Here is a 144,179-nt window from a genome sequence, read left to right as displayed (position 1 = left end):
ACTCTTTTTTAACTATTATTATGATTGTTTAATAAAGATTTGTAAGTTTTAGGTAAATTTTGTTTCTGGGGCTACCTATAAAGTTCATAGTGATATTGCATAGTATTCGTCCTAGATATTAGAATGTGGCGCCCCCTTTTTTCTATCCAATTGGGTCTCTTTGCTGCCACCCAGTAGAGATCCACCTTAGATGCTGTTCAATATTGGAGAACTGTTTTTAATTCTCAAACACCTTTTTTTTTTTTCCATTCACAGATAGTGCACATGTGACATGCAGGATTAATACATGTGCTATAGAAAATAAACATTCTTTTTTTTTTTTTTTTTTTGGAGTGAAAAGAAACAGAAATGCCTACGTTTTTTATGTGTGTATATTTAGTGATGCAAAGGAGATTGTGTCAGCTGTTCCTAAGGAGTAAACATTGATTTCTGGTTCTTCCTTTTTTGGGTCTATACGACAGCTTGATCTGGCTGCTCAAGATTTTGAAGAGGGCTATTAACTGTTGGAATTGAAATTGCAATAGGTGATTGCTATGTAAGTAGAGGGGTGATTGCGGATGTTAAACTTTTGCTTTTTTTTTGTTTTTTTCTAGATGTAATCTTGGTCTGGAACGCTCAGTTTTTTAAATACAGCAAAAAAATGAAGGGACTTGTAAGTCACAAATGCCCTGTGCCGATTTATGTTCCGAGATCCCCTGCTGATCAAACCGAGTGTCACCTGTGTGAAAGGGGCTTTGAGCCCCTCGAAAAATTTGCTTGAATTTGAGTTGGAGATGCAGCAGAGACGCACTTGTTGTTTAGTAAAGACGAACTGGTCCAAAATGTCGACAACCAATGCATCGTGTTGCCTAGTTTAACTAATAAAATTACAGTGGCTCCAGCTGCAGTAAAACAGACACATGTCTACAGCTCTGTGCTTCTATCAGGATGATGTCCAAAGGATCACTGTACTTAAATATATTAATACATACAGTATCTCACAAAAGTGAGTACACCCCTCACATATTTGTAAATATTTTATTATATCTTTTCACGTGACAACAGAAGAAATTACACTTTGCTACAATGTAAAGTAGTAAGTGTACAGCTTGTATAACAGTGTACATTTTCTGTCCCCTCAAAATAACTTAACACACACCCATTAATGTCTAAACCGCTGGCAACAAAAGTGAGTACACCCCTAAGTGAAAATGTCCAAATTGGGCCCAAAGTGTCAATATTTTGTGTGGCCACCTTTATTTTCCAGCACTGCCTTAACCCTCTTGGGTATGGAGTTCACTAGAGCTTCACAGGTTGCCACTGAAGTCCTCTTCTACTCCTCCACGATGACATCTCAGAGCTGGTGGATGTTAGAGACCTTGTGCTCCTCCACCTTCCGTTTGAAGATGCCCCACAGATGCTCAATAGGGTTTGGGTCTGGAGACATGCTTGGCCAGTCCATCACCTTTACCCTCAGCTTCTTTAGCAAGGCAATGGTCACCTTGGAGGTGTTTTTGGGGTCGTTATGTTGGAATACTGCCCTGGTGCCCAGTCTCTGAAGGGAGGGGATCATGCTCTGCTTCTGTATGTCACAGTACATGTTGGCATTCAGGGTTCCCTCAATGAACTGTAGCTCCCCAGTGCCAGCAGTACTCACGAGGCCCCAGACACTCCCACCACCATGCTTGACTGTAGGCAAGACACACTTGTCACTACTTCACATTGTAGCAAAGTGTAATTTCTTCAGTGTTGTCACACGAAAAGATATAATAAAATATTTACAAAAATGTGAGGGATGTACTCACTTTTGTGAGATTCTGTACATATATGTTAATATATAGATTTATATATGTGCCCATTATTAAAAATACCTGTTAATAGTAATTTTCAACCTTTCAAAAGTTCAACATAATGTTAGGTAAATATAAAAATATCTAGGGCTATTCCAGTTAGGAATAAAGAGTTGATTCTATGGAGTTGCTAGCAATCTAGCAATAAGGTGCCACTGCCCTCTCACCTCCAAGATTGAAGGGGCACATACACTTTGGCTAGGTGGGCATGGTTGCAGATAAGGGAGCAGAAGATGTGTTGCTGATTGAACCCGAGTTGATGCAGTAAACATAAAAAATGCATTTGGACAGGACATGTTTTTTTTTTCTGGGTAACAGGCCTCAGGCCAGGAATATGTAAGAAGGTGGACCTCAGGTCATCGGAGTGAATGACAAGGGCAGAGTATCTCCCTTAAAAGCAGGTATGTGAGTGTTCTATCCAACAAAGCAGGGCAGGATCTGAACGAGTTTGACAGGAACCGCTGTCCAATCCAGGTTCCTTACAGGCAGGCTGCATGGGACCCCAGGATTTCTAATGACAGCCCTGCAGGTGGGTAACCCACAGAGACTTCTGAATTTTAAAAGCTGCAAGCAGTTTAAATTCTGGCAAAGAGAAAGGACTCAAAGCTTATATGGTACTAAATAAGAGGATAGGAGCACAGCTACTGGAGATGTTTTACACCTGATGAACACATAAGAATGCATGGCATGTAGCAAAAGATAGAAAAATAACACACATATTTTGTCCTTTAAGGGCAGCTGTTTCCATGAACACAACAAATCAATCTAATCAAAATGCATTCCAGCCTGGTACACAGAAAACATACATTCTATGCGTCAGGCTTCTAAAGCTTTATCATGCTTTTATCTGCACCCTTATGCTGGCTTTAAACTCCTAATATTGGGCGGTTTATATACCTGTTATACACCTTATTTATAGCTCTTTGATTTTCATGTGGTGCAGACAGAAGGAATGCACAGTAGGGGTTAAATCACTCAGTAGGATAAAGATAAAAACTGTCTGTGTAGTTTAGCTGTCAGAATCAACATATAGGAGAATTCAGTATGACATAGGCTGATGGTGGAGTGGTTAATATATTTATGTAGAAGATAAGATCTTCTGTGACTAGAAGGAATATTAAGCAGTAACAGATAGGCTTCCACCAATAATGGAGGATTATGAGGCGTTCATTAACGGAGAACAGTCTTAACAACTAACAGGGTCTATGAGAGCTGGATCAATAACGAATCTACTAATTGTAATGGGCTAATGCCGCTTTATAATCGGAGGCTGACTGTACAGATGCTACCCAGGGAAAAGCCTTCACTAGTTACTGAGCTTTAAGAGGGGTAGGTGCAGGTACATTGTTTGGAAGCACAAGAAAAATATAGGTGAACAGGGCTTCAAACACATTATATAAAAATATAGCTATTCCTTGTTAAAACAGTTAACTTACTTAGAATGGGTCAAACATGGGCTGATATGCGCAAAAGGTGCAAAGAATTCAACAGGTCTGGGTGAAAAATGTTAGACATGGACAAAGGTCACAGTAATACATTAACAGTTTAAGAAGAAATGCCAAAATGATGATATTAACTCTTTAAAATGTAACGCTGTACCAAGATTCTTTTGGGCACAAGAATTTGGAGAGTGAGACCTCTGGAGTGGAGTTGTTTGGCTATGCAGAGAAGATCTTGGAGGAACAGGGACAGGGAAGTATAACGCTTTGGAGGGGGTGAACATAGGGGAGTGATGGCGAACCTTGGTACCCCAGATGTTTTGAAACTACATTTCCCATGATGCTCAATTACATTGTAGAGTGCATGAGCATCATGGGAAATGTAGTTTCAAAACATCTGGGGTGCCAAGGTTCACCATCACTGACATAGGGCAACTGGACTAAAAATACCCTTATGCTTCGCCCCCGTTCACAGTAGGTCGCTCGGACTTCGGGGGCGACCTGTGAAGTCGCGTGCAGCGCGACTTGCACGGACTTCATAACATGAATGTCTATGCAAGTCGCCTCCAGGTCGCCCCGAAGTAGTACAGGACCCTTTTTCTAAGTCGGAGCGACTTGTGTCACTCCTATTAGAACGGCATCTGTACTACACTATGGGAGCGATGGTGCACGACTTGTCAGGCTGACCAAGTCGGCTGACAAGTCGTACCAGTGTGAATGGACACTTCAACTTCAAATATTTAGGACACAGGGTTATTTTGAAGAAACAATATTTCAAAGAAAACACATGATATGACAACAGACGACATCTGCTCTCTCAGATGGTGTAACCCACAGGTAGTGAAGTGGTCCCCTGGGGCATGGAATCTAGGGCATGTGGTTTTAACCAGGGACACCCCATGCAGAAGTATTGCACTTAGATGTGTGAAGCTCCTAGGTCAAAACTGTCTGGATTGCACCATTAGTGGCAGGTCCGCTTGGATGGATTAGAGAGAGGAAACACTAAATTTATCAACCCAATAGATGGAGCTAAGCAACAAAATGAAAAAATCTGAGATAGATAGATACTCCTAAAATCAAGAAGAGCAGGCAAAGGGAAAAGCAGCTAGTATTCAGGAAAGACAAGCAAAGATGGGTTAGCCAAAAGCCTTGGAACCAAGAGTACAATGCAAACTTAAGTCCAGAGAGGGACTCGAAGGCAAGACTGATGACTATCAATAAAAGGAATAGAATGTCAAATGTCAGGGATCCAGTCAACACTTCAGATCTTCTTATATCAGGACAGTGTAGTAGGCAACCTTATATCCATATTGTACATGCAACTGTGTGGACTATATGACGCCGTACACACATTGCAGAATATTCAGAATACAGCATCGTAAGCCTCAAAAATAAGAACAGTGGATTTGATTTTCCTAAAAAACAATCTTTCCCAGTTCCATAACATTATTACATTGAAAGGAAATAGCAGCTTATGAATTGAAGCATACCACATTATCTCTGAAGCATGGTGGAAGGCAGTGTTATGGCAAAGACATGTATGGCTGTTGGTGGAACTGGGTCACTCATATTTATTGATGATATGACTGCTGACAGAAGCAGCAGGATGAATTCTAATGTATATAGGGCTATACTATATGCTCAGATTTAACCAAATGCTGATAGGATGGCACTTCACAGTACATAGGAAAAGTGACCCAAAATATAATACATAAGCAAACTCAAGTGCTTATAAAGACAAAGAAATTAAATATTCTTCAATGGCTGCTGAGTCTGCCTTCCCACCTCAACTCAAAACGTCACTTCCTGAAGACAAACCTGAAGGCAGAAAGACAAAAAAGTACAAGTAACAACTGAAGATAGGTGAAGGTCTGGCAAAACATCACTTAGGAGGAAACCCAGGATTTGGTGATGTTCATGGATTCCAGACTGCAGGCAGTCATTGACTACAAGAGATTTTAAAAAAAAGTAAAAAAAAAAAGACAATAATATTTAGAATTGTTAGTTTGTCCAATTACTGTGAACCCCTGGAAATGGGGAGCAATGTATAAAAGCAGAACATAATCCCTAAAAAGCTTCTACAATTTTTTTGTTAAGCCCCTTAAAATATATCTGAAGATCTACATTTTAATCACATCATGTGGTTATGTATGGAGCCAAAATGATAAAAATTGTGGATCAAACTGTGTTTTAGTTAAAGCTGAATTCAGGTTTAAGCAAATACTGTCAAAATACAAATGGCATTTGTATTCTTACTTGAATCCTGGCTTTGTGTATACAATCTTGTGTATATGTGCAGTAATCCAGTGTGAAACTTTTCCTCAATGCAGAAGCTTCCTGTAATAAAGACCGGTCACTGCTGCAATCTTCTTGTGCAGGGTGACTGGTCTTGTCTCCACCCCCTCCTGTAGTTTTTTGCAGGCATCCAGTAGTGGGTGGAGGCTGCTGTGCCCCTCCCACAGCTCTGCTCTCTGTACAGGCTATTTGCAGCACAGGGATGATGTCACTGCTACTTTTACAAGGTGCTACCTGGGTTAGTAAAGGCATTTAGTAACTACAAATTGGATTTATATCCTTTGTGGATATTACTGAATATATTTAAAAGAAAGTCTTTGTGCTCAGAATTCAGCTTTAAAAACATTACATCTTCTGTAAAGAATAGGCCTATGCTTTCCTGATGGTGCCTAAGGGGGTACCCATTGCACAGACTTCTTTAAAGTTGAGGTGAGAAAGCTTGTGGTACTGAATCTTTTTAATCATGAATTACCACTCTCATTACAGCTTTTTTTCTCTAAAACATTCTGAAATATGATCAGTGGAAATGGTGCCAGATGAACATGTTGGCAGATCTTTTGTAAAAATAGCTGCAGGCAGTGTTTGTGGGTAATGTATTGCTAGTAAAATAAATGAAAATCTCAGTGGCCCTGTAAAATCTGCTAACACAATACGATGTGACATCTCCATACAGGAACACTGATCTCTTGTTGGTGAAAGAATACCGCAGGTTTCCTTTTTTTTTTTTTTTTCTTAATGCCAGGCTAGACACAAAAAGAGTCTGTCTGACTTAAGCCGTAGGCCACTTTCACACGGGCTTTCCGATCAGGTCCGCCTGTCAGTTTTTCAGGCGGACCTGATTGGATGCTCCATGCACCCTTATGGAGCAGCACATGTTAGCGGAGACATGTCTGCTGACACCCACTGCTATCCGATCCTGTCCGTGAAATCAGATGGATGGAAACCCTATTTTCCATCCGTCTGGGGGATCAGATCAGATCGGATTGGATGAAAATGGACAGACGGTCCGTTTTCATCCGATCTCCCATAGAGGAGAGTCTGACGGCTCAGTTTCTGCAAAGTAGGCGGAGACGGAGCTGTCACCCGCGACCGCCTGCTCAGCAGGGATCGGTGGATCGATCACTGCTGACAAAACAGAGTTCGCCGGGCAGAAAGCCCATGTGATAGGACCCTTAGGAGTTTACAATATTCAGGTCGAACTTTCCTGAACTTTATTACGGTTAGAAGTTTGCAGTATTATAGAGCCTGTCCACACTTTGCTAGTAAGATTTAAAGGAGAAGTATAGCCAAAGCTCGCTTGGCTGTACATCTCCTTTGGATCACAGGAGTACAGTTCATTTTGCACTTCTGTGGCAAGTTTTCAGCAGAGAGCGGGCTGAAGTCTGCTCTCTGCTGACCTCACAGAAGTCAGTCCAGGCATCGCGTCATTGCAACAATGGAATTCAGGATCCACCAGGTGCCTGGACCGACACCCGGCTCAGCCTCACATCAAGCCACTGAGAACCTGAGCCGACCGCACCCTGCCCCTCCACAGTCCAGTGCTCCAGTGAGCGAGGAGGGGGCAGAGTAGAGAACAGTGACTGACAGACAGCAGCTCTCTGCTCGGGGAGCTGTCAGAATCGAGAGATTGGCATTGTTCACATGTGACAGGGTGTCTTTGGCGGGAAGCAGAGTCCCAGGAGGAGGGAAACGGCTGTCTCCTAATGTCAGAAAGGAAGTGGTCACAGGCAGTCGGCCTAGTGGACCAGAGGTGTGGGGCTGAGATGTAAGGTCCTGTGGAACTGACAGTGGAGCAGTGGCAGAGATTCCTGTGAAAACCAGTGTCCGTGAGTATCAGGGAGCTTGCCAGGGGTGTGCCCAGGAAGGGGACCACTCCAGGGAGAGTCAGTGGACAAAGGCCAGCACACACAGTGGGTCAGAAAGGCGGTGCCAAGATAGACCCTGAAGAGAAACTTAAAGTTCTGTTCATCATTTAAAACCTTCACCTCAGTGTCAAAGTGAAGCAGCGGCTTTGCCGCACACACCACAGATAGATGTCCTCAAGTTGTGCATAGTTGCTAGTTGGAGTATCCCACTCATCCCTTCTCCCATCCCAGTTCCAAAATAAAATACAAAAAAAAAAAACAAATCCCCTGGACCATTTATTGACTGAGCTGAGGACTTAAAGCTATAAGTTCAATTTAGAAAAGGAAAATGGATGGGCCAGGGGGACTTTTAAAGGGATACTGTCATCAAGACAAATAGCAGAGAATCCACATATATGTAAAAATACACAAATTTTATTGATACAACACCAAAAATAAAGAAGAAGAAGAACATTTAAAAGTAACTATTATCGTGTTGACAAAACACTAATAATATTACAGCATACAGAGCAATTGGGTAGTACATACAATATACAGGCTTTGGGAGAGCCAAATATCCACGGAGGGTGGGTGTAGATCACGCTGTCCACTGCAGACCTTTGCCAGAGATGGTAAGACTGGTGGGTCTGGTGTGATGGACCTGGGTGTCTAAACCCAAACCCAGCCCGACATGTTTCGCGGGTGACCGCTTCCTCAGGGGCAAATAACGTGGGTATGTATATCAACAATGCTACTAGAATTATTAAGAGAAAGTAAAGTCAGTGCATATCTATTTGGGAAACATGTCACATAATACATCTCATAACGGTAGGTCAAAACAGAGGTAAGCGCCAGCCAACATATAACCCACCTGTATAGCCGGTTCTAAAAGCAACTGGAGACCTAGGGGATCACGACTGGGACTAGTACCCCCCCGGCGGACATGGGAGCAGTCCACAACAAATAGGGGTCCAAATCACAACATGTGAGGCAACTGTATTCTGGATAATGAAAAGTGTATAATCAAAATGGGATAATTGCGTACATGCTTGTATATGTCAGCTCCATAGTAGGAGGAGAACTTACCAAATACAGTATACTTGTATATGTCCCCTGTAGTGTCTCATGACAGGGCTAAGGGGTGGCTGCTGGAGTAGCCAGGACTGGTGAACGGAAGATTGGGTCGATATCAGGACCAACAAACCTTATGTCCATAAGGAGACAGAAAAAACGCAATATTGAAGTGTTTGGTTCAAGCCAATGCGTGAACGCTACAGAGAAAAAGTGAAAAGAAGGATAGACCCATCTCAGTAGCTTGAGAGTAGCCTGTAGACACCACGTGCTATAGATAGACCAAAACTGAAACACAAGATCCTAAAACAAGTGTACGCATTACCAAAAGTGAGTGGATAAAGCCAAAGAGTGAGGGTGAAATGATCGCAAGAAACGTGGGGTGTGACAATAGTATACATAAAGGGATGGGGGTGTGAAGAAATCAGGACGGCAAGAAGGACCCATAAATGGGTGACAAGAGCCCAAGTATCTCAAAGAGTAATAGTGTTAGAATGATACGCAGCAGAGAGTCCAATGAGAAGGACAGCATAATAGAGCCATGTGCTGTATTTACCTAACGCTCCTCGCAGTCTGGTATCCCGTAGCCGAGTGAGTGTCTCAGTGGGGATGGCGCCTATAAGAGGAACCGCTCCACCCCAAACACAGCTGGGTCGGTAATCAGCCGGCCACATGATAGCTGTGTTCGGGGCAGACGCTCCGAATGCGCTTGTACACAAACCGGCTCATCAAGATGCGCCGGATGTGACGTACTGCGCATAGCCAATGGGTGTGTCTGCGGCGCCGACGTAGACGAGTCACCGGATATCCAGGGACTGTCAGCAGTGTCGTTACCCAGACACTACACCATGGCTCAGGGACACATACTGAGTGTGTACCCAGACGGGCGTCACATGCCCGCCATGGGGAACATCCAGCAGGATCCTCCCATCCATAGATGGTGATGGAAATGGGTCCAGGTTGCTGAACAAGGGATAATCAGGGGAGATGAATGCCAAGTGGCGCTATACCTCTGTGACCATAACCAAAAATAATTGATATACAATAACAAGATTTTACATGTATACATTAAATCATATGGAGAAATATTATTATTGAAAACAAATGAACAAAACAACATAGTTAACATAAGCATAATTTCAAATAATAGGGGGTTTGAGACAGTTGCATAACCTTCTGGGATAAGCTGCTTCCCAGGTATGGAGCCTGATATTTCCCAAATTGGGAATCAAGCTCATGAATATCATAGGATAATGGATCAATTGGAAGAACAGGGTGGGGACAGAAAGAAATGGGAAGATAAAGAAAGGGGGGGGGAAAGGGCCCCGGAGAGCCTAGTGCTACATCCATTGTCACACCTTCCCTACAATCTGTTCCTCCAATTTTTAAATCCAAATCCACGAAATTTCCTGATCTATCTATTTGTCCAAAGATCTGGGCATTTGTTTGCCAGGTGATCCGTGATCTCAAACGGAAACGTTGGCAACCAATGCCCCAGAATCTAACCACCAATTTAAAAGCAGCTCTAAAACAACTACAATCCAACCATGATATTATCATTAAACCCTCTGACAAAGGGGGAAACGTGGTAATCATGACACATCCACAATACCAGACGATGTGTTTAGATGTGCTTAACAATGAGTCGTGGTATCTCCCTATACAACCTGAACTAACAAATACTTTTCCAAACGAACTACAGAATTTATGTCTGAATGCCTATCTGGTAGGCACTATAGACAAAGACACATACGAGTATCTGCGTGTTCTACACCCCAGAACCCCAACTATGTACACACTTCCTAAAATCCATAAGAATTTATCTAGGCCTCCGGGGAGACCCATTGTCTCCGGCATTGGATCCATGTCAGAGCATGCCAGCCGATATGTGGACGCTTTTTTGCGCCCCTTTGTGCAGAGTTTACCATCTTACATTCAGGACACTCCCGATCTCCTACGCCACCTTGAGGACATCTATACACCCCCGGATGCCCTCCTCGTGGCAGTTGATATCGAGGCATTGTACTCGAGTATACCGCACGAGGAGGGCATCCGGTCGGTCAAGTCTTTTTTGTATGAGCAAGATCGTTCCACTTGGTCTCACAATGATTTCATTTTATCTTTATTAAGATTTATTTTGACTAGGAATTTCTTCACGTTCATGGACAAGACCTATTTGCAGATTCAAGGGGTCGCAATGGGGACCTGTTGCGCCCCCTCGTATGCGAATCTATTTCTTGGAAGTTGGGAAAGATACATTTTCGCCAATGAACAATATGCACAGTGGCTAAAATACCTACTGTGCTGGTTTCGTTATATTGACGACCTTCTAATTATATGGACGGGTACACGCAACGAACTAGACGCTATGTTATCTGCCATGAACGTGAACGAATTCAACCTCAAATTTACCCATAACATACATGACAGGCAAATTGTCTTTCTTGATGTTGAAATCAAAAGAGAAGATGATGGACACATCATCACTAATCTCTATAGGAAGCCAAGTGCAGGCAATATGCTACTGCATGCATCCAGTTTACATCCTGAATCCCTAAAGAATAGTATCCCCTACGCACAATATCTGCGAACCCGTCGCAACTGTACATTAGATGCAGACTTTTTGGTAGAGTCTAAAAAATTACGGGATAGACTCCTACAGCGAGGATACTCCCGTAAGACTCTACGAAAAGCCTTCAACCGAGCGCAAGCTCAATCCAGAGCTGACTTGCTATACCCCAAAAAAACACATGAGAATACTCAGACAGTGAGATTTATTACGCAATACTCCAGCAACTCAGTACAATTACGAAAAATTTTGGAGAGGAATTGGCATATACTGGATGAAGATCCTATCCTCTCCAGATATGTCAAGGACTCTCCTGAATTGGTATTCCGAAGAGCAACATCACTACGTGATCGGCTGATCACCAGTCACTATAGGGAACACACCACTCTAGTCCCACAAATTACGGGGACATATGCATGTGGACATTGTCCCAGATGTCCCTGGATCAGGGAAGGCATGGTCACCTCACTACCTAACGGTCAATCACACAGACTTAATCGATATGCTGACTGCTCCACACGGGGAGTAGTCTATTTGATGCAATGTCAATGCTCTGCTTTCTATGTAGGCAAAACCATCCGTGAACTAGGTCAAAGAATAGGGGACCATCTCTATTGTTCAGAGGGTGGCAAGATACTCACTCCTGTAACACGCCACATTGGCCTTAGACATAGATACAATAACACATGTATATCCTTTAGAGTTTTAGAAGTAATTCCCCCAGACCCCAGAGGGGGTAACTGGGATCGTCGCATTCTCCAACGAGAAACACTTTGGATTGAGAGGCTCAATGCCCTCTCATATCCTGGTTTAAACGAGGCACATTCCTACAAGTCATTTCTATAGATATATGGTTGGTAGTTTGACTGTCGGGTCTCTCTCCTGCTACATTCTCTTTCTTTTCCCCCCTCCCCCATCAGGGTTTCCCCTTCATTTTTTTTTTTTTCCCCTCCCCTACCCCCCTTCCTTTTCCTTCCCTCTTTTCCCTCTTCTTTCCCTTTCCCCCCTCCTATTTCTTTCCCACTCCTTTCCTTTTCCCCTTCCTTTTTCCTTTTCCCTCCCTCTTCCCTTTTTTTTCCCCCTCTTCCCCCCCCCCCCTTTCCCCCCCCTTTCTTTATCTTCCCATTTCTTTCTGTCCCCACCCTGTTCTTCCAATTGATCCATTATCCTATGATATTCATGAGCTTGATTCCCAATTTGGGAAATATCAGGCTCCATACCTGGGAAGCAGCTTATCCCAGAAGGTTATGCAACTGTCTCAAACCCCCTATTATTTGAAATTATGCTTATGTTAACTATGTTGTTTTGTTCATTTGTTTTCAATAATAATATTTCTCCATATGATTTAATGTATACATGTAAAATCTTGTTATTGTATATCAATTATTTTTGGTTATGGTCACAGAGGTATAGCGCCACTTGGCATTCATCTCCCCTGATTATCCCTTGTTCAGCAACCCGGACCCATTTCCATCACCATCTATGGATGGGAGGATCCTGCTGGATGTTCCCCATGGCGGGCATGTGACGCCCGTCTGGGTACACACTCAATATGTGTCCCTGAGCCATGGTGTTGTGTCTGGGTACCGACACTGCTGACAGTCCCTGGATATCCGGTGACTCGTCTACGTCGGCGCCGCAGACACACCCATTGGCTATGCGCAGTACGTCACATCCGGCGCATCTTGATGAGCCGGTTTGTGTACAAGCGCATTCGGAGCGTCTGCCCCGAACACAGCTATCATGTGGCCGGCTGATTACCGACCCAGCTGTGTTTGGGGTGGAGCGGTTCCTCTTATAGGCGCCATCCCCACTGAGACACTCACTCGGCTACGGGATACCGGACTGCGAGGAGCTTTAGGTAAATACAGCACATGGCTCTATTATGCTGTCCTTCTCATTGGACTCTCTGCTGCGTATCATTCTAACACTATTACTCTTTGAGATACTTGGGCTCTTGTCACCCATTTATGGGTCCTTCTTGCCGTCCTGATTTCTTCACACCCCCATCCCTTTATGTATACTATTGTCACACCCCACGTTTCTTGCGATCATTTCACCCTCACTCTTTGGCTTTATCCACTCACTTTTGGTAATGCGTACACTTGTTTTAGGATCTTGTGTTTCAGTTTTGGTCTATCTATAGCACGTGGTGTCTACAGGCTACTCTCAAGCTACTGAGATGGGTCTATCCTTCTTTTCACTTTTTCTCTGTAGCGTTCACGCATTGGCTTGAACCAAACACTTCAATATTGCGTTTTTTCTGTCTCCTTATGGACATAAGGTTTGTTGGTCCTGATATCGACCCAATCTTCCGTTCACCAGTCCTGGCTACTCCAGCAGCCACCCCTTAGCCCTGTCATGAGACACTACAGGGGACATATACAAGTATACTGTATTTGGTAAGTTCTCCTCCTACTATGGAGCTGACATATACAAGCATGTACGCAATTATCCCATTTTGATTATACACTTTTCATTATCCAGAATACAGTTGCCTCACATGTTGTGATTTGGACCCCTATTTGTTGTGGACTGCTCCCATGTCCGCCGGGGGGGTACTAGTCCCAGTCGTGATCCCCTAGGTCTCCAGTTGCTTTTAGAACCGGCTATACAGGTGGGTTATATGTTGGCTGGCGCTTACCTCTGTTTTGACCTACCGTTATGAGATGTATTATGTGACATGTTTCCCAAATAGATATGCACTGACTTTACTTTCTCTTAATAATTCTAGTAGCATTGTTGATATACATACCCACGTTATTTGCCCCTGAGGAAGCGGTCACCCGCGAAACATGTCGGGCTGGGTTTGGGTTTAGACACCCAGGTCCATCACACCAGACCCACCAGTCTTACCATCTCTGGCAAAGGTCTGCAGTGGACAGCGTGATCTACACCCACCCTCCGTGGATATTTGGCTCTCCCAAAGCCTGTATATTGTATGTACTACCCAATTGCTCTGTATGCTGTAATATTATTAGTGTTTTGTCAACACGATAATAGTTACTTTTAAATGTTCTTCTTCTTCTTTATTTTTGGTGTTGTATCAATAAAATTTGTGTATTTTTACATATATGTGGATTCTCTGCTATTTGTCTTGATGACAGTATCCCTTTAAAAGTCCCCCTGGCCCATCCATTTTCCTTTTCTACATTTAATTGGGACGTGGATACTTGTATTTCTACTAATTCTTTTGTTGGCTAGCTGTCCCCTTCTGTTTATACTATAAGTTCAATTTGCTGCCACTGGGATACATCATCTCTGGACGTTTTATGCCCTAGCCACTTTATAGTTATATTGTATCACTGTATACCTTTTTCACCTGTAGTTATATATATATATATATATATACATTTTTATTACACATCATTTTAATTGCACATCAATTTTCCCTCGGTCTATTGGCACTTATATATTTGTTCAACATCGTATAAATCTATTTGGTAGACTTATATCTATGGTTATATCAGCATATGTCACTTTAATTTGAGATGTTGCACTTGTCACTTTGATTCACCGATGCACCTGGATTTATTTGTACTTATTTATTGGTGTTAATATCATATATTATATGCATTTTGTTGAGTTTACAAGATGATCACATTTGCTCCCGTCAGGACTCACATATTTATTACATTGCTACCCAATACCAATACTCGCTCCTACATTGCTTCAATTTTATTATCATGATCACCCTTGCACTCGTCACTTTATAGAGACGTATATGCATATGTCACTTTGACTCATGCATCAATTTTTTATACATACATTTTTATATACAGTATACCATTTTACACACCATATTTATTACTGTCACCTACCAATTTATCTCATTTAACTATTTATTCATTGCCACCTCCACCTGGCACTCTACTATTTATCAACCTCACCAAATAGGCAGCGCCATCCCCTACCCCCCACTTCTTCACATTATATAGTCTTCTGACTATATTATAGGGAGGCTGCAGCCTAAACATTTCCATTTACATCCAATATTCCATAAGCGCGGAGTTTACTATTCTCTATAAGTTCAATTGTCTGTTGTTATGGGTTTTTGTTTAAATTTAGCACAGATACCAATTTATCTCCTTTTCTGACAAAAAAAATGTTTAGTGCTGGGTAACAGATATCTTATGATAGTTTTTATTCGATCAGCCAGTGGGCTGATCAAAGAAAAATAAATGGGTCCCCCCATCCACACAAGGGAAGTGTCTGGAGTAATCCTTCCCATTGTGCTACTGTATTCTGACCTGACAGTGAGGACTCCTCCATTGTCAGAATACACTGATCAGATTGAATGAAAATTTTCCAACATTCCCATTTAACAAAAGCCAATTGTTAGTTTGACTTCTTCCAAGCAGGAATGGCCTCACGGCAAAAGTGTATCTGGCCCTTGACTCATTTTAAGGGTTTTATCTGGAGGCAAGCGTATATTGAGCACGGGTGGTGACTGCATGCAGATAACGGGTGATTTATAGGTGGAAGATTTTTTGGAGCACGTGGACAACACTGGTGATCTGAAACACATTTGAGAATTAACTTTGTCTTAGCTTTTTTGGACTTTTATGTTGGAGCATTTAAGTTATATTACATGTGGTGTTAGTGAATAGAGGTTGCGTGACATCTTTTTTCTATATATTTCTTTTAAAGGGTGCAGTGAAACTACTTCACGGTGTAAGCTGCAATCAGTGGGATTGGTTTATTATTAGCACGGTATTAAGTTTGTTTTCTTTTGCTAAGAAGACTGCGTTAATTGCTATTTATTTTGATCACTAGAAGTAAAAATATATTTGGTGATTATACAAAACTTTAAGACCATTCAAACTTGATCTTTTTGTAGTTCAGAGTTCCAAAACCCTCAACATCCAAATTACCATGTATTTCAATGGTGGTTTTCACATATGAGCACTCAGATGCCTGTAGCTTGACGCCTGATGCTTCCAGAAGCTACATGAGTTACTTTTGAGGCAGAATTTAACATTTCTTTGTTATATCATGATATTGGTACTCTTATTGTGCTTTTTTGTTGTTGTTTTCATTTTATGTATGCAATCAGTTATCATGCCTTTGTGTGTTTGCACAGTCATGATAGTTTTGTATTGGATTCATATATTTTCCAATAAACAAAAGAAAATTTTACATGTATGCATTTTAACACAACACACATAAATACATGTAAATGCACATCAATGCAACAGAAGTATATTGGAAAAAAAAAAAACTTTTTATTTGTCTCTTACAATGACCCATACAGAAGTCATCTTAGGGGGAACTAGAGAGTGTACGATGAGAAGCTGACTAGTGAGGTGTCTCAATGGCAAGGCATATAGAAATAAAAGAATGACATTGTAAATCTTGGTATAAGGTCTAAAACTGCCCTTTACTCTCACATTGTGTGAGCAATAGATGCACTAAATGGCGCCATTTAGCTTGCCCCAATCTCCTCATCCACCTACTCCTCCTCAGTATAGCTAGCGCAATCACACTAATTAAGCCTTAAGCCCCGTACACACGTACCGATGGTCGGCATACAAATGTTCCTCTTTTCTCCCCGGGATGTCGGTGTCTGCTGAAAAGTGCAAAGACAGCACAAGGACAGCACAAGAATTTTGTCCGCCGACTGCAGAAGTGATGTCATGTAATGGTTAACTTTCCCTGTGTTTTCTATTTTCTGAGCATGCCCAGTCTTGCAAATCTGCGGTCTGTCGGCCGAATTGTGTACTGACAGGCGAACAATCGTCCGTTCTGGTGTCGGCATACAAAAATTTTCATGTTTGCAAGAAAGACTTTTGTCCGCGGATTGTGCGCAGACATCTGTCGGAGGCACCATACTAACACGCGTACAATCGGCAGATCCTTCGTCCACCGACGTTTGTATGCCGACGATCGGTACGTGTGTACGGGCCTTTATACTAGACATCTTGTTTGCCAATGGCTGTCCAAAAACAAAAGCGGAAAATTGTCCTTCATATTTACCACAATTTTCCTTTCCTGACAAACTCAATATCAGCCCACCTCTGGGGTATGTCTCGCCCACTCCTCCTGCTATCAGAACCTAAATTTCCTTGCCCAAGATGGCGTTAGATAACTAGGTCTTTGCACCTGGCTGAGATCTGTGCTGACATGGAGCTTGTCAGGAAAGGAAAATTGTGGTAACTACGAAGGACAATTTTCTGTTTTACCTGACATCTGCATGTTGGTCCATCTCCGGGAATTTTCTAGATAACCAGGATGGGATAATGCATGCTTTAATTTTAATAAAGGGCACTGGCCAAGGAGATTACAGTTCTCCCAAAATCAACATCATTATCACTGAGAGGTCAATATGATAATGAGACACAAAAGAGTGTTTCCGATGAAACTCTACACTCAGCTGCTCGTGAGGTTGGGGCGTCCCTTGCAGAGTGAGCTGTTATTCCCTCCCGAAATGCTAACCTTATCCTCCTTATATGCCAAGGATATATTCTTCACAAGCCAGGAAGCAATAACTCTACTTAAGACCCTGTTCCCCTTGCGTGACCCTCTGGGAATCACAAATACAGTGCCTTGCGAAAGTATTCGGCCCACTTGAACTTTGTGACCTTTGGCCACATTTCAGGCTTCAAACATAAAGATATAAAACTGTAATTTTTTGTGAAGAATCAACAACAAGTGGGACACAATCATGAAGTGGAACGAAATCTTTTGGATATTTCAAACTTTTTTAACAAATAAAAAACTGAAAAATTGGGCGTGCAAAATTATTCAGCCCCCTTAAGTTAATACTTTGTAGTGCCACCTTTTGCTGCGATTACAGCTGTAAGTCGCTTGGGGTATGTCTCTATCAGTTTTGCACATCAAGAGACTGAAATTTTTGCCCATTCCTCCTTGCAAAACAGCTCGAGCTCAGTGAGGTTGGATGAAGAGCGTTTGTGAACAGCAGTTTTCAGTTCTTTCCACAGATTCTCGATTGGATTCAGGTCTGGACTTTGACTTGGCCATTCTAACACCTGGATATGTTTATTTGTGAACCATTTTATTGTAGATTTTGCTTTATGTTTTGGATCATTGTCTTCTTGGAAGACAAATCTCCGTCCCAGTCTCCGGTCTTTTGCAGACTCCATCAGGTTTTCTTCCAGAATGGTCCTATATTTGGCTCCATCCATCTTCCCATCAATTTTAACCATCTTCCCTGTCCCTGCTGAAGAAAAGCAGGCCCAAACCATGATGCTGCCACCACCATGTTTGACAGTGGGGATGGTGGGTTCAGGGTGATGAGCTGTGTTGCTTTTACGCCAAACATAACGTTTTGCATTGATGCCAAAAAGTTAGATTTTGGTTTCATCTGACCAGAGCACCTTCTTCCACATGTTTGGTGTGTCTCCCAGGTGGCTTGTGGAAAACATTAAACGACACTTTTTATGGATATCTTTAAGAAATGGCTTCCTTCTTGCCACTCTTCCATAAAGGCCAGATTTCTGCAGTATATGACTGATTGTTGTCCTATGGACAGAGTCTCCCACCTCAGCTGTAGATCTCTGCAGTTCATCCAGAGTGATCATGGGCCTCTTGGCTGCATCTCTGATCAGTCTTCTCCTTGTATGAGCTGAAAGTAGATTTGCAGTGGTCTGATACTCCTTCCATTTCAATATTATCGCTTGCACAGTGCTCCTTGGGATGTTTAAAGCTTGGGAAATCTTTTTGTATCCAAATCCGGCTTTAAACTTCTCCACAACAGTATCTAGGACCTGCCTGGTGTGTTCCTTGTTCTTCACGATGCTCTCTGCGCTTTAAACGGACCTCTGAGACGATCACAGTGCAGGTGCATTTATACAGAGACTTGATTACACACAGGTGGATTCTATTTATCATCATTAGTCACTTAGGTCAACATTGGATCATTCAGAGATCCTCACTGAACTTCTGGAGAGAGTTTGCTGCACTGAAAGTAAAGGGGCTGAATAATTTTGCACGCCCAATTTTTCCGTTTTTTATTTGTTAACAAAGTTTGAAATATCCAATAAATTTCGTTCCACCTTATGATTGTGTCCCACTTGTTGTTAATTCTTCACAAAAAATTACAGTTTTATATCTTTATGTTTGAAGCCTGAAATGTGGCAAAAGGTCGCAAAGTTTAAGGGGGGCGAATACTTTCGCAAGGCACTGTAGGCAGTCCAAAGACCTGAAGCTAGAAGTAGTGTCAATACAGGCCCTCAGGGTTGTCCCAACATTTAATGAGCTAACTTCTTGACCGTCCTCTAGAAAAAAGTTGGGCAGTACTATTTCCTGATGGAATTTGGAAGCCACCTTAGGGATGAAATCAGCATTAGGACTAAGACAACCCTGTCCATCAGGAAGGAAGTATAAGGCTCCAAGACTCTTCTAGCAGGAAGCTATTTCCACCAGGAAGGTTCTCTTTAACGTTAAGTCCCACAGAGACACTTCTTGCCTGAGTCTAAGAGAAGACAGGAAACCCAAGACTATTGTAAGGTCCCATTTAGGAAACGTGGGGGCTCTGGGAGGCCTTAACTTTACTACAGCCTTAAATCATAAGTGTATGCATCTATTGAAATTGTGCTGCTACCCCAAAATAACCCTTAATGATAAACAGGATGAGATAAAGACTAATGTGCTTGGCTGTCCCCAGTACTCGGGCATCCAAATGTCCATAAAGAAAAAAAATCCAGCACCGCTATATCTCAAAAATAAAACATATACAATTATATTAAATCCATCCAATAAAAGAAATCAATGCCTGGAGTTATTGATGTGTTTTAGCCTCTTACATAAGCCTTAGTCATAATAAAATAACAACATGAAAGCAGGTTTTAAATGAGAACCTGAAATGTTCTCAAGCTTGGTTTTACCACACAATTAAATGTGAAATTTCAAGAAAATAGTCTGTTAAATGTTATCTTGCATCACTACAAGGCCAAATAAAAAAAATAAATAAAAAAAGTGGGCAGTTTTTAGATGCCCACCAGAAAAAGTCAATTTAAAAAAAATAGAAGTCCCATTCATTAGATTCTAAGTAGGGTTGAGCGGACACCTAGATGTCCGTGTTCGACGGGTTCGGCCGAACTTTAAAAAAAAGTCCGGGTCCGTGTCCCGGACTTTTACCGAACTTTTCCCGGACACCGAACCCCATTGAAGTCAATGGGGACCCGAACTTTAAGGCACTAAAATGGCTCTAAAACACCAAAGGAAAGGGCTAGAGTGCTGCAAATGGCAGCAAAACGTAATTAAGAGCACGGCAAGTGCTCTGCAAACAAATGTGGATAGGGAAATAACTTAAAACAACAAAAAAAAAACAGAAAAATAAAACAATGTTCTTCTTCATCTCTGAAGGACGAGGCCCATATGGAGTAGGAGGGAGGTTGAGGTGGTGGTGGATGTGGCGGTGACATAGGCGTGCGCACAGGGTGTGCTGGGTGTGCCTGGGCACACCCTAATCACCTAGGGCACATAGCATTGCCAGTGAGGAGATGGGAAAGATCTCCCTGGGACCTGCTCTGCTCTATTTCTCCTTGCCTACAGGTACATGGCCCCGATACATTACTCTCCCTGCTGGCAAACACATGCATGTGTATTTTAACTTTGGGGTGCACACCTTAATGCAATAGGCTGCGCACACCTATGGGCGGTGTAGGTGGAAGCGGCGGTGGAGGAGGACCAGGGCCGGATTAACAGCATCATGGGCTTGGTGCTGAGGATTTTGAAGGGCCTTAAGGGCCGTGCCTTGCCATGCACCCAGAGGAGGAAGGGTGCAGCCATGCATGCCTAATTCAACATGGGATGCTGTCTCTGAAGCCCATAAACACATCCATGCATCGCCAACTGTCCCTCCTTGTCCGGCCTTCACGCTGTGTGGGGAGGTTCTGAGGGTGCTGCCTGGGGAAGCGAGCATAGAAGCCAGACTTCTGTGTTTACAAGTGACAGAAGAGCGGTAACAGTGAATATGGCCAACCCGGGGCCTATATAAAAGGTAGGGGCCTGGAGCTGCAGCTCCAATAGCCCCTACATTAATCTGGCCCTGAGGAGGAGGACGAGGTAGCCAACACTGCTTCTTTTCAAAAATTTTAAATGAGGGTACACCCCAAAAGAGTGAGAAAGAGCAAAAATGGAACAATGGGTGGGTAAGGTCGGTATCCATTGCTATTCTGCATAAGGTACGGAAAAGTCCCGTGGGATCCATGCCTGGTTCATTTTAATGAACGTGAGCTTGTCCACATTGTCTCTGGACAGGCGGCTGCGCTTGTCTGTTATAACGCCCCCAGCCGTGCTAAATACCCGTTCAGATAATACACTGGCTGCAGGGCACGCCAGCACCTCCAAGGCGTAAAGGGCAAGCTCAGGCCATGTGCCCAATTTGGAGACCCAGAAGTTGAAGGGGGCAGACCCGTCATTCACTACATGTAGGCGTGTGCACACATACTGCTCCACCATGTTGGTAAAATGCTGCCTCCTGCTAAGACGTTCCATCTGAGCTGCTGGTGCTGCTGTTTGTTGTGGCGTGCTGACAAAGCTTTTCCACATTTCGGCCATGCTAACCCTGCCTTCTGAGGTGCTGGCGGTGCCCTGGTTGCGTTGGCGACCTCCTCCTCCTCCTCCTCTGCCTTGTGCTTCCACTGTGGCCCCGCTGTCAGATGGGAATGCCAGCAGCATGGCGTCTACCAGCGTGCGCTTGTACTCGCGCATCTTGCGATCGCGCTCCAGTGAGTGAATTAAGGACGGTACGTTGTCCTTGTAACGGGGATCCAGCAGCGTGGCCACCCAGTAATCAGCACAAGTTAGAATGTGGGCAACTCGGCGGTCGTTGTGGAGACACTGCAGCATGTAATCGCTCATGTGTGCCAGACTGCCCAGAGGCAACGAAAGGCTGTCCTCTGTGGGAGGTGTATCGTCCGTGTCCTCTGTATCCCCCCAGCCACGCACCAGTGATGGCCATGAGCTGGCCTGGGTGCCACCCTGCTGTGAACATGGTTCCATCTCCTCCTCCAGCTCCTCCTCCTCCTCATCCTCCTCATCCTCCAGAACTGTGCCCCTGCTGGACAATTGCGTCCCTGGCGTTTGCGTGTGCAGGAACCCACCCTCGGAGCCCCTTGCGAATGACTGCCCTGAAAGCCTTGGAAATGTTACCTCTTCATCCTCCTCCTCCTCCTCATCCTGTGCCACATCCTCTTCCATCATCGCCCGAATTGTTTTTTCAAGGAGGCATAGAAGTGGGATAGTTAAGCTGAGAACGGCGTCATTGCCACTGGCCATGTTGGTGGAGTACTCAAAACAGCGCAACAAGGCACACAGGTCTCGCATGGAGGCCCAGTTATTGGTGGTGAAGTGGTGCTGTTCCGCAGAGCGACTCACGTGTGCGTGCTGCAGCTGAAACTCCACTATGGCCTGCTGCTGCTCGCACAGTCTTTCCAGCATGTGCAAGGTGGAGTTCCACCTTGTGGGCACGTCACATATGAGGCGGTGAGCGGGAAGGCCGAAGTTACGCTGCAGCGCTGCCAGGCGAGCAGCAGCAGGGTGAGAACGCCGAAAGTGCGCACAAACGGCCCGCACTTTCTGCAGCAGCTCTGACATATCGGGGTAGTTTTTAAGGAACCTCTGCACCACCAAATTCAGCACATGCGCCAGGCAAGGGATGTGCGTCAAACCGGCTAGGCCCAGAGCTGCTATGAGATTTCGCCCGTTATCGCACACCACCAGGCCGGGCTTGAGGCTCGCTGGCAGCAACCACTCATTTGTCTGCTGTTCCATGCTCCTCCACAACTCCTGCGCGGTGTGTGGTTTGTCCCCCAAACAGGCAAGTTGTAAAACTGCCTGCTGTCGTTTACCCCTGGCCGTGCTGAAGTTGGTGGTGAAGGTGTTACGCTGTCCGGATGAGGAGGCGGTAGAGGATGAGGAAGCGGAGTAGGAGGAGTTAGGAACAGGAGGCAAACTGAAGCGCCCTGCAATCCTCGGTGGTGGAAGGACATGCGCCAAATTGCTATCCGCCTCAGGCCCATCCGCCACTGCATTTACCCAGTGTGCCGTTAGGGAGATATAACGCCCCTGACCGTGCTTACTGGTCCACGTATCCGTAGTTAGGTGGACCTTGGCACAGATGGCGTTGCGCAGTGCACACCTGATATTTTCCCCCACTTGGTTGTGCAGGGAAGGGATGGCTTGCCTGGAAAAGTAGTGGCGGCTGGGCACGACGTACTGTGGGACAGCCACCGACATAAGGTTTTTAAAACTGTGTGTCTCCACCAGACGGAATGACAGCATTTCAAAGGCCAATAATTTTGAAATGCTGGCATTCAGGGCCAGGGATCGCGGGTGGGTAGGGGGGTACTTCCTCTTCCTCTCAAGTGTTTGGGAGATGGAAAGCTGAACGCTTCCACGGGACATTGTGGAGATGGTTGTTGGTGACCCAGGTGGTGGTGTTGCTGACAGATCGTCTGTTTGCGGGGTGGCAGGTGCCGGTATCACTACAGATGTGGCTGGAGCGGCCGAGACTGCAGCAGAAGAGGAAGCAGGATGAGCCAGAGACGTTTCTTGGTTTTGAAGGTGTGTACTCCACTGCAGCTCGTGCTTTGCACTTAGATGCCTGATCATGCAGGTTGTGCTCAGGTTGAGAAGGTTTATGCCTCGCTTCAAGCTCTGATTGCACAGGGTGCAAACCACTCGTGTCCTGTCATCAGCACATTTTCTAAAGAACTTCCACGCTAGAGAACTCCTTTGAGCTGACTTTGGTGCGCTCGTTCCCTTGCTGCGTTGGGCAGTAGCGGGCGTAGTGTCTAGGGCACGGCCGCTCCGCTTCTGCACCCTGCTCCCTCTTCTGCTGTGCTGGTGGCTCTGTGCGACCACCGCCTCTTCCTCCAAACTACTCAGGTCACCTGCATGACGTTCATTCCATGTGGGGTCGAGGACCTCATCGTCCTCCACATCATCTTCCACCCAGTCTTCACCCCTGCCCTCCTTGTCGGTCTCCACAATGCTGAACGCCGCAGCAGTTGGCACCTGCGTTTCGTCATCATCGGAGACGTGCTGCGATGATCCTTGCATGTACTCATCTTGAGAAATAAGTGGTTGGGCATCGCTGCACTCAATCTCTTCCACTTCTGGGGCAGGGCTAGGTGGATGGCCCTGGGAAACCCTGCTGACAGAGTCCTCAAAAAGAATAAGAGACTGCTGTATGGCTTGGGGCTCAGACTGCTGGCCTGATTTGCAAGGGGGTGAGGTGAAAGACGGTTGGACATTGGCTGCAGGTGCCAACTCTGACCTTTCTGCAGTAGACTGGGTGGGAGACAATGTGAAGGAACTGGAGGCACTGTCAGCAGCAAACCAATCTACTATCGCCTCAACTTGTTCTGGCCTCATCACTTCTAGGGGCGTTTGATGCCCTACCAAATACTGATGCAGGTTCTGTCGCCTACTCACACTTGAGGAAGGTGTTTCACTTGTGCGTGTAGCTGGCACAGATCGACCACGTCCTCTCCTTGCAACAGGAGCTCTACCAGCAGCACCACGACCCAGGCCACGGCCCTTATTTGACGGTCTCCTCATATTTCTGTAATTTAAGATCTTGCCCTAGAAAGGTTTTTATTGAATAGCGGAATAGGAAATATGATCCAAAAAAGTGTATGTATCTCGCACGTACAAAACCACACTAGGCCCCAATTACTATTGTTTCTACCCCTAAAAGGATGGATGAGGAGTAGGAGGAGTATGGAACAGACAGCACCCTCAAATCTTCAGAAGTATGAGATGAACCCCAAAAACTTGGAAAGGTGGATCTCACACGTACCGACACAGACTATCCCGCAATTCAATTGATCCTCAAAGGTTTTTATTGAATAGCGGAATAGGAAATATGATCAAAAAAAGTGTATGTATCTCGCACGTACACAACCACACTAGGCCCCAATTACTATTGTTTGTACCCCTAAAAGGATGGATGAGGAGTAGGAGGAGGAGTATGGAACAGGCAGCACCCTCAAATCTTCAGAAGTATGAGATGAACCCCAAAAACTTGGAAAGGTGGATCTCACACGTACCGACACAGACTATCCCGCAATTCAATTGATCCTCAAAGGTTTTTATTGAATAGCGGAATAGGAAATATGATCAAAAAAAGTGTATGTATCTCGCACGTACACAACCACACTAGGCCCCAATTACTATTGTTTGTACCCCTAAAAGGATGGTTGAGCAGTAGGAGCAGGAGTATGGAACAGGCAGCACCCTCAAATCTTCAGAAGTATGAGATGAACCCCAACAACTTGGAAAGGTGGATCTCACACGTACCGACACAGACTATCTCGCAATTGAATTGATCCCCAAAGGTTTTAATTGAATAGCGGAATAGAAAATATGATCAAAAAGAAAGTGTATGTATCTCGCACGTACACCACCACACTAGGCCCCAACTACTATTGTTTGTACCCCTAAAAGGATGGTTGAGCAGTAGGAGGAGGAGTATGGAACAGGCAGCACCCTCAAATCTTCAGAAGTATGAGATGAACCCCAAAAACTTGGAAAGGTGGATCTCTCTCACACGTACCAACACAGACTATCCCCCAATTTAACTGATCCCCAAAGGTTTTTGATTAAATAGCGGAATAGAAAATATGATCCAAAAAAAGTGTATGTATATCACACGTACACAACCACACTGGGCCCCAATTACTATTGTTTGTACCCCTAAAAGGCTAGGAGTAGGGGGAGTATGGAACAGGCAGCACCCTCAAACCTTCAGAAGTATGAGATGAACCCCAACAACTTGGAAAGGTGGATCTCTCTCACACGTACCAACACAGACTATCCCCCAATTTAACTGATCCCCAAAGGTTTTTGATTAAATAGCGGAATAGAAAATATGATCCAAAAAAAGTGTATGTATATCACACGTACACAACCACACTGGGCCCCAATTACTATTGTTTGTACCCCTAAAAGGCTAGATGAGGAGTAGGGGGAGTATGGAACAGGCAGCACCCTCAAACCTTCAGAAGTATGAGATGAACCCCAACAACTTGGAAAGGTGGATCTCTCTCACACGTACCAACACAGACTATCCCCCAATTTAACTGATCCCCAAAGGTTTTTGATTAAATAGCGGAATAGAAAATATGATCCAAAAAAAGTGTATGTATATCACACGTACACAACCACACTAGGCCCCAATTACTATTGTTTGTACCCCTAAAAGGCTAGATGAGGAGTAGGGGGGGTATGGAACAGGCAGCACCCTCAAACCTTCAGAAGTATGAGATGAACCCCAACAACTTGGAAAGGTGGATCTCTCTCACACGTACCAACACAGACTATCCCCCAATTTAACTGATCCCCAAAGGTTTTTGATTAAATAGCGGAATAGAAAATATGATCCAAAAAAAGTGTATGTATATCACATGTACACAACCACACTGGGCCCCAATTACTATTGTTTGTACCCCTAAAAGGCTAGGAGTAGGGGGAGTATGGAACAGGCAGCACCCTCAAACCTTCAGAAGTATGAGATGAACCCCAACAACTTGGAAAGGTGGATCTCTCTCACACGTACCAACACAGACTATCCCCCAATTTAACTGATCCCCAAAGGTTTTTGATTAAATAGCGGAATAGAAAATATGATCCAAAAAAAGTGTATGTATATCACACGTACACAACCACACTAGGCCCCAATTACTATTGTTTGTACCCCTAAAAGGCTAGGAGTAGGGGGAGTATGGAACAGGCAGCACCCTCAAACCTTCAGAAGTATGAGATGAACCCCAACAACTTGGAAAGGTGGATCTCTCTCACACGTACCAACACAGACTATCCCCCAATTTAACTGATCCCCAAAGGTTTTTGATTAAATAGCGGAATAGAAAATATGATCCAAAAAAAGTGTATGTATATCACACGTACACAACCACACTAGGCCCCAATTACTATTGTTTGTACCCCTAAAAGGCTAGATGAGGAGTAGGGGGGGTATGGAACAGGCAGCACCCTCAAACCTTCAGAAGTATGAGATGAACCCCAACAACTTGGAAAGGTGGATCTCTCTCACACGTACCAACACAGACTATCCCCCAATTTAACTGATCCCCAAAGGTTTTTGATTAAATAGCGGAATAGAAAATATGATCCAAAAAAAGTGTATGTATATCACACGTACACAACCACACTAGGCCCCAATTACTATTGTTTGTACCCCTAAAAGGCTAGATGAGGAGTAGGGGGGTATGGAACAGGCAGCACCCTCAAATCTTCAGAAGTATGAGATGAACCCCAAAAACTTGGAAAGGTGGATCTCTCTCACACGTACCAACACAGACTATCCCCCAATTTAACTGATCCCCAAAGGTTTTTGATTAAATAGCGGAATAGAAAATATGATCCAAAAAAAGTGTATGTATATCACACGTACACAACCACACTAGGCCCCAATTACTATTGTTTGTACCCCTAAAAGGCTAGATGAGGAGTAGGGGGGGTATGGAACAGGCAGCACCCTCAAACCTTCAGAAGTATGAGATGAACCCCAACAACTTGGAAAGGTGGATCTCTCTCACACGTACCAACACAGACTATCCCCCAATTTAACTGATCCCCAAAGGTTTTTGATTAAATAGCGGAATAGAAAATATGATCCAAAAAAAGTGTATGTATATCACACGTACACAACCACACTAGGCCCCAATTACTATTGTTTGTACCCCTAAAAGGCTAGATGAGGAGTAGGGGGGGTATGGAACAGGCAGCACCCTCAAACCTTCAGAAGTATGAGATGAACCCCAACAACTTGGAAAGGTGGATCTCTCTCACACGTACCAACACAGACTATCCCCCAATTTAACTGATCCCCAAAGGTTTTTGATTAAATAGCGGAATAGAAAATATGATCCAAAAAAAGTGTATGTATATCACACGTACACAACCACACTGGGCCCCAATTACTATTGTTTGTACCCCTAAAAGGCTAGATGAGGAGTAGGGGGAGTATGGAACAGGCAGCACCCTCAAACCTTCAGAAGTATGAGATGAACCCCAACAACTTGGAAAGGTGGATCTCTCTCACACGTACCAACACAGACTATCCCCCAATTTAACTGATCCCCAAAGGTTTTTGATTAAATAGCGGAATAGAAAATATGATCCAAAAAAAGTGTATGTATATCACACGTACACAACCACACTAGGCCCCAATTACTATTGTTTGTACCCCTAAAAGGCTAGATGAGGAGTAGGGGGGGTATGGAACAGGCAGCACCCTCAAACCTTCAGAAGTATGAGATGAACCCCAACAACTTGGAAAGGTGGATCTCTCTCACACGTACCAACACAGACTATCCCCCAATTTAACTGATCCCCAAAGGTTTTTGATTAAATAGCGGAATAGAAAATATGATCCAAAAAAAGTGTATGTATATCACACGTACACAACCACACTAGGCCCCAATTACTATTGTTTGTACCCCTAAAAGGCTAGGAGTAGGGGGAGTATGGAACAGGCAGCACCCTCAAACCTTCAGAAGTATGAGATGAACCCCAACAACTTGGAAAGGTGGATCTCTCTCACACGTACCAACACAGACTATCCCCCAATTTAACTGATCCCCAAAGGTTTTTGATTAAATAGCGGAATAGAAAATATGATCCAAAAAAAGTGTATGTATATCACACGTACACAACCACACTAGGCCCCAATTACTATTGTTTGTACCCCTAAAAGGCTAGATGAGGAGTAGGGGGAGTATGGAACAGGCAGCACCCTCAAATCTTCAGAAGTATGAGATTGTGTTCACTATACCCCACAAAGATTGAGTTCACTGCACCCCACAATGATTGTGTTCACTGCACCCCACAAAGATTGTGTTCACTGCACCTCACAAAGATTGTGTTCACTGTACCCCCCAAAGATTGTGTTCACTGCACCCCACAAAGATTCTGTTCACTGTACCCCACAAAGATTGTGTTCACTGCACCCTAAAAGGATGTTGTTCACTGCACCCCACAAAGATTGTGTTCACTGCACCCTAAAAGGATGTTGTTCACTGCACCCCAAAAAGATTGTGTTCACTGTACCCCCCCAAAGATTGTGTTCACTGCACCCCACAAAGATTGTGTTCACTGCACCCCAAAAAGATTGTGTTCACTGTACCCCCCAAAGATTGTGTTCACTGCACCCCAAAAAGATTGTGTTCACTGTACCCCCCAAAGATTGTGTTCACTGCACCCCACAAAGATTCTGTTCACTGTACCCCACAAAGATTGTGTTCACTGCACCCCAAAAAGATTGTGTTCACTGTACCCCCCCAAAGATTGTGTTCACTGCACCCCACAAAGATTCTGTTCACTGCACCCCACAAAGGATTTTGTTCACTGCACCCCAAAAAGATTGTGTTCACTGCACCCCAAAAAGGATTTTGATCACTGCACCCCAAAAAGGATGTTGTTCACTGCACCCCAAAAATGATTTTGTTCACTCCACCCCAAAAAGATTGTGTTCACTGCACCCCACAAAGATTGTGTTCACTGCACCCCAAAAAGATTGTGTTCACTGTACCCCCCAAAGATTGTGTTCACTGCACCCCACAAAGATTCTGTTCACTGTACCCCACAAAGATTGTGTTCACTGCACCCCAAAAAGATTGTGTTCACTGCACCCCAAAAAGGATGTTGTTCACTGCACCCCAAAAAGGATGTTGTTCACTCCACCCCAAAAAGATTGTGTTCACTGCACCCCACAAAGATTGTGTTCACTGCACCCCAAAAAGATTGTGTTCACTGCACCCCAAAAATGATTTTGTTCACTGCACCCCAAAAAGGATTTTGTTCACTGCACCCCAAAAAGGATGTTGTTCACTCCACCCCAAAAAGATTGTGTTCACTGCACCCCAAAAAGATTGTGTTCACTGCACCCCACAAAGGATTTTGTTCACTGCACCCCAAAAAGATTGTGTTCACTGCACCCCAAAAAGGATGTTGTTCACTGCACCCCAAAAAGGATTTTGTTCACTGCACCCCAAAAAGATTGTGTTCACTGCACCCCACAAAGGATTTTGTTCACTGCACCCCACAAAGATTGTGTTCACTGCACACCAAAAAGGATTGTGTTCACTGCACCCCAAAAAGATTTTGTTCACTGCACCCCAAAAAGATTGTGTTCACTGCAGCCCAAAAAGATTGTGTTCACTGCAGCCCAAAAAGATTGTGTTCACTGCAGCCCAAAAAGATTGTGTTCACTGCAGCTCACACACAGAAAAATGGATGTGGATCACTGACACCTGCCTATCTCCAATCCCACACCACACAGCAATATCGATTGTAGTTTGTAGAACACAGTTTCCCTAAAATTCAGCAGACTCTGTCCCTAACAGGATTGAGAAGAGATCGTAGATCAGGATTGAGTGCAGATTCACCCCACCCCCCACACAGCAATATCGATTGTAGTTTGTAGAAGACACTGACCCTATAATTCAGCAGACTCTATCCCTAAAATGCCTACAACTCGCCCTGCCTAAACACTCCGACCTGTCCCTCAATTCTATCCGGACACAAATGGTTTTTTCCTGCCTATCTTTCCCTAATCAGCAGCCAGCACATTGATGTGTGCTCTGTCCCTTAGCTAAGCAGCAGAATGACGCTGCTGCGGCGGCTGCCTCGAACTTATAAAGACTTGGTCACATGCTTCAGACGGCCAATCACAGCTACTAAGACATTTGCAGGCATGGCTGGGATGGCTTAAGGCACACCAGTTAAACGATTGTTGATTGGCTGTTGAAAGCCCGCCATGAAAAGAGCGCCAAAGCATGCAAAACCCGGAAATAAAACGACCGAACACGGATTTTTACCCGAACATACAGTAAAGTGTCCGTGTCCGTGTTCGGGTAAAAAAAATCCAATTATTCGGTACGAACACGAATAATACAGTCCGTGTTCGCTCAACACTAATTCTAAGTCAAGATCTAATATATAGGCTTATTTATGAATAGACTGGAGTGAAAATATAGCCCATTCAATAGATTCTGAATGAGAAGATGAACATGACATGAGAACATTGATGGCTCATTTTTTGTCCTCAATAGTAATACAAAAATATAAAGAAAATCTTCTTTCCTTTTTTTTTAATATTTTGAGGGTATTTTGTCATTAATTATGAGTTTTTTAGTCAATAGGAAAAACATAACCAAAATAGCAAATTGAAAAGTTTAGGGAACTTGAAACAACACCAAAATACTCCCCAAAATGAAAAAACACAAAGGCAAAATTATAAAATAAAAAAGTTTCCCCCTTTGCAGTAATTATTTTTGTTACTTGCATTTCACCAAGAAACTTCAAGTTTTGCTTGTACCTAGCTTTGTTCTCTTTCTCTGTTATTTCCTCCTCAAATGTGTTTTTGCCCCACATGTTGGAAAATTCCTGTAAGACAGAGCATCGATCAGTACTTTTCCTTTGGAGCATAGGAAACATTCCTGTTAGCACGCAGTATATGTGCAGCATCCACATGTCGGAAGAGTCAGAGTTAAGATCACGTTACTAATTAAAGCAGAACTCCAGGCATAGAGATTTTGGTATGTTTTAATGTGTAAACAAATGTTACCTGTGATCTCTGCACTGTAATTTAAAATCAATAGATTTCTTTATGCTGGATAGTACAGCTCCCACTGTGCTTCTGGTCCACTCCAGATATGAGAGCTGTGGGTCTAGTGCTAGTATTATTTTTCCACCACTCCATGTCCTTCTGTGAGTGGCCAGTGGGGGAGCACCAAAGCTGCTGTCTATGAGACCCACAGCTCTCGTATCCAGAGAGGACCAGAAGGAGAGCAGAAGCTGTAATATCTGGCATTGAACAAAGTATTGACAGTGTACAGTTCAGTGATTCAGCCATGTATTGCACCTGATCAGAGATAACATTTTCTTACACATAAGTACCTACCAAAATCTCCTCGCCTTGCTCATAACTATAGGTGTGCACAGGAGGTGTGTCAGGTGTGCCTGGGCACATCCTAATCACTGCATGCGGTGCTGATTCCCCCTATTGCCTGGGCATCGCCCTGTATTGCGCTCACAGAATGGAGAGTGGGGGAAGGAGCTTGTAAATATATCATTTATTGGCCCCTTCTTTTCTAAATAGACACACTTACTCACTGTGTTCATTCATACCTGAAGCATAGTAAACTGTTTGTGAATGAACAGGAAGTCGCTCAGCACAGAGCACTATCCCGATCATTTACTGTCCAGTGCAGCTGAGGCTGCAGAGAAAGGCACGTGTGTTTGAGCTTTGGGGTGCACACCCTTATGCAATAGGCTGCGAACACCTATGCTTAGAACATGTCTCATCCATGTAAACTGATACATTCTGCTGGAGAGCTGGTGCTTTAAAAAAAAAAAAAAAAAACAACAGACTTACTGGCTGGATCCCCTGATGAAAATAGAAGAAAGAAAGAATAAAAAGAAAACGAATGCAGCCATCTCATCTAAGAATTGGGCGAGTTAAAATATAATAAATGTTTGCTTTTGGGTTTAATACTGCTTTAATAAATCATCTTCACCAGTTTGGTTAATTGTGACAGTGGGTGCGAGGAGAAGATTCCCAGCCTGCTGTTACAGGGAGGGGGAGGATCGGGGAGAGAGGCTGCAGATGCTCTAACATGTTATAGGTTCCACCCTACAAATGGGTGGAACATGTACATGTAACATGTTTCAAACGTGAACTTATACTTTAAAGTGATGTTAAAGGTTAAATTAAAAAAACAAATATGTTATGCTTATCTACTCTGTGCAGTGGTTTTGCACAGAGCAGCCCCAATGCCCCTCTTCTCAGGTCTCCCGCCAGCGCTCCTGGCTCCTCCTCTTTTTTAAGTGCCCCCATAGCAAGACTGTGGGCACTGGTGTGTGCTCGCTCCCGAACCCTGCTCTGTGTGTCCGCAAGACACACAAAACAGGGCTTGGCCCTGCCCCCCTCCCTTCTCACTGGCTGTGACTGATAGCAGTGGGAGCCAATAGCTCCCACTGCTATCTCTTAGCCAATGAGGAGGCAGAGTCCCAGGAGAGCAGTCACCCACATGCACATCACTGGATTGAGATCGAGCTCAGGCAAGTAATAGAGGGGGCTGCATACTGAAGGTTGTTTATCCTAATGCAGAGAATGCATGAGGGTAAAAAAAACCTTCAAACTTTAGAAACACTTTAAAGTGGAATTACACTGCATCTGAGCACCGCAAAACAAAAATGCTATGTAAATCATTTTAATAAGCAAAGCAAACTCCCCCATCCACCTATGTCTCCATGCTTTCTTGGCATGAGAAATCACTTTGAAAAAAAAAACCCTGCATTTCTGGCAGTGGCCATCTTGAGTAAGGGCAGATGATTCATGTAGCATTTACTTCCTGGAATCCATTTGCCCTAAACACAGGCAGATAGCTGCCATAACCCCGGTAATTTCTTAAACTGCAGGCGGTCCACTTTAACGTAAGGGTGGTCCCAGCGGCAGATTCAGGATCACCCTTATGGGCGGCGGGAGAGGTGTCCCCCCTCCTCCCGCTGCTTCCCGGTCGCTTTCCCAGCTTACTGGACTCATCGGTAGCGGGGAAAACGATCCGGTCCGCTGTCCTCTCAGGCAGGAAGTCGAGTGAGGGCAAGCTGGCCCCCACTCAACTCTATGGCCTTAGAGGATCGGAGCCATGTCATACGTCACTTCCTAGCAATGGATTTAAAGAGCCCATTTTTTTCATCATGAAAAAAATGACTGTTTTTTTTTTTTGTTTTTTTTTTAGTGTAGATGTGAGATCTGAGGTCTTTTTGACCCCAGATCTCACATTAAAGAGGCCCTGTCCTGCCTATTTCTATTACAAGAGATGTTTACATTCCTTGTAATAGGAATAAAAGTGATCAAAACATTTTTTTTTTTTTTTTAAAAACATATTGTGTCCCCAGTTAAGAAAAAATCTGTAAGTGGGTTGCCAACATCCCTGAGAACTGTAACAAATAGAAAGAATGTTCCCCCTGGGGGTGGGACTTTAATGGCAATCACACTTCCTAAGAAGTGTGATTGCCGTTAAAGTCCCACCCCCAGGGGGAACATTCTTTCTATTTGTTTTTTTTTTTATTTTAAAACAGTGTAAAAATAAAAAAGAAGAGATATAAGATAAAATAAATAGGAAAAAAAAAAAGCGTCCTGTCCCCGTTAAGAAGAAGAGAATTCAAACGTAAGTCGCGCCCACATATGTAAACGTTGTTTAAACCACACATGTGAGGTATCGCCGCGATCCTTAGATCGAGAGCAATAATTTGAGCCCTAGACTTCCTCTGTAACTCTAAGCTGGTAACTTGTATAGATTTTTAAAATGTCACCTATGGGGATTTTTAAGTACCAATGTTTGTCGCCATTGCACGAGCGTGCGCAATTTTGAAGCATGACATGTTGGGTATCTATTTACTCGGCGTAACATTATCTTTCACATTATAAAAAAAAATTGGTCTAACTATACTGTTTTCTTATTTTTTAATTTGAAAAGTGAATTTTCTCCCAAAAAAATTACGTTTGTAAGACCGCTGCGCAAATACGGTGTGATCAAAAATATTGCAATGATCTCCATTTTTTTCTCTAGAGTCTCTGCTAAAAATATATACAACGTTTGGGGGTTCTAAGTAATTTTCTAGCAAAAAGAACAGATTTTAACTTGTAAACAACAAGTGTCAGAAAAAGGCCCGTTCCAGAAGTGATTAAGTTAAAGGTTTTTTTACCTTTATGAATTCTCGGGGTCAAGCAGCACTGTGTGTGTTAATAGATGCACTCAGCCCAGCTAAGGAGTGAGCCAGCACAAGTGTCCCCATAGCAAGCGACACTCAGAAGGGAGGAGGAGCTGAGAGCGCCAGCGGAGGACCCCCAGAAGAGGAGGTTCAGGGGCCGCTATGTACAAACCATTGCACAGAGCAGGTAAGGATGACATGATTATTATTTTAATAAAAGAAAATGTTTTCTTTACATCCTTAAAAATATTATTGTAACTGATTTCATTTCACCTAAAAGCCATATACACATTTAGGGGGGAATTATTATATGCACACAGTACAGCTGAACCATACCATATGCATATGAGGGATGGACTGGCATATTGCCATGCATATATTTCTCATAATGCTTAGTGCAGGTTTGCTAAGCGATCCTCTAAGAGATGATGCCGATAAAGAATTTTCTTGCATCTTTCACTGTGAATCTTTTTTTTATCCCTTCCATTTACCCTGCCTCTCTTTTTTTCCTTTCCACTTATTTTTTTTCTAATTTAATCCATCTCCTTTTGCCATAATCTAATAGCTTTTCTCTTTTCCTTCGTTTCCAACCTGCCTGCTCTCCAGACCCTCTCCTGTGGGACGCTGAGCTCAGGGTGAGAAGTGTTAATTGGAATATATGTAGGAATAATGCAGTCTGTTGTCTGCCAGACTTATGTGCAACGGAGACACTCTGCTACATACTATCATCCATGGTCACAATAATCCTGAGCGGACAAAATATTACTGATGTAAAGACAAACTGATAACTACAATGGAACATTTAAGGCTTATTTAATAAGCTAAAAAGCAAAGCAAGCAACAATGAAGTCATAGCTAGCTATCATATTGCAGAGTTCTACCTCTAACTGGGAGGATTGTAAAATAGGACTGGTGGGTTGGTTTACTGTTCTCTGCATTTTATAAATGCCTTTTGCCCCCACCATATTAAATAAGCATAAAGTTTATTTGAAACCCATTCCATTTAAGTGTTGCTGGGTGTAATGAAAAAGCTGATATATATAAATATACATGTCCTTGAAAGTCATCTTTCATTAAGCTGTGAACTTATATTCAACACAAAACACATTTAAAAATTTTACACCAATTATTCTCCATTCTGCTTCTCTAATTAGTTTGTTGTTGAACCCTGAAGGGACTAATGAGCATAGAATCCTCTGAAATCTAAGCTCTGCACTCTCTTCATCAGACCAGTGGATACTGGCACTGGATTTAAAATAAGCATTGAAGATTTTACATTTTTGCTATCACTGTTGATTGCAAAAACAGCACTTACTGCTTATGTTCAGCTCATGGACCACTAAAGTGCAGCCTACTTTATTGAAATATCAATTCAAGTGAAGATTTTACTTTAGCTTTAAAAATTCAAGCATTCTTCTGCCATCTAGTGGCAGAACCCATAGTTGCATCCAGTGTTAGAGAGCAATTGAGAAAACAAATGTACATTTTGCAAACAGCTTAGCTTGTCTTTGCAGCCACCTGGTGGTAACATTATAAACTATTCTTTTTAAAAAAAAAGAAAAAGAAAATTATTATTATTATTATACAGGATTTATATAGCACCAACAGTTTGCGCAGCGCTTTACAATATGAGGGAAGACAATACAGTTAGTTACAAATACAGGAGGAATTAGAGGGCCCTGCTTGTTAGAGCTTACAATCTAGATGCAATATTACTGAGACAATCAATATATCTAAAGCTCCAACCTTTATTTACATTTCGGAAAGAGTGGTGCGGAGTTAAACCTCCTATTATGTTTTTATTGCTGCCTTTGTGTTACCTATGGAAATGTCCTATCATGGTGACGGTCACCATGAGTGAAAAGTAGGAAAATTTCAAAGTTTTGTGTTGTTACCCGAACAGGAATAAGAAAATAATGCCTAAAAGGGATACAGATTTCAGTGACAACTGTATAAGAAGATGTACCTCTAGAATTGGACAAAGATGGCAAAAAAAAAAAAAATGCGTTATCTTTTTCCTACTCTATCAAAAACTAAAAAAAAAAAAAAAGTTCTGGCTTTAAATATTCTATAACTACTACTGTACTGGGGCATAACATTGAACTTTACATTTAAAATAGGTGGAGCACCCTCCCTCCTTCACTGCCCCATTTTGCACTTTTTAGGGGAGAGTGGGTACCTCTGGGTAAGATCGCTGATCTCTGAATATTTTTGGCCCCTCCTCCTCCCCCCCCCCCCCCCCACTGCCTTCTGTGGGACACACAAACACACAGTGAACATGCCTGCGCCTGCACTCGAAGCCGATTGAACAATCTGCTCGGGGTGCTGACATCGCTTGATCCCTAGGCAGGTAAGTGTCCTTATAATAAAAGTCAGCAGCTACAGTATTTTCCTTTGCCCAGACTGGGCGAGAAACTTGGACTCCACTTTAATGCATTCCAGCTGTTCAAAGTCTTACAGTTTTCTCTTAACCAATTCTAGACCGGAAGGTTTTCCCCCTTCATGACCAGGCCATTTTTTGCAATACTTTACTGCGTTAATTTAACTGACAATTGCGCGGTTATGCAACACTGTACCCAAACAAAATGTCATTTTTTTCGTACAAATAGAGCTTTCTTTTGGTGGTATTTGATCACCTCTGCAGTTTTTATTTTTTGCGCTATAAACACAAAAAGTTACAATTTTGGAAAAACAAACAAAAACAATATTTGTTACTTTCTGTTATAAAACAGCCAAAAAAAAAAATTAAAATCAAAATTTTTCTTCAGTTTAGGCCAATATGTATTCTGCTACATATTTTTGGTAAAAAGAAAATCCCAATAAGTGTATATTGATTGGTTTGTGCAAGTTATAGCATCTACAAACTATGCAATATTTATATGGAATTTTTATTTATTTTACTAGTAATGGCGGCGATCAGTGATTTTTTTAGCAGGACTGCGACATTGCGGCGGACAAATCAACATCTAACTGACACTTTTAGGGGACCAGTGACACCAATACAGTGATCAGTACTAAAAAAAAAATGCACTGTATAAATGACACTTGCAGGCGAGGGGTTAACATCGGGTGATCAAAGGGTTAACTGTGTTCCCTATAAGTACCACTGTCACTGCACTAATGACACTGACAGGGAAGGGATTAACATCAAGGGTGAAAAAATAGTTAAATGTGTCCCTGGAGGGTGCTTACTAACTGTGGGGGGTTGCACTGATTAGGGGAAGACAGAGATCGGTGTTCCTGCTTAGCAGGAAAACAAGATCTCCATCTTGTATCCTTGCAGAACGGTGATCTGCCATGTTTACATAAGCAGACCACTATTCTGCCTCTCCCGGGGATGAGCACGGGTGGCCGGCGGACATCAGGTCCGCTGGACCCGCTGATTGACATCCCCTCTAGCCAATCACGGCATGATTGTGCCTCCAGTGGCTATTGTACTAAACAATGTACAGGTACGTCGTTTTGCGCAATAGAGCCACACTGCTGTAGTAAATACATGACGAGCAGTCGGCAAGTAGTTAAAGCAGCCATAGGCTGCCCCCTGCCAGCAGAGGTCCTGAGTCGGAGTTACAGTTCTCCAAAAAGCAGGCAGCATGAGCTTTGCTGATTGTAGAACTATAGGACTGAGTCAGCAGAGAGACCACTGATTCCACACAGAGAGCAGGGGTCCATGGCTACAGCATGCTGGCAGTGCACAGGCTTTTCTGTTTGGGCTGTGTAGGACGTCTGCTACTGGAACCAGACTCTGAAGGACACTCTATCTAACACATACCTCTAGGTGTTCCACTCATGAATATCTTAACCCTCAAGAGTCCATTAGACTATCAGCAGTAGTTTATTTCCTAATGAAAAGATTACCCTATAGCCCCCGATATAGGTCACCTTGTTCTTGGATGTTTTAACATGAAAATAAATGAGCCTAGGGCTTTCTGTATACATTAGCAGCCAGTAGGATGTACAGATATATGATCTGACCAGCATTGAAGCAAGAAATGTAACAAGTGCTGTCAAGTGCTCCACAAGTCTTCTAGCTTGGCTTTGCCAAAATGTCACTTAGCACAGGGAGGAACAAAACTGCTGGGGCAGGTTCCCTCACCCGCCATGACAGCGGCCAGCCAACAGCACCTGAGAGGGCCCATCATCAAATGGTCTTCCTGTAAACGCTTCTTCTAGGAAATTTCTCTCCAATGACTACTACTATTATGTCTTCTGGAAGACGTACTGCAGACTTTTTTACAAAAAAAAAAAAAGATTTATGATAAAAGATTTTCTGGGAACAAAAATGCAAGTAGACCATTTCTAATAGCTTGAAAATTTTTAAGGGATTCAAAATAAATTATACAGAACCAACATTAAGGGCAAATTCACACCAGGAATATTTTGGAACATATAGGAAATTATTGTTTCTCAGATGTCTGTCCGTTGATCTGCGTTTTAGCATAGCCGTAAACCGCAGATCAACAGAAGGAGGTCTGAAAAACAATGATTTCCAATGTGTCCTATTCACACCATAATGCTGCATATGCATGTCAATGGACGTCAAAATGTATGTTAACGGACGTCAGTGCGCATTAAAATGCGACTAAGATGGGTGGGAATTTACATGCATTTTCCATACATTTTAGTGCAAGTCAGTGTGAATTGGCCCTAATAACATTTGTGTAGGTTTGACATGAGATTGTATATATACAATATATATATATATATATATATATATATATATATATATACAGTACACTGTTTATGTTTTCCCTCTGCCAAAGGTCATTTTCATGGAGGTTAAAGTTTAACTCTAGACAGATAAAAAGATACAAATTAAAATGGATCTAAAGCCGAGACTTTTTTTTACCTTAATGCATTCCCTGCATTAAAGCGGATCTTCATCTTTGCACTGCCCCCCCCCCCCCTTTTTTTTTTTTTTTTTTTTTTTACCCCTGCTTACATTTTACCAGTTTCTCCACAGTTTGCATCCAGCGTTTTCCTGCCAAAATCCTTTTCTGAGCAGCCGCCACTTGGGTTCCACATCATTCACCTAGGACTGGGTGAATAACATGTATTAGAGGCGGGTCTGAAACCTTTTTCTAAAAAGAAAAGGATAAAAACAAAACCCAGCTATACAGGTAGTGGAGCGGAGGAGGGGTGGACAGCAGGCACTTTCTATTTATGGGTGAAGATCCACTTTAACCACTTAAGGACCACCCACGTACATTTACTGCGGCAGGGCGGCCCTTAAGCGTAAAATCACATACCTGTACGTGATTATCGTTGTTGGCCCTGGGGCGCGCACTCGTAGCTGGAGCGGTGCTCTCGCTGTGATTGGACACAGCGGGAGCCAATCAGCAGGTCCAGCGGCCCCGATGGCCACGAGAACTCGCCAATCGTTAGTGGGAGAGACAGAACTGCGGTCTGCCTATGTAAACAAGGCAGACTGCCATTCTGTCACAGAGGGAGATAGAGATCTCGTGTTCCTCTCCATCCACCACACAGTTAGAAAGCACTTATAGGGAACACAGTTAACCCTTCGATCGCACCTGATGTTAACCCCTTGCCTGCCAGTGTAATTTATACAGTGACAGTGCAATTTTTTTAGCACTGATTACTGTATTGGTGTCACTGGTCGCCCAAAAAGTGTCAGTGTCAGATTGGTCTGCCCCAATGTCGCAGTCCCGCTAAAAATCACTGATCGCCACCATTACTAGTAAGAACATTTAAAAAAAAAAAAGTCCCTTATGCCTCGTACATACGCAACGATTATCGGCCGACCGATCGGCCGACTTTTGTCCAGTGTTGTTCTGTTGGTTGAAATGTGCTCTAGCCTGCACACGAATTTTCTCGGGCCAACAAAAAGCTACTTCAGAAGTGATGTCATGTTCTGGTCTACTTTCCGTGTGTTTTTTCATCTCTGAGCATGCCCAGTCTTGCTCATCAGATTTTTGTCTGCCGAAATCTGTACTGACTGACGAACAATTGGCCGTTGTGGTGACGGCCAACAAAAATTTTATAGCCTGCACACCAGATTTTTTTCGGCCGAAAAGTCGGAGTCGGTTGTCGGAAGCATCATACTAACAAGCCGAAAATCGGTCGATCGGACGTTGGCCAAAAATTCACGGCCAACTATCGACGCATGTGTACGGGGCATAAATCTATCCCACAGTTTGTAGACGCTATAACTTTTTGCGCAAACCAATTAATATACACTTTTTTTTTTTTTTTTTTACCAAGCGTATGTAGCAGAATTCAAATTGATCTAAACTGATGAAGAAATTCGATTTTTTTAATTTTTTTTATTGGGTATTTTTTATAGGAGAAAGTAAAAAACATAGCTTTTTTTGTTTATAGCGCAAAAAAAAAAAAAAAAAGTGATCAAATACCACCAAAAGAAAGCTCTATTTGTGGGGAAAAAAAGACATCAATTTTATTTGGGTACACCATCGCATGACTGCGCAATTGTCAGTTAAAGCAACGCAGTGCCGTATTGCAAAAAATGGCCTGATCAGGAAGGGGGTAAAACCTTCCGGGGCTGAAGTGGTTAAAGGATAACTTCACCTTTCATAAAATTGTACACGTTACACCCATATTCAAGGTGTAACATGTAACATGGTATGAATGCTGGGGCCCCCATGTCCTCCCGATTCCTGCTGTGACAGCAGACAGGGGATCTTATCTGCCAGAATTCTGTGTCTGCTGCCACCCGGCCGCATCGCCCCATTCACATTCCTCTGTAAAAGGAAAATGGAAGCCACTGGCTCTTGCTGCTGTCAATTATATCCTGTAAGCAGAGTATGTGGGGGGGGGGGGGGGTGTCAATGGACGCACACAGCCCAGCTCAGGAGCAAGCCCACGCATCTACCCCCCTACTATCTACCCCCGACACTGAAGAGCAGAGGAACCGAAAACTTTGGTGGGGGACCCGAGAAGAGGAGGTTTGAGGCCCCTCTGTGCAATTCCATTATACAGAGCAGGTAAGTAAAACATGTTTGTTATGCGTCCCCACAAAGGCCGTTGGCCCCTTTGTTCGGAAACCCTGACTTTGCCCCGGGCCTTGAGCCCCGAGCGTTCTCGTGGTGGACGAACAAGGGTCTACTACGAATAGCGGACGTTTGTGACCATAGGGGTCTCTTTACTAAACGGGTTTTGATGGAAAAGTGGCAAATGCCAGAGTCTGAATGCTATCGCTATGCTCAACTTGCACACTACGCTAAGGCTCTGCAGCAGGGGTCTGACCTGGTCTGTAGAACTCGCATGGAATTTCTATGTGAGCAGTATGACAAATTAAGGGGCCACATATCTCAAATTTATACAATCCTGACATCCTCTGATTCCAATAAGCTTGGTTACATGGAGGCTTGGGAGGGGGACCATCAGGGGGAAATTGATTTGGCGGAGTGGCATGCACTAGCTGCCGCTGCCTCCAAGTCCATTATCAACACGTCAATTATTGAGGCAAATTATAAGGTTCTCTTGCGGTGGTATATGGTTCCTATGCGAGTGGCGGCTTATGTCCCGGGGGCTTCTCTGTTGTGCTTCAGAGGCTGCGGCCAACGAGGTACGGCCTTTCACGCGTGGTGGGCTTGCCTGATTGTGAGGCGTTATTGGATACGAATATATAATCTTATTTATTCTCAGACCCACGTGAACCTACGGAAGTCCCCGCGACAGGCGCTGCTGGGGGAGGCAGTGCTGGACGCCCCCAGGGGAGCTAAATTGCTTACACGATTTATTTTTATGGCAGCAAGGATAGTGATAGCACAGTCCTGGCTTTCGGCAACCATACCTCTTGAAATGTTTAGAGCAAAACTGACTTGGCTGATGATTAGTGTTGAATGATAGGGTATTGCTGTTTGAGAAGGTTTGGCACCCATGGCTGCGATATTCAGAGGGAGACCCCCGGACCGACTTGGGTTGATTGGAGCCTCTTGGGCTATTGAGGTCCCTCTGGGATAGGTTTGAGGGAGGCCAAGTACTTCCTTAGGGATGGCCACCTCGTTATGCCAGCTGGAATTCAATGCGCTGATTCTGTGTCCCCCTCCTTACCCCTCTTTCCTCTTCCCCTTTTCTTCTTTCTTTTCTTTCCTTTTCTCTTCCTTCTCTTCCCCCTCAAGGTACTGGTTTATAGGTCTCTCCATGGGGACGACGGATCATGGTGACCAATGGGTCAGAGGCAGTGCGTCCCCCCACTCCCCTATTTTTTCCTTCCCCCCCCTTTTTTTTTGTCTAGGATGGTGTGGAGTTGGAGCTGACTGGTGTGGATGGGGGGGTGTGTGTGCATGTTTTGGGTTGTTTCTATTGAGCCCGCCCATACTCCCACGTTGCTAAAATAGGTTTTCAATGATTGACAGCCTCTATCATCATGGACCCTTTCTCTGTCTGATACCGTCAGTTTATGTTATTGTGTCCTACACGGGGGCCGTTCTCAGGTTTTCCATGTTTTGTATTGTGCCTTGCTTTTATACTTGTATTGTTGTACCTTTTTACAAAAAAAAATTCTAATAAAGAATTATTGGAAAAAAAAAAAAAAAAAACATGTTTGTTATATTAGGGGGGGGGGGGGAGCATATATAACTGCTGTAATGCGGCTCTGTGAACACGAATACATCATTAAACATATTTTTTAAATGCAAACATTGTAAGTAACTGAATTTGACCAGGTTTTAGCTTATTGCAGCCCCAGTATAACAGGGCTGGAGTGTGAAAGAAAGAAGCAGTACAGGGAGCCAATCAGTGTATGTGCTAACAAGAACACACTGATAGGTGGATAGAGCAGACTGACATACAGATGAGTTTATCACTTTGCTACTTCTTCTTTTACTATTCAGTCCCATGCTGAGGGAGATGCAGGATGACCTGGGCTCAGAGGAAGAGAGTTCAATAATGCTTGCCTGCCATCAGAGTGAGGACATGTAGCAGCTCAAATAATGCAGGGCAAGGGAAATCTCTGGATAGAAAGTGAATATTGCATATTGCAGCAATAGCTTTGTATTTTTAGTTTGTTATTTTAGACTGGAGGATACTATAGGACTAGGCCTGCACGGATGATTCTGTCTTTTCACTGCTCAAAGATTGTTGGACGTATCCTCATATGTAACACATTTAAATCAATGTGCTGCTAAGGAGATAATGGGCGACAAGTAGTTAAATCTCTCCGGAAAAAAGATTGCCAGCGTAGGCCTACGGTACTTAAACCCGGATTATCGTCAACCGTGTACAGGAAACCTCTCCGCACCCAATCACAGGTGTTTCCATTCTCATCTCCTCCATGTATATTTGAAAATGTCAGCAGTAAGTGTTTGTTCCAAGCTATAAAGATTTTAGCTGCAATGAACAATTTATGACCACGTGCTCTTAGTGATCCTACCATAATAATGATTTTTGTATAGAGACATTCCCTTGGTCTGTTTTTTTGAAAGTCTAACTGGTGCAGGATACATTTTTATACCGTTCTTTAACAGCCTACAGCTTTTTATGTTCTATGAATATTTAGACCTCCATCTTTTGTCCTCCTCCTCTGTCTCCTGACTCTTCTGCTTCATATTTTTGTTATGAGCACAAACAATAGGGCAGTGATGGCGAACCTTGGCAACCCAGATGTTTTGGAACTATATTTCCCAAAAAGCTAAACTGCACTGTAGAGTGCACGAGCATCATGGTAAATGTAGTCCCAAAACATCTGGGGTGCCAAGATTCGCCATCACTTCAATAGGGCATTTGTATCACATTTTTCAGCCATGAAGATAGGCAAGCCGATGGCCAGGTAGTCACCAATCTCAAAATATGGGACTGAACATCAACAGACTCCACCTATAGTGGAAATACCACCTTTAGGCTGAACTCAGTGCTTCAGTGCTACTGTATGTGGTTCCCCAGTGCACTTTGGTGCACTATAAATTGGGCTCCCTGTGTTGCAGAACCCCACCATGCACAAATGCAATGGCTTTTTCTTTCTTTCATTTACCATAAAGACATCCACAATGCACACCGACTAAAGTGGAATTAAAAACCGCTGATAGGTGGGATTTTTATGACATAAGAGACCCTCTTGGTCTCTTCTGTCAAAACTGCTTGCCTGTCAGCATTAATATACACTAAGCCCCGCATGTGCAGCTCAGTGTGCATTTACAGCACCCTCTGTGCCGTGATCATGTGACTATCATTGTGGCCCAGCCAATCAAGAGGCCGAAGAGTCCAAACTTTGAAGTAAGACCGGGGGAAGATGAAAGTAACCATGACAGTTGAGAGCGCTGACAGCACGGTACTGGAGGGAATCACTTGGCAGGTAAGTCTGCCATAATGTGCTAATGTCCTGGGCATACTAGTACATTATTGCATAAAGCTCCCAGAGGACATTATTATTTATTTATTTATTAATTTTACAAGGTTTAATTCAACTTTAACACTGGATTCACATCCGCTCTGGTACATTGTGCTAACGCATGTGCATTAATGTGCATTGTTATAAGGCAGTCCATTCAATTAAAAGGGCTGCCATTGCACCAGAATTCACAAATGATGGATATGCACCTTTGTTAGCAATGCAGCACACCATAATGCACTGTAGCAAGTTAGGGTGCATTGTAGGGTACTGCAACACAGGGACCCCAATTCATATTGTACTAAGTGTGTTGCAGCATCACATAGCACTGAATCCAGCCTAAAGGTGGTATTTCCACTACAGGTGGAGTCTGTTTGGAGTTCAGTCCTACATTGGCTTCTAAAATCACTTAGGGATGCCAGCAATGGAATTTTCCTGCAATTCTTCCGAATTTTCAATTCGCTTTGGCGTTATAGTTCCTGATAACCTTGGGTTTTCTTGCTCCTGTAACTGTAACGTATGGAACAGATACAGGAACTGTAACCTATGGAACAGATGCAGGGACTGTAACCTATGGAACAGATGCAGGGACTGTAACGCATGGAACAGATCTAGGAACTGTAACGTATGGAACAGATCCAGGAACTGTAATGTATGGAACAGATCCAGGAACTGTAACGTAAGGATCAGATCCAGGATATGTAACGTACGTTTCAGATCCAGGAACTGTAATGTATGGAACAGATCCAGGAACTGTAACGCATGGAACAGATCCAGGAACTGTAACGCATGGAACAGATCCAGGAACTGTAATGTAAGGATCAGATCCAGGAACTGTAACGTACGGTTCAGATCCAGGAACTGTAACATAAGGATCAGATCCAGGAAATGTAACGTACGTTTCAGATCCAGGAACTGTAATGTATGGAACAGATCCAGGAACTGTAACGCATGGAACAGATCCAGGAACTGTAATGTAAGGATCAGATCCAGGAACTGTAACGTACGGTTCAGATCCAGGAACTGTAACGTAAGGATCAGATCCAGGAAATGTAACGTATGGAACAGATCCAGGAACTGTAACGTAAGGATCAGATCCAGGAAATGTAACGTACGTTTCGGATCAAGGAACTGTAATGTATGGAACAGATCCAGGAACTGTAACGCATGGAACAGATCCAGGAACTGTAACGCATGGAACAGACCCAGGAACTGTAATGTAAGGATCAGATCCAGGAACTGTAACGTACGGTTCAGATCCAGGAAATGTAACGTATGGAACAGATCCAGGAACTGTAACGTAAGGATCAGATCCAGGAACTGTAACGTAAGGATCAGATCCAGGAACTGTAACGTAAGGATCAGATCCAGGAAATGTAACGTACGTTTCAGATCCAGGAACTGTAAGGTACGGAACAGATCCAGGAACTGTAATGTAAGGACCAGATCCAGAAATTGTAAAGTACGGTTCAGATCCAGGAACTGTAATGTAAGGATCAGATCCAGGAACTGTAATGTAAGGATCAGATCCAGGAACTGTAATGTAAGGACCAGATCCAGGAACTGTAAAGTACGGTTCAGATCCAGGAACTGTAATGTAAGGATCAGATCCAGGAACTGTAATGTAAGGATCAGATCCAGGAACTGTAACGTACGGTTCAGATCCAGGAACTGTAATGTATGGAAAGAGAGCTCACTGAAATATTCCATCACTGCAGCAGAAAGCGAGAGGACATCCCCCAAGGGCTACACAGATCAGAATAAAAGCCAAACAGACATTTCAAGGCCTTCCCCAGTCTATCCTAAACTCAACAGCAAACTATTTTAATAGTGATGGCATTGAATGTAAAACAGTTAATTATTCATTAAATGTATTGCCTTAACATTGTTAGTGCTGTTTAATGCTGTGGTGTTCTGAGCATGACAACAGAGATTTGCTTTATAGGTTGTTTAGCAACTAAGAGCTACATTTTCAGTCTGTTAAAGCGGGGTGTCGCCAATAAAAAAACGGTGAGCAGGCAGGTTCTTTATTGCAAAACAGACATGCAATATCTTTCCATGCAAGCCAAGCATTCAGAAGATGCATGTAGAAGATGCCAGCAAGGGACCTTGGGCTATTGAAGGAGAGGTAGGTATTGAGGACTTTAGTTCCACTTTAGGATGAGTTTACATTGTGGGAATTTTGATGAACCCTCCCCCCTAACATCCTGCAACTTTTCAGCCAAACAGCACTTGCATCCAATCAGATGCAGCCACAGTTGAACTTTGAATGAATAAAATGTAAGAATGTATGGCCAGCTTTAGAAATGCTACATCTGCTCTAGTCCCTTCTAGCTTGACAGGCCAGTCTAGTTCCTCCACCCCAAACTCGCTCATCTATCTATCTATGTCTTTATGGATCTTGCTTTGTGCACTGGTCCAAATCATTTGGTGGAGGGGGGATTATGGTGTATGGTAGCTTTTCGGGGGTTGGGTCTGGCCTCTTAGTTCCAGTGACGGAAACGCTTAAAGAGGAAGTAAACCCTCCTCTGCAAGTTGTACCTATAGGTAAGCCTATGATAAGGCTTACCTATAGGTACTGTAAATATCTTTTAAATTTGTACCGTTTAGGAGATATTTACCTTTGATGCATCCAGTGACGTCACTGGCGCATGCGCTATGAAGAAACGGCCGCTCGTGCCGTTCCTTCAGAGCCCCGTGCCGTGACTGTCGGCTCCCGCGCGCGTGAGTGACGTCACCGCGGCTCTGGCCAATCAGATGGCCGGATGCCGCGATCCCGGAAGACGGGCAACTAGACATGTCGCCCGTCATAGAGGTGAGCGGACGGCACGGCGGGGGCTCGTTCTAAGGTAAGTATTTCATAATGAGCTAGTATGCGATGCATACTAGCTCATTATGTGTTTCTCTTAAAGGTTGTAAAAAAAAAAAAAAAAAAAATTTTACCGAGTTTACAACCTCTTTAAGGCGTCAGCATACCAACACATTTTCATGCTCTTTTTTTTTTTTTTTTTTAAAGGTACATTTTCATGCTCTTAATATCGTGGGAACAGTTTGGGGATGGCCTCTTCCTGCTCCAACATGTCGGCGCACTGGTGCACAAAGCATGGTCCATAAAGACATAGATGAGCACATTTTGGGTGGAGGAACTTGACTGGCCTGCACAGAGCCCTGATCTCAACCCAATAGAACACCTTTGGGATGAATTAGTGGAGACTGCGAGCCAGGCCTTCTCTCCAACATCAGTACCTGACCTCTCAAATGTGCTTCTGAAAGAATGGTCAAACATTCCCATAGACACACTTCTAAACCTTGTGGATAGTCTTCCCAAAAGAGTTGAAGATGTTATAGCTGCAAAGGGTGGGCCAACTTAATATTGAACCCTACGGACTAAGACTGGTATGCCAGTAAAGTACCGTATTTTCCGGCGTATAAGACGACTGGGCGTATAAGACGACCCCCCCTAATTTTCATCTCCCTTTAATACTTATACTTAGGTTACCTTGGAGATATTATACTCGGCGTATAAGACGACCCCCCATTAAGTAGTCTTATACGCCAGAAAATACAGTACATGTGCGTGTAAAGGCAGGTGTCCCAATATGGTTCTCCCCAAGCCACAGCAGCCAAATATAACCCTTCCCTATGCACCCACAACAACCATATGTTACTATATATATATATATATATATATATATATATATATATATATATATATATATATATACACACATATACATATAAAGCTCTGTATTTTGGATAGAGATATGTTATTTGGCTAATGGTGGGTATAGGTCCACTTTTAACTATATAAACTCCTCATGTCTGCTTCCCCCTCCTTATCTGTTATGCAGATGACGATGTTCTTATTAGACCGAACATTTCATTATAGCTAATTTTTTTTGTAGGGTCAGACTGTTCTAAGAAAATCTTCTCTGTACAGTCATATGGCAGAACATTTATTCTCAATCATTTCTAAGAACTAATCTATTATACAAAATAGTGTGATTCAGCTGGATGACAGTCTTTGTCATATTTAAATTAACAGATATGTCTAAGTACTCAAAGCTCACAATCAAATACAGATCCTAGCTCCAATTTTTGCAAGCTGTTCACAACAATCTGTTTCTTAAATATATTACACAGTATATGTTTATACTGAAAAACACTAAATACTAAAAGATTGGTCTCCAAACTGCGGCCCTTTGCTTGCCCTTATCGAGCCCTTAGAGAACTTTTTCTCCCACTGATGCAAGACGCTATTCCTCCAACTGACACCAACAACGGGGCACTATTCCTCCTATAGGTATAATTCCTGTTACTGACATCAAAAACAGAGCACAATTTCTCACACTGACACCAATGATAGGACATTATTCCTTCCACTTACACCACCAATAAGGCACTAATCCCTCAATTGATACCAATGATGGGACACTACTACTCTCATTGACACCAATGATAGGACACTATTCCTGCCACTGACACCAATGATAGGACACTATTCCTGCCACTGACACCAATGATAGGACACTATTCCTGCCACTGACACCAATGATAGGACACTATTCCTGCCACTGACACCAATAATAGGACACTATTCCTGCCACTGACACCAATGATAGGACACTATTCCTGCCACTGACACCAATGATTGGACACTATTACTGCCACTGACACCAACAATGTGGTACTATTCTTCCACTAACACCAACGATGGGGCGCTATTGCCCCTACTGACACAAATGATGGTGCACTATTCCTCAGCCTAATGCAAAAGATGCACCGTTTACTTTCACTGACGCAAAGACGACAATTTCTACTCCCAATAGTCACAGTTCGGCCCCTCTCAGGTCTAAAGGACAGTAAACTGGCCCTTTGTTTAGAATGTGTGGAGACCCCTGACACTTCATTAACCGCTTCTGGACTAGAAGGATTTGCCCTCTTAATGACCAGGCCATCTTTTGCGATTCGGCACTGCGATACTTTAACGGACAATTGTGCGGTCGTGCAATGTTGTACCTAAATAAAATCAATGTTCTTTTGTTTCCCACAAATAGAGCTTTCTTTTGGTGGTATTTGATCATCTGTGTGATTTTTCATTCTGCTATATAACATTCCAAAGAAAAAAAATGTAAAAATCAAATTTTTTCATCCTTTTAGGCCAATTTGTATTTTGCTACATATTTTTGGTTAAAAAAAAAAATTGCAATAAGCGTATTTTGATTGGTTTGCGCAAAAGTTTCCGCGTCTACAAACTGGGGGAAGGATTTATGTCATTTTTATTTATATATTTTTTTACTAGTGATGGCGGCGATCAGCGATTTTTTAGCGGGACTGAGACATTGCGGCGGACAGATTGGACCCCTAACTGACATTTTTTACACTTTTGGGGGGACCAGTGACATTACTACAGTAATCAGTGCTAAAAATATGCGCTATTGATACTTCATCCTGATACCACTGCTTGTGGAAGAGAATTCCACATCCTTACCGCTCTGACAGTAAAGAACCCTTTACACAGTTTAAGGTTAAACCGCTTTTCTTCTAGTTTTAGTGAGTGGCCCCGTGTCTTATTGCACTCCCTTTCTCTGAAAGGTGTGTTCCCTATGCTAAGGTCACCAGTATGCTATTTGTACATTGATATCATATCCCCTCTCAAGCATCTTCTCCCCAGAGAGAATAAGTTCAATGCTTGTAGTCTTTCCTCATAGATCATGTACTCCATTCCCCTAATTATCTTTGTTGCCCTTCTCTGGACTCTCTCCAGTCTTCCAGCACATCCTTCCTGAGGACCGGCGCCCAGAACTGGACAGCATTGTCAAGATATGGCCAGACCAGAGTCTTGTAGAGTGGGAGAATAATCGCTTTATCTTCGGAGTGAATCCCCTTTTTTATACATGCCAGTATTCGGTTGGCTTTGCTTGCAGCGGTTTGGCATTGCATGCCATTTCCAAGCCTGTTGTCCACTAGGACCCCCAGGTCTTTTTCCATCTTAGATTCACCCAGAGGATCACCGCCTAGCGAGTAACTTGCATCCGAATTTCTGACATCCAAGTGCATTACCTTACATTTTTCATCTTTATACCTCATCTGCCATGTAGTTGCCAACCCCATTATTTTGTTCAGGTCTGCTTGTAAGGTTACCACCTCCTGCATAGAAGATATTGGCCTGCTTAACTTTGTATCATCTACAAATACCAATGTGCTGGATATCCCATCCTCTAGGTCGTTTATGAATAAATTAAACAGGATTGGTCCCAGGACAGAACCTTGGGGGACCGCACTTTCCAAATCCGCCCAATCCGAGTACTCCCCATTTATCAACACCCTCTGGACTCGCCCCTGAAGCCAGCTTTCAATCCAGGTACTCACCCTATGGTCCATACCTACGTACCTTAGTTTGTACAGTAAGCGTTTGTGGGGAACTGTGTCAAATGCCTTTGCAAAGTCCAGATACACCACATCCACAGGCCTTCCTTTATCTAGATGGCAACTAATAGATTGGTCTGGCAAGAACGATTTTTCATGAATCCATGCTGATTACTATTAATAATACCATTTTCATTACTAAAGTCTTGTATATAGTCCCTTAACATCCCCTCCAAAATCTTGCAGACTATTGATTTAAGGCTAACCAGCCTATAGTTCCCCGGGATATATGTCGGCCCTTTTCTAAATATTGGTACCATGTTGGCATTTTTCCAATCAGCTGGCACCATTTCTCTCAGTAGACTATCCATAAAGATCAAAAACAATGGTCTGGCTATCACCTGGTTGACCGTTGGGTGCAAGCCATCCGGTCCCGGTGATTTATGTAAGTTTTTCAAGTTTAGTTCTGAGTCTGTCTTTTTTTTTTTTAACTCTCTTCCACTATGCGCCTTTCGTGTTCTATTTTAGCAGCCTTGATTTTGCCTTTACATTTCTTATTGCACTCTTTGTAATGTTGGAATGCTGCCAATGACCCCTCAGCCTTGTATTTTTGAAGGCATTTTCTTTAGATTTAATTTGCCTTTTTATGTTGGAGTTTAGCAACCCAGGGTTTATTTTAACTCTTTTAAACGTATTCCCCTTTGGAATGCACTGGCCAATCCCTTTATTTAGTATGTACTTGAAGCACTCCCATTTTTCCACTGTGTCCTAGGGTTCTTATATGTCTAGCAAACAGCGCAGTTTAGGTAAGTTGGCCCTTTTGAAATGTAGTGTCTTAGTATTTCCTATTTCTATGATTTATACTGAAACTAATTGACCTGTGGTCACTGTTTCCTAAGTTTCCCCGTATTTCTATATCTGTGATTAGGTCGGTATTGTAAGTAATCAGTAGGTCTAGTAACGCATTATTTCTTGTCGATGCGTTTACCATCTGACCTATGAAATTGTCCTGCAAAACATTTAGGTACTCCCGATTCTTAGATGAATGCGTGGTTCCTTCTGCCCAGTCTATATCTGGATAATTAAAGTCCCCCATTATAATAACATTTCCCATCCTTGCTGCCATTCCAAGCTGTGATAGGAGGACCGCCTTTGGTTTGGGGGCCTATAGCATACGCCCAATATTACTTTCCCCATAGTGCATTCCCTTTTAAGTTCTACCCATAGGGATTCTACCTCCTCCTTAGCTTCATTTGTGATATCATCCCTCATATTTACCTGCACATTTTTTTGTGATATAGAGACATACCCCTCCCCCTTTTTTACCTTCTCTATCTCTACGATATAGGGAATACCCCTGAATGGTCGCCAGCCAACCATGAGAGCTGTCAAACCAAGTCTCTGAAATTCCCACAAAATCAAAATCCTCCTCATACATTAGCAGCTCCAGTTCTCCCATCATGTTGACTAGGCTTCTAGCATTGGCATACAAACCTCGTAATTTTGTCCGGTTGCACTTGCGATTTGTCCGCCTAACCACCTTGGGTTTTGAAACTTTAGACACCCTACCATTAATGCCCCCATTAATGCCCGCTGAACCTTGCTCCCTGCTGGCTAATTCTACATCTGTACCCTCCCCCCCATCACCTAATTTAAAAGCCCATCTAACTTGTTGGCCATCTTCTCTCCCAGTACGGCTGCACCCTCCCCATTTAGGTGCAATCCATCCCTACTAAAAAGCTGGTAGCTAACTGAGAAGTTGACTCAGTTCTCCAGGAACCCAAAACCCTCCTTACTACACAAGCTCCTCAGCCACTTGTTAAATTACCTAATCTCCCGCTGCCTTTCTGGCGCGGCTCGAGGCACAGGTAGTATTTATGAAAATACTACCTTGGAGATCCTACTCCTCAGTTTAGCTCCTAAGTCCCTGAAATAGTTTTTTAGGACTCTCCATCCCCCTCTAACTTTGTCATTGGTACTCACGTGTACCATGACAGCTGGGTCTTCCCCAGCCCCACTGGGTTAACCCAGTGGTGATCAAAATGTGAGCCTAGGGGAGTGTTTTATAACTTTATATGGGGGGTGGCCTTGTGAAATATACATAGAGACCTGTGATCCTATATAGAAGGATCACAGGCACTCTGTGATCATTTCAGAGAGAACAACGGTCACCTGTGTTTACAACAGCTGACCGTCCTGCTCTCTCAGCAGGGAGCGATCGCGGGTGCCCGGCGGCAATCACAGCCACCAGCCCCTTGGATCGGAATCCCCGCTGCAAGCGCTTTCCCCCAGCACCGCTCCCGGGAATCGACGTACACATACGTCGATTCGTGCAGCCAAGCCAGCCTGACCATCGTTCTCTCTCAGCGGGGAGTAATCGCGGGTTGCAGGCGGCAATTGGTGCCGCCAGTCCCGTGGATCGGCATACCCACTCCCTAGTGGGGGCAGACGTGCACACCCGTCAGTGCACATTTGCCCCCAGGACCGCTCCTGTGAACCGACGTACCCATATGTCGATTCGCGCAGCCGAGCCAGCCTGCCACAGTATATTTGCGGTCGGCAAGCGGTTAAAACTGTTTCTGTAAGCCCAGTGGTCTCATCATGAAGGGAATGACAACAGCCTGGAATAGATTTAAATGAAGAGTTTTTAGAAATTAGTGAGTTCTCCCGGCAAATATGGAGATCTTGTATTGATTTAACTGATATAAATAACCACTTCCCACGAATCGACATAGCCCTACATTGACTCAGAGAAGTGGTTGTACCGGGGTGATGCCTGCAGCTAGAGGCATCATCCCAGTACCTTTTTTTAGAGCCGGCGGCTCAGGAGCCACTCGGCCGTTATAGCAGCGAGCGAGAGGGGATGGAGAACCGAGCAATCAGCCCGCACGTCCATCGGCTGGTTGGAGTCCCGATCAATGCCGAATTCAGCTTTGATCGGGACTCTGATGTAGTAACCCAGGGGAGGCGTCCGGGTTACTCGGTGACTAAAGGTGCTGAATTAAGAAAACTGTCAGTACTCAAAAATGCAGATTTCGTCATTTTGAATACATTGAAGTGCAGTGGAGGGGTCGGGGGTCTTTTAGACCCCCGATCCCCCCATAAAGAGTACTTGTCACTGCCTATTACTGTCACAAGGGATGTTTACATTGACAGCAATAAAAGTGATCAGATTTTTATTATTATTTTTGAACTGTGCTAAAATTAAAAACATTTAAATAAAAAAGGAAAACAATTTTTTTAAAGCGCCCCCAACGCTGTGTCCTTGTGCATGAAAGAAAACGCATACGTAAATCGCGCCCGCAAATGAAAGTGCTGTACAAACCAGACATGAGGTATCGCTGCGATCGCCAGTGCGAGAGCAATAATTCTAAAAAAAGAGCTACTCTGTAACTCTAAACTGGTAACCGTTAAAAATTTTTATAGCGTCGCCTATGGAGATTTTTATGTACCATAGTTTGTCGCCATTCCGCGGGTGTGCGCAATTTTAAACCATAACATGTTAGGTAACTTTATTGTTTAGTTTTTTTTAAATGCAGTGAAATGTATTTTTTCCCCAAAAAAATGGCATTTGAAAGACCGCTGCACAAATACCGCGTGACAAAAAATATTGCAATGAACGCTATTTTATTTTGCTAAAAAAATATATATAATGTTTGGGGGTTCTAAGTAATTTTCTAGCTAAAAATACAGATTTTAACTTGTAAACAACATGTGTCAGAAATGGGCTTGGTCCAGAAGTGGTAATGCAGCATGGTATTCATTAATCCCCAGCGTTTCTCTCTGTTCGTCTTGTATTGTATTTTTTCATTTTTATTTATAACCACTGGTAATTTCACATTTATCCATTTTTTGAAAGGTTGTGATTTACAGACCACGACGCTTCACTTTTCATATACAGTTGTGCTTTTCCTGCATTTCCCATAAATCTGATTTCTCATGTGAATAATCAGATTGACTGGTGGACATTTATTGATTGGATTCCAGCATCCACACACAGTATTAGTCTTGTATTCATGTATGCCTCTTGGATATTGGTTTCTTTGTGACCGTAACAGAATGTTCCAAACTACTCAGATAATCTTGAATATTCTTGTTCCATTCCAATGATGTTATCATAGTTCCAACAGAGATTTGTTAGGTTCCATTCTCATGCTTGTATTGGGCAAGTAGTTCAATTAGTGGTCTATAACAATCCAGAGGTATAATATTCTACTGTTTAATAAAGTTCAACAATAAAAACTACATGAACATAAGAAATAAAACACTGCCCTCGTCATCTCCCTGCTATCCCCTGTAAAACCTTCTCCAGCTGTAAAGCAGTCCTCAGATCTCCTATGACTTGTAAGCGGCCTGCTGTATACGCAGTCATGGGACTCAAATCTCCTTTAATGAGACACATGAGATCAGCTTCTGTCATCATTAGAGTAACATCAGGGATTCCAGGAAAAACTCCCCAGCCAGAGCTGCCCGACCCTGTGAAAAAAAAGTTTGAATTAAATTTAATTTAAAAAAAAGATCATATAGGGTCAGTTCAACCAAGATATTGGAGTTGTAGGTTAGTTATGGTGCATTCTTCTATCCCTTGAGGACTGATCTACCTACCATACTTTCCAAGATACAACCTACCTTGGGGTCCCTTTTCTCCAGCTACAAAGGGAAGGTCTAGTGCAGTGATGGCGAACCTCGTCACCCCAGATGTTTTGGAACTACATTCCCATGATGCTCAACTACACTTCAGAGTTCAGGAGCATCATGGGAAATGTAGTTCCAAAACATCTGGGGTGCCAAGGTTCCCCATCACTGGTCTAGTGGGTTACTAATCCATCTGTTGCTGTTCTACATAATATAACAAATTAAAAATCCAACAGTAAGAGCCGGTTCACACCAGCGCGACTGGTCAGGCGACTTGTCAGCCTGACAAGTCCCGCTCCCTCGCGGCCCATTGACCGCTACAGGACCCATTCTAATAGGAGCGACACAAGTCACTTCGACTTAGAAAAAGGGTCCTGTACTATTTCGGGGCGACCTCGGAGCGACTTGCATAGACTTCCATTATGTGAAGTCCCTGCAAGTCGCTCCGAAGTCGTGGTGCATGGTAATGCACAAGTCGCCCCCGAAGTAGTAAGGAGTCGTGTCGCCTCATTGTGAACCAGCTCTTAGAGTCGAAGCCTTTCAGATTTGTTTATGTACAGACCTTGTAGAGCCCTCCACAATTACATGCATACCAAGCTGTCCAGTAAAAGTAACATTTATTGGAACAAGCTATAAAGGACCTGTTCATACCAGACCATTGTGGCTGTAAAACATGCGCACTGCTGTTTTATGTGGTATTGCACTAAACATCTGTTGCTACAGCACACTACAATGCACCATGTGCATTGCGATGCACTTCAAAAAAATACAGCCTGTCCTGTTTTTTTTATAGGTTGAAGTTAGTTGTAGCTAATTCATTTTGAATAAGCAGCCAAACCCATTGTGTGCAATACACCACAAAACATAAAAACACGTGCTGTAACTGAACCCTAACAGTGCCAGGGGGGCTACACATATTACCTTTTATTTAACCTCTTTACCACTGCTCACGTTGCTGCTACTTCAGCAACGCAGCAGCCCTGGGTCTGGCGACGTAGACCTACGTCGCCAGATACCTCCCTCTCTCGGCAGCGCACGCACGCCCCCAGGAAGCTCACTCCCGCTGTGTTTAGACACAGCGGGAGTCGGGCCAGGGGAGGAGATGCAGTGATCACCGCCGCTCTTCCCCGATTGTCAGGGAAAGACTGAGGAAATCCGCCCGCTTGTGTAACCAAAGCGGGCGGATCCTCTCTGTGACAGGCAGGGACAGATCACAGAATTCAGCATAGCTGAACCTGCGATCTGTGTCTGTGTCACAGAACCCCCACACACGTCAGTAAGCATGAGGCACACATTTAACCCCTTGACCACCAACAGTGTTAACCCCTTCCCTGCCAGTGTCATTATTACAGTAACTGCATATTTTTGGCACTGATTACTGTGGTAATGTCACTGGTACCCCCAAAAGTGTCAAAAATGTCAGTTAGGGGTCCGATCTGTCCGCCGCAATGTCGCAGTCCCGCAAAAAAATCGCAGATCGCCACCATTACTAGTAAAAAAATAATAAACAATAAAAATGACAAATCTTTCCCGTAGTTAGTAAACGCGATAACTTTTGCGCAAACCAATCAAAATACGCTCATAGAGAATTTTTTTAGCTAAATACATTCTAAGCTAAATAGATGGAAAAAATTGAATATATTGGATATTTTTTAACTGTCAAAGTAGAAAATGTAAATTTTTCGCAAAATTTACGCTCTTTTTTTATTAATATCGCAAAAAATGAAAAGCGCAGAGGTGATCAAATACCACCAAAAGAAAGCTCTGTTTGTGGGAAAAAAAGGACGTAAATTTAATTTGGGTATGGCCTTGCATGACCACGCAATTATCAGTTAAAGTCACGCAGTGCCAAGTTAAAAAAAGTGGCCTGGACGTTAAGCAGGAAAACCTCCAGTCTTAAAGTGGTTAAAACTGAAAGCCGTATTTAACTCAAAATCAAACATTTATTATACTGCAGCTTAGCAATTCTTAGATATGATTGCTGCATTTGTTTCTTTTTTAGGCTTTCTTCTATTTTCATCTGGCAATAGAGCCAGTAAGTCTAGTGTTTTTCACAAGCTCAAGCTCTCCAGCAGAATGTATCATTGTATATGGATGAGACAAACCAATTAACACTGGAAGGGGTAATTAAAATATTCAGCTTTTATTTATTCATGTAAAACCGTCATCCCAAAAGGAAACAAACTGTTGTAACTAATTATCCACTTCTGGACCAGAAGATTTTCCCCCTTAATGACCAGGCCATATTTTGCGATTCGGCACTGCGTTACTTTAACGAACAATTGCGCGGTCGTGCGACACTGTACCCACATAAAATTGATGTCCTTTTTTTCCCCACAAATAGAGTTTTCTTTTGGTGGTATTTGATCACCTGTGCAATTTTATTTTTTGCACTATAAACAAAAACAATTCTGAAAAAAACAATATTTTTTACTTTCTGCTATATAACATTCTCAAAAAAAAAAATTAAAAAATTAAATTTTTTTTTAACATTTTAGGCCAATTTGTATTCTGCTACATATTTTTGGTAAAAAAAAAAATCACAATAAGTGTATTTTGTGCAAAAGTTATCGCATCTATTAACTACGGGAAAGATTTGTCATTTTTATTGTTTTTTTTTTTTTGTTTTTTTTACTAGTAATGGTGGCGATCTGGGATTTTTAGCGGGACTGCGACATTCTGGCGGACAGATCGAACCCCTGACATTTTTGGAGGGACCAGTGACATTACTACAGTAATCAGTGCTAAAAATATGCACTGTTACTGTAATAATGGCACTGGCAGGGAAGGGGTTAACACTGTGGGTGATCAAGGGGTTAAATGTGAGCATAGGGGAGTGATTCTAACTGTGGGGGGGGGGGTGGCTTGTGAAATGATCACAGAGACCTGTGTATCTATAGAGAAGGATCACATGAGCTCTGTGATCATTCCAGGGAGAAGGACGGTCGGCTGTGTTTACAACAGTTGACCGTCTTTCTCTCTCAGCGGGGAACGATCGCGGGTGTCAGGAGGCAAACGGAGCTGCCTGCCCCATGCATCGGCATCCCCGCTGCCGAGTGGGGGCGAGAGCGCGCCGCTAGGTGCAGGCGTGTGACTGACGTAGGTCTACGTCAGTTTGCGCAGGAGGGCCGCACTGCCGCAGTAAATATGCAGCAGGCGGTCGGGAAGAGGTTATAAAACGTGAGCTGGAGTTTGGCTTCAATTTGTTAGTGGTTCTAAATCGGCTAATAGATTGAACACTCCCCCCCCCCCCCCAGACTGACAATGCTGCTGTCTGCTGTGCCTCCTGTTCTCATTCCTCCAGAGTTGTGTCTCACTAATACAGGAGATGTGTTACTGGCCAGATCCCCAGATGACAACAGAGGGAGGAAAGCCAAAGAAAAGAAAACTGATGCAGCCACCTAACAATTGGTAAGCTGCAATGTAATACATTTTTGGTTTTGGGTTTAACCACTTGCCTACAGGGCACTTTCACCCCCTTCCTGCCCAGGCCAATTTTCAGAGATTTCTTTTGGTGGTATTTAATCACCACTGGGTTTTTTATTTTTTGCTAATATTTGGAGAAAAAAAAAATGTTTTTCATAGTTTTTTTATAAAATTTTGCAAACAGGTCATTTTTCTCATTCACTGATGTGCAATGATGAGGCTGCACTGATGGGCACTGCTAGGCTATACTGATAGGGTTGCACTGGTGATTACTGATGAGGCGGCACTGATAGGCAGCACTGATAGGTGACACTGATGGGCACTGACTGGCAGCACTGGTGGGCACTGTTTGGACTACACTGAGAATCAGGACACTGATAATCAGTGCCCTGATTATCAGTGTAGACATCCCTTTCACACAAGCCAGTTATCGGCTCTCCTCTCCTCAGGCTGTCAGCGTGAGGAAAGGAATGCCGATAACTGGCTTGTTTTTACATCGTGATCAGCTGTCATTGGACACAGCCGATCACGTGATGAGGGGCCGCTGTGATTGGCCCTTTACCCTGATCTGTGATCAGCTGTGTCCTCGCACCGGAGTGGGCATGATCATGGAAGGGCGTCATATGACGCCCTCCCAGAATTGGCCAGCTGCGCTGTAGCAGTCATTTAGCTATAGCGCGGTCGGCAGTGGTTAATATCGCTTAAAGTTTAATTATGTTTTTTTTTTTTTTTTGCACCAGTGACATAACTCATCTGTAATGACACAAGTCCCATGTCTGGCTGGCCTCACGCCTATATGAAGAAATTGGCCTCACGTCTGCCTCCTCCATTTGAACTTCTTTCCCAGAATACAAAGTGTTCTGTGACTGGGGGGGTGGGTAGATGAATATATTAAAAATATACAGGATTTATATAGCGCCAACAGTTTGCGCAGCGCTTTACAATATATAGTAAAGGGAGACAATACAACAACAATGCAATTCAATACAAGAGGGTTAGGAGGGCAATCACAGAACACTTTGTATTCTGGAAAAGACTAATATAAGTTCTATAAACAAAGGACTTTCTCACTCCCAAAGGCTGATGCGTTGTGCTGTGGGGAGGAACCTGGCGGCAGTGAGGAGAGATTGCCATACTATGCAAAAGCCAGCTAAACATGGGATTTAATTACAGGTTTTGATGAGCTTGGGTGTGTCACCTGTATGGGCCAGCCATTCTCCACCCTGCAGCTGCATGTATACAAGGGGTTGGGAAGGCTTAGGGTCCTTTCACACGGCGCGGTCCGTTCTCTGCTCAGCGGGGGATCGAAACCCGCCGATTCCCTTTGAGCAGGCAGATGACAGCTCCGTCTCCGCTCTGTGTGCAGAGACGGAGCTGTCAAATCCCCCGCTCTCCTGTATGGGGAGATCGGATGAGCACGGACCGCCTGTCCATTCTCATTCGATCCCATCCGCCAGATGGATGGAAAATAGGGTTTCCATCCGTCCGGATCGGAATCAGATAGCAGCAGGTGTCAGCGGAGATGTCTCCGCTGACATCCGCTGCCTCATAGGGATGCATTGAGCATCCGATCCGATCCGCCTGAAAAACTGACGGCCAGGCGGATCAGATCGGATCGCCCGAGTGAAAGAACCCTAACACTTGTGGGTTGAGATCGTAATAGGGATGTACATAATAGGAATCCCAAGGACATTTCATTTGTGGGCATAGAAAAACTTGAACCTCATTAGAGGGGATGTAATAAGACCAGAGAACTCTCTAAAATTTAAACAAAGTGGGTTTATGAATTATGTACCTATACCCCATGTGGTTTAAACGTTAATTGTTTCAGCCCTATCTACTTTAGTCTGATTGTGGTCCAGATTGTCTTCATTTTTTTTTTTGGTGATATGTATCTTGTTTTGGAGGTACCCCTTTCTATAGGTTCTCCTATATATTTTTTAGCAAATTAGTTTTTTACTAATCAGATATTATTAAGGGCTTAACATTTTTGTACTTTATATTCCGTGTTTTTTAAAATTTTTAAGCCTTACTGATTGTATTTTCTTGAGAAAGTGTGTCTGCATGTTTTTTATGCTTGGACACCGATTTATCTTTGCTTAAAGGCTCTACACCCCTTTTTATTATTTTTATATAAGTGGGATGTACTTCTTATGTGTCAGCTGCCTTGATTTTAGATACCTATTACACACGGCGCAGAATTCCCATATTACATATCTTAAACTGGTTGTTCACACAAATATTGTAGCTGCTGATTTTTATAAAAGGACACTTATCTGCCCAGGGGTCCAGCGCCTTCCTCACCTGGGCTAGTTCTTTGCAAGCCTTTGGGTTCCCAGTGCCGGCATCCTAACTGTGGGCAGCTGGCTATGCTGCTTTCGGCTTCACAGCCGGCTGCCCACTGTGCATGCGCGAGCCGCGCTGCGCTTTGTGAATGGAGAAACAACAGCAGCAGCGGTGCGCTTTACCCAAGCACCAAACCCACTATGACCTAAAACTTCACTTTTATTCATAATGGTCTAAAACTCATAATGCAGAAAATGAAAGGAAGTCAAAAGGATGCCAGGTGTGTGACCTTAAGGGACAATGCGGAACTTGTACAAAAATACAAAATTATGGAACAGATATACAACCGCTTTCATTATAGGCAAAAAACAGCCAGACAACTAGTATGTTTTTACTTGCCGTTGGTCCATTTTTCTGTCTGAGTGGAGATGTGCATAGGGTAGGGTCAGTATCCTGGCCACATAACACAACCCAAAGGCATGGATTTGTTATACCTGAAGGGTTTCACATGTACTGTCACTTTAAGGCTGGCTCCACCCAGGAGTGATGACAAGGGTCAAGCGGCAGAGTGGCCATCTTAGAGACATGTAAGAGATGCATTGATATACAGAGCTGTCTTGTAATGCATGAAGAATATAACAGGATTGATACTGAGGGTTACTGTGGTTACTAAAAGGCTCAGCTGCCCATCAAAATCAAATATAGCACTGTATCCTTCCAGCCTTGGAAAATAATGCGCTCCTATCAATCCACGATCTCCATAAAGATCTCCCTTTTCCTCCTACAACTAAACCCACATTGCCCCAATAAATCTAATCACCCATAAAAAAACAGAATTTAACCACAAAAATACATTAACCGAACATGTTTTGCCTTAAAACAAGGCTTCATCAGGGCATTACAGTGCAAAAAGTGTGTTTAAAGCGGAGTTCCACCCTGGGAATACATTTTTTAATAAAAATACCCCCGGGACAGTCAGGGCTAGTACATTCCAAAATGGCTAGCCTCTGATCTGTCCCGGGTAGCACTAACCTTTTAGGAGAAATAATTACCTTGAAAAAGTATTGTCCAGCACTGCCATCTCAGGTGTGGGCAGCTTGAAGCCAGCGCGATCCTCTTCTGCGTCCTCTTCCGTCTTCTTCGGTCCCACGATGCACAGAAGCTGTTTAGAAGGGAATGACGCGCGCACACCGGAAGTGACGGCGGGGCCGGTGCAGGCGCATTGATTCCTGGGAGCGATGGCGTTCAGCTCCCAGGAATCATTGCAAAGCCAGGAAGTGACGAATCGCCGTGGCCGCCGAGGGGAGGAAGAAGGAAGTAAGGTAAGTATATTTTCTTCTATACGAGGTGACCCGGAGCGAGAAGATGGAGGTAAGTATAAATTTAGGGTGCAACTCCACTTTAACCACTTAAGGGCCAGAAGGTTTTACCCCCTTAATGACCAGGCCAATTTTTGCGATACGGCACTGCGTTAATTTAACTGACAATTGCACAATCGTGCGATGCTGTACCCAAATAAAATTTATGTCCTTTTTTTCCCACATATAGAGCTTTCTTTTGGTGGTGATTGATCATCTCTGTGATTTTTATTTTTTTGCGCTATAAACAAAAAAAAGAGTGACAATTCTGAAAAAACTATATATTTTTTTACTTTCTGCTATAAAATATTCCCAATAAAAAAAATGTAAAAATCTAATTTTTTCATCATTTTAGGCCTATATGTATTTTGCTACATATTTTTGGTAAAAAAAAAATCACAATAGGTGTATATTCATTGGTTTGCGCAAAAGTTATCGCGTCTACAAACTAGGGGAAAGATTTATGTCATTTTTATTTATTTATATTTTTTTTACTAGTAATGGCGGAGATCAGGAATTTTTTAGCGGGACTGCAACATTGACTGCGACATTGCGGCGGACAGATTGGACACCTGACACTTTTGGGGGGACCAGTGACATTATTACAGTAATCAGTGCTAAAAATATGCACTGTTACTGTACTAATGATACTGGCAGGAAAGGAGTTAATACCAGGGGCGATCAAAGGGTTAAATGTGTGCCTAGGGAGTGCTTTCTAACTGTGTGTGGGATGGGATCCCTGTGTTCATCACTGACAGAACAGCGGTCTGCCCTGTTTACATCGGCAGACCGCCGTACTGTCTCCATGGGAAGCCATCGCCTGGCAGGCATCACGGCCGCTGGACCCGCTGATTGGCTCCCCCTCTAGCCTCCAGTGGCATACGTGTGCCCACATTAACTGCTACACGAAGGGACGTACATGTAAGTTGTTTTGCGTAACAGAGCCGACCTGCAGAAGTATAACTACGGCGGCTGGTCGGCAAGTGGTTAAAGGGATTGTAAAGGCAGGTTTTTTTTTTTTTATCTTAATGCATTCTATGCATTAAGATAAAAAAAAAAAAACTTCTGTGTGCAGCAACCCCCCTAATACTTACCTGAGCCCATCTTTATACAGCGATGTTGCAGGAGTGTCTCAGCTGCCGGGACTCCCCTCCTCATTGGCTGGGACAGCAGTGAGGCACAATTGGCTCCGGCAGCTGTCAATCAAAATCAGTCAGCCATTTAGGAGAGAGAGGGGGCGGGGCCGGGTCACAGCTCTGTGTCTGAATGGACACAGGGAGCTGCGACTCGGCTTGCGTGCCCCCATAGCAAGCTGCTTGCTGTGGGGGACCTCAACAGAAGGGAGGGGCCAGGAGCACAGAAGAGGGACCCGAGAAGAGGAGATTTTGGGCCACTCCGTGCAAAACCAACTGCACAGAGCAGGTAAGTTAACGTGTTTGTTATTTTTTTGTTTTAATTTTTTCAATGAGACTTTAAAATGACTTTAGGAAAAGTACATGGCAAAATGGCTTTGCGAATGGCCCCGCAGTCTTCTGTGACCTGTGGCGTGTCCCAGATACAGAAAACAGGTGAATTGAAGAAAGAATAGAACAGAAAATAAAAAAACAAGAATAGCAAACACAGCAGCTGTTTAGCTGAAATTCTCCTATACTATATATAGGAGGCATTACCTGATGTAAGGTCAATAAAATAGGAAACGCTCTCTCCACTATTCCTGGTTACATTCAGCTGATAGGAAGAACCCACTTCAGAGACCAGTGATTGTGAAAGTACCCCCTCCAGTTGGGAAGCCATTTGTTGTAATGAGAAATCAGCAACTGAAACAGAAAGATATTTGTTTTAGTACAATATAACTGGAGTATGACCTTTTTCTATGCATATTTAATTATAGCCATAAGGCCATGTAGAATAAGGTGACCGGATTTTCAAAATGAAATCCAGGGACACCCAACTGACCCTGCCCTCAAAAAATATATTTTTTACTTTCTGCTTTAAAACATATACAATAAAAAAATGGAAAAAAATCGAAATAATATAAATTTAGGCCAATATGTATTCTGCGACATATTTTTTGATAACAAAAATCCCAACAAGCGTATATTGATTGGTTTGTGCAAAAGTTATAGTGTCTACAAGCTATGGTATACATAATGGATTTTTTTTCTTTATTTCTTTATAGCAATAAAGCATCAAACAAAGCAGTACAATACAAAATAATGATGGCATCTCACAAAAGGCAAACAGTGGCAGAGTTTTACAGAAATATAATGTACATTTAATACCAGACATAAAAAAAATGAATAAATAAAACTTCTCTGTGAAGTCGAGGAGGCAACCACAGGTAATATTACGGGACACCAGCCACAGTACACACTCAGTCGGATACTTAGATTTTTAGGAATGAAAAAGTGGGGACCAAGGGAGGTATACAAAGTACAAAAAAGATGGGTATGAAGTGGAGAATTGTAGGAAGGGGGGAGAGTGAGAGAAAAGAAAAAAAAAAAAAAGGGGGAGGGGGGGGTGGAGGTGAAAAAGCTAGGCTGGTTTTATTTTTTTTATTTCATTATACTAGTAATGATGGCAATCAGAGATTTATAGCATGACTGATATTGTGGCAGGCAATCTGACTCTGACACTTTGTGGGAACCAGTGACACTAATACAGTAATCAGTGCTAAAAATATTCACTGTCACTGTACTAATAACACGGCCTAGGAAGGGGTTAAACATCTAGGGCAAGCCAGTGTTTATCTGTAACAGTGTGGTGTTTTTACTGAGGGATGTGCTGGAATTTTTCCCTGCTTTGCAGGGAAACATAACCCACCACATCCCTGCTGACAGGACGGAACTCCTCATTGTTTATATATTTAGAGCTCCATCCTGTGTCTCTCTTCACCGATTAGCAGGTGACGGCGGACATCCATTGGCCAGCACCCGCTGATCGACATCTGCTGTGATTATTTACAGACAGCAGAAGTGGCGTGCGCCCTCTACGTGGAAGTGCAGAATCATGTATATATACGGGATTCTGCTCAGAACGGCCACCCTGTAGCAGTAAATTTGCTATTAGCAGTCGTGAACTGGTTAAAAGAGTTATGGTGTATATATGGTATGGTTTATATTTGTGAAAACCAGTTGGCATTCTTAATCCAGTTTGGTGTGTCTAGAGTTCTTTGTATGTTTGGAGTTTATGCCGCCTTCCGTCCCATGTTACATCACTTCTGTTTTCAATGTGAATCATGGCGCCACTTTCACACCTGCAAATCATATAGTGGTTCCATATTTTTGTCTAACCCCTGTACAGATTGGGATTTCCGATGTCACTCTGGCTTTACTTGCATTCTTGTGTGCTGGGTTTAACCACAGAAAGCAATGGTTTCAAGTCAGGAAATTAGCTTTTTCAGGAGGCGGCCAGCAATGTCAGCCTATGTATTTCTTATCCAGCCGGTCTGCACTCCAGCAATTTACTTGTTCAGGTATCCTGAAAGGAGGCAATACATGAAGGCAATGTGATATCAGAGCTAGTTTGCTCAGCCTTCTGTCCCTATGACACAAAGAAAGATTTTTGAAGGTATAGGTAGATTATTATAGGTAGATTACGCCCCTAGATGACGTCACGTGTGACGAAACGCGTTGGTGCGCGACAAGCTGAAGTCACCATACGCAACTAGGATCCAGAAGGACGGAGATTAGTGAATTTAAGTGCAATACTTTTCATAAAAAATTATCATAAGGTTTTACACTATGGAGCTGTTCATTTACTTTCTATGTGGATTACCTGCTATCGAGCGGACCGATATATAAGGAACGGATTGGAGGGTTTATAGTGGATCTGGTTCTTCTGTGGCGCAGCTTTTTTTTTCGTATGGGTAGATTACTCGGTAGTACTAAATTTCCTGGAAAACATTACCTTTAAGCTGGCCATAGACACTGAAACAATGGTTGGTTGTGTAGGCCAGCACATTCAGCTATTATTAGTGAGGAGGCCTACATAATGGGAAAGGTATGGTGCAGACACCTCTGCCGTTGGTTTAACCCAGGGGTGTCAAACTCAATTGTATCACTGGCCGTATCAGCATTATGACTACCTTCAAAGGGCCAGTTGTATCTATAGGACTAGATTTCCAGAGCACCCCACCCTTTACATCAGATGTCAAGAGAGAACCCCTCCATCATTAGAAGTCAAGAGTCCCGTACCCTCCCTTGCATCACAGTGCACCCCCCTTACCTTGTGCTACTGCAAAGCTGGGAAGAAGAAACAACAAGGTCTGGAGGAGGACCAAAGGGGGGCTGGAGTCTGCTGAATGCTGAGATTAGGGGAGGAGGAGACGAGGGGGTGCTTCAGCTGCACAGAGAGGCACAAGATCTGTAGGAATTGTTCTGCCCTCCCCTCTGCTGCTGACTGCTAAGACAAGGTTGGGGTGGAGACGAAGGGGCTGCAGCAGCTGCAGGAGAGATGCGAGGGCCAAAAGAAATGGCCTGGAGGGCCGGATTCAGCCCCTGTGCCTTGTGTTTAAAACACATGGTATTACCTGTCCTATCACTATATCTATTTCCCTGGATCCATTTTTATTGCTCCCTAAAGGAAACCTGTACTGAGAGAAATACAAAGTCTACCACCATCAACCTCCTTTTATAAATGCTAGTTGCCTGTCAACCATGCTAACCCTTCTACTTCAACACATTCTGATTCACAGATCTGCAAAATGCATACATTCCGCATATCAGACTTCCTGATCTACACACTAGGAAAATACTGAAGGGGTTAGGTCAACAGCCAAGCAAGTAGCATTTTCAGAAGAAGGTTAACAATGGCACCCTTCGTCTTTCATCATTGCATGTGATCTGCTGTGCAGATCACAAGCGATGTCTGTCTGACATAAAATGTATGGCTGAAATCGCATCGCATTCGCACCAAAATGGTGCAAGATCCTTTTTTTGGTTCGCTCTGGAATCAGATCGCATGGGTGTTCACATCTATGCGATCCGATTCCGGCACTATTTGGCAGTTCGCACTACGATCCAATCTGGGGGTGTCATTAACTTTACATTGACCCCCCCCCCCCCAGCGATTCGCAGATCTCAGTGTGAACCACTGTGCGATTCTGGTGCAATGCTGGAAACGGCACTGGTTTGCAGGGTTTCCGGCATCGCACCAGTGTGAACGGGGATTTAATGATTTAATATCTGTAAACAAAAAGCACATGCCTTTGTGTTTCCACCTATGACAAACAGGCTAAGCCTTGGACATAAAGTGGTTAAAGAGCTGTTCCAGTAACTGATGTTTTCTATATACTATCTCACTGGCTATTTATGAGACCATCATAGTATTCCAGGACAATGAAGGTTCCTCATAAATCAGAAACTATAAGGAAATGTTTTTCTGGCAAGAGCATGTGAGAGATAAGAGCGGGTCAGTCAATGTCATGGTGAGCAGGATGAACACTCGTAATTGATGTGCTGACCTTGGCATGATTTGGTAGGGTGATGAATTACTCATGAAGTAATAGGGAAGTACTCCCTTCCATTAATGATGTTCCTTTTTAGGTAAATAAGGTTACCAGTCTGCATTTAAAGGTAACGTTTACTCTCTTTTTACTGGGCTAAAAATAGGAGTTATACTTAAATTGTTTAAAGTAACTTTAGATGCAACTCTGTTTTTTTTACATTTCTTTTCTTTCATATTTTTGTTATGTACAGAGATTTGTAGATTAGTTATAATAGTGAGCAAACACTTCGGGGGGGGGGGGGGGATCGTTCCTAACGGGAGAATACAGTGATTTTTGCTAGCAGCTATAGCTGCTGGCATTAATCCCAAGCTAGAAACATGCTGGTTGTACCCAAGGTAATCAATAGATTAACTTTGGTGCTTTCAGATTGGCCATAGATGAATCGCATTTCGACCGATCTCTGCTGAACTAACCGAGGAATGAACTTCTCTCATTCGATCCTTATTGTTCTAAATACATTCAAAAGAATACCTGTTGATCTGGCCAGAAATCTTGTGAACTTGCTGTGCAGACTAATATCAGTCACATTGTTTTTAGTTAGCTTTACAGAACCCCACCCCTCTAGGTTATGAACAATAGGAAAAAGGTGGCCGTCTGTTGTCCCAATATAGAAGTGTGATTGAAACTGGTCATCCCAGGACAGGATGATTGTTTCTCCCCTACAAACATTAATGTGAGCGGAGTTCAGCCTAATGTGTCAAAATGAAAAAAATCACAGTTTTTCTACCTTTAGGCCCCTTTCACACAGGCGCACCGTTCAGAACCGCCTGTCCGTTTCTTTGGCGGATCTGAACGGATGCCTTATGTATCTCTATGGGGGCATCAGATGTCAGCGGAGACATGTCCGCTGACATCCGATCCGTCAAATCTGGACGGATGGAACCCCTATTTTCCATCCGTCCAGCGGATCGGATGAGAACGGATAGGCGGTCCGTTCCCATCCGATTCCCCCATAGAGAACAGCGGGACCTGACAGCTCTGTCTCCGCACACAGTGCGGAGACACAGCTGCCATCCACCTGCTCAGCGGGGGATCGGCAGATCGATCCCCTGCTGAGAAAAATGGAGTTCGCCAACAGACTCCCTGTGTGAAAGGGGCCTTATTTTGCAGTTTTTAGTGCTGTCACATGATCTCAAATTTCTTTTCCTGCAGAGTCCAAGAGCAGCAAGTGGGTGTGGTTACTGAAAACTAGTGACATCACTTTCAGGGAGGGGCACTGTTCTTGTGTAGCCAGTGGGCGTATACAAAATGGGAGGAGCTGATAATGATTTCCCACGCAGTGTTCTTTCATCAGTAAGGATGCATTGTATACACATATACAGTATAGCTGTACTGGGGGGAGGGGGGGCACATATACAGTATAGCTGTGTTGGGGGGAGGGGGGGCACATATACAGTATAGCTGTGTTGGGGGGAGGGCGGGGCACATATACAGTATAGCTGTGCTGGGCTTTGAATGAAGACTACCAAAGAAAATCAACTGACATTCGGCCAGTGTGTAGAGCAGTCTGTCAGACAGAAGCTGATCTAAAGATCGGCTTCTGCCGAAGGAGTTTGCTGGAAAAGCAGGGCTTGCAGTGAGTTATTACAGAGGGGGTGTCCCCCTATCAGAACACAAAGGCATAGCGCATCAGATCACCATACTAATATTACTTTGTACAGCATCCTCTGACCTTTTTTTTTTTTTCGTCCTGCCCGCTGGGTTGAACAAATAAACAACTTCTAGTGTGTGCCCGGCATTACTGGGGGAATCACCAGTTGAAAAAAATAAATAAATAAAAAAAATAATGCACCCACCAGATGTAAGCTGCAATACATTACATTTTTGGTTTTTGATTTAGCAGCTTTATAGAAATGGTGCCAGATAGGAATCAACCAACCAAATTCACTACTAGCCTTCTCCATCTCAAGTCTCAGTGCCAGATATAATTCATTTTAGTATATTATAAGGACTCAGGACATGGCTTTGCTGGGCTGGTTTCTTATATTAAAATACAACTAAAGGCAACACTTTTTTTTTTTAGTTTTGGACAGATTGAAGAGGGATTAGAACAACCGTCAGGTTTTATTGCAGTCTGTGCCCCTGTTAATGCACACTAGTAGAAAATCTGCCGAAAATTCCCTCCCGTGGTAAAATCGTCTGATTTTTCGGCTAGTGTGTACACAACTTTCAGCAGCCGATGCCGACATTTTCAACGAAAAAAAATGGAGAGACAAACACCAAAATGTTTATCTTCCGTCCCCAGATGACCAATTTTCGTTTAATGTGTATGCAGTACGTCCGCAAAAAATCAGATACGAAAGACCAGAAAGAGAGAGAAAGATCGGAGGATATTTCGTCTGGTTTTTGTCAAGTGTGTACGAGCCTTTAGGGAGATTCACCCTCGCTATTTGTCCTGTTTACTGTTATCACTAAAAGTAAAAGTACAAGAAAATTCCTAATTTTGGGTTGTCCCCAGAAAAGTAATAGAGGGGAAATTTTCCAATAGAGACACCAAATCCTCTCATTTTCAGGGATTTCCTCTCACTTCCTGTTTTGGCTATGGGACAGGAAGTAAAGGGAAATCTCCCTAATGGGACACAGATGGCAAAAAAAAAAAAAAAAAAGAAAACTGACAGGAGTTTTAAGCCTCTCTTATTCTATCAAAAAAAAAAAAAAAAGTTTTGCCTCTAGTTCCTCTAGTTCTACTTGAACTTGAACTTTAAGGGTGTAAAAGTTGTGTTCATCAAGACTCACATGTTGATTTTGTGTAAATGCAGATCGGTTTTATTTTGAAGAAAAATAAAGTATACAAGCTTAGAGCAACAAGGTTGTTGGTGCCACAACATACAAAAATATAGTGACATACCTCGGTACAAGGAAGTGACAGCAGGACAAATCAACAAAGGAACGGTTACAAGAGGGTGATTAGGCAGAAATACAATAATAACGATAACCTGTATACCTTAATATGTAATAAAGCATGACAGTAGAGAAAAATGCAGGAAAGGGAAAGAAGTGGAGGAAGGGGTTTGCCTTGGAACCTGCACAAGGTTAATCACATTTGTGATATACATTTTTTTTTTCATTTACAATGTGACAATCAATTCAGATAAGATTCATTACCAGGCATGTTTATAATGCTTAGTCAAAAAAAGTTTGATTTAAAAAAAAAAAGCTAAAACATTGATTGTCCATAAACTGACATTTTTATAAATGATAAGAAAACACAGGTTAAGTGTAATTCCACATGGTACTAATGCAGGGCTCAACAAAACCCAGGCGCCAGGTCACCACAGCGACAACAAATTGCTTCCTGGCACCTGGGCTGCCGCCGAATGCCTCCACATTCTGTGTACTGCCCCTCCCCATGTATCCCAGGCTCTGCTTGCTCAAACTGGCATAGCGGGTGCTGTTGGGTAGAGGGGAGAGACAGAAGCGGACACATGTCCGCTCTCCTCCTCTTCCTGTTGCTGACATTGTGACGTCACTTCCAGGTCCCCGTTGATTACTATCACTGCCAGGAAAGAATGTAATGCAGTGCAATGTGCATTACATTCAATGGAGCTCAGGGGGGACATGCATGACCCATGCATGAAACTGTCACTTTTTGTCCCCTATGTGATAGAAAAAGTTAAGCAAAGTAAAGTTAAGTTAAGAGTTAAGTAAATAAAAAAAAATGTACTTGTAAAAATGTAAAGCTACGCCCAAGCACATAAAATTCCACCCCAAAAAAATGGATGCCCCCCCCCCCATATATATATACGCACATACAAATGTAGATGCACGTGGCAGGGCGCCAATGCCTGAAAACATTGATTATGATACACATGTTACATTTCCCCGTGCACGCTGGAATAAGAGCAATAATTCTAGAACTAGACCTGCTTTGTAACACTAAACTGATGACTTATAGGGGGCTTTTAAAGTGTCACCTTTGGAAAATATAGGATAGTGAAGTTTGTCGCCATTTCACGAAGGCACAAAAAAAAATTAATTTTGGGTATCTATATACTTGGCGCAACCTCAGCTTTTATATTTTACCAAAAAATTGCATAATTTATTGCACTTTTGTGCCCCCTAAAATTAACATTTAATGTTTTTTTTTTCCCTGAAACTTTGCTTCCTTTGTGGTAAAATCTTGTGACATAAAAAATTGAAACTACCACAATTTTATTCTCTACTTTATGTCTGCATGCGTGCAAAAACGGCTCACCTTTAGGAACATGTTACATGTTTTCACCCGTAAACTTTGTTAGTTAAAAAAATACTGGCTCCTGCCTTTTTTAGCTGGCTTCTAAATTCAAAGCAAATTTGTCAAGCCCTGTACTAATGTATGAACTTTAGATTCCAGGCTGGAAGTTCCTGCGTAAAAACGTGTATTACAAATACACACATGTGAAAATTCTTCAAGCTTTTCTTGTATTGTGTTGTACATGCGTGAAATACTGTTCAGCAACGCAGATTTTTATTTTTTTTTACTTATCTATATACAGTACAAGTTTACGTTCCTGTGTGTACAGGTGCATTAAAAACCATGGGCTGCATTTAGGATCCGTTCACATGTAGGCATTTTGGGGCATTTTGGGGGCGTTTTTCTGCTCTAGGATCAGCTCTCAAAACGCCCAACAAGACAAATCCTATTAATTTCAATGGCCCCTGTTCACATCTGAGCGTTTTGACGCCGTGAGCAAAACGCCCAACGCTCAAAGTACATGAGCTTCTTTTTGGGCAGATTACAGGCGTTTTCCATTGGTCTCTATTCAATCTAAAAACGCCTGCACAAAAAATGCATGTAAAAACGCCTTTAAAAACGCCTGCAAAAACGCCTGAAAAAACGCCCATAAAAACGCCTGTAATAGCAACGCCAAGATGTGAACGTAGCCTAAGATCAGTAAAAAACAAGCCTGAACGCCTAAAAACGTGGCATTTTTAGGCATCTGTGTACAAAAGCCCTAACAGATATGAATAATCTGGACTTTTTCATTCAAGGGGTATCTTGCTTATGAATCAATATTTATATACACATTTTTTTAAAATACAACATTCATAAATCTCTGCATTACTGAAGCTCCTCACCTGGAGATGGTGATGAATCTGTTGTTACGGTTTGCTGGGCCAGTGATACGAGTTGTGCAACCATTTGCTCCAGTCCACCAGTGGGGCCCAAAGCTGGTGGGGGGACGGGAACATTCACATGCTCTTCATGGGGTCGTAAGACAGCTTCCAGCTGCACCTCTGTGTGATTGATACACACCCCATATGCCTTCACCTGTTCATTAATATCTTCCTGTAATACATGAGAAGGAAATATCAAAGTAATCTGTAAAGCCATTAGAGAAACATATACTGTACTACTAATGAAAACAAACTATAGTTACATAGTTACATAGTTAGTGAGGTTGAAAAAAGACATCAGTCCATCCAGTTCAACCTATGATGTGTGTGTGTTTGCTTTTAACCGTACATTGTGTACCCCTGTATGTTGTGGTCTCCAAGGTGCCCATCTAATAGTTTTTTGAAACTATCAATGCTCCCAGCTGATACGACTGCTTGTGGAAGAGAATTCCACATCCTTACCGCTCTTACAGTGAAGAACCCCTTACGCATTTTAAGGTTAAACCGCCTTTCCTCTAGTTTTAGTGAGTGGCCACGTGTCTTATTGTATCTCCTCTCTCTGAATAGTTTGTTCCTTATGCTAGGGTCACCAGTACAGTATTTGTACATTGATATCATATCCCCCCTCAATCGTCTCTTCTCCAGAGAGAATAGGTTCAGTGCTTGTAGTTTTTCCTCATAGCTGATGTCCTCCATTCCCCTAATTATTTTTGTTGCCCTTCTCTGGACTCTTTCCAATTCCAGCACATCCTTCCTGAGGACCGGTGCCCAGAACTGGACAGCATACTCCAAATGTGGCCGGACCAGAGTCTTGTAGAGCGGGAGAATAATCTCTTTATTTCTGGAGTGAATCCCCTTTTTTATACATCCCAGTATTCTGTTGGCTTTGCTTGCAGCGGCTTGGCATTGCATGCCACTGCCAAGCCTGTTGTCTACCAGTACCCCCAGGTCCCTTTCCATCCTAGACTCACCCAGAGGTTCCCCCCCCCCCCTAGTAAGTAGCTTGCTTTCTGGTTTCTGGCCCCCAAGTGCATTACTTTACATTTTTCAACATTAAACCTCATCTGCCATGCAGTTGCCCACCCCGTTATTTTGTTCAGGTCCGCTTGTAAGGTTTCCACATCCTGCATAGAAGATATTGGCATACTTAGTTTAGTATCATCCGCAAATACTGAGATTGTACTAGATATCCCCTCCTCTAGATCATTTATGAATAAATTAAACAGGATTGGTCCCAGGACAGAACCCTGGGGGACCCCACTTTCCACACCCGCCCAATCCGAGTACTCCCCATTAATCACCACCCTCTGTACTCTCCCCTGGAGCCAGTTCTCTATCCAGGTACTCACCTTATGGTCCATACCTACCTTCCTTAGTTTGTACAGTAAGCGTTTGTGGGGAACGGTGTCAAAGGCTTTTGCAAAGTCCAGATACACCACATCCACCGGCTTACCTTTATCTAGGTGGCAGCTCACTTCATCGTAGAAGGTTAATAGATTGGTTTGGCAAGAACGATTTTTCATGAATCCATGCTAATTACTACTAATAATACAGTTTTCATTACTAAAGTCTTGTATGTGGTCCCTTAACATCCCCTCCAAAATCTTGCAGACTACAGATGTTAGGCTGACCGGCCTATAGTTACCCGGGATACATCTCGGCCCCTTTTTAAATATTGGTACCACGTTGGCTTTTTTCCAATCAGCTGGCACCATACCCGTCTGTAAACTATCCTTAAAGATCAAGAATAATGGTCTGGCAATCACCTGGCTGAGCTCTTTAAGAACCCTCGGGTGCAAGCCATCCGGTCCCGGTGATTTATTTATGTTAAGTTTCTCTAGTTTCGTTTTAAGTCTATCTTCTGTTAGCCATGGCGGTATTTCCTGAGGTGTGTTGTTTAGTTCGGCCTTACAAGCTAGGTTTGTGTAGCCCCCCGATTCTTTTGTGAAGACTGAAGAGAAGAAATTATTTAACACTTCTGCCTTTTCTCTGTCCTCAGTGGCCATATTTCCTTTGTCATCTTTTATAGTTACATAGTTACATAGTTGGTGAGGTTGAATAAAGACAAAAGTCCATCCAGTTCAACCTGTGTAGATGTGTGTGGCTGTAATCATCTTGCATACCCCTGAATGTTCTGATCCTTGAGATGTACGTCTAAGAGTCTTTTGAAAGCCACCATACTACCCGCAGAAACCACCTCATGTGGTAGAGAATTCCACAATCTTGTAGCCCTAACAGTAAAGAACCCCCCACGTTGCCTGAGGTTAAAACGCTTCTCCTCTAATCGCATTGTATGCCCCCGAGTTCTCATGCAATCCCTTCGACTGAACAGCTTTTTTTCTAAGCCTAGATCCCCATTTAGATATTTAAAAATTGCTATCATGTCCCCCCTCAGGCGTCTCTTCTCCAGGGAGAATAAATCAAGCGATTGCAGACGCTCCTCATAATCAAGGTCCTCCAATCCCCTAATTAGTTTAGTTGCCCTTCTCTGGACTCTCTCCAGCTCCAACACATCCCTTCTGAGGACTGGTGACCAGAACTGGACCGAATACTCCAGATGAGGTCGGACCAGAGTTTTATAAAGTGGAAGGATTATAGTCTTATCTCTGGAATACATCCCTTTCTTTATGCATGCTAATATTCTGCTAGCCTTGGCAGCTGCCGCTTGACATTGCATGCTGTTGCCTAGTTTATCATCAACCAAGACTCCCAGATCCTTCTCCATTTTTGATTCTCCCAAGGGTTCCCCTCCTAACGTGTATTGTGCTTTTATGTTTCTAGTCCCCAAGTGTAAAACCTTACATTTCTCCACGTTAAACCTCATTTGCCATGTCTTTGCCCACTCCGTTATTTTGTCCAGGTCATTCTGTAGGATATCTGCTTCATGCTGTGCTGTTATTGCCCTGCCTAATTTTGTGTCATCTGCAAAAACTGATATTGAACTACTGATCCCGTCCTCAATGCTGTTTATGAATAAATTGAACAAGGTTGGTCCTAGGACTGAGCCTTGGGGGACCCCGCTTACTACCTCAGACCAGTCTGAGTACGCGCTGTTTATTACCACCCTTTGGACACGCCCTTTTAGCCAGTTCCGTATCCAAGAGCAAACCCTGCTGTCGATACCTGCAGACCTTATTTTATAAATTAAGCGCTTATGGGGAACTGTATCAAACGCCTTAGCAAAATCTAGGTACACCACATCCACTGGTCTGCCCCTATCTAGCTCACAGCTCACCTCCTCGTAGAATGTTAAGAGATTGTTTTGACAAGAACGCCCATTTTTAAACCCGTGCTGGTTACTACTGATGATGCTGTTGTCCTTAGCAAACTCTATGATATAGTCCCTTATCATCCCCTCCAGAAGTTTACATACTACTGATGTCAGACTGACAGGCCTATAATTTCCCGGTATATGCCTCTGACCCTTTTTGAATATCGGAATCACGTTAGCTTTCCTCCACTCCCCTGGTACATCTCCTGTCCTAATACTGTCCGCAAAGATCAGGAACAGTGGTCTGGATATAACCTTACTGAGTTCCTTGAGTACTCTCGGATGTACGCCATCCGGGCCTGGTGATTTGTTTGTGTTGAGTTTATCCAGCCTTTCCCTGATTTCACCCTCTGTTAGCCATAGTGGCAAGTCCTGTGTATTACTACTAACCATACAGTCATGGTCAGTGTACCCCTCCGATTCCTGTGTAAAGACTGATGAGAAAAAAGCATTCAGCACGGTTGCTTTTTCAGTTTTTCACATTTATGGGGCCAATGTGTTCTGGCCTCGCTTTCTTACTGTTTATAAACTTAAAAAACTTCTTGGGGTTCTTTTTACTCTCCTCCGCTATATGTCTCTCGTGTTCTATTTTAGCCGCCCTGATTTCATCTTTACATTTCTTATTACACTCTTTGTAATGCTTAAATGCTATCAATGACCCCTCAGTCTTGTATTTTTTGAAGGCCTTTTCTTTAGCATTAATATACCTTTTTATGTTGGAGTTTAACCACCCAGGGTTTAGCTTTGCTCTTTTAAATTTGTTTCCCTTTGGAATGCACTGGCCAATCCCCTTGTTAAGTATGCTCTTGAAGCACTCCCATTTTTCCTCCGTGTTCTTTGTTCCCAGGGTTCTATCCCAATTGATATTTTCTAGCAGTGAGCGCAGTTTTGGGAAATTGGCTCTTTTGAAATTCAGCGTCTTAATATTACCCTTGTGCTTCCTATTACTGTAATTAATACTGAAACTTATTGACCTATGGTCACTGTTTCCTAAGTTCTCCTGTATTTCTATATCCGTGAGCAGGTCTGCATTGTTAGTAATCAGTAGGTCAAGTACCGCATTGTTTCTTGTCGGTGCATTCACCATCTGACCCATGAAATTGTCCTGCAGAACATTTAGGAACTGCCGAGCCTTGGCTGAGTGTGCGGTTCCTTCTGCCCAGTCTATATCAGAATAATTAAAGTCCCCCATTATAATGACATTTCCCATCCTTGCTGCCAATCCTATCTGTAAAATGAGGTCCACCTCCCCCTCCTCCCTCTGGTGGGGGGGCCTATAGCATACGCCCAATATTACCTTCCCCACCGTGCCTTCCCTTTGAAGCTCTACCCATAGGGATTCTGCCTCGTCCTTAGCTCCATTATTAATATCATCCCTCATATTTACCTGTATACTGTTCTTAATATACAAACATACCCCTCCCCCTTTTTTACCTTCTCTATCTCTGCGATAAAGGGAATACCCCTGAATGGTCGCCATCCAGTCATGAGAGCTGTCAAACCAAGTCTCAGTTATCCCCACAAAATCTAAGTCCTCCTCAAACATCAGCAGCTCCAGCTCTCCCATCTTGTTGGCCAGGCTTCTGGCATTGGTATACAAACCTCGTAATTTTGACCGGTTACAAATATCCTCATTTGATGTTTTTAGGCTGCTCTTGTGATTTTTCCCCATACCCACCCTGGGTATAGGAGCTCCAAACACCCTACCGCTAATGCCCCCATTTCTGCCCTCTGAATCTTGCTTTCCACTGGCTAATTCTACATCTGTACCCTCCCACCCATTCCCTAGTTTAAAAACCCCTCTAACTTTGTGGCCATCCTCGCACCCAGTACGGCTGCACCCACCCCATTTAGGTGCAATCCGTCCCTACCATAGAGCCGGTGGCCGACTGAGAAGTCGGCCCAGTTCTCCAGGAACCCGAAACCCTCCTTACTACACCAGCTCCTCAGCCACTCGTTAACTTCCCTAATCTCCCGCTGCCTCTCTGGTGTGGCTCGAGGTACAGGTAGTATTTCGGAAAATACTACCTTGGAGGTCCTTCTCCTCAACTTAGCGCCTAAGTCCCTGAAATTGTTTAGGACTCTCCATCTTCCTCTGCCTATGTCATTGGTACCCACGTGTACCATGACAGCTGGGTCTTCCCCAGCCCCACCCAATAATCTGTCCACCCGATCCGCAATGTGCCGAACCCGAGCGCCCGGCAAACAACAGACTGTTCGGCACACACGGTCTTTGTCACAGATTACACTATCTGTCCTTCTAATAATTGAGTCCCCTACCACCAGCACCTGTCTTTCCTTTAACTTTCTCCCAGCCTCACTGGAGGAGTTCTTCCCCTGGCAGCTAGGGGCGTCGCTCTGCTCCAGCAATGCTGGTCCCTGACTGGTTTCCCCAACATCACGCAACGGGGCGAATTTATTGGGGTGTTCCAGCCCAGGATCAGCCTCCTTGCCTTGTCCCCTTCTACCCCTCCTAACTGTCACCCCTCTAAACTGCTCTGATGCCTGCACCTCCAATACTCCCCCCACCTCTGTGCAGACCCCTGTCTGCACCTGACTGGTACGATCCCGGCTCTCCTCCGGTATGGACATTCATCTCAGTGTTGCCAGCTGCTTCCCTAGATTCAGGACCTGAGCTTCCAGGGAAGCAACGTGCTTACATCTTGCGCATTTGTATTCGCCCTCGATCACATGTCTGAGGAACTCATACATATCACAAGATGTACATCGAGTCGCATCTCCACACCCGCCGGGCATTGTACCTACTAATCTAATCTAATGGGGATTCAGTAATTTAAGTCTATCCTATGTGGCTATTTCCTGGCTTCCTAATGCTACCTTCTCACCCTCTGGTACTCCGCTACACTCGCTTGACACTCAGTTGCACAACACTCACAATCTCACAGCCCGGTCAGTCGCACCACACTCACAGTCTCACAGCCCAATTCAGTCGCACCACCCTCAGTCGCACAACACTGTCAGTCGCACCACAATGTCAGTCGCACAGCCCTGTCAGTCGCACAACACTGTCAGTCGCACAACACTGTCAGTCGCACAACACTCGTCGACACACACAGCCCGGTCAGTCGCACTCAGGTAGTAATAGGTACTCCCAGACACTCAGGTAGTAATAGGTACTCCCAGACACTCAGGTAGTAATAGGTACTCCCAGACACTCAGGTACTATCTCCAAGCTATTTAAACACAACCAGTCTAGGTTCCCCAAGAATGTCCACAACCTCCCTATACAGGACACTTAGGCTGCCAAGTAAGAATTCTGCAAAGTTTATAATGTCTGATGAAGTTGTTGCCTTCCATTCTTCATAAGAAGGAACTTCCACCTCCCAATGAAATTTAACCATGCTTTCTCTTTACCTTTGGTGCCTGTTTTATGCTGCATGAATATACTGTACTTACAAGCCCACTGGATCCAGCGTTGTCCTCTTCTCTTGCATATCTCTCCCAAGGCCTCCTTTACAAGTGTATTAAAACCCATAGTCCAGACTGAGCCACCAGGTGATGCGTGCAGGTAGCCCATGTAAATATTTTAGGCTGCAACATGAGTAAACGAATGACTGAATGTAAAATGTACAAAAAGAAACCCCTTAAAGTGATATTAAACCCTTTTTTTCTAAATTTTAGAAGATGAGGTCCAAACTCACCTATTATGCATGAACTGGGGGAATCCATGGCGGAGAAGGATCTGGGTGTTCTGGTAGATCCTAAGCTTAATAATAGCTTTCCAAAGCAAGCAAAGTCCTTTCTTTTTTTTTTTTTTTTTTTTTTTTTTTTTTTTTTTTTTATTAATAGTTTATTGGTGTATAAAAATATAAAGGTACAAACAGGCAAACAGCCAAAGTAGACAAAGAGATCGTACAGCATTATGCAGAAAGATTGCAAAGTTACAAACAAACAATCAGCTAACTTTGGTAAAAGTAACAGTGTATAAATGCATAAAGCAAACATCATTAACAACCAAGGGGGATCGGGACAACTCCACCCTGTGAAGCGCATCCATACAAACAGGAATTGGAAGTGGAAAGGAAATGAGTGGTGGAAGTGGAAGAAGAAGAAGTAGACATCAAAAAGGAATGCAAATCGTCAGGAGAACCACGCAAACAAGTCGGGCAAGTCCGAGTCGAGACCCATGGCCTGGGTGGTCAAAAACCCAGGGACGGGTGACAGGGGGGGTCGTCCGGGGGGGGGGGGGAATGACGACAAAGCCAGGAGGATGTGCAGAAAAGGGGGGAGCCAGTTGTCCGGGCCCGCCCAGAGACAACAAGGCTTCCAGCGGAGGACCGACAAGGAGGGAAAGGGAGACAGGAAAAGGGGGGCGGGGAGGGGAGGACAAGGAGGAAGAGAGAAAAAAAAAAAAAAAAAAAAAAAAGGGGGGGAGGGGAGGAGACAATGAAAAGCAGAGAGAACGAAGCACCCATGAGGTCAGTGAGAATGGTACCACAGGGTCATTACTGACAAAGTCGGGAGTATTCCGGTGTGGAAGTATAGTCAATCCAGCATGCCCATTTTTTGTAATGTTTGGAAGGAGCATCTCTTGCGACGGCTATGAGCTCTTCCATTTCCGCAACCTTGGAGAGGCGCTGGAACCACTGCTTGACGGTCGGCACTTGTGTGGTCTTCCAAAGTGCCGGGATGCACTGTCTGGCGGCGTTCACCAGAAGAATCGCAAGGGATTTAGAGTAAGTCCTACTGGAGGTAGAAGAGTGGTGCAAAAGGTACTGGGCAGGAGTGAAGGCGATGTCAGCTGTGGTCACTCGCGTCACAATCCTATGAACTTCCTCCCAAAAAGCGGTGAGGCGAGAGCAGGTCCAGAAAATGTGGAGGAGCGAGCCAGGTTCAGCGTTACACCTCCAGCAAGTCTGTGAGGTGGAAGGAAAAAACTTATGCAATCTCGTGGGGGTGTAGTACCAGCGGCTAACCAGTTTGTAACCGCTTTCCTGCGTGGTGACATTAAGCGAACACCTATGATTGTTGGTGTGGATAAGGTCCCAGTCTTCCGGGGTGAAAGTGACTCCCAGATCCGCTTCCCAATCCTCGCAGCGCTTGAGCTTCCTCTGCTCAGGCTCATCTAGCAAGAAAGAGTGGATGGTGGATAGTAATCTGCGAACCGGGCCTTCTTGTTGGCATAGGTGGTCGAACGGGGACAAGGTGGACAAGGAGGGGCAACTGCGAGAAAGAGACTTAAGGTACTGCTGGAGGAGCAAGTGTGACCAGGGAAGTATGGGGGGCATGCCGGACTTCGCAGAAATGGAGGAAACTGAAAGAGGTGCGTCGTTATCCCAAAGATGATGGGCTCTCAGTTGGACTTGAGCCCAGTTCGAGGTCAGATAGGTACGGTGCATGCCAGGAGGGAAGTCGGGGTTCAAGCGCACAGGAGTCATGGGACCCGGAACCGTGGAGATAGAGCGAGACATGGAAACTGCCCGGAAGACTTTTAGAGTGGGACCAATAAGCGGATGGAGTGTAAGGGCAGGGGGGATATGTGCGTCTCGTAGCCACGGAGACGAATGGAGATCCAGAGCGGTAAAGCTCTTCTCTATGGAAACCCAGTCCTTATGACTCTCATGTATGTTCCAATCCGTTATTCTAGTAAGGTGACAGGCGGCATAATAGTTATACAGGTCAGGAAGGCCAATACCTCCTTTGGATTTTGGCCTCGTGAGAGTTTTATAAGAGATGCGGGGCTGTTTGTCCCCCCATAAGAAGACAGTGCTGATACGACGGTAGGTCTTGAAGAAGGAAGGGGGGAGCAATATGGGAATCGTCTGGAGAACGTAGAGGAGGCGGGGTAGGACGTTCATCTTCAGGACAGCCGCCCTGCCGAACCAGGACAGCTGCAGTTTGGACCAGGACCGGAGATCCTTCGATATTCGTGTAATGAGTTGTGGAAAGTTACGGTCAAATAGGTGTTGGAGATCAGATGGAATTTCGATGCCTAGGTAAGTGATGGAGTCCGACTTCCACACGAATCGGAAATTCGCCTGACAGCGCTCGACTTCCGATCGGGGTAAGGTGACGTTGAGCGCGAAAGACTTGGAGAAGTTAATCCGAAAGTTGGATAGAGAAGCGTACTCGTCGAATAATTTGAGGAGCGCAGGCAGAGTCGTGATGGGGTCGGTGAGAAACAACAGTAGGTCGTCCGCATAAGCGGCGAGCTTATATGTACCGTCAGCGAAGCGAACCCCGTGGACCGTATCAGTGTGTCTGATCTTGTGAAGAAGGGGTTCCAGAGTCATGATGAAGATCAAGGGAGACAGGGGGCACCCCTGTCTAGTACCATTGGAGATACGGAAGGCACTCGACAGGGTGTCGTTAACACGCACCCGTGCCTGTGGCGAAGCATACATAGCCATGACATATCCAAGGAATCGGGGACCCAATCCCCAGGCGGAAAGCGTTGCCGCCATGAAATCCCACGACACCCTGTCGAATGCCTTCTCAGCGTCTAGGGAGAGCAGAAACCCCTTCTGGTTAGTGGTAGAGAGGACATGGTGTAGATTAAGAGCCTTGATGGTGTTATCACGGGCCTCGCGGCCCGGGACAAAACCAACCTGGTCCTTGTGAATCCCTCTGGACAGGAGCGGGAGTAGCCTGTTGGCCAGAATCTTCGCGAACAGCTTGACGTCCACATTGATGAGCGAAATCGGCCTGTAGCTGGCAGGGGAAGTAGGGTCTTTCCCTTCTTTCGGGATCACCACAATGTGGGCCTCAAGCATCCGCGAAGACAGGGGGTTTTCAGCCGAAACTGAGTTAAAGGCGGATAAGAATGGGGTGGCTAGGACGTCAGGGAAGGATTTGTAGTATGCAACCGTGAGGCCGTCAGGTCCGGGACTCTTGTTGGGTTGCATGTGTTTGAGCGCCAAGTCCCATTCCTGTTTGGAGATGGGGAGGTCCAGTGTAGTGCGAAAGTCAGACGAAGCTCGTTGAGGTACATTGGACGCAAGAAAGTCGGAAATGGCCTGAGATCTGGAAGAGTGGGAGACGGGTTGAGAGCGAGCTGAATCAAGGTTGTAAAGAGTGCTATAGAAGGCCTCGAATGCGGCCGCAATGTCTCGGTTATTAGCCACCAAGGAGCCAGAAGGTGAGCGGAGGGAGTGAACCGTGGTCTTCGCCTTCTTTTGGCGAAGAGCTGTGGCAAGTAGTCGGCCGCTCTTATTGGCCTGTTCATAAAAAAGCTTGTGGGACAGGAGGAAGTTCCGCCTGGTCTTTCTGTCCAATTCCTCCGTAAGTTGTTCACGGGCGGAGGTAAGGGCCGCTAGAGTGTCCTGTGCAAGGGATTGTTTGTGGGCAAGTTCTAAGGTACGAACGCGCGAGAGCAGATCAGAGACAAGAGCCTCCCTTAGTTTCCTCAGTGCCGCTGAGAGCGCTATTAATTTTCCCCTGACCACGCACTTGTGGGCTTCCCATTGAGTGAGGGTCGATGTGTCAGGAGTCGCATTGATAGAGAAATATTCCGTCAAAGTTTCGCGGATTGCGGCCAAGTTAGCTTTATCCGTCAATAGGGCAGAGTTAAGACTCCAAACCCGATCTCTGGACAAGGACACTGGAAAGGCTAGAGTGAAAGAGACAGGGTGATGGTCCGAGAGTATCGACGGTTCTATAGAGGCTTCAAGAAGGGACGAGAGAGCCGACTGAGATAGGAATAGATAATCAATCCGTGAGTATCTGGCGTGGAGCGGGGAAAAGTAAGTATAATCTCTATCTCGTGCATGAAGCGTCCGCCAGGAATCGTGAAGCTGGAGATCCCGGAGGCACAGCTTAATCTGCTTGAGAGCCCTGTAAGGCAAGCATGAGGAACCTGAGGAGGTGTCGAGCAGAGGTTCCAGGGGAACATTAAAGTCGCCCCCGAAAATCAAGGTGCCCTGTTGAAAGGGTGCCAGTTCACCCAGTACCGATCTGAAAAACGAAACCTGAGACCTGTTAGGGCTGTAGACATTCGCAAGGGTGATCTGAACATGCTTAAGGGTGCCTCTAAGAAACAGGTAGCGTCCTTGGGTATCTACCAGGGTATCAGAAATGGAGATAGGGGTCGATTTAGCGATCAGAATGGAGACCCCTTTAGATTTAGAAGTGTCCGATGTAGCGTGAAATGCTTGGGTAAAGTACTTGTTCGTACATCTCGGGAGGGCATCCGAGTGGAAGTGCGTCTCCTGCAAGAACACCACGTCCGCCCTGAGCCGGTGCATGTGCCCGAGCAGTTTCGAGCGTTTCTGGGGCGTGTGTAGGCCACGGACGTTTAAGGAGACTACTTTAAGACGGAGGTCACTCCGCTGTGGTATTGAAGCAGCCATCTAGGCGCACTGCTATAAGGAAAAGAGAAGAGGGAGAGAGAAAAAAAAAAAAAAAGGGGGGGGGGGAGGGAACCAACAAACAGGAGGGGAGGAAGAGGTAAGGGCGGAGGATGGTAGGAGGGCTAAAGTACCGTGAGAACCAACAGACCTGCTGAGGAACTCAAAGGGGGATGGGGGAGTCTGGAAGTCGGTAAAAGTGGGACGTCCGTCAGGGAACGGCGACCGTTGGTGGGCGTGGAAGGAGACAACCAACACGGTGGCCAGAACTCCAAGGACCTGCAGGAGTCAATAGTAGCTTCTAAAGGAGCCCGATGTGCGAGGGAGCATGAGAGAGCAAGTGCAGGGAGTCAGGAGCAGGCAAGAACCATTGCAGGCCTGCGAGGGAATGCCAGGGGCACAGACATATAGAGGGAGCCGGAGGTAGGGATGTAAGTCAGAGAGGCGGGTGGTGAAGGCGGCAATGGCGAGAAAGTGGAATCTCTTTAGGCAAGTCGCGAACGGTATGAAGAGTAGCGGGCAAGTCAGCAGCTCTAGGGTCGTGCAGTGGCAAGTCAGCTGGGGGCAGTCGGGGTTGAGACAGGCAGGCCCACAGATGAACGGGAGGCAGACAGATCAGGAAAGAAAGCCAAATAAGAGAGGAAGTAGCTCATGAAAGATGCGCAATCAGGTGCAGTACACCTGGATCGATCAATACAGGCATTAAACAATGAGTTTTGTGAATTCAACATAGCACAGAGAAACATGCCAACCAGGGATGTGCTGAGTCTAATGTAGCAAAGGAACAGCAATGCAATAAAACAACAGTAACTCTCTCCTATTGGTATAGAGCAGATATCACACAGCCCCTGTCCCGGTGTAACGTGCACAGGCGGAGCAATAGCCGCCGCCAATACTATCCTCGGCGCCATGAACCCGCCGCCGGCCCGCACCTCCGCACACCCTGGCGGGTGTGAACCACCAGGAATGATGGCACGGATGCCATAGCCAGGGGCGCGAACCGACAGCGGGACCCGGCGCCCACGGTCAAAACAAATGGGGAACAGCACAAGGGGCATAGACAACCACGGACCACCCCCCCTCCCCCAGGGGCGGAAGCAAGCGCCCGGGGGGGAGGCAAGGTAGAGCAGTGGCATCCCGCGGGCAGCATATCGTTATTAGTACCGACCCAGTCAACTAAGAGAGAGAGAAGCCCCATAGGAAAAGCAGAGGCCTCACTCCCTACTGCATAGCCGGGCTACCATCGGCTAGGCAAGACATCAGGATCAGGACACAGGCGATCTGCATGTACAGGCACAAAGAATCTGAGGAAAGGTAGGAGGGGAAAAAGAGAAAAAAAAAAAAAGGGGGGGGAGGGGAGGAGGGACAAGCGGCGGGAGAGAGAGAGTGGGGAGGAAGGGGGAGGGAAAGATGAGGGGGAGGGAAAGAGGAGGGGGGGGGAGGGAAAGAGGAGGGGGGGGGAGGGAAAGAGGAGGGGGAGGGAGGGGAGGGAAGAAGGAGGGGAGGGAAGAAGGAGGAAAAGGAGGGAGGGAAGAAGGAGGAAAAGGAGGGAGGGAAGAAGGAGGAAAAGGAGGGAGGGGAGGAATGGAGGGCGGGATGGGCTGAAGGGACGGGGGGCGGGGTGGGCTGGAGGGACAGGGGGGGAGGGAAACCTCAGGGGGCAATGAGGTGCACTGCAAGAAAATACATGAATCGGAATACATTCCCCGGCATATCAGTGAGCAAAACACCAACTAGGCAAACCAAGTCCTTGTCTGTAAACCTGCGGGGAAAGCCATGTTAGTTATAAAGGAGACCAGGGGAAGGGGAACCAGGGGGAAAGCAACCTAGGGGTGCGGGGGCTGAAGTCCGGGCTATTGAAGAATACAGGCAGGCAGTCACGTACACCTAGGAGGGAAAGCCCGTGAAACCAGTGAAGGCAAGGGAGGGGGGGAGGGGGGGGGAGAATGCCGGTACGATGAGGGGGAGACCGGAATACATACCGGCAGGGGTCGTAAAAAGCGAGAGTCAGCAGTGCATGGGGAGAAGGGGCTTCGTAGCTGAGTAATCCAAAGGGGTACATTCTGCATGGAGATGCCGATGGCATGAGAAAGGCAGTTCACAGTACACAGGGAGCAGGACACTCGATCGATGGCGCCCGCGGGACCATGCGCAGAAGGCAACTGTGGGGAGGCAGCAGTCAGACCGTTGGAGTGGGAAAGTCCGGGACCGCGGGCACAACACGGAGGTAAGTAAGGCGTAGCAACAATCCATCAGGGGAGAGAGTCGAATCCAGGAGACATCCAAAGAGCAAAAAAGGTCTCTGTGCTATCCAGCAGGAGGCGCGGTGAGCGCAGACAGCTAGTGGTCATGACGCGCCCTTCGGTGAACCGGAGATGCCGAGGGGCTTCCGTTGCGAGGAACATCTCTGCCGTAGCCCGGAGGAGAAGAAGGCGGGTGGGAGCGTCGGCGACCCAAAACAAAGTTGCCAGCCATCTGGATGCCATCCATAGAGGTTGCCCGTTGCAGCGGAGAGCAGCGGAATTCACTGTACCAGTCAGGCACATTGATGTGAGGTATGCCCAAAGTGGCGCAGAAGTGCTCGAGGTCCTCAGGAACTCTCAGTAGAGCGGTGCGACCCTGCGATGTGGCTGACAGGCCGAAGGGGAACTTCCAGCGATAAACGATCGCCCTGGACCTGAGTTCTTCCAGCAGCGGGCGAAGCTCCCGCCGTCTCTGCAGGGTTATGGCAGAGAGGTCTTGGAACAACTTGACCTCCGCGCCCTGGAACGTGAGGTGCTGCCGCATCCTGGCATTCCGCAACACATCCTCCTTGAGCTGGAAGTTGACCAGGCAGCACACCACGTCCCTCGGGGGATCATTCTCCCTGCCACGGGGTCTCAGGGCTCTGTGGATACGCTCGAATGCCACGGGCGCCTCAGGGGGTCTGCCAAGGAGGTCGTTGCATATGGAGGAGACGGCCTGAGGTAAATTCTGGTGTTCTATGCTCTCGGGGACCCCTCGCACCCTCAGGTTCCTCCGGCGGCCCCGATTGTCCAGGTCCTCAACATGCCGGTTAAGGTCCCGTAGGAGCACGGCATGTGACTCAGTCACTTGGTGGATAAGACCCAGGGAGGTGTCATGGCGGGCAGTGATTTGTTCAACTTCCTCCACTCTTGCCGACATGGCCTGGAAATCACTGCGTAGTTCTGCTATGGCCGCCGCCATGGCAGCTTTAATGTCAGCCGCCACAAATTGTAAATCCGCCATGGTGAGGATCGGAGGAGTCACCGGTGGCCCCGGGGGATCGTGAAGAGGCATAGGCAGGGAGGCACTCAGTTCCACAGATTGCCTGTTCGGCGAGCGGGAACGCGAGCGGGCGGGCTGAGAGGTTGAGGGGGATGGAGAAGGCCGTTGTGTCCGGAAAATGTCCGGGATATTGCGGCTGAGCTGTGACTCCATTTCCCTCGGGGTTCCCACTCGGGTGGCAGAAGAGCTTCTAGCCTTGCTTCCCATGTCTTTGAACGTGACAGGCGCGGGTAAAGGGCTCAGAAAAAGGTAATGGCAGACTCCACAGCGCAGGAGCTCGGATTCAAGCGGCCATATTAGATCGGGTCCAAGCCACGCCTCGCAAAGTCCTTTCTTGTATTACCAGAGGCATGGAGTCCAGAGAGAGAGATATAATTTTGCCCCTGTACAAGACTTCATCTGGAATATGCAGTTCAGTTTTGGGCACCAGTTTTTAAAAAGGATATTGGGGAACTGGAGAAAGTGCAGAGAAGGGCAACCAAACTGATAAGAGGCATGGCGGAGCTCAGCTATGAGAAAAGATTAGAGGAACTGAATTTATTCTCTCTTGAGAAGAGGAGATTAAGGGGTGATATGATCAACATGTATAAATACATAAGGGGTCCATATAGTGAACGTGGTGTTGAGTTGTTTACTTTAAGGCCATCACAGAGGACAAGGGGGCATTCTTTACGTCTAGAGGAAAACAGATTTCGTCTCCAAATACGGAAAGGTTTCTCCACCGTAAGAGCTGTGAAAATGTGGAATAGAATCCCTCCAGAGGTGGTTCTGGTTAGCTCACTAGATTGCTTTAAAAAAGGTCTGGATTCTTTCCTGGGTGTACTTAATCTATAGTAAGTGGGTACTAAAAAATTTTTCTAGGTAAAGTTGATCCAGGGAATATCCTATTGCCTCTCGGGTGATCAGGAAGGATTTTTTTCCCCTGCTGTAGCAAACTGGATCATGCTTTGCTGGGTTTTATCGCCTTCCTCTGGATCAACTGCGGGTATAGGATTGTGTATATGGGATTGTATGGTTGGGTTTTCAATTCTGTTTTTTTTTTTTTTTGGTTGAATCAGATGGACCTGTGTCTTACTTCAACCTGACTAACTATGTAACTATTATATGTAGTCCTTTTCCATTTATCTTGTCCGGGGGGCTACTAAAGCTGCTGCCCTCTTTGTTTGTGGGTGTCTCCCTTAGCTGAGGAGGTGCCAAGGAGACACCCAGGCTTGCATGCTCCCATCCTGGACCTCTGCAAAGCTGTGTGCATCCACAGACACACCGTGCCCAGCTCCCTCCTCCTTTCCCAGGTGGCAGCAGGAGCCCATCATTCTACTCCCTCGGAGTCTAATGTGGAGCAAAGAAGCTCGGGGACCATTGTTGAACAATCCCGAAGCCAGCGGCAATGATGAGGATAGAAAACAAGTGATTAGGGACGGGTGGGGGTATCGCAAGTATCGGGCTGTTTTTTTTTTTATCCTAATGCTGTCAATATACTAAAGGTACAAAACATTAAAGCGTAACTCCACTTTTGTTAAGAAAAACACATTCCCTCCTGGGTGATCTATGTACATTGCAAGGATTATAACCAACTTTGTTGCAGATTCCTACCTTTTGTTATTTTGAAGAAATCACTGTTTGTTCCTCTGTGCTGAGTGGGTCTAATGGGAGTGGTTTCATAATTATCAATCAGCTGTGCAGCTGCAGAGCACTAATGAGGGAAGCTGTTGGGCCTGCATCCATTTAAGCTGGATACACACTATATAACTTTTTTGTTCGATTTCCTTTATATTTACCTTCAACTATGTAGTGCAAGGGCCTGCCTGATTGCATACAAATTGAAAGTGTTTAGGTTTGACCTCATATTATATGGTTTAGGTAAATCTAAAGGGAAAAAAAACTAAGAAAATTGTATAGTGTGTATCCAGCTATAGACGTGTTCCTAATGGGAGTATCTCACCAAAAATGACATTTTTGTTGCAGGGGATGCCAGAAATCTGACTTGTATCTTATGCAGACTTCTGGGAAAATCAGTGAGCCAATCACACAAGCAGGACATGATGTTTCTGGGCATTCTGTACACATTCCGCGTACAGAACAACTCCAGGTAGCCATATTGCTTACATTTTTAGAAAATGACAGCGGCTGCAGATTGAAAAGGAAAGGTAATTCATTAAACTTTCAATTATAATATGACTTGTGTCAAAACTGTATACGCTATATTATTTTTTTCCTTATTTGCTATTATTTTCCCCCCACGAAAGTGGAGTTACCCTTTAAGCCTTACATACTTTTATTATTGTCAGTCTTGATGGCCTTTCACAATAGCAGGCCAAGATTATGCCATCATTGACATCTTAACTACAAAACTGGACTTTTTTTTCTTTGGTTTCTTTTTTCACAAAGCAAACATATGATATTAAGGAACTACGAGATACAGGAACATGCTGCATAACAAGCCACAGGGTGACCTAGAGAAACAAAGAGGGACATTCTGTAGCTATCTGGGGTGGAGTAACCCACAAGGAAAAATATTTCATAGAAAGTGACATCGCCTCTTTTATGAACCTGCCTATATCCAGACCCATGACTTTTAGCATGTACTACAGCCGGTATAGATTGTGTGTATTTCCTGACCAGAACAAAACATAAATGAAAGTAGAAACAAAACAAGCTATCAAGAACATCATTCTGAAGTTTATATAGCAAGTAGAAGCAAAATGCCCAGGCCGGGAAATAAATGTTATTTCTGTTGAAGACACTATGGGTCATCAGAGGGTTTGGAAGCTAGGACTTTAAAGCAGGGGACTGAAGACACAAACTTAAAGTGGTTCTTTAGTCCTTTTTTGAAAAAATTAAAAGTCAGCAGCTACATATACCGTAGCTGCTGACTTTTAACAAAGATACACTTACCTGTCCAGGGATGCAGCGGGATTCTCACCTGGGCCAGTTCTTTGCCAGTCTTCAGGTCCCCGGCAGGGGCATGCTAACTGTGGGAAGCTGGCTGCTCTTCCTTGCAGCTTCACAGCCACCTCCCGTCTACACGTGTGCGAGCCGTGCTGTGCAAATTGTCTCGCAGCCTCCTGGGACCTGTGACGTGTGCCAGGAGGTTGTTGCAGGCAGGGAGGGGAACACTTCTGGTGAAATTGCCCATCAATCGCGCTGGAACTTGGACAGGAGCAGGGGCAGCATTTACTGGATTTGATCCCCCTGTATTTTTCTCCTGTAGCTGCCGGCTTCTCCTCCTCTCCCCACTGCTGGCATTCAGCTGCCACAGTAAGACTATACAGGGGATCGCTTCCAGTAAATGCCACCCCTCCTGTCCAGGTTCCCCTTTCTACTGCTGCCTGGGCTCCCTGTATGCTTCCCTGGTCCCTCCCCCTGGCAGCACTGCCAGCTTCCCCTCCCGTTGGCTGCTGCAGGGGATCTTCAGGATGGGGTGCAGAGGAAGGGGCTGGAAAATATGTAACTTACTGGCCCCTTCCTTTTCTGAACAGAGTGAGTAATTGGTACCGATCATTCACCATGTTCATTCATAACTTAAGAATAATTAACAGTGTTTACTATGCGTCAGTTTGTAAATGAACAGTTTGCGGATTTGTTTTCCCTTTTATTGGTTGAACTAGATGGACTTGGGTCTTTTTTCAACCAGGCTATGTAACAGGGAGACTTTGCAGAGCTCTTCCTGCTCATTCATTCTGTGCAGCTAAAGGCCCGTACACACGTACCGATCGTCGGCATACAAACGTCGGTGGACGAAGGATCTGCCGATTGTACGCGTGTTAGTATGGTGCCTCCGACAGATGTCTGCGCACAATCCGCGGACAAAAGTCTTTCTTGCAAACATGAAAATTTTTGTATGCCGACACCAGAACGGACGATTGTTCGCCTGTCAGTACACAATTCGGCCGACAGACCGCAGATTTGCAAGACTGGGCATGCTCAGAAAATAGAAAACACAGGGAAAGTTAACCATTACATGACATCACTTCTGCAGTCGGCAGACAAAATTCTTGTGCTGTCCTTGTGCTGTCTTTGCACTTTTCAGCAGACACCGACATCCCGGGGAGAAAAGAGGAACATTTGTATGCCGACCATCGGTACGTGTGTACGGGGCTTCAGGCTGCAGAGATGGAGATTAAGGACTGTGTCCTCAATCTCCTTTCTCAGTCTAAAAACTGACATCAGGGGTCTTATAGATCTCTTCTATTTCATTAAAGCCCCTCAACAGGGCTGCTAAAAAATAGTAAAAAAGAATAATAAAAAATTAAAAAAAACCACTGATGCCATCCACTGCAATACAGACACCATCCACTGCTCTACTGATTGACACTGTCCACTGCCCTATTGACACTATCCACACACTGTTCACTGCCATACAGACACTGTCCACACACTGTTCACTGCCATACAGACACTGTCCACACACTGTTCACTGCCATACAGACACTGTCCACACACTGTTCACTGCCCTACGGACACTGTCCACACACTGTTCACTGCCCTACGGACACTGTCCACTGCTCTACTGACTGACACCATTTACTGCCCTACTGACATTGTTTACACACTCTCCACTGCTTTACTGACACTGTCCACAGCCCTACTATCCCCATCCACTGCCCTACTGACACTGTCCACACACCATCCACTGCCCTACTGACACTGTCCACACACCATCCACTGCCCTACTGACACTGTCCACATACCATCCACTGCCCTACTGACACTGTCCACACACCATCCACTGCCCTACAGACACAGTCCACACACCATCCACTGCCCTACTGACACTGTCCACACACCATCCACTGCCCGAACGACACTGTCCACACACCATCCACTGCCCGAACGACACTGTCCACACACCATCCACTGCCCGAACGACACTGTCCACACACCATCCACTGCCCTACTAACACTGTCCACACACTATCCACTGCCCGAACGACACTGTCCACACACCATCCGCTGCCCGAACGACACTGTCCACACACCATCCACTGCCCGAACTACACTGTCCACACACCGTCCACTGCCCTACTAACACTGTCCACACACCATCCACTGCCCTACTGACACTGTCCACACACCATCCACTGCCCGAACGACACTGTCCACACACCATCCACTGCCCGAACGACACTGTCCATACACCATCCACTGCCCGAACGACACTGTCCACACACCCTCCACTGCCCGAACGACACTGTCCACACACCGTCCACTGCCCGAACGACACTGTCTACACACCCTCCACTGCCCGAACGACACTGTCCACACACCGTCCACTGCCCTACTGACACTGCCCACACACCGTCCACTGCCCTACTGACACTGCCCACACACCATCCACTGCCCTACTAACACTGTCCACACACCGTCCACTGCCCTACTGACACTGTCCACACACCGTCCACTGCCCTACTGACACTGTCCACACACAGTCCACTGCCCTACTAACACTGTCCACACACAGTCCACTGCCCTACTAACACTGTCCACACACCGTCCACTGCCCTACTGACACTGTCCACATACCATCCACTGCCCTACTGACACTGTCCACACACCATCCACTGCCCTACTGACACAGTCCACACACCACCCACTGCCCTACTGACACTGTCCACACACCATCCACTGCCCGAACGACACTGTCCACACACCATCCACTGCCCGAACGACACTGTCCACACACCATCCACTGCCCTACTAACACTGTCCACACACTATCCACTGCCCGAACGACACTGTCCACACACCATCCGCTGCCCGAACGACACTGTCCACACACCATCCACTGCCCGAACGACACTGTCCACACACCGTCCACTGCCCTACTAACACTGTCCACACACCATCCACTGCCCTACTGACACTGTCCACACACCATCCACTGCCCGAACGACACTGTCCACACACCATCCACTGCCCGAACGACACTGTCCATACACCATCCACTGCCCGAACGATACTGTCCACACACCCTCCACTGCCCGAACGACACTGTCCACACACCGTCCACTGCCCGAACGACACTGTCTACACACCCTCCACTGCCCGAACGACACTGTCCACACACCATCCACTGCCCTACTGACACTGCCCACACACCGTCCACTGCCCTACTGACACTGCCCACACACCGTCCACTGCCCTACTAACACTGTCCACACACCGTCCACTGCCCTACTGACACTGTCCACACACCGTCCACTGCCCTACTGACACTGTCCACACACAGTCCACTGCCCTACTAACACTGTCCACACACAGTCCACTGCCCTACTAACACTGTCCACACACCGTCCACTGCCCTACTGACACTGTCCACACACCATCCACTGCCCTACTGACACTGTCCACACACAGTCCACTGCCCTACTGACACTGTCCACTGCCCTACTGACACTGTCCACTGCCCTACTGACACTGTCCACACACCATCCACTGCCCTACTGACACTGTCCACACACCATTCACTGCCCAAACGACATATATAAGTGTGATCCTGCACTTTTGCCTGCAGGGGGCACACGCGCTGCCGGCGGGCCGATTCTGCTGTGATTATTCACAGCAGAAGCCGATCTCTGCAGGTGACACTGTCCACACACCATCCACTGCCCTACTGACACTGTCCACACACCATCCGCTGCCCTACTGACACTGTCCACACACCATCCACTGCCCTACTGACACTGTCCACACACCATCCACTGCCCTACTGACACTGTCCACACACCATCCACTGCCCGAACGACACTGTCCACACACCCTCCACTGCCCGAACGACACTGTCCACACACCGTCCACTGCCCTACTGACACTGCCCACACACCGTCCACTGCCCTACTGACACTGCCCACACACCGTCCACTGCCCTACTAACACTGTCCACACACAGTCCACTGCCCTACTAACACTGTCCACACACACCGTCCACTGCCCTACTGACACTGTCCACACACCATCCACTGCCCTACTGACACTGTCCACACACAGTCCACTGCCCTACTGACACTGTCCACTGCCCTACTGACACTGTCCACTGCCCTACTGACACTGTCCACACACCATCCACTGCCCTACTGACACTGTCCACACACCATTCACTGCCCAAACGACATATATAAGTGTGACCCTGCACTTTTGCCTGCAGGGGGCACATGCGCTGCCGGCGGGCCGCTTCTGCTGTGATTATTCACAGCAGAAGCCGATCTCTGCAGGTGCTGGGCACTTGATGTTCTCTGGCACCCGCCGATTGCTGATAAACCACAAAGAATGGGGATCTGCCTATGTAAACAAGGCAGATCTCTGTTATGACAGGGGGGAAGGGATGGATTCTATGTTCCTCCAAGGGAGGGGCGGTTCCAGGAAGAAGGGGGGCCGTAACTCAGGAAAGGTTAGACAGGTTGCGGTAGTGGGCGACTCAATTATCAAGAGGACAGAGAGGGCAATCTGTAAGAACAATCTCAGTAACCGAACAGTATGTTGTTTACCGGGCGCCCGCGTTCGGCACATCGCAGATCTGACAGACAGATTATTGTGCGGGGCTGGGGATGACCCAGCGGTCATGGTGCATGTGGGCACTAATGACAAAGTAAAAGGTAGGTGGAGGATCCTAAAGAACGATTTCAGGGACTTAGGTAATAGATTGAGGATAAGGACCTCCAAGGTGGTTTTCTCTGAAATACTGCCTGTACCTCGAGCCACACAGGAGAGGCAGAAGGAGATTAGGGAACTTAACAAGTGGCTGAGGAACTGGTGTAGGAAGGAGGGGTTTGGGTTCCTGGAGAACTTCTCAGTCGGCTACCGGCTCTTTAGTAAGGATGGGCTGCACCTTAATGGGGACGGTACAGCTCTTTTGGGGAGAAAGATGGCCACCAAGTTGGAGGGGCTTTTAAACTAGGAGACGGGGGGAGGGCTCAGAAGTAGAATCAGTCAGGAGGGAGCAAAGGACTGAAGGCAGTGGTAGGGTCAGCAGCAACAGTAGGTCCACAACGTCAATTGGCAGGTCTGTGCGGGAAAACCTCAGACCAAACAGGTATAGACATAACCGCCAATCACATTTAACTTCCGTAAAACTAAGAGGGGTATATGCTAATGCCAGCAGCCTAGCTAATAAAATGGATGAATTGGAAATGTTAGTACATGAGCATGTCATAGTTCTTGTGGGAATAACAGAGACTTGGTTCGACCCCTCACATGACTGGCTGGCCAATATCCAAGGGTATTCGGTGTACCGGAAGGACAGGGTAAGAAAAAGAGGGGGAGGGGTATGTCTCTATGTCAAGAACAATATAAAGGTGATAGAAAGGAGTGACATTACGGATGGGATGAGCATGGATTTAGAATCTGTGTGGGTTGAACTCCATAGGGAAAGAGAAAAGGGAAAAGTAGTTGTGGGGGTTTGCTATAGGCCACCTAACCAAGGGGAGGAGGTAGAGCTGGAATTTTTAGCACTTTTGGGTAAAGTGGCAAGATTGGGATCAGTCATCATATTGGGGGACTTCAATTATCCCGACATTGACTGGGATGAGGGGACTGCACACTCAAAGAAGGCCCGTCTATTCACGGAAACCTTACAGGACAACTACATGTCACAGTTGGTGGATTCCCCTACCGGAAAAAACGCAGTCCTGGATCTATTGATCACTAATGACCCAGACATAATCTCGGAGGTAGGAGTCCAGGACAACCTGGGCTCTAGCGATCACAGGATGATCACATTTAGTATAAATAACAATATAACAGGGCAAGTGGGGAACATAAGAACCCTAAACTTCAGAAGGGCAAACTTTCCAAAATTGTACTCATTGATGGAAAGGGTAAACTGGGACCAAACCCTGGGATCACTGACCACAGAGGAAAAATGGGAATGCTTTAGGAACATATTAAGCAAATGCATCTTGCAGTGCATTCCTATGGGAAATAAATTTAGGAAGAGACAAAGCCAAACCTGGCTGGCTAAACCGTAGCATTAAAAAACTTATTAGGGGAAAAAATTGGCCTTCAAGAAATATAAATCAGAGGGCACAGTATCGGCTTTCGAGCAATACAAGGAGGCAAATAAGAAAAGTAAACAAGAAATCAAGCTGGCTAAAATCAACTTTGAGAGACAAATAGCGGAGGATAGTAAAAAAAACCCAAAGAAATTCTTTAAATATATCAACAGCAAAAAAACTAGGGCAGAGCATATTGCACACATAATTAACGATGATGGGAGGATGGTTACAGAGGACACTGAAAAAGCAACCGTGCTGAATGCTTTTTTCTCGTCAGTCTTTACACAGGAAAAGGAGGGGTACAATGACCATGACTGTATGGTGAGCAGTAATACACAGGACTTGCCACTATGGCTAACAGAGGGTGAAATCAGGGAAAGGCTGGATAAACTTAACACAAACAAATCACCAGGCCCGGATGGTGTACATCCGAGAGTACTCAAGGAACTCAGTAAGGTTATATCTAGACCACTGTTCCTGATCTTTGCTGACAGTATTAGGACAGGAGATGTACCAGGGGATTGGAGGAAGGCTAACGTGATTCCGATATTCAAAAAGGGCCAGAGGCATATCCCGGGAAATTATAGGCCTGTCAGCTTGACATCAATAATATGTAAACTTCTGGAGGGGATGATAAGGGACTATATCGTAGAATATGCTAAAGACAACGACATCATCAGCAGTAATCAGCACGGGTTTACAAATGGGCGTTCTTGTCAAACCAATCTCTTAGCATTCTACGAGGAGGTGAGCTGTGAGCTAGATAGGGGCAGACCAGTGGATGTGGTGTACTTGGATTTCGCTAAGGCGTTTGATACAGTTCCCCACAAGCGCTTAATTTATAATTTAAGGTCTGCAGGTATCGACAGCAGGGTTTGCTCTTGGATACGAAACTGGCTAAAAGGCCGTGTCCAAAGGGTGGTAATAAACAGCGCATACTCAGACTGGTCTGAGGTAGTAAGCGGGGTGCCCCAGGGCTCAGTCCTGGGACCAACCTTGTTCAATTTATTCATAAACAGCATTGAGGTCGGGATCAGTAGTTCGTTATCAGTTTTTGCAGATGACACAAAATTGGCCAGGGCAATAACTGCACAGCATGAAGCAGATATCCTACAGAATGACCTGGACAAAATAACGGAGTGGGCAACGACATGGCAAATGAGGTTTAACGTGGAGAAGTTTAAGGTTTTGCACTAAACACATAAACTAAAAACATAAAAACACAATACACATTAGGAGGGGAACCCTTGGGGGAATCAAAAATGGAGAAAGATCTGGGAGTCTTGGTTGATGATAGATTAGGCAACAGCATGCAATGTCAAGCGGCAGCTGCCAAAGCCAAAAAATTATTAGCATGCATAAAGAAAGGGATGTATTCCAGAGATAAGACTATAATCCTTCCACTTTATAAAACTCTGGTCCGACCGCATCTGGAGTATTCTGTCCAGTTCTGGTCGCCAGTCCTCAGGAGGGATGTGTTGGAGCTGGAGAGAGTCCAGAAAAGGGCAATTAAACTGATTAGGGAGTTGGAGGACCTTAACTATGAAGAGCGGCTGCAATCGCTCGATTTATTCTCCCTGGAGAAGAGACGTCTGAGGGGGGACATGATAGCAATTTATAAATATCTTAATGGGGATCACAGCTTAGAAAAAAAACTGTTCATTCGAAGGAATTGCATGAGGACTCGAGGACATACAATGCGATTAGAGGAGAAGCGTTTTAACCTCAGGCAACGAGGAGGGTTCTTTACTGTTAGGGCTACAAGATTGTGGAATTGTCTACCACAAGAGGTGGTTTCTGCGGGTAGTATGGTGGCTTTCAAAAGACTCTTAGACTTACATCTCAAGGATCAGGACATTAAGGGCTATGTGAGATGATTACAGCCTCACACACATACACAGGTTGAACTGGATGGACTGTTGTCTTTATTCAACCTCACCTACTATGTAACTATGCAAAGCAGGGACTAGAATCCATCTCTTCCCCCAGTAAAAGCAGCACACAGTACACATAAAAACACTGGCTAGGCACACACTTAACCCCTTGATCACCCTAGATGTTTAACCCTTTCCCAGCCAGTGTCATTAGTACAGTGACAGTGCATATTTTTAGCACTGATCACTGTATTGGTGTCACTGGTTCCTGCAAAGTGTCAAAAGTGTCAGTTAGTGTCTGATTGTCTGCCGCAATATGGCACTGATGCTATAAGTCGCTGATCGCTGTCATTACTAGTATAAAAAAAAAAAAAATAGAAATTCCATAAATATATACCATAGTTTGTAGACGCTATAATGTTCCCGTAAACCAATCAATATACGCTTATTGGGATTTTTTTTTTTTTACCATAAACATTTAGCAGAATACATATTTATGAAGAAATTCGACTCTTTACTTTTTTTTTTATTGGATAGGTTTATCAGAAAGTAAAAAATATATATTTTTTTTTCAAAGTTGTCAGTCTATTTTTGTTTATAATGCAAAAATGCAGTGGTGATCAAATACCACCAAAAGAAAGCTCTATTTGTGGGAAAGACAATTACAAATTGTATTTAGGTACACAGCGCCGTATCGCAAAAAATGGCCCAGTCAGGAAGGGGGGTAAATCTTCCGATGGCCAAGTTAAGGCAATGTTTACATTCTGCTTGTCAGCCTCTAAACTGGAGCTAGAGACAAGGAGTCAGAGGAAGAAAAGATTATTTTTCACAGTCTTGACTGGTTCAGTGTCATCACTGCCGAGATCCAGGAACAATGGCTGGTATGCTGCTCTGCACTCATGCAATCAGTGGAGATCACAAATTGCAAGGAGCTTGGCGATCACTGGACTTGTCCTGAGATATAAGGAGCAGGGAAGCACAATCACTGTGCTGCAATACACACATTTAATTAAAATCATTTGCACAAATATGATTTTAAAACAATAGCTGTTTATAAGATTTACAAGATTCACGTTACAGTGACTCTGTACATACTAGGCACACTTTACAGGAGAGACCAGAGGCACACTAAACTGACCTTCCTAGTGCTACCCTAACATCTTTAACCCACTGCCAGACTACCAGAGAACCTTGAGCCAAGCAATCAAAACTTTTACCGGTCTAAGCACTTGCTTCATCATTACCACAATAGTGTCTGGGTTTGGAGATTGGCTGCATCATAGAGTGAAAGGGTACATGTTTACCTATCATAGGATGTATAGACATTTCTCTGACAGTCTGATGGCAGTTCATGGGTGCAGGAAAGGCAAGTACTGACTATACAGTAGCATGGATACTACATTTGTAGCAGAATGCATGCATACAAATTAAACAGCATGTCAATGCAGAACACAATACAGCATCATAACCTCCTAACAAAATATTTCCAAGGACAAGAAAGATTTGTGTCAGATGGACAGAATGTAACAGATTTTATGCCTGCCTACCTTTAGATGTTCTGCAATCCGGACTCGGTCTCCATAGATCTCCCTTAGATATTTGCACCCCAGGCTCTGTGCCAGGAGGTTCTCTGCTGTGTGTTGGATTACAAAGTTCAGATCCTGGACAGACATGACTGACAGAACAGGGTCACATACCCTGAAGTGGACATCTGCTCTCAGTGACACCAGCACATCATCTCGAGATTTCACCTAGAAATAAACATTTATGTGTAAAAGGAATACACAACAAATTGACAAAAACATTATTTCAGTGACTGTAAACCAGCTGGATTTCTTCCCATAGACATAATAAACATAAAGTCCGAAGTGTCTTTAAGGCATACACACAGCAAGACGGCTTTTAGCCATAAGACTCAGTTCACACTGGTGCGATGCGGGAAACCTTGGAATCCAGTGCGGGTTCCTGCATCGCACCTGAATCTCCGGCGGTTCAAACTGCCCTTTGCGAACCGCTGCAGGTGTCAATACAAAGTTAATGACACCCCCAGATCAGTTCATAGATCGCAGTGCAAATTGTGAATTCAGACAGGAATTGGATCGCATGGGTGTGAACACCCATGCGATCCGATTCTGGTGTGAACCAAAAAAAGGGTCCTGCATGAGTTTGGAGCGAATGTGATGCGAATTCAGGCTCACAGTTTGTATGGCTGAATTTGTATCGCACAGATATCGCATGTGATCTGCACAGGAATGCGGTGCGAATCCAATGTGAGGTCCTGCATCGCACTGGCCCTTACCGTTCATTCTGTTTTTTATGTGCATTATCAGGTAAGATAAAGTTCAGAACCTATACACCGCAGTTTATTACCAAAATAACAATCAGAAAAATTGTGTTGCACTACGAATATACTCAAACATATATTCAAATAATGAAAATCATGTAGTGCTCATACACTGATGAGAATAAAGTGCTATAAGTGCAAAAAAAGAAAAAAAAAATCATCCATAAATATGGATGATAAAACAAAAACTTTTCTTTCACTCATGGTTAGTGTTTGGCTGAAGCCATTTATTACCAATCAACTGTGTTTACCCTTTTTACATCATAATGACAACAGAAACTACCCAAATGACCCTGATCAAAAGTTTACATACCCCAGTTCTTAATACCATGTATTGCCCTCTTTAACATCAATGGCAGCTTGAAGTCTTTTGTGGTATTTGTGGATGAGGCTCTTTATCTTCTCAGATGCTAAAGCTGCCCATTCTTCCTGGCAGAAGCCTCCAGTTCCTGGCAGAAGCCTCCAGTTCCTGGCAGAAGCCTCCAGTTCCTGTAAATTATTGGGCTGTCTGGCATGAACTGCGTTTTTGAGATCTCCCCAGAGTGGCTCAATGATATTGAGGTCAGGAGACTGAGATGACCACTCCAGAACCTTCACTTTATTCTGCTATAGCCAATGACAGGTCTACTTGACCTTGTGTTTAGGACCATTGTCATGTTGGAATGTCCACGTACGTCCCATGCGCAGTCTCCGGGCTGATGAATGCAAATTTTCCTCCAGCATTTTTTGATAACATACTGCATTCATCTTTCTATCAATTCTGACCAAATTTCCTGTGCCTTTGTAGCTCACACATCCCCAAAACATCAGCAATCCACCTCCGTGTTTCACAGTAGGAATGGTGTACCTTTCATCATAGGCCTTGTCTATTCCTCTCCAAATGTAGCGTTTATGGTTGTGGCCAAAAAGCTAAATTTTGGTCTCATCACACCAAATGACTTTGTGGCAGAAGGTTTGAGGCTTGTCTCTGTGCTGTTTGGCATATTGTAAGTGGGATACTTTGTGACATTTGTGTAGTAATGGCTTTCTTCTGGCGACTCGGCCATGCAACCCATCTTTCTTCAAGTGCCTCCTTATTGTGCATCTTGAAACAGCCACACCACATGTTTTCAGAGAGTCCTGTATTCCACCTGAAGTTATTTGTGGGTTTTTCCTTTGCACCCCGAACAATTTTCCTGGCAGTTGTGGCTTAAATTTTAGTTGGTCTTCATGACCATTGTTTGGTTTCACCAGAACCCCTCATTTTCCACTTCTTGATTAGAGTTTGAACAGTGCTGATTGGCATTCTCAATTCCTTGGATATCTTTTTATATCCCTTTCCTGTTTTATACAGTTCAACTAAGTTTTCCCGCACATCCTTTGACAATTCTTTTGCTTTCCCCATGACTCAGAATCCAGAAAAGTCAGTGCAGCACTGGATGAAAGATGCAAGGGTCTGTCAGGAGTCCAGAAACTCATTGACCTCTTATACACATACTAATTACAAGCAAACAGATCACAGGTGAGGATGGTTACCTTTAATAGCCATTCAAACCCCTTTGTGTCAACTTGTGTGCATGTTATCAGGTCAAAATCACCAGGGTGTGTAAACTTTTGATCAGGGTCATTTGGGTATTTTCTGTTGTCATTATGATTTAAAAAAAAGTAAACACAGTTGATTGATAATAAATGGCTTCAGCCAAACACTAACCATGAGTGAAAGAAAAGTTTTTGTTTTGTCATTCATATTCTCGGAAAAATGGGCAAGAAATCATAAATTCTGCCAGGGTATGTAAACTTATGAGCACAACTGTATATATATATATATATATATATATATATATATATATATATATATATATATATACACACAGTGGGTACGGAAAGTATTCAGACCCCCTTAAATTTTTCACTCTTTGTTATATTGCAGCCATTTGCTAAAATCATTTAAGTTCATTCTTCTTCCTCATGAATGTACACATAGCACCCCATACTGACAGAAAAACACAGAATTGTTGACATTGTTGCAGATTTATTAAAAAAGAAAAACTGAAATATCACATGGTCCTAAGTATTCAGACCCTTTGCTGTGACACTCATATATTTAACTCAGGTGCTTTCCATTTCTTCTGATCATCCTTGAGATGGTTCTACACCTTCATTTGAGTCCAGCTGTGTTTGATTATACTGATTGGACTTGATTAGGAAAGCCACACACCTGTCTATATAAGACCTTCCAGATCACAATGCATGTCAGAGCAAATGAGAATCATGAGGTCAAAGGAACTGCCTGAAGAGCTCAGAGACAGAATTGTGGCAAGGCACAGATCTGGCCAAGGTTACAAAAAGATTTCTGCTGCACTTAAGGTTCCTAAGAGCACAGTGGCCTCAATAATCCTCAAATGGAAGACATTTGGGATGACCAGAACCCTTCCCAGAGCTGGCTGTCTGGCCAAACTGAGCTATCGGGGGAGAAGAGCCTTGGTGAGAGAGGTAAAGAAGAACCCAAAGATCACTGTGGCTGAGCTCCAGAGATGCAGTCAGGAGATGGGAGAAAGTTGTAGAAAGTCAACCATCACTGCAGCCCTCCACCAGTCGGGGGCTTTATGGCAGAGTTGCCCGACGGAAGCCTCTCCTCAGTGTAAGCCACATGAAAGCCCGCATGGAGTTTGCTAAAAAACACCTGAAGGACTCCAAGATGGTGAGAAATAAGATTCTCTGGTCTGATGAGACCAAAATAGAACTTTTTGGCCTTAATTCTAAGTGGTATGTGTGGAGAAAACCAGGCACTGCTCATCACCTGTCCAATACAGTCCCAACAGTGAAGCATGGTGGTGGCAGCATCATGCTGTGGGGGTGTTTTTCAGCTGCAGGGACAGGACGACTGGTTGCAATCGAGGGAAAGATGAATGCGGCCAAGTACAGGGATATCCTGGACAAAAACCTTCTCCAGAGTGCTCTGGACCTCAGACTGGGCCGAAGGTTTACCTTCCAACAAGACAATGACCATAAGCACACAGCTAAAATAAAGAAGGAGTGGCTTCACAACAACTCCGTGACTGTTCTTGAATGGCCCAGCCAGAGCCCTGACTTAAACCCAATTGAGCATCTCTGGAGAGACCTAAAAATGGCTGTCCACCAACGTTTACCATCCAACCTGACAGAACTAGAGAGGATCTGCAAGGAGGAATGGCAGAGGATCCCCAAATCCAGGTGTGAAAGACTTGTTGCATCTTTCCCAAAAAGACGCCTGGCTGTATTAGATCAAAAGGGGCTTCTACTAAATACTGAGCAAAGGGTCTGAATACTTAGGACCATGTGATATTTCAGTTTTTCTTTTTTAATAAATCTGCAACAATGTCAACAATTCTGTGTTTTTCTGTCAGTATGGGGTGCTATGTGTCCATTCATGAGGAAGAAGAATGAACTTAAATGATTTTAGCAAATGGCTGCAATATAACAAAAAGTGAAAAATTTAAGGGGGTCTGAATACTTTCCGTACCCACTGTATATACACACACTGTATCTTCTGGTGTATAAGACTACTTTTGAACCTCAAAAAAATTCCCCTAAAAATGGGGGGTCGTCTTATACTCTGAGTATAATATCTCCAAGGTAACCTAAGTATAAGTATTACCGGTAGATGTAATCTCTCAAAACGCTGGCTGTGTGGAAATCCTGTATCGGTATACCGTATGTACCGTAGCTTCGGCTACATACAGTGTACCACACCGAGCCAATCAGGGAGAGCGATGTATTCTATTATTGAATGCAAAGCCTGCTCGGATTGGCGGAGTAACATCAGCCCTCCTCTCTGACTCTGCCAATCCGAGCAGGCTTTGCATTCAATAATAGAATACATCGCTCACTGTGATTGTCTCAGCGCGGTATACTGTATGTAGCCGAAGCTACGGTACATACGGTATACTGGTACAGGATTCCCACACAGCCAGCGTCTTGAGATTACATCTACTGGTAATACTTAGGGTACCTTGGGGATATTATGAGAGATTACATGTATTACAGTACTTGGGGTACCTTGGAGCTCTATGAGAAATCTGATGTTTTTCAATGGTGTTGCCTTGCTTCGGAAGGGGGGTAGTCTTATACGGCGAGTATAGCCCAAAACCTATGTTTTAACTTGAAAATTAGGGGGGTCATCTTATACGCCCAGTCGTCTTATACGCCAGAAAATACGGTATATATATATATATATATATATTTAATTATTTTTAATAACTGTCTCATTTAACATTCTTATTAATAAATTGATGACCATCATTTACAAGAGGAGAAGCTTCTTATGTAGGGTACACGCTTATGAATCAGAACGAACGGTTTCAATATTTTAAGCAAAACTTACAATATTGGATGTTTCTTTAACACCTGTTCTTTCAACTGACTTTGTGGCATTATATTGAAGAGGAGAAGAACTGGTTAATGGGCAATCCAATTATTTTTGCTCTAGGGATTGTTTCTCTATACATTACCTACTTTGTTTTTTACGTAAAGTGGTTTTAAACCCCATTTGTGAAATCAGACCTGGGCTGGGCATATATCTCGCTCTCTCCAAAGCTCTGAGTGCCGTGTCTTTCTGCTGCTCCATTCCTCTGTTACCAGTATGATAACTTCTAACAGGCTCTCCAACACAGGAGATAAAAGCAGCTGGAAATATGTTTCGGGGAGGGAACTTAGAGATAGATAAGCAGAGAGCTGGTCTGTTCAGACCGCAGCTCTGCAAGTTTCTTTATTTCTCTGCCTATGTGGAAGGGGGGGTGCCTTTCCACCAATCAGCTCTCACACAATGTATGCCCAGACTCCACACCCACCCCCTATGTGCTGCTGAATGAGGACAAAAGATTAGTAACACGGTGTGCTCTTTCCAAGGAGTGTAGAAAGGGAAAGACTGCAGATATACAAGTAAACTTATGTAGGGAGCCTTGTTTTATCGTTTATTCTCTGGGTTATAATCTGAGGCTATTCACTTCAATGGGTATAGGACAGGGTTTACAACCATTTTGTAAGGAAGCAAGTCTGTGTCAATACTGGTCAAACAAACCAATCCCTTTTTGCACAAAATGACTGTTTTCACAGTATCGGTTGAGGTTTTAGCAGAAATACAGTGCTGGACAACTGTTCTCAGTATGTTTTCAGTGAGAACATAACAGATAACTGTCACAACACATGACACATATTATAAGTGCTATTTGAGGTTGGGCTGTGAGACCTAATTTATCTGAGATGATGTATCTAATCTCAAAACCACATAAAAAAACAGAACATCATAAGACTAGAATGCTATATAGTAAGCAAAAAAGAATACTCCAACTGAAACATCTCAGTGTTAAATAGAATCTGAATATAACGCTGCTGGAGTAAATAGAGCCAACATTCTGCTTTGGTGTTAGCAGGATTTGGCTAAAATCGGAGGCATTTAATGCCAGCTTTAGTTATGGTGGGTCAAGTCAGCTGTAAAGCAGGCCAGTCTGATCGGAATTTTACAGGCCATATTTTAATCTGTGTGGCCACCCCTGTTCCACAGCTGTTCATAAGATCGACTTCTGTCAGGCAGTGGCTGCAGTCACTGATCAGTGTATTCTGACAGCACTGGGTCCGGCTGTCATAATACAATGTCCCGGTGGGGGGGATTCTTCCATCCACCTCATTTGTGTGGATGGAGGAATCTATTAGTCTTTAAAACTACCCATCTATGGCCAACCTAAGACCTTGGAACTTTTCCTGTTTCAAACCAGTTTCCATCTCCATATCATAAATGGCCAAGAGGAATTGAGGTAACTCTAAGCTTTATCTCAGAATCTTTGACAGACATATAACACCTTTAAAGCTGACCATATACTATGCAATCTGATTGCACAATCCCTGTACAATCTCCTTTAGATTTACCAATACACTGCATACTTGGTAGATCTAAAAGAGATCGTACAATCAGATTTTTACAGTGTATGGACACCTTAAGTCTCTAGCATCTACCAGAAACAAAAACAGTTTTGGTTGGACTGACCCATCAATAACTTGTGCATTATATTATACACATTTTTATAGGTGACAATTTAAAAAACCCACACCAAGAAACATTACAATTTACCTTTTACTCATCTCATTTAAAGCTAACTCAACCTTTCAGAGTGTGACAGAACGACCCAGGACAGGGACTTTTAGAGGGGACTGCAGGCTAGCCTCTTGCCAACTGACTATGGGCCCTGGCGTTTGAGGGGGCTCTATTCTTCGGGAGGTGTGTGCCTGGGGGACCATTGGAGTAATTTGACTTCGGATTCACGTCTATGTCCCCCCAGACTCTGGGAACTGGAGGATCGGGATACAGATTTGGGGCCTCTAAGCCCAAACCAGCATATTGACTGCTTCAACTCCTCCAAGACTCAAAGCAGATGTTAATATAATCAGCTCAATACAAACTGATACTGAGGTCTCCTGTTATAATCTGTTTATTAACCTCTTGGAGACCGCCCACCATAGTATTACTGCGGCAGGGCGGCTCGGCTGCGCAAAATCACGTAGTACTATGTGATTTCGTGCACGAAGTCTGTGTTTAGACACAGCGGGGGCGGGCTGCGGGAGAAGCGGCGAAGATTGCCACCGTACTCCCACAATCATCAGATAAACTGACAGAAGACCTGCCTGCTTATGTAAACAAAGCAGGCGAGTCTTCTGTTAGACAGGCAGGGAGAGATCAGAAGTTTCAGCTAAACTGAAAACCCTATCTCTCTGTGCCTGTCACAGAACCCCCCCCCCCCCACAGTGAGCAAGCATATTTAGGCACACATTCACCCCTTTGATCACCCCCAGTGTTAACCCCTTCCCCGCCAGTGTCATTTATACAGTAACAGTGCATAATATTACTGTATTAATGTCACTGGTCAAAAATGTCAGTTAGGGGCCCAATCTGTCCGCCGCAATGTCACAGTCCCACTAAAAATCGCTGATCGCCGCCATTACTAATAAAAAAAAAAAGATAAATAAATAAAAATTCCAAAAATCTATCCCGCAATTTGTAAACGCTATAGCTTTTGCGCAAACCAATTAAAATACACTTTTTGGATTTTTTTTTACCAAAAATATGTAGCAGAATACAAATTGGCCTAAACTGATAAAAAAGATTTCGATTTTTTACATTTTTTTATTGGGAATGTTTTATGGCAGAAAGTAAAAATTAAGGCGTTTTTTTTTTTTTTTAATCGTCGCTCTTTTTTTGTTTATAGTGAAAAATCTAAATTTCGCAGAGGTGATCAAATACCACCAAAAGAAAGCTCTATTTGTTGGAAAAAAAAGGACCTCAATTATATTTGGGTACAGCGTCGCACGACCACGCAATTTTTCGTTAAAATAACGCAGTGCCGAATCGCAAAAAATGGCCTGGTAATTAAGGGGGTAAAACCTTCTGGAGCTGAAGTGGTTAAGGTGTTATGTGTTTATTGTGTCTCTCCCATTGTGTGCATCCTAGGTGAGAATTCCCATTGTTAATTGAGTCACCTATTGTTTCTGTCTGTTGGGTAATCCTCTTAGAGGTTCCTACATGATGGGATTAGCCTTATTTAAACTTTACCTCATTAGCCAAGCATTTTGGGATGTTTTAGGTCATATTTGGTTCTATTGTTTATGTGATGACTGACTGAAATGTATAAAAATCTGTATTTCTGTTTAATAAACAGTCATTCCTTTGGTTTTATCTCAACATCTTGTCTGTGTACGATTCCTGGGGTAAAATGGCTGGTATTAGCTCTTGGTCTACTGGAAGGGTTTAGCGAGCAGGAGGCACTGTTTAGCAGAAGCACCCATGCTGGGTGCCAGGCGTCCAGTCACAGCAAGTTACATGTTATACCCATATTAAGAGCTCTTTCACACGACCGCTCCCATTTCTTCTTCCGCTGCGGTACTTTTTTTTTTCTCGGACACGGATGACACTTGTGTCATCCGCTCCGTATGTCCGCATATCATCCTATCCGTTTGCGGATGATATACGGACATAATGCATGTCTATGGGGATTGCGGATGTCAGCGGATGACACTGCTGACATCCAATTTTGCATCAGTTCCGTTTTTTTAACGGAGGAAAAATAGGGTTCTGTTCCATTCCAAAAAACGGAACAGAACTGAAAGGATGAAAATCGGATGTCAGCGGATGGTCATCCACTGACATCCGCAATCCCACTGACAAGCATTATGTCCGTATATCACCCGCAAACGATGGGGTGATATACGGACATACGGAACGCCCGTGTGAAAGAGCCCGAAGGGTGAAACATTGTCAGTGTGCACACACGCCCTCCTTAAACCAGCAACCCTCAAATTTACAGAATCGAAAGTGGGTCTTCTTCTCCTTGCCAGCTGTCAGATTTGAAATCAGCGTGGCTGTGCATGGCTCTTCCCGCACAGCTGTAAAGTTATTTCACAGGAATCTGTTAAAGTGTTACTAAACCCACAACAGTAAAATCAGTCTGTATATATGCAGTAAACTCACAACAGTAAAATCAGTCTGTATATATGCAGTAAAGTATGCTTGTTTTACTCACTGTAGAACCTAAGGGGCTAATCCTCCACATTGTGTAAAAAGGCTGTTTGATCCTGTATGCACAGATCCTCCTCTTCTTCCACTGACTCCAGAACATGTCCGGATAAGACAGGGCTTTTGGAGTCAAGCTGCACATGCTCAGTTTGGTGCGTATTGCTAGAGAGTTTTTTTTTCTTTGGGAGAGTACATGTGATCAGCACAGGGCCAATCAGCACTATCCAGACAGTGGGTCAGGGATCCTGCATCCTGATAGGACAGCCAGTGCAGTATGAAAACTCTTCCTACATGCTTTAACCAGACACTGATAGAAGTCACAAGACTGCTATATACTGCTGATGAGAAAAGGTATTTAGCAGTTTATATTTACTAAAATAATTTTATTTCCATGTTCTGTGTACTGTGGGAGACCAGATATAGTGAAAACTGCCTCCGAGGCAGAGGGACTGTAGTTCTCAATGGAGCACATGAACGGTGACATCGGCGCACTTGGAATCCATTGATACTTCCTCTAACCCTGTAGCTGAAAGTCCATTCACTGGATTGTGCTAATGTTCACAGGGACCGGATGCAAAGGAGGAGATTTACAGGTGCACGCAGAATCTGGTGCAGCTGTGCATAGTAACCAATAAGCTTCTAGCTTTTATTGTCAAAGCTTAAGCAGGCCATAGACAAGTAAAAAAGTGAACGAACATCATGTCGACCAGCGAATCGTTAATTTTTCTACACATTAGTCTGCCAGCTGCGATACACAATTTTCGGTTTTTGCAGAAAATCAAAACAATTGATGCAACAATCATATGAATTATTTTCATTTCGATTGACAAAACTTTGTTTTTTTCTACTTGTCTATGGCCTATTTTGATTGAACAAGCTTAGATTCTCTTAGATTGTAAGCTCTAACGAGCAGGGCCCTCTGATTCCTACTGTAATAAAGTGTATTGTATTTGCACTATCTACCCTCTAGTTGTAAAGCGCTGCATAAGCTATATAAATCCTATATAATAATAATAACAAGCTGAAGTTGGAAGCTGATTAGTTACTATGCACAGCTGCACCAGATTCTGTGTGCTCCAGTTTTAGTAAATCCCCCCTCCCCAAAGGATGTACACAGCACAGGGAGGGAAAGCATGAACAGAGCACAAGAAAAAAAAAAGAAAGCAAAAACTGTACTTTTAGTTATACAAAAAAAAAAAAAATAATGCAAACTAACTGTATAATCCCATGGCTATTTAAAGTGAAATGACCACCTGAGTAGTAGACGAACCTAAGGGGACGTTCAGACATGCGGCTGGAGAAGTGGTGAAAGCAGGCGGTTAAGCTGCAGTTTACCACCCCCCCCCCCCCCCAAACTGCCCACCTATACAAAGGTATGCAGTAGAGGCGTAACTAGAACCTTCAGGGCCCCGGTGCAAGAAACCATAAGGGGCCCCCAAGACCTCTGGCCGGGGCCCTTCCCTTCAAGTCTAGGGCTCTCCCCACTAATCCTGGGGCTCTTTACTCTCGTTTCGGGGGCCCTTTATTACGGTCGCACAGCGGGATTCTTTCACAAGTTCTGCAGTGGGCCCCCTTCCTGCAATCTTGGGGCCTCCCCACTGTGGTGCAATGCCAGGGCCCGGTCGCAAGTGTGACCTTTGTGATTCGGGAAGTTCACCCACTGGTGTCAGTAGTTTTTATTTTTTAGTATTTTAATTGTATTATTTTTTATCATCTTATTTTATTTTTTTACAATGTCACTGACGATGACTCTGTCCATTTAGAAAAGGAAAGAGCTAGTAAATTACATATTTACTGGTTCTTCCTGGTTCTCCATTGTGAGTTGAGACACATCCCCTGCAGCAGCCGGCAGAAGAGGGAAGGGAGCACTGTGGTGGTGGGGGGGGGGGGGGGGGGCAGCACAGTAGGGGTGGGGACCAGGGGAGCACATAGAGGCCCAGAGATAGCAGAATACAAGTGAACTGAATAGGAGTGGCGGGACAGCATACAGAGGAACCAATCTCCTCCATTTTCCTCCTGCTGCTACAGGAGGAAAAAGGAGGACAGTGATTTCTCTACATGCTGCCACCGCCACCCCTCCTATCCAGGTGTACATGGGAGCTGCACAGGCCCCCTGGAGCATGGGGCCCGGTAGCAATTGCAACCCCTGTAGTTACGCCCCTGGCATGCAGACACTTAGAGCTGTGCACATGCAGTGGCCGCGATTCTTTGAGGCAAAAAATTAAACAGCATGTTGCATTTGGCAAGAGGTACTGCCGAACATAACTTATTCATAACAAGGCAAAAAACATGGTTGAGGCGAGGTGGGTTGGCATTTTTATGGTTAAAAGAAGCAGTGAGGAGTCAACATATCACCGCTTGACAAACACCTCTGAAAAGGGGTCTACCACAGAGTTAGAGGGGCATCAAGGGCAGCCATAAGTGAGAACAAGGGAACACAAGGGAACTTCAGTATGAATTGTAGAGTTACAGTATGTGTACATAGGTGTGTGAACAGAGATCTAACAGAGCTAAACTGCAAACTTGTACTCACCTTAGAGGGCTGTATGCTGAATGCTCTGGATCTCATGTCTACCCTCTGAAACTGGTCAATAAATGGGACAACCAGAACCAGGCCTGGACCTTTGGGTGGTTGAACTCGCCCGAGACGAAATATCACCATCCGCTCATAATCATAAACAATCTGTTAAAGTTACAAGATATTGGAACATGACTTACTTGTAATACCTCATGAATGGTAAGAAGCTCTATAACTATTGAGATCTGCACCTAATATTACAAAGGTTTTCATATAATCGCAAACCAACATCAGCATTTAGTGCCAGATTTAGTTCCAAATAACATAACTGTATCCAATAAATCAACTGCATATATCTATATAGATATAGATATATATATAGGCATATGGTTGTTGCCGGTGCATAGGGAAGGGTTATGTTTGGCTTCTGTGGCTCTGGGAGAAGCACTATATACACTATATTACCAAAAGTATTGGGACGCTGCCTTTACATGCACATGAACTTTAATGGCATCCCAGTCTTAGTCTGTAGGAATGTAGTCCTTATAGACCTTGCTTTGTGCACTGGTGCGCAGTCATGTTGGAATAGGAAGGGGCCGTCCCCAAACTGTTCCCACAAAGTTGGGAGCATGGATTTGGAACTAAGGGGCCAAGCCCAACCCCTGAAAAGCAGCCCCACACCATAATCCCCCTCCACCAAATTATTTGGACCAATGCACAAAGCAAGGTCCATAAAGACATGCATGAGCAAGTTTAGGGTGGAGGAGTCCTGACCTCAACCAGACAGAACACCTTTGGGATGAATTGGAGCGGAGACTGTAAGCCAAGCCTTCTCATCCACATCAGTACCTAACCTCACAAATGTGCTTCTGGAAGGATGGTCAAACATTCCCATAGACACACTCCTAAACCTTGTGGACAGCCTTTCCAGAAGAGTTGATGCTGTTATAGTTGCAAAGGGTGTGCCAACTCAACTGGAATGGCATTAAAGTTCATGTGCGCATAAAGGCAAGCGTCCCAATACTTTTGGTTCTATAGTGTATGGCTGACTGTGTGTCATGGTGGTGGTGAGGTGCTGTATCTATAGCCCACAGATGGATTTAGATTTTTAGAAGGTTTTTTTACCTTAAGGCAGAGAATGCATTAAGGTATAAAAATTAAAAAAAACTCCTCCCTTTACAACCACTTTAATATAATTTGGACACTTAACTAAATATTTTTTTTGTTTTTTGTTTTTTAAAACAATCAACAGTCAGTATGATTTTAATGGATCTAAGCAAAATAATTCACTAAGAAGTGATCAGTTGATGTACAGAACAGAGGAATGACTGCCATCTGATGCTATGAATAATACTTCCACTTTTTATATAACAGCGTGATTGATGTTCCTTGTTTTAATTGAGAATTCACTTCAGTACATAGAATTGGATAATCGGGTAAAGAGGAATGCTAAGCTTGTTTCAGCTATCCATTTCCTCTAATATGGAAAATCAATGTATGCTTCAGTTCTCCTTTCACCAACAATGAACATTTCTTATTCACTTGCTTATCTCTGTTAAAGAGCAACTCCACTTTTGTTGAGAAAAAAAAAACATTCCCCTCTGGGTGATCTATGCACATTACAAGGATTTTAACAAACTTTGCTGAAGATTCCTACCTTTTGTTATTTTGCAGAAATCCCTGTGTGTTTGTCTGTGTCCATGTGGTAGGGTAATCTAATTAGAGTGGTTTCAAAATGATCAAACAGCTGCTGTGCCTGCAGGGCTCTAATAAGAAAAGTGGCAAAGTCTGCATCCCTTTAGACATAATTTTCAATTGGGAGTATCTCACCAAATATGACATTTTTGTTGCAGGGGATGCCTAAAATCTGACTTGTATCTTAGTGTAGACTTCTGGGAAAATTGGTGAGCCAATCACTCAAGCAGGAAATTATGTGTACAGAACACCTCCAGGTAGCCATAGTGCATTGCATTTTCAGAAAAATACAGCACTGCAGATTGAAAAGGAAAGGTAATTTTTTAATAATATTTTATTGTCTTTATTTGCTATTTTTTCCCCACGAAAGTGGAGTTACGCTTTAAGGAATGATCTTGCTCACTGTCAATGCTGATTGGTCTTCAGCTTTCCCTGCATTCTGAGTGTATCCTGTATCTGACTTCTGTTGACGACCCAGCTTGTTACTGATCTGATCCTGGATTCTGCTTTTACCTCTGCCCACCTGTTCCATTCAATTACAATATTACTTACATCTGTTTGATAAGGGCAAATACCCATCAATTCTGTCCTACTAGAAATCTTGTGAACTAATAACGTGTTCTCTGCCTATGTGGACTGTTGCCAGTGAGCTTTTGGCACTTTTCCACTGCAAGTACCGGCTCGGCTCTACTCGGCCCTGCTTGCTTTTCCACTGCTGGTACCGCATGGTACGGTGTTGGAACGGTTCGGTACGGTACGGTATGGTTTGCTTTTCCACTAAAGTAGTACTAAAGTTAAGTGGCTAGTGGTGACTGCATGCAAAGGATTGTGGGATATGGTACCGGGTATGGTACCTCTTGGAACCACAATCGAGGTGGTACTGTTTTTGAGAGCCGTACCGTTCGGTTCCATGCAGTGGAAAAGCGCCGCCGTACCGTACCGTACCGTACTGAACCGTTCCTACACCATACCATGCGGTACCAGCAGTGGAAAAGCACAAAAGCGAGCCGAACCGTTCGGTTCCATGCAGTGGAAAAGAGCCATTTGTTCTTAACTGTGGACTACAAAACACCTGCCCTCTATATTATGGGAAAGAGGCAAGGTTAAGGTATTCGGTATGTCTTGTCCTAGAGTGACAACACTGCGCACCCATAACTACAGAACGGGGTGTATGTGATGTCACCCTAGGGCAGGATGTGTGAAGTTGAAAATGAAGGAAAAAAGCCAGATTGAAGAAATCGAATGCAGCCACCACGTCTAAAGACTGAGAATATGTAATATATAACATTTTGCTCTTGGGTTTGGAAACCCTTTAAATAAGGGATGATGAAGTAAGGATTTAAAGTAATATTTTACCTTTATGGAAAACCAAATGGAAATAGGCAAGGTGATGATCATGATCAGAAAACTGAGGCAGGTGATTACTGTGTGACAAAACTTCATCAGCCATATGTCGGATTTACCTGTGGGGAACAAGAGGTTAAATTAGTTTACTCTAAATGGTGTACATAAGCCATAGTAAAAGAGGGACATAAGGTACATAGGGGGGGGGGGGGGTGTTTATCAGTTCTGTGTCACAGCAAGGCAGTACTGAATAGGAGCAGAGATGCAGTTTATGGAACAGATTTACTATAATAGTTTACCTGGATTCATAAATTCCTCCCTAAGCTGCTTTAGAAGCAGCACAGAATGAAAGCTGCCCCTATACAAACACTGAGTAGCAAGCTGTCAGCCTGTAAAGTCCAGCGGTTTATCAGCTCTTAGTGACCACCAGCGGATCCCAGCTACTTTTTATATGCTGTGTTGTGAATGGTGAGATCATTCTAATTACAAAACAGCAAACAAAAAATGGCATTTTTGACGTACCATAAAATCCATTTCTCAGATGTTCATTGATGGACACAGCTCCTGATTTTCTTAACCATTGGGTTATACTGCCTTACAGGGCAGTTATACTCCTAATAGGGATTTCGCCTAGCAACTAGCTTTGGTCGTCCCCACTCTTCAGTGACAATTCTGTCAAAATAGTAGGGGAAAGAGAACTCCTTTGCCGCTCTGGATGGCTTGTGAGTGCCAAAGGGAACCTGCGCCTCCATCGCAGCCGCAGCTGCGTCCTCCAACTTTTAGTCTCAAGCACAGATAACAATCAGTGCATCCACCAGCGCCTTTTTGTGCGCAGTTGCAGAAGCGGAGGAATCATCCTCACTAAGGATTCAGGGCATGTGGTCGCAGACCCAGCAGGGTGACCCATGTCCAGAGCGGCCAAATCAGATTCGGGATCTGAGGAGACAGATGTGGCAGGGGAAGGCAGGGGGCGCTTTATGCCAGCCCGTCGCCCAAAAGCCACCTCCACTCAGTAAACAAAGGACTCTAGGACCGCCGTCCATCTATGGATGGGACCCGGAGGGCCCCCCAGCCCCAGAGAGGGGTTTAGGTGGGGAGATGTTCTCCAAAGACTCCATGAGTCACCAGGGGGACCACAAAAAAAGTGTAAACCACTACTAAGGGACAACCCCCACCGCTCTAGAAGCATCACATGGTTGCCAGTCACAGAGCACCAATCGATCCTCAGCAGAGAGGGCGAGGACCCCACCAGACTCACCACCCTGCAGAATCCAGGCACCGCAGCCACCAGGAGAATCTGCACTGCAGGAGTGGCGATAAGGAAATTAAAGGCTCCAGTAATAAGCACCAGGGAATGAGGAGGGGCTCCCACTGCCAAAATCCCCATACAGAGGGATCCACTGTCATGGCCGCCACTATTTTCATTGGCAAACCACTGCAAAATGTCCGCCAGACTACACAAACCAAGCCATGCATTAAACACACAGGCTACAAGAAAATGGTGGCCCTGTATGGCAACACGAGGCTCCCAGGGACCTGGGAGGGATCACTAGGCCTCAAGGACAGGCCCAGGCAAGAGCCCCCACCAGGTACAACCCCCCTCCCACAGGCGATCGTTCAGTCACCAGCAGCCCACCCCTGGCCCCATCGCCAGCATAGAGCTCTGCCCCCAGCCCAGGAGGTGGACCAGACCACCCACACAGCCCCAGCATAAATAGAGGGGGGGTAGGATTGGGGGGGCAGTTGAAGGGGGGTGCCTGACAGGAAGGAGGGGAACCTGGGGGTCTGACTGTCCCAAGGAGGGGCCCACATCAACCCCAAAAGCCTCCAGTGGGAGAGGGGGGCAGCTAATCACCATACCAGGAACCAGATGGGCACCGCTCCAGACATAAGCCCTCGCTATCGAAATGAGGGGGCTGTCAGCCAGGAGGAACGCTGCAACTCAGGCTGAGATCCATTCGTACGTGACCTCGAGAGGATTTTAACTTGCAGGCCAGCCCCCGTCCGGTGGGGCTATGTCGCAGCCGACCTAGCGCGGAGTTGAGGTCTGCACGCCCTCACTGGCCAGACTGGGGTGAACACTGGATCTTGATTATCCAGCCCGTCACCCAGTCTGGCAGTTGATTGCAGAACTCTGGCAGAAAAAAAACAGGAGAAAGAATTCTCTCTGAAAAGAAAAAATTGCCAGGACCAGAGATCCCAGCAAGGAACTAGGTCCTTTCTCCGGACTAGGCAGAAACAAATTGAGTACCTATAACAGAGAGAGGGAGTATACCCCCTGGGACTGCCCATAGATGTAGCCAGGCTCCCGAAATTTGATTTAAAAAATTGGCTGAGGTGTTGACACTGCTGGATTCCTGGACAGGTAAGTGTGGTAATATTAAAAGTCAGCAGCTACAGTATTTGTAGCTGCTGACTTTTAATGTGTTCTGAAGGAGCCTGGAGCTCCTCTTTAAAGTCAATCCACAAAAGGAAATAAAAAAAATGCATGCCGTAAATAGGTAGTGGTCCTGATATGCAATGATTAAGGAACCAGAAACCGCCGGTAATCCTTAAAAACTGGTACACAACACGGTTGTTAAGGAGTTGGCAGCTACAACGTCCTTAACAACCAAAGAGTCATCAGGTGGATGGAAAGGAAAGAAAAGGAATGCTGGCATTAAAAAGCAAGTAAAAAGACAGCGTGGCCCCTGCCATGCGATAAGGCAGTGTAAAGATAACTGAGGGTAAGCAAGTGTAATTATACGTGTTGTATACTGTACTCAGATTAGTAAAATGATTTTGAATTGATTGCTAAGGTTTAATATTTTTTTTTTATTCCCTTCTTGCGCTCAGGATCATCTTATGAATAGAACTTCTGTACAGTAAGGTGTAAATTTGATGTTTTTTTTTCTTATTTCAAACTAAAAACGTGACTGCCAATCACATCTGATTGTAGCCTCTCCATAGCTTATAATTGTATTTATGATATAATATTTTATGCATGATGTTAAACTGGTACACATCCAGGGACTTCTGATGTGGCCTTCCTGGAACAGTGAAATGTATTGTGTATGTACATGCTGTGGATGGGGTTACCAGTATAGGGGGGGGGGGGGGGTTCGTTCTCTCAAAGAATAGGTAGATCGTTTTAAACCTTTTTTTGTCATGGTGAATTTTAGAATTAATAAACCTGGGAGGCTGGGCTGATTTGACATTATTAAAATTTGTATTTTTTAATCAAGGTATGTTTGTCTTTTGAGAGATATTGCACCTACAAAGTCCCTGTCAAGGAAGGCATGTTCATAGCACATATGGAGCTCCACGGCACACACGTATGCAGACCAGCAACTGGCTGGGCAGATATTCATAGTCATGGGCTAGGGAGCATGTGCGCACTCACGAATCATTGCGCGCACCCATCATCACTAATGCTGGCGCCAAGCGGGATTTTTAAACAGGCTTCTGTATGGACTCCTTGCTGTTTGGTCTGCAGCTTCTGTGTGTTGTTCCTGATTTCGTGTGACCTCTGACCTTCATCCAGCTTACCACTAACCTATGATTGTTTGCTACATACCCTGTAGCCACTAAGTACAGCTCATTTAGACTATTATCAATATTGTTTTTTTGATAACTGTTTTGGACTTTTCCATAATCAGTCCCATCCCTAACAGTTGTCCAATTATATACCATCAGTCCTGTCTACACTAGTAGAGCGCCATAATATTTTGTTATTCTGTTTCCTGCAACAGACGGCTTGTAGTTCCCGATGAACTGTGATGGCGCTGGTAAGCGCTCTCATAGTACATTGATTTTTGCTGCAGTTCAGTAACTGACTAAGAGTTGGTTCGCACTAATCCGACTCAAAGTCGCCCTGACTTAGGGCGACTAATGAAGTCGCCCATGCAGCGCGACTTCAGCGCGGCTTGCAACGACTTCTCATAATAGAAGTCAATGCAAGTCGCTTCGACTTTGCAAAAAAATAGTGCAGGAACCTTTTTCTAAGTCGGAGCGACTTGAGTCGCTCTGATTAGAAAAGTTCCATTGCACAGCATTGGAAGCTACTTGTCGCCTGTGAACTGGCAGTGAGAGTCTGAAGGATCCTGACATTACACCTGTGATCTGCTGATTGTGAGTGCAATGCTTTACGGGCTGCAGTGTAACAATATAATATATGCACCTTTGTTTACCTGCAAACATTTGTGCATTTATTATTATTTTTTTGAAAGATGAAATTATCCTTTGGGAACATTACCTGATTTTGCAGCGTTGGATGGCAGGGGCTCCAGGCTCAGGGGCAGAGAGGTGTATCTGTATTGACTCCACATCATGGATAGCGAGGACCTCCTATATACACTCTGCAGAACAATTACAGAGATATCAGGGCAGATTACAGTCCTATGCTTTATTTTCTATCAGACAAGTCCACACACTGTGATCTCTGAGAAGATGGAATAAGAAGGGAACATTGCTCACCCATAGAGATCATACCTTCCACAGAAGGGGCTATATCTCTTCATTAGACAGGACAGCATTCATATCTGAACAGATAGAACTGGAAATAACGAACTCTCCACCATCTCTTCCTGGTTGCTGGGAAATGTTTCCATAACACCAGTGACAGGGACACCGTCACATGACAACTCCAGAAAATGTCTCCAGTTCCTCCAATAGAAACGTATAGTGACGTCCATTTTGTTGAAGACAAACGTCTGTTCATGCTTACCAGACTAGCTCCAGGAAAGCCTCCCATGACGAGGACACACTGAGTATACAATCGTATTCCATAGAGTGGATTGCACAGAACAGCGCACTCTAGTGCCAGGAAGCTATGAAAGCAATTACTTTTTTTCCCATAAAGATTTTATTGAAGATAAACAGAATTGAGCAAACACAAGGTAATGCAGGAACATTGAGTAAGAAGTGACATACTACACATCATATTGAATTGCATGACGGATTCTGAAGAAAAACAGTGTAAATATGAATAAACAATAGACACTTCAGGGTCATACTTATCATAGGCAGGGCTTTTTTTTCCTCAGAGAATAGGTGCAGGAACTCCCTCCTTTGGACTTACCCTTTGTCTCTGCCCCTACCTACCTCCGTGAACCGTTCCTTGGTTCCTCCCACTACCCACCTCCCAGTACCACCCTTTTAGAAAATACAGAACAAAGTAACATTTGTGGTACTAAGTAATTTGTATGGAATTTGTTAATGATAACAAAAAAGCAGTAAAATAGATCCCATGCAGCCAACAACAATAGATCCCCCAGCAACAATAGATCTAGCCAGAAACAATGGACCCCCAGCAGCAACAACAGATCTCCCAGCAGCCAGCATCAATAGACTGCTGCCTAAACAGTAGATCCCTTCCAGCAACAACTGACCCCTCAGCAACAATAGACCCCCCCTGCAAAACGAGATCTCTTCCAGAGACAATAGATTCCCCCACAGCCACATTAGATATTCCCAGCAGCAATAAATCCTCCTGCAGAAATAGATCCCCTCCAGCAACAATAGGTTCCGCAGCAGCCAGCATCAATAGACAGTGTAGCACAACCCAGCACTCCTTGCCATTACATACATTCAGTGCTGGAGGTGCCGGAACTGCGTTCCCCCGCATTCCCGCTGAAAAAAAGCCCTGGTCGTAGGTAACGTTTCAGTATACCATTAGGGTGACCACTTTTCCAAACTGCCATTCAGGGACACCCCCCCTCCCCCCGACAACACCCCCGCCAAAAAAAAAAATGACGTTTATATATCGCTGTAATGGGAGATTTTTTTTTTTTTTTAACAATTTATAACTTTTTAAAAAGTGTTGCTTTTCTATACAATGGGTTGAGATTTGCTTGTCTGGATCTTTATATTTCCACAGTAAAATCTTCCCATATTGTAAGATATAATAGAGGGGGGAGGGGTGTGTGTGACACATCTGCATTGTAAATGTATTGGTCCAATGAGAGGTTTCCTTTCTGACCCATTTTGAAGTATTGTGAAAATATCAGTTTGTAGCCAATAAGTTGATATTTGGGGCTCTTTATCTATAAATGTGCACAGTAATATCCTCCCATGGTGTAAATGTTATAGAGGGGGGAGGGGTGACATCTCTGTGTAATGATTATTTATAGATTACATTCTGCTATATATTGTCTCATCTAATTCTTCTCCTGAATATCCAACCAGAAATACTTCCCTGATAGGAAGACACTGAGATGGAATGTCTGCAGAGCATTATAGGAAGAAAAAACAGAGAATCTCAATATAGACAGGGAGATGCAGGAAATCCGCTGATAGATAAATATGGAGAGATTCTCACCAGAAGAAATTTCCTTTCAGTATGAATTTAAATCTTTCTTACAGGGGAGGACAGAAAGGGGAGAAGGAAGACTCAGAATAGTATGCGAGTGAAGTTTCAGATGGGGAAATTGTAAGCCAGGAACATCCAATAAATCCTAGAATACCTTCACCGATCCAACAAGTTGCGGCGCCGCTGTCCAGTCAGTGTGTGGCAGGCTCCTCCCCTGTCTTGCTGCACGCAGTGCGCACTGTCTGCGCGGCCGAGTGAGACTGAGTCACGTCGTAATGACGCGTCACCGTCGTCAGTCGTCACGTGACTCAGCCTCACTCGGCCGCGCAGACAGTGCGCACTGCGTGCAGCAAGACAGGGGAGGAGCCTGCCACACACTGACTGGACAGACAGGATGGCGGCTCACGCGGGCAGGCTCAGATCATTCCGGGACACTGCATTGTCCCGGAATGAGGGTGACCGGGACCCGGGACAGACTCTCCAAATGCGGGACTGTCCTGGGCGATCCGGGACACGTGGTCACCCTATATACCATGCATCTGAGCTATGTAGTAAAAAAAACTGATCACATAAACATATTAAGCGGAAGCATGTTCTTTTAATGTGGAGTTCCACCCAAAAGTGGAACTTCCGCTTTATTGATTCCTGACTCCCTGACATACCACATTTGGCATGTCATTTTTTTTTTTCGGAGGGGGGGGGTACCTAGTTTTGACAAGTACCCGCTCCCACTTCTACACGGTCCGCCTAGGAGGCTTGAGCAGAACTTCTCCTCTCCCCCTGCCTCTCTGCAACCTTCTCGGACACGTCACAGGTCCCAGAAGATTGCTCAGCCATTCAGGAAACGCAGCGTTACTCGCGCATGTGCAGTGCGCACCCAGCTGTGAAGCCGTCACAGCCGGGTGCCCACACTAGTGATGCTGTTGCTGGGGAGAGCCGAGGGAGAGAACTGTGGGTTCAGGCGGCCGCATCACTGGATCGTGGGACAGGTGAGTGTGTATTTATTTAAAGTCAGATACACTTTTTGTAGCTGATGACTTTTAATAAACACAGAAATGGCTGGAACTCCGCTTTAAATTTTCTCTAGATAGAGAATGGAATTTTAAAGAGGAAGTAAACTCTTGAAAAACGTTTTACTTTTTTTCCCCCTACAAAGTAAATGCATAATGTGCTAGTAGTATGCATCGCATACTAGCATATTATGTGACACCTGCAACGAAGCCCGCGTTGGCCCTGCTGCGCATCCATCTTCACCTGTCTTCTTCCGGGTCTGCAGACTCCGGCTGTATTACTGGCCGGAGCTGCGTAACATCACTCCCACGCATGCAGCCGCCAGTCACTGCACAGGACTCTGAAGAAACGGCGCGGGCGGCCGTTTCTTCAGAGCGCATGTGCCGATGACGTCATCGACTGTAAATATCTCCTAAACGGTGCAAGTTTAGGAGATATTTACAGAACCTATAGGTAAACCTTAATATAGGCTTACCTATGGGTAAAAGTCATTAAAGTGAGTTTACAACCACTTTAAAGAGTCTGTATATCTTGTGGGATCCAAAAAACCCGCGAGATAAGGAATAAGAAGGATACCCATGATAAAGAGAAAAGAGAACCATTTCCATCCAAAGGCCATTTTGGATTGTAAGTAGATATTATACTCAGTAGGATAATTAGTATTTAATAGAGCAGAGAGGTATAGTATACTAGTATAAAGAAATTACTAATAAGGTTTGAAGGTTGTCATATTGGAAATAATTGTAACCATTGTGTTTTAATAAAGTGAGCAAAATCTTACCAAAAGCATAGAAAGTTGATTTAGCATGCATCTGTCATAAAGCAGTACTAAACTCAAAATCAAACATATATTGTATTGCTGCCTACTAATTCTTAGATGTGATGGCTGCATTTGTTTTCTTTTTATGCCTTTTTTCTTCTGTTTTCATCTGGTGATCCAGTCAGCAAGTCTGTTGTTTTTCACAAGTTCGAGCTCTCCAGTTGAATGTATCAGTTTACACAGATGAGACAAACCACTTAAAGCGGTTGTAACCCTAAAAAAAAAAAAATATATATATCCTGTTCCTTTAACCTCCCTGGCGGAATTCCCGAGTATGGCTCGGGGTCAAATTTCAGTACTAAAAGCGGTAACCCTGAGCCACACTCGGGATTACCCCGCAATGTTACTCACCTTCCCTGCGCTCCGCGCTGACGTCCCCGGCATCCTGACAGTCTCTCCCCGCTCTGTGCACTGTCGATTGCCGGCACTTGCCTTCCGGTTCCCTCCCCTGTGAGTATTGCGACGCAGGGGGGTGGAACCGGCGGCAAATTCAAAAGTATAAATACACAAATGACATGATACAAAGCTGTGATCCTAATGGATTACACTGTATCATGCCATTTCACCTCAGGATTGCACCTGGTGGCTTTTCCAGTGCCCTGCCTGTGCTTTTCCAGTGCTTTGTGCCTGGAAGATTTTGAACGAGCATTCTTTTTGCGCAAAATCGCTTTTAGACGAACTGGAAAACAGCGACAGCGAAACTGAGTTACTTGAAGAACTGAGCGATAGCGATTCATGGGAAAATTTGTCATCAGGTACGGAAAGTGACGACAGCAACGATTCTGATGTCTCTTTCTGGCACATTGCTTGTGGAATTTGGGAAGTATATCAAATGATTCTTCAGAATTTCCAACGGAGCTATGTGCCAGAAAGAGATATCAGAATCATCGCTGTCGTCACTTTCCATACCTGATATAAGAGAGAAACCTCTCATAGTGTAGTATGTTCAAGTACATTTTATTAAAACGTACAATCGGTAAGTATTCTTAAGCGTGATCATAAACCAGGGGATGCCACTATGCATTCCACCTACGTTCCAGGAAGCGGAAGTGATGTGTCACGTTTGGTCCCACCCTACGCATTTCGTCGGTGTGCATCTGACGTCATCAGGGGTCACATGTCCGTACACATCACTTCCCAATACTTATATACGCAACCGCTATTCAAAAAATTATCCAATCCGATTCAGTCCTTCCATCTCAATAAAATTGCCACATAATAACCAGCTTAATGAATGTACTATATATAACAGGAAATATCGTGACTTAGATTTATATTTTAAATTGGACTTCTAAGAATATAAAAGGGGTCCCTTAGACTGAAAGTGGTTAGTCTATTTAAAGCAGAGTTCCAGCCTTGGAAACTATTTTTCACTAAAAATACCCCTGGGACAGTCAGGGCTAGTGCATTTCATAATGGATAGCCTCTGAACTGTCCCAGGTTGCACTTACATTTTAGAAGAAATACTTACCTTGAAAATTTCTTCTCCAGCGCTGCCATCTCAGGTATGGGCAGCTGAAGCCAGTACGTCCTCTTCTGCGTCCTCTTCTGTGTCCTCTTCGGTCCCACAATGCACTGCACCGGCCCCGCTCGTCAGTTCAGGGGCAGGCGCGTCATCCCTGCCCAGAAGCTGTTTAGCAGGGAATGACGCGCCTGCATCGGAACTGACGAGCGGGGTCGGTGCAAGCGCCCTGACTCCTGGGAGCGATGATGTTCAGCTCCCAGGAATCAATGCAAGCAGGAAGTGATGGTGAGGGCCGCGGCCGCAGAGGGAGGAAGTGGAAGAAAGGTAAGTATATTTTCTTTAATAACAAGGTAAGTAAACAAAAAAAAAAATCGAGACTATCCATTTCTTTTACAGGTGACACAGAGCAAGCGGGTGGCCCAAAGTAGTTTTTGAGGCGGGAACTCCGCTTTAAACTATTATGAGACCTCTGGTGGCTGGATATAGAATTGAGAAACAGTTCAATGCCATCTAGTGGCGATATCACCTAATTTCATTTTTGTTTGTTTTTACTTGTTAAGCTTTGTGATGGGTTGCTTTCAATATACAATTTATTTAATTTGGTATTTGGGTATTTGCGCAGGTGTAGGGGTATTCATTTATTTATTTGCTCACATTACATATATCCTCTTAGTGGATATTATCACTTGCAGCAATGGATATTTTTGAGTTTATGAACAATAGGAGTATTGATATGAATGAAATTTTCACCTCGGCACAAAGCATTGCACAGAAAGAAATAGATCATAATTTTAAAGTTTTGAAGAACACATTCGAGAAAAAAACACACACATGGTGGGATATAGCAACTTTGGAATAATATGCTAAGAATAAAATGACCCCCAGGCATCTTTGTTGGTATATGGGTCCTAACGATGGACTGCTATATAATTTCTTTAATCAGAGTGAACATAAGTTGCTGTTTTTGGATTATATCATAGAGAAAGAAAAAAATTACAAAAAATAGAAGAGAAAATTACAGAGTTAAAAGAACATATAGGTCAATTTCAGGACTCCACTGAGTATAAAGATAAAACCATTCAGATTCAAAAATTCCTGGAATATTTGGATAAGGATACCAAACAAAAAAGATCAAGAAATCTCAGAGGGATTTGAAAGATTATGATGAATATACAATTTACAAATGGCAAGAGGAAGAAGGAGATATATTGGTAGAGTCTACTTACTAATAACCAGTTAGAGATGAAGGAGGACCGACTAGGGGCAGTATTTCCACCCCTGCCCTATCTGGGAACTTGGCCTCCCCAGCCCAGCCAAGTAGCAATTGGAGGAGTGGCAGGGACCCAGTTAGGAGGGGAGGAATGGGTCCAAAAACTATGGGTAAAAGACCCCTAGATACACAGAAGAACCAGCAAAACTATTATAATTACCATCATGGATCAGAGGACATGCCTAATTATAGGATCCCCACTTATAATAGATTCCAACCCCTTGCTTATAATGATGAACCACATAGAGACAATCAGTACTATAGGGGGTTTTCAGTGGAGGGGAGGTGGAGACATACTAGGTCCTTCAGGGAGGGGTACTGGGTATCAGAACAGGGGCCAGCGAGGCCATTGGGGAGGGAGGGGAGGTCATTATGGGAATCCCGGGTTGGGTTCCTCAGAGCCAGGAGAGACCCTCCCCTTACCCTGAGTTGGTCAGGAGGTAGCTCCCCATTGGCAACAATGGGGAGCACCACAATGGCAACAGAAAGGATCCCAAAGAAAAGCTCCAGAGGATGCAGAGGGGAGAGAAAGAATCAAAAGAAAAAGAGAGCAGTAGGTCCGGGTATTTTTAACTTAAGTGATGCCACATTTACCACAAATGAATTAAAGGTTCTTGTGTTGGGTCTTTAATTTGCCCCAGAAAAGGGTTTTAATAGGTATAATGCATTTATTGACACAGAGACATATTTAGGAAAATAAATATTAAGAAACATTTTCAAGAGAAACCTATCCAAGGTGATGAAATTGATGGGGTATATAAAGATAGTGGTTTGACAAATAATTCCACATTTAACCCTAAAAAAATCTTTGAGTTAGTATTTAGAGGTTTTTAAATCCATGGTGGGACAGGATATTAGGATGATTAATAGTAAGAAAGCTAAAAAGAAGGGGAATATACAAAAAGGCATAGAAGCGTTAGAAAAGAGGAACGATATAGTAATCAGGATGGCTGATAAGGTAGGAGGTATTGTGGTCCACAACAAGGTCGATTATGCTAAGGAATTGGATAGACTAGTGAGTGACCCAAATACCTACAAAGACTTGAATGTGAACCCCACGAACAAACTTAGATTAATGCTAAAAAGTATTGTTAAAAAAGCCCACGAGGAAGGAAAACTAACAAAGAAGGAAGCCAGGTATCTTGTCCCGGATGCCCCTAAGCTACCCGTGATATACTAATTGCCAAAAAACTCACAATAATAAAACCAACCCTCCTGAAAGACCAATAATTAGTGGAATCAACTCTATATTCTCCTATCTTACAAAAGGGATAGTAAACACCTGATCAACATCTTAGAGGGTGTCCCTGTGAGAGATGACACTCTACTGGAAACTATTAATGTGGAGTCATTGTACACCAGTTTGGGACTGCAGGATTTATTAACTACCACTAAGAGGGCTTTAGATACCAGATCTGGGCTTAAGAAAAAGCAAAAGGATTTCTTGGTGCAAGCCCCAGATTTAGCAATGGCCAAAATTTATTTCTGGCATAGCGGCTCCTACTATAAACAAATAAGGGGTGTAGTGATGGGTGCAAAATATGCGCCCAGTGCGGCGAACCTATTATTAAGCCAATGGGAGGAACGAGATCTTTGGAAGATCAAAACCAGACATGGTCCTATACAAATTATACATGGACAACCTTATAATCCTATGGGATGGGTCAGAAGGAAGACTGATTGATTTTCTAGAGAGGAATTATAATAACGATTATGGCCTAAGGCTTACTGGAAATTGGGACAAATACACGTAAAATTTCTTGGATATAGTTCTGGTGAAGTGTGATGGGTTTCTAGGTACTAAAACATTCTTTAACCACTTCCGGACAGCCCACCACAGTTATACATTGCTATTTTGATGTTAGATACCGGGGCTATGGCAGCAGATCGCTGCCATAACCCCAGTATTTTTTTACTGGGCGCAGGGCTGCTGATAGAAATTGCGGGGCCTCTTACAGACTACCTGACAGGGCACCCCCAAGAAAACATTAAAGCTATATTTCGATAAAAATACAATAAAATCATTATTAGCAGACACAAATACAACATAACTCACAGAATTCCTGCTAAATCTAAGAACACAGCTGCAGGTCCTAATTTGACAGGCGTAGGTATGCAGGTATACAGGCCGAACAAAGGCAGTGTGCATTTAAGGGCCACTCATCTGCATACCTGTCCAACTAGGGCTTGTGGCTGTGTTCATACAGGCGATGCATTACCATAGAATGACAGATGGCTCCAGCCCAAACCCCTCCTTCACACAGCCAGAGTACCTGTGTTAATGAGCCCCTAATTATATTGTTTTATCCTAAAAACCAGATCTCTCCAGCTGTCACTACTAAGAGAGAGTCCATCTTCATCTGGTCTTCTCTCTGGTTTCTTGGGCTCCAGTCGTTTGGCCAAACTGCGATGATGTAACTCGCACGCATTCGCGCACGGGTGTCATGGTCACAGCACAGCTCTCTCAATGGATGGTATGTCATCCATTGAGAGCGCAGTGCACATTTGCTGTTGCTATCACCGGCTGCTACGTTTAGGAGATATTCACTGTACCTAAAGGTACTGTAAGCCCTATTATAGGCTTACCTGTAGATATAAGATAAAAAATGGAGTTTACTACTGCCAGATCAGTTAGTAAATGGGTAAATAGAAGGAGTTGATACATGGATGCAGAGGGAACTGACAGTTAAGGGGAGAAGAAGCAAAGTTGCATAGATCAGGAAGCAGTCTGGAGGAGAGGAGTGGGAAGCCCAGCTACATAAAGCACACTGAACTTCACTGGGACAAGATAACAGGCAGCTATAGAACCGGTGTAACAGTAAATTCTTCACCCCATGGGAATGCAGCTGTTGCTGTGTCAGTAAGACAGAGCAATGGGGGATAGAGATGAAAAAATATACAGGTTGGATAAAGGAGTATAGGAAGAACTGCAAGGAGAGAAGCAGTTACAGAGATAACAAACTCAGGAGGAGAGCAAACATTAGAGCCAATGCTGGGAGGGGGGGGGGGCTACACAGGGAGGGGGATTAGTGAGGGACAACTGTCTCTTTCTCAGCAGATAAAAGCTGGCAGCAGGGAGAGGGGGAGAGATCATCTTTCAGGTGCTTTAGGAAGATTTCTGTAACTGTCGTTCATCACTAATCCCCCTCCCTGTGTGGTCCACCCTGTTTGCTCGGGCCTCCTACAAGAGGACTGGTGGTCCCCCCATCAGCGTCCCTGACTGGGCGGGTGGTCCTCTTTCTCATAAAAGTGGTCCCAGCTGCAGATTCACCACGGGAATCACTTTTATGGGTGGCTGGAGTGGTTTTCCCCGCATATCGGAGCCGTCGGTAGCGGGGAAAATGAGAAAATGATCCGGTCCTTTCCCCTCCTAGGCAGGAAGTCGAATGGGGGCAAGCTGGCCCCCACTCAAAAATTACTTTTTTTTTTTTTCTGCTTTTTAGTGTAGAAGACAGATCCGAGGTCATTTTGAACCCAGATCTCACATTAAAGAGGTCCTCTCCTGCTTATTTCTATTACAAAGGATGTCTACATTCCTTGTAACAGGAATAAAAGTGATTAAAAACATTTTTTTTAAAGGGACAGTGTAAAAATAAAAGGTAAATTAAATAAGAAAAAAAAATGTAAAGCGCCCCGTCCCTCTGAGCTCACGCACAGAAGCGAACGCATACGCAAGTCTCGCCACATATGTAAACAGTGTTCAAACCACACAGGTGAAGTATTGCTGCTATCGTTAGTGCGAGAGCAATAATTCTAGCCCTGAATCTCTACTGTAACTCTACACTAGTAACCTGTAGAAATGTTTTAAGCATCACCTATGGAGATTTTTAAATACCAATGTTTGTTGCCATTCCACAAGCCTGCGCAATTTCGAAGCATGACATGTTGGGTATCTATTTACTTGGCGTAACATTATCTTTTACATTATAGAAAAAATTGGGCTTACTTTACTGCTTAGTTTTTTTTAAATCCAGTAAAATGTACTTTTTCAAAATAAATAGCGTTTGAAAGACCGCTGCGCAAATACCGCGTGCCAAAAAATATTGCAATGACAACCATTTTATTCTCCAGAGTCTTTGCTAGAAATATATATGTAATGTTTGAGGGTTCTAAGTAGTTTTCTAGCAAAAAATACTGGTTTTAACTTGTAAACAACAAGTGTCAGAAATAGGCCTGATCCTTAAGTGGTTAAAGAGACTGATAGGAATAGTTATATTCCTACCGCCAGTTGTCATCATCCAAAATGGTTGGGGTGAATACCGACAGGCCAACTGATGCACATCAGGCGGAACTGTAAACATATAGAAGAATATAATATAAAACAGAAAAAAATCCACGCTAGGTCAAGCAAAAAGAACGAAAAGGTAAGCAGCCACTTAAAGAGGAAGCAAACTCCTTTTTTTTCTTCCCATCAAAGTGATGCATAATAGCACATTATGTGACAATTATCTCCAAACGAAGCCCTCGGGGTCCCTCCAAGAGGCAGCATCCATCTTCTGCCATCTTCCCTCCTGGTCTGTGGACTCTGGCTATGCTACTGGCCGAGAGCCGCGTGACGTCACTCCCACGCATGTGTGCGGGAGCCGCCGGTCACGGCACAGGGCTCTGAAGAAATGGCATGGGCGGCCGTTTTTTCAGCGCACATGCGCCAATGACGTTATCGGCTGCATGAAATGTAAATATCTCCTAAACGGTGCAAGTTCAGGAGACATTTACAGTACCTATAGGTAAAAGTTATAAGAATAGGTTTCCAACCACTTTAACCAACTATGATACCAGCTGTAAATGATCAATAAAAATAGGAAGCAGTGCTAAATCTTAATAGTGCATGCATTAATTATCATATGGTAAATAATGTGGCATACAAACAACTAAACATGCAGTAAATAAAATTATTATGAGCAAAATACATCATTGAAAAAAAATCAATCACATGAAAGTGATATAATGAAATAGGTGCAGAATCCAGTGTTAGGTGAACATAAAAAAAGTTCTTTCAGTGAAAAAAGTCCTTTTCAATATCAAACAAAAGTGTCCATAAAGTGCAAAAAAGTGTAAAGGAAATTTGATTGATAAAATCCACCACCAAGCACCAACACTTAGCATACGCTTCTTACCAGATAGCATGGACCATAAATTATAATGGTCATAATAGCACAAAATAACCCGGCATCCGAGATAGGCGGTGGGTTCTCTGCAGCAGCTCCAAATGGATCGGGAATAAATAAAAATGAAAATGCATAGTGAAGTCTGCTAACATTTAAGTCCTTTTATTTAATATATATAAAAAGTACTTTCAATGAGTTGTAATCAGGCACAAACGAGTAAAAAACAGCAGACTGTCAGCTCTTGAGAAAGGAACACCGTGAGTGATGGCTAAGCAAGCGTGATGTCTTCAGTAACAGCCAATGCCAACGCGTTTTAGTCATTGGTGACGTCTTCCCAGGGGCAGGCCGAACGTCAGATACGTAGATAGGTATCTGACGTTTGGCCTGCCCCTGGGAAGACGTCACCGTAGTATTAAAGAGGGGGGATAAGTATAAGCTTACTCAGTATAGATGGTCAGCTCGTTATTTATGTATTACTTATCCCCCCTTCTTACTGGGAACTTTATGATATCTATTTTTGCCCTTATATGTTCGGTTTGGGAATTAGCACTTTTACTTATATATCCTTCTCCCTTTAGATACCATATTGGAACTTCTACACCACCAAATTGGTGGAAATACTGCACAAGTGAGATACTTTCATTCTGATAAAAATCTTTGCTTATGACCTAAAGATCCATCTGAGCTCCATCTATCCTACTGCCTATTTAGCTTCTTATCTTCTCTGTTTGGCGTGATGGTATGTATTTCATGTCATGCATGTTGCTGTACATGTCAACAGTGCATTGGTTTTTATTACTATTATCAAATATACAGCCAGGACTGTCTCCTACAGTTGATTCAGGTGTGGGATCGGGGCACCACCAGTGCAGAGCTTTCTCAGGAATGGCAGCAAGCAGATGCGAGTGCATCTGCATGCACAGTGAGGTAAAGACTTTTGGAGGATGGCTTGGTGTCAAGAAGGGTACCAAAGAAGCCACTTCCCTCCAGGAAAAACATCAGGGACAGACTGATATTCTGCAAAATGTACAGGGATTGGACTGCTAAGGGCTGGAGTAAAGTCACTTTCTCTGATGAATCCCCTTTCAGATTGTTTGGGGCACCCGGAAAAAACTTGTACGGAGAAGAAAAAGTGGGCGCTACCATCAGTCCTGTGTCATGCCAACAGTAAAGCATTGTGAGACCATTCATGTGTGGGGGTGCTTCTCAGCCAAGGGAGTGGGCTCACTCACAATTTTGCCTAAGAACACAGCCATGAATAAAGAATGGTACAAAAACATCCTAGGAAAGGAACTTCTCTCAACCATCCATGAACAGTTGGGTGACGAACAAAGCCTTTTCCAGAATGATTGAGCACCTTGCCATAAGGCAAAAGTGATAATCAGGTGGCTTTGGGAACAAAACATCAAAATGTTGGGTCAGTGGCCAGGAAACTCCCCAGACCTTAATCCCATTGAGAACTTGTGGTCAATCCTCAAGAGGCAGGTGGAAAAAAAACAACCCCACAAATTCTGACACACCAAGCATTGAATAAGCAAGAATGGGCTGACATCAGTCAGGATGTGGCCCAGAAGATGATTGACAGCATGTCAGGGCGAATTGCAGAGGTCTGGATTGTTCACATTGGGATCCCCCTGGGTAACCATTTGCAACTGCAGCATGCACAATTTTAACTCTTTACTCTCCGGCTCAGTCAATGAACAGTCTAGGGGATGTAGTTGTTTTTGTGGTTTTATTTAAATTAGGGATGGGTGAAGGAAAGAGTGGGATACTCCAACTTGAACTATTCACAATAGGTGAGGACTCCTGTCTGAAGATGCAGCCAGGCTGCTGATTCACCTTGCTACTTAGATGAATTTAGGATTACTTGTTAGGATGAATTATCTTCGGGATACACACCTAGTACTCCCTTTCACTAGACCTGCTGACACCCGTCCTCTAACTATCCTACTCTGGGGTGGCCCCCCTCAGGTCAGGCCCCTGGAAACGATCCCCTGTACTCACAATACTGTTTTTCGAGGGTCTCCAGTGTCTCTACCCCCTCAGTCAGCTCTCATGGACCTCTGGGTTCAACTCCTTCCTTCCTGGTCACCAGGCCGACTGCCTGCGACTGCGTGCCACTGCTACAGAGGAGGAGGCAACCGCCACCCTCCCTCTGAGACTCTGCTCACCAGCCAAAGACCCCGCAGCACATGTGCTCACACCCCACAATGCACTGAGACAATCAGTCTGTGCCAATCACTGGGGCTGCATCAAAGCCTGTGTACCCATTGGTCAGATTTCCTCCACTGTCCAACATGCCTCCCTATTGGACCAGTGTGGACCTCTCCCTAGACCAGATGAATCACACACTAAGCACCATGAGCAGACCTAACTCACAGATCCTGCTCTCTGGTAGGCAGAAAGCAATATAGATTTGCCTGCTGCTCCTCTGATAGGCAGACAGAGCCAAAAACTATATTCTCTCACTAGCACCTACCTAGGAGGGTGCTACACTTGTAATTATACTTCAGTATACCATAGTAACATCTGACAAAAAGATCTAAAAACACTGAAGCAGCAGACTTTTTTTAAAACAATTACTCCTATTTATGTGTGTTTACTGAAATATTGGGGTCCATTTACTAAAACTGGAAAGGGCACAATCTGGTGCAGCTGGGCATGGTAGCCAATCAGCTTCTAACCTCAGCTTTTTCAATTAAGCTTTGAAAAAAAAAAAAAAAAAGGAACCGATTGGTCTCTATGCCGAGCTGCACCAGAATTTTTACTCTCCAGCTTTAGTAGATCAACCCCATTATAAGGATGTACTGTTTTTCTGCCAGTGTGCATGACTACTAAAGCAAACTCTGCTCTGCACTATTCACATTAAAAACTACAATTCTTATCATAGAAAAAATGTATAATTTATGGTGTGTATATTTCTGTGTGTGGTAATTTTATTGTTGACCATACACAGAACAATTTTACTAATGATCATTCCAAAATCTTAGTTACTTTATATGGAACTTTAGAAATGTAATGTAAATAATTTTAAGTCAATGCATTTGGCTCAATTTCACAATAAATTTAGCAAATGTCAATGGAATATGTGCAGTAAATGGAAGATTTTCTTACACTTCCCTCAAAGCAGCACTGCATGGTTGCTTTACATACTGCTTTTATATCTCCCAAAAATTCCAAGCCCTTCGAGGAACCCCTCACCTTTCTTCCTCTTTCAAAGAAAACAGAAGAGTAGATTTTCTCACAAATGCAATTATTTTGAACTATTTTTCATTTTTTTATTAATCTGCAGGATTTTGCCCTGTATAAAGCTCCCTTGCTGAAATATATTTCTCCCTCCATGCTGCCAAACAGACCTACACTATATTAACTAAAGTATTGGGACGCCTGCCTTTACACGCACATGAACTTTAATGGCATTCCAGTCTTAGTTCATAGGGTTCAATATTAAGTTGGCCCACCCTTTGCAGCTATACCAGCTTCAACTCCAGGTTGATGGCGACAAGGGCCTCTTCCTGACAACCCTGGGCTGTGGTTGTGTGGGTCTGCGGGCAGTGGGTTTACAGGAATACGGAAGCCCATTTTAACAAGGGGGCCCCCAGATCCTGGCCCCCTCCCTATGTAAATGAGAATGGGGTACATTTTACCCCTACCATTCACCAAAAACAAATGTAAAAAAAAAAGACAGGAGGCAGTTTTTGACAATTCCTTTATTAAAAATAAAAATATTATGTCCTCCAATGTAGATCCATCATCAATCATGACGCTGACACCACCACCAGACCTGAAACAAAGAAAAAAAAAAAGCTCTGCCCACGACGAAGGCTAACTACCCACTGCAGGCTCCGCCATTTGACAGCTCTTATATAGGTAAGGGGCAGGGCCACCTAACGATGTCCCCTTGTGGCACTGCCCCCGATGCGACGTCACCGACTGGTGCATGCTGGGTCCGTGACGTCACATGGGGGTAGTGCCACCATTTGACGTTGCCAGGTGGCCCCACCTCTTACCTATATAAGAACTGGCAACTGGTTAGCTTTTCTTGTGGGTGGAGATATTTATGAAATATGATTATTTTTACCAGTATTAGGAGCCTTATAAATCTATGCATATCACTGTTTTTAAATGTTTTTGAAGGAGACATTTATGGAAGCGGTCAAAACTAACCTCCCCTTGTGAAAATGTTAATACCATAGTGGTCTTGGTGATCATATAGCTTTAAAGCCTAGATGTAAAATGCTTACACATAAATATCTGAAAAGTGTGGCGTGCATTTATATTCAGCCCCAGGGCCGCTGATTAGGGGGGACCACCAGGCCTCTTGTAGGGGGCCCGAGCACACAGGGGGGCCCACACAGAGAGGGGGATTAGTGATGTACAACAAATACAGAAATCTTCCTCCAGCACCTGAATCTGATCTGTCCCTCTCCCTGCTATCAGCTTTTATCTATTGAGAAAGAGACAGTTGTCCCTCACTAATCCCCCTCCCTTGTGTAGGCCCCCCCTCCCAGCACTTAAGGCTTCTTTCACACGGCCGCTCCGGATTTCTTCTTTGCTCTGGTGCTTTTTTTTTTCACGGAGCGGATGACATTTGTGTCATCCGCTTCGTGTGTCCTCATATCATCCTATCCGTTTGCGGATGATATGCGGACCTAATGTAAGTCTATGGCATTGCGGATGTCAGCGGTTGACACCGCTGACATCCGATTTTCCTTCCTTTCCGTTTTTTGAACGGATGAAAAAATGGGGTTCTGTTCCGTTCCAAAAAACAGAACAGAACTGAAAGGAGGCAAATCGGATGTCAGCGGATGGTATTCCGCTGACATCCGCAATGCCATTGACTTACATTATGTCCGCAAATCATCCGTAAAAAATAGGATGATTTGCGGACACACGGAGCGGCCGTGTGAAAGGTCCCTATCTCTGCTCAGGAGTTTATTTGTAAATTGTAACTTTGTTTCTCTCTCTCTCTGTCTCTCTGATTACTGAGCTCCAACTGCCCAGCCTGTATATTTTTCTCATCTTCTTTTTTATTTAACATAGTTTTTTTTAGATTTAGCAGGAATTATGTGAGTTATGTTATATTTGTGTCTGATAATAGTGATTTTGTTTTAATTTTAGCTAAATATATCTTTAATATTTTCTTGGGGGGGCCCTGCCAGGTAGTCTGTACGGGGCCCCGCGATTTCTTACAGCAGCCCTGTTCAGCCCCCTTTACTCTGATACCCCTAAACAAAATCTATTGGAACCAATTGCCTTCAGAAGACACCAAATTATTAAAAAGAGTCCATCTGTCTGTAATCAAATCTCAGTATAAATACAGCTGTTCTGTGAAGCCCTCAGAGGTTTGTTAGAGAACCTTTAGGGCCGGCGCTACCACTAAAATTTAAAAAGAAAATAAGAAAAATTAGCTATCGAGATTGAGGCCTTGTACTCAAGTATCCCGCACGACCAGGGCATCCGGATGGCCGAATCATTCCTCAAGGAACAAGATCATAAGACCTGGCCCTTAATGGACTTTGTCCTTAAGCTCCTCAGGTTCATATTAACTAGAAATTATTTTACCTTTTTAGAACAGACATACTTGAAAATCCAGGGGGTTGCGATGGGCACTTGCTGCGCACCCTCATACGCTAATTTGTATTTGGGTGCTTGGGAGAGGCTGATATTCTCGGATGACGAAATGGAACAATGGATGACTCAGATCCTGATATGGTACAGGTTCATTGATGATCTCTTGATCATATGGACAGGTACTCATACGGATCTGCTACACTTTCTTACGGCTCTTAATAATAATAACTTAAATCTGAAATTTACCTATACCATTGATAAACATCAAATTTCCTTTCTGGATCTGAGAATCGGCCTCTCTCCAGACGGACAGATCGACACTGACTTATATCGCAAGCCTAGTGCCGGCAATACCATTCTCTGCGCAGCAAGTGCCCATCCCACCCCCTTGATTTCAAGTATCCCGTACGCCCAATACCTCAGGCTCCGCAGAAATTGTTCTGCAGAGACCAATTTCCAAATTCAAGCTGACCAGTTACGTGAGCGATTACTAGCCAGAGGATACTCTAAATCCCTATTGAGGAAGTCCTTTAATAGAGCTAGAGCCCATCCAAGAGCGAATTTATTGTACAAAACCTCAACCAAAAAGAACGACTCTAACGTTAGGTTTATTACCACCTATTCCGCACACCATGACATTTTACGCAGAATATTGAACCGTCACTGGCCAATCCTCACTCAGTATTATACCTTAAGTAAGTATCTTAACACCAAACCCAGCTTGGTTTTCAGACGAGCCACCTCTCTCCGAGACTGTCTCACTAAAAACCATTACACTAACTGTCATACCACCCATCATTCTAAGAAAGGTACCTACCAATGCGGTTCCTGCAACAAATGTCCGTGGGTAAAGACCGGAAAAGGGATACGTCTACCCAATGGGAAGTGGTTTCACTCTAGACATCATGCAGATTGCAACACACAGGGATTGATTTACCTCATGACCTGTCGGTGTGGAGCTTTCTATGTCGGTAAAACGATTAGGAAACTCAGCAAGCGCATAGGAGACCACATTTATCACTCAGAAGGTGGTACTATTCAGACCAGTGTCACACGCCATATAGGCTTTCGCCACAAGTACGACAACTCCGTTGTTTCGTTTTTTGTTTTGGAAGTCATTCCCCAGGACCCCCGTGGGGGTAACTGGGATAAACGTATATTACAGAAAGAATCCTATTGGATCGAATCCCTCGAGGCGACTGTACCTCCGGGGATTAATGAAGTCTTAACATACAAACCCTTTTTGGGTTAAGTCTTTTTCAACACATCCTCTAAGGTCCAAAGTTATTTCTATCAATCCTCTTTGATATCTGTCTTTTGCTAAATCCTCAGCCCAGTCTGTCCATGCTTTCTCGGCCTATTGTGCCTGGCGTTCCTTGGTCCGGTTCCACTAGAATCTGCGCCCTGGCTTGAGAGTTGGGTGAGTTTTAAGTTACCCTCAACTTATTGGAATATTATTCGTTTGATTTAATTTTATCATTCCCATATGTTAATATATGTCTCTCCTTATTATAACACCAATAGTGCTGTTGCACCAGTGTTTACAGAATTTTTCTACCTTACCAGGTTTTGTTGGCTCCCCTGGGGAACCCTTTCTTGGACTCCCCCGGTCGAGCCTGTATATGCTAATTTCACACCGAGGCGTTGTGGGGATTCCTTCTTCCCTTTTTCCCAACTACTCCTTGATGTTACATCATATTTTGTATATATAATGCATCAAAAGGTGTCTTTATTTTGTTGTATTTTTGTATTCTGAATTTTGATTAAATACATTGTGAATGTTGTAACATGCTCGTGTGGACTTCCATTATATTATGCATCTCAGGAGCACCCCTTGTCAGTTCCCCCTCCACCCGGATGGTGGCGCGCCTCCCTGTCTCCTCAGCGGATGTGTGGTCCTCGGACACGCCGATGACTGGACACTTCCGCGCCCTCTCTGTCTCCGATGTGGCCGTTCTGGGCTGCATATTGTGGCCCATTGTAAGAGCGGCACTGCGCAGTTGAGGACCTGACCCGCCCATTCTGCGCATGACGTCATGCGCAGATGGCGTCGGGTTGAGGGCCATATCAGGCGGGGCTTCACCACAGCGTTCTCTAGGAGACGGCGTTCATCGCCATTGCAGCAGACCAAAGGCAAGGCTCGAGACATTATTGTCCTCTGGGCTATTTTTCAACATCGGATATTGTGTTTCCTAATCCATTCAATCTCCATTCGCTCCATAGATCATTCGAGGCACAGGCAGACATTCTTGCCTACTGCACATTGCCTGATATTAGTGTCCCTTTGCTATAAAGACTCTATAGCCAAAATGCTGACCAAATATTCTCCTGTCCCAATGCAACAGCTTTGAACAGGTAATTTCTTCACACAGTCCATGGCTGTCTGGCCCTGGTTCTGTAGTGAGTTATAATGATATTAATTTATACCACCCATTGTTTACACCCTTTTCCTCGTACATAGGATCTTTAGGGTCTTTGGACCTCAGCCGATGCTGCATATGACAATTGTTTTGGTCTCCCCTTTATATGAGATATGAGAGTTCCCATATAGAACTTTCTAATAAGGTACAGACATACATCTATGCTTCCATACTTTTCTGCCCCCCCCCCCCACGGTGGTGGTTGTCTGCCCCTTCTTTACATATCTTATCACATGCATACTTACCTTGACACTGTGGTGCCTACCATTGGAGTTTCCTGCCTTAATTTTCCCTCCACATCCGCTGGGGAGGTGTTCCTCTGGGAGGTTGTTGTGGCTGATTGGGGTCCTTTCACGGTGGCTACCTTAGGGTGCATTTGGTTGTTCCACACCTGCATGCATTATTTTGCTTATGTATTTATAACATTGTATTAATGATTGTTGTTGTATCATACAGGCTAATTAAGGCATATCCTGTGCATAACGTGCTCCATACCCCTGAAGAAGCGGACCTGTTGCGCCCGCGAAACATGTTGGGATTTGTCTGATGTTCCTCATTGGACCTGAATATTTTTGTATTACTGCCTTATGCCTATATGTCTCTTACACATTTACTTCTGTATATGTGTCATTTGTAATATGATGACTATTTTCTTGTATATCCCACCCTGTTTTTAACTTGTATTAATAAATGTTTTATGTTTTATATACCCTGGCTATTTATCTTCAAATAGGGTACCTAAAAAATCCCATTAGCCCTCAATATTTTTCTGACTGTTTATTCTATCCCCTCGCTTATTTCCCCCTTTCTTCTCCGTCTCTTTTTCCTTCATTTTTCCGTCCTATTTCCTGTGTCTCTCCCCCCTTTTTTTCCCCTTCTCCTCCCTCCCCTTTTTTCCCATCCTTTCTTGCTTTATTCTCCCCCCATCCTTTTTCCCCTCTATTCTTTTTTCCTTTCTCTCTCCTCCTTCTTTATCCCTTTCCTTTTTCTGCTCTTACTTTTCCTTTATCCAGGGCGGAGCCTTTACACCTTAGGCCCCCGCTTTGGACGATTTTTGGGACTATTCCCGATTTTTATAAAATATACATCCCCAGGGATGCGGTACCCTTTTCTAAGTTTAATACAACCATAACTCTTTTTTCACATTGATGGGTGGATAACACACCCGAGGGCATTTCTTGTTCGGTCTTGAGCCGATATGTTTGCAAATTTGATTGCTTATATGTAATTATCTCTATCGATTCTATTGCATATACTGGTTGCTCAGCTACTTTCTCCCTGTTTTGGAGAGACATTTGTTTATCAAACATTAACAGAATTACACTCCTCTGTGGGTGTTTTTCTTTTTCCTCTCCCCTCTCTCTTTCCAGTTCCTTTGCGATTCCGGTTGGCGGATACCAGGTCAGGCACAGGGCTGAGTTATGGACCTTCTGGGCACAGCATGGACTGGCTTCATGTCAGGTATTCATTCGGCGTGTGGCTCTCGGTCCAAAGTCGAAGAGGACCTTAGGGTCTATCTCGGCAAAATGCAGAATCTCTTGAAACGTAAATCCCATTTGTACTGGCACATAGAATATTTTCAAAAATATATCGATGAGAATATTAGCCCGCAAGGCTTAAGAATACATACTCTCCCAACTCTCAGAGATCCTTCTGAGACCTTTAAAAAGGAATGGGAAGGTATTCTCAACAACTGTAGTCGGGATCTCATGAAGTCATTAATTGTCCAGTACAAAGGGGATATGACGTCCTTGGATACAGAAATAGATTTGACCAATACTAAATTCAACCATGTTTTTGAGGCTTTGACTTTCGCTCCTGCTTGGACGGAGGTCAAGACTAAACTAGAAATCATCAACAAAGAAATCATTCATAAAAAACAGACTAAATTTCTAAAAGATAGACAGGCCTTCAATGAGGGTTATGCCTACAGATGGAACTCCAAAACTCGCACTTCACGTACACCTAGATCACGTACAGCTAATCATGTGGAAACCACAGATGACAATATGGAATCTGATTCTAGCATTTCCAGTTCGCTCTCACATAAATCACAACTTCCCCGACAAGGACCTTCGGTCCCAAACAAACGCACTAAAGCACAGAAACGAGGACGCGGCAGCGCTGGTCCCTCACCCACTCAAGCTCTGAGTCACAATAAGAAAAAAACAGACACACAAGCCCAATTAAACACATCTACACAACTGGTCAATTTAGCTCCTACACTACAGAAAGTTTTAGCCAAAAACACTATACCTCCTATTAACACGAGTGACTCTACATCTGCCACTTCTGATGACGTTTTTTTAGAATTACCCACTCCTCTAACACCCAGAAGCACCAAGCAGGGCAATCTGGACCTGTACATGAAATCCAAAACCAATTAACTTCAAATACAGATTTCTCCAATAATTTGAATATCATTAATTTGAGTACTTTTGATCTGACTCCAGCACAAGGACAGGTGCTTGGTTTAGGCTTAGGCTTCTGCTCATCGCGGGCTCTTGATACATCAGAAACTATTAAAGATCTACATCTGTTTGCGAGGAATCTCACTTTCAAATTTATATTTGATAATGATAGAAAACAGAAAACTCTAGAGAAGCAGCTAGCCGAACAAACCAAGCACCTGTCCATGGCTGAAAGTCGTGCCCTCAGAGACCTAGTCCTCCTATATGAGGAGGGCAACACGGACGTTGTCGCAGTGATTGACTCGGCGGATTCTCCCTGCGGAGCCTCCTCACCGATCACGGAAGTTGCCCCGAGAAGGGGGTTCAAACCCAAGTCGGAAAAATTTCCAGACTTGTCCACTAATCCTAACATCTGGACTTTTGTCCAAAGAGTATCCAGGGACTTGAAAACCACTGCTTGGCTCTCCATACCCAACAATTTAACTCAAGAACAGACCTTAGCGCTAACGTCATTAAAGAGCAACAAAGACATTCTGATAAAACCTTCAGATAAGGGGGGAAACATAGTTATTATGTCCCCCCCCCCCCCAATACGAAATTATGTGCCTTGAAGTCCTTGGCAATCGGGAGTGGTATTGCCCTATTGCACCTGATTGCATAAAGGACTTCATATATGAATACAAGACCCTATGTATGGAGGCCTTCACCCAGGGCCTCATATATAGGGACACGTATTATTTCTTGATTATCAAACACCCAAAAACTCCCACCTTTTACACCTTACCTAAGGTGCACAAAAACCTTGAACACCCCCCTGGTAGACCTATCGTCTCTGGCAACGAGTCGCTCACTGAACATGCCAGCAAATTTGTGGACTCCTTTCTATTGCCCCACGTTTTGGGACTTCCGTCCTATATACGGGATACTACTGATCTTTTAAAACACCTTGAGGAGATTCAGGTTCCTCCGGATGCCCTGCTTGTAGCTATCGATATTGAGGCCTTGTACTCAAGTATCCCGCACGACCAGGGCATCCGGATGGCCGAATCATTCCTCAAGGAACAAGATCATAAGACCTGGCCCTTAATGGACTTTGTCCTTAAGCTCCTCAGGTTCATATTAACTAGAAATTATTTTACCTTTTTAGAACAGACATACTTGAAAATCCAGGGGGTTGCGATGGGCACTTGCTGCGCACCCTCATACGCTAATTTGTATTTGGGTGCTTGGGAGAGGCTGATATTCTCGGATGACGAAATGGAACAATGGATGACTCAGATCCTGATATGGTACAGGTTCATTGATGATCTCTTGATCATATGGACAGGTACTCATACGGATCTGCTACACTTTCTTACGGCTCTTAATAATAATAACTTAAATCTGAAATTTACCTATACCATTGATAAACATCAAATTTCCTTTCTGGATCTGAGAATCGGCCTCTCTCCAGACGGACAGATCGACACTGACTTATATCGCAAGCCTAGTGCCGGCAATACCATTCTCTGTGCAGCAAGTGCCCATCCCACCCCCCTGATTTCAAGTATCCCGTACGCCCAATACCTCAGGCTCCGCAGAAATTGTTCTGCGGAGACCAATTTCCAAATTCAAGCTGACCAGTTACGTGAGCGATTACTAGCCAGAGGATACTCTAAATCCCTATTGAGGAAGTCCTTTAATAGAGCTAGAGCCCATCCAAGAGCGAATTTATTGTACAAAACCTCAACCAAAAAGAACGACTCTAACGTTAGGTTTATTACCATCTATTCCGCACACGATGACATTTTACGCAGAATATTGAACCATCACTGGCCAATCCTCACTCAGTATTATACCTTAAGTAAGTATCTTAACACCAAACCCAGCTTGGTTTTCAGACGAGCCACCTCTCTCCGAGACTGTCTCACTA

The 144,179-nt window shown here is 44.3% G+C and overlaps 1 protein-coding gene across 1 annotated transcript; it reads right to left on the bottom strand.

The window, feature by feature from the left end:
* Positions 1-55,276: 55,276 nt before the first annotated feature.
* STOML1 (stomatin like 1) lies at positions 55,277-120,496 on the bottom strand. The gene is made up of 8 exons (XM_082256569.1): positions 120,355-120,496; positions 120,134-120,236; positions 115,912-116,018; positions 112,876-113,025; positions 101,025-101,228; positions 73,710-73,920; positions 64,813-64,959; positions 55,277-55,913 (listed from the first exon to the last, which is right to left on the bottom strand). Exons 2-8 carry the CDS (start codon positions 120,207-120,209, stop codon positions 55,714-55,716), a joined length of 1,095 nt encoding a protein of 364 aa, XP_082112695.1. The 5' UTR covers positions 120,210-120,236; positions 120,355-120,496; the 3' UTR covers positions 55,277-55,713.
* Between the last annotated feature and the right edge of the window lie 23,683 nt (positions 120,497-144,179).

The sequence above is a fragment of the Pelophylax lessonae genome (genome assembly GCF_965119305.1).
Source record: "Pelophylax lessonae genome assembly, chromosome: 4".
NCBI lineage: Eukaryota > Metazoa > Chordata > Amphibia > Anura > Ranidae > Pelophylax > Pelophylax lessonae.
This window is presented reverse-complemented; position numbering and strand designations above follow the sequence as displayed.

Bases quoted from the DNA above. Each gene is read 5' to 3' on its own strand.
- STOML1 (XM_082256569.1), bottom strand. From the start codon at position 120,209: ATGATGTGGAGTCAATACAGATACACCTCTCTGCCCCTGAGCCTGGAG. The intron at 116,019-120,133 runs GTAATGTTCCCA...TGTTCCCCACAG, and splicing joins ATCCAACGCTGCAAAATCAG to GTAAATCCGACATATGGCTG. The intron at 73,921-101,024 runs GTAGGCAGGCAT...CATGTATTACAG, and splicing joins GGATTGCAGAACATCTAAAG to GAAGATATTAATGAACAGGT.